Here is a 142,819-nt window from a genome sequence, read left to right as displayed (position 1 = left end):
TCATCTTTGTGAGAATCCCGAATATCTTTCAATCATATCCGTTCATCGTATGTCATGCGATCATAAATCATTGTAAATCTTTTTATTTAAAATTAAATATAAACAGTACCTGACGAAAACTGATCGCACAATATACGATGAACGGATGTGATTCAAGGATCCCGGGACCCTCACAAAGAGGATCCGGAGATCGTCATTCGTTGTTTCCCATTTCATTGAGAGAAATAGTGGTTTATTTTCTGAAGTCTCAAAGTGGGAGAGGCATGAGTCAACCCGAAAAACTTCAATAGAATTACATCGTGTCGCTTTTGGTCCGCACAAAATACAGTGACACACGAGGGAGACAAGCTCAACTAGGGATTTGGACACTCTTCTCCTCCTGCACACCCCTGTAATTCTCTTTTAATTGCTTTAATCCGAAAGCCAAAAATAAACAAGGGCGTGTGGAGAGAAAAGGTGGACTTGCCTTCTTATATCGCAGAAATTGGCCGGTAGAATAATGCTGTCATAAATTATGCAAGTTATCGAAGTATTTTACTCTCTTCAAGTCTGTAGAGCATCAGCAATGGAACCTGCAAGACTTAACACCTCGAAGGGAGCTTTATTAGCTACGGCTTTGACGGTGAGTGGGCAGGAATCCGTGATCCAAAAGTAGGCAAATGCCTTCTCCAAGCCATCTGAATATCAAATCAAAATCGGAATAAGGTTCATGGAAATTACAAGCACGACATAGACAACAGCATGGAGGTACTTACCATCCTTGTGAGTGAACTGCTCCCATGAGCGTTTAGGAAATACACCGTGGGTTACATAAGCGCTAACTTTGGCTGCACCATGAGCTGCCAAAACTTTCTGCCAGAATGCAAAGGACACAAAATGAATGATTTGAGGCAAATTTGAAGTTCCGAAAGCATCATGTTTGAAATGTTTCTGATGTACACATAACGATAACAGGTACAAAGCTACGAGATGTAATCACAAATAATTTAGAAAAAACAAAGCCATGCGCAAGGTCCACGATCTAGTCCAAGCTCGATAAAATAAAGCTAGCCATATTCTAGTAACTGAGGAATTGCAATGTTGAATGAACTTAAACTTGTCAAAATTCGGAAGCAACAGATTTGAAGGTACATAAACTGCAGGGAAGAAAAATGTTTATGAGCCATTACCTGGCACTCAATTAGGGTGCCGCCAGATTGCACTAAGTCATCAACGATGACTACATGACAACCAGCAGGATTTCCCTCCTTTATCCGAACTATCCTCTTGTCACCTTCACGAACCTTATTGCACACCACCTGCAATTAAACAATATCCCATTCACAAAGGTGATATTTGAAATAAATTATACAAAATAATTCTCACTTTTGAGAGAAACTCAGACTAACCATGGGAAAATGATCCAACTGCTTGTGGAATCGCTTCCATGCTCCATCATCAGGAAATGCAACAACTATCTGGAAGCAGACTATAGTTAGTATGGAAATAAAAAAAAGTACAGAAAATACAGCTAGTTAGCCACCATTCCTAGACAAGGCATGGAAACCAAATTTTTTTTACTGTAATGAAGCATTGTGAGACGCATGGAAGATAATGCGCGCGCTCACCTTATCGGAGTCAGAAAGCTGGTGGAGACGCTGCTTTAAGAGTGGAATTCCAGTCTCAAACAAAGGCAAAACATGGTCCCCAAAATAAAACCTTTCCTGCATAAAAATTAAACTGAAGTAATTAACACAAATATTCTGCCAAAAAAAAGTAATGACAAGCGATAATTTACAATCTCACACTACTATATTACACCTCAATGAAACACATATGTATAAACTATATGTGCAAACAACTTGATAGAATAATTTATGTCAAAAAATGTAAAAAAAAAATGACAAGTTTAATTATATTAAAAATTAAAAAGCTCATGCATGAGAACAAAGAGAAGACGAAAAAACCAGCATAACTGAACAAACCTGTAAAGCATGGATGTCATAGATGACTAAACTGGTTGGGCCACCTCTGGATATGGGAATATTTGACAGCATTCTTGCCATGGTAAACGCAGTTGCTACATCCCCTTCTTCTTCCATTCTTTCGAAGGAACCAGTTGGAAAGAAAGGCAATACTAATGTGAAGGACGCAACAAATAGCCGAGGCAGTGCATATATTACAGAAAGCTGCTCAAAGATAACTCCTTGGGAGCTGAAGGATCCCAGAAAGGCGACATGTTGGCCTCGAAGATCTTGTGCATTGTTTATAAATATGTTTGGAAACCCGTCATCAAAATTCCTGTATAAATTCGATCTCAATTAGATTCCTACTCATCTTACACAGTTTATTTGAGTATTACACAACACAAGCCATCTGTACAAGCATAACACAAGCGGCTAGTTTAACTTTCGATAATTACTAATTGACATCCCAGATACAAATCTTTTCTCTATCCCACTTATCTGGTCTAAAAAATTCTATAATTTTCAATTGCCCTTCACTTTCCAATTTACCCAGCATTCAAGTTATCCACTTTCCCAAACTCTTATAGGGAAGAAGCGTTACAAAAGAACAAAAGCTTGGTTCTTTTGGTTTTCTTCAATTAATATTAATTGCATCACCACCTTGAGAAAACTAAACAGGCAAAAGAAAATTACCCAACTTTTGTTTTCATCAAGTTAGCTGAAATAACAAGTACCCATCTCAAATTCATCACTAATAGACAAAACAAATCAGAACAATAAAGGGGAAAAAAGCATGAGAAAGCATGTAAGAGAGAGAGAGAGAGAGAGAGAGAGAGAGAGAGAGGACCTCCATTTGATGGTCTGGAGGATGATGTGGTCGGACTGAGAAGCGACCTGGCGAGCAAGGTCTTCGCACTCGGCGCAGTAGAAGAGGTAGAGTTGCTTCTGCTGTGACTTGTCCATGGCCGTCTATCTTTCAAAAGAAACAGAAGTTTACAGAACCCACAAACTCCACTGAGACAGAGACAAAGGGTTTCCGGGAGATGGTGAGTTGTAAAACTTGTATAAAGAGTTACGCACCTCCACATCATCTGAGCTGTTTTTTTTTTTTTTTTTCCAAATTAAAATTAATGAAAATGTTTGAAAATTTGAGATTTGACGATAGAGGTAAAATAAATAGCATCATGATTGATTTTTTAATACATTTCAAAATTTTGAAATTGTCTTAATTTATACTTTGTACGATTTATATAATCTTCATTAAATTGATGACATGGTGAACATAAAAATCGTAATTATGATGACATGTAAGTAATATTTAACTAAAAAACTCATCAACTTAATGAATATTTAGACGTTCAAATATCTAGAAGGTATAAATTGATACAATTTGGAAGGTAAAGTGAGAAAATTGAAACTTAAGGACTAATCTTAGTTTTGCTTCGATCGTGGTCTTCCCAACCCCCTTCGATCGTGGTTTTGCAGTGGCGACGGCGGCGGCCGCAACTGTCTGGGTGTAGGGTTTGATATTAGGGTTTCATGTATTATGGGCTTCTATTTTTGGGGCTTTATACTTGGTTTTGGGCTAATGTATCTATCTTTTTGGTATTTGTTTTTGGGCCTTTTTTTAATTGTTTAATTAAATGCATTCTCATTACCAAAAGAAGAAAAAAAATCACCTCAAGCCTTGCTGTTATAAATTGGAGTAATGATATTCATACCATGTTTTTATACCATATTTCTATACCATTTTAGGTGAAATCTGATGTGGACAACCACATTATTTGAAAAATTTACAAAACCCAAGGAAAAGAAGGAGAAAGTCTTCTCGTATACTATAATCATCATTTAATTAATTAATTTTTCTTAATTATTAGTGTATTAACTAAATAGTGAACTAAATTTAAAAATCTAATTAATTCAAATGATGTGGCTGTCCATATCAAATGTCACTTAAGGTGGTACAAAAATGTTGTATAAAAACATGGTATGAATAACATTACTCTATAAATTGTAGTTAGCCTTTTTTTCCAATGCGTAAAGAATTTGTTTGGTTACTATTTTTTTTTTGTCAATTTTATTTTATTTTTGGCAACTTTAAAAGCCAACTGTGGCAAAGTTTTTTTATAATACCCTATCCATCAATGATCCATCAAAACCTATGTCCCCACATCATTCTACAAAAGGATAAAGTTAATTACAATTTTATTCCTATATACAGATACTTAAATGACAATTTGATTCATAAAAAATGACAATTTAAATTTAAGAACATAGTTTTTTAAAAATAAATTTAGTTGTCTTTTATGTGTGATGTTATTGGCACTTAAACTTATTGTGCATCCTAAATTTTTTTTTTCGAAAAAAAAATATACTTATTAGAATTGCACGATGACTTTTTTAAAGTGCTAATAGCATCTTTTTATTTTTTTTATTTTTATTTTTATTTTGTTTTTGTTTTTTATGGAACAAAATTATGTACCCAACTTTAATACGCAAATAGTGAGTCCCATTTTACTTAGCCATTCCCACCCAAAGTCTTTTTCCCAACTAACATTATATTCCACCCACCTTTAAGCTAAAAAGTTGAAATGTGTTGTAAAGGTCACTGGATGGCTGGCCACTAAACCACTTCAATCTGTCTTTATTGGATGGAATGTTAGGTGGCTCCACTAATATGCCTTTCACTATGTTGCTCATGATTTGCTTCTCTAAAAGCAAGTCTTATGGAACACAACACACCTAAGGATGAAAGTAAGAAGTTCACGGAAGAGGAAGAGAGAAAAGAGAGGAAGAGGAGAGGAGATAATAGAAAGAGTTATTTTGTACTCCTATATTCTAAATTATAATGAAAGCGCCACTGCTGTCCCGAGGACATACTCCAGTCACATTGACTGTAGAGTAACCTCGTAAATTTTGTGTCTTGTTTCATTTATTCCACTGCACACACCGTCGATTTTACAACACGTTATCAGCACGAGAAGCTCTCATATCAGTGGAAAGCACAACGCCATAAATCCGGTGAAGCATTACCTACCTCTCACCTCTGCTAGCCAAAATCTCACAGAATAAAAGGTATGTCCATTTTCTGCATCTTCCACCGCACTAGAAGCACCCCACCGAATTCCGATCAGAATTGAAATTTACAACGACCTGAAGTCGTCATGAGGTGAGAAAACTCGTACTTGACAATTGGTTTCCAGAGATCCAGAAGAACCTCATCAAATTTGGAAACCCAGATCGTGTCGTTTTCGACGGATCTTGAAAACTCCCATGAATACTCGGTTGTCTAAGATGGTGATGGCATGACTGACTCTACACAGGCGTCCCTCTCTTGTGCCTTCGTCAACCCCACTGTCATCTATGTCTTTGTAGGGAGGTTCTTGCTTTGCGATGCCATGTTCTTTAGGCCATGCAAGAACAACGCCAGTCTCTGGTAGTCTTTTTTAGATTGAATTGGTTTTGTGTGACCTTCACAACAACCCAGTTAGTCCTGGGTTTCGAGACTGGTTGAGACAGACAAAGAAAGAAAAAAAGGGGAAGTTTAAGGAATATGCATGGCACCATTTGAAAAAGACAATAGTGCATTTGCACCATTTGAATGAAAAATAATAACCAAAAAGGGGGAAATGGGGCCAAAGCTCTTGGAAAGGTGCATTGCACCATATGAAAAAAGAAGAAGAACAAAGGCTTCTTGGAATGTTGCAGCATGTGAATGAATAAGAAGAATAATAATAATAAAGGTAAGGTTTGTGAATGGTGTTAGCTTAAAACACTTTCACAAGTTCTATTTACTTTAAAGTAATTTATTTACCATGGACGGTTTTACCACCTACTATTTTAAGTTTTGATTTATGTGAATGGTGCTGAATTAAAGCCCTTGTCACAAGTTTAGTTACTTAAATGCAATTTATTCACTATGGCTGAAATTACCGCCTATTGCTTTAATTTATTTATTGTACTTATCTTTTGTTACGATGAGTATATATAAGACTTGAAGTTCCTTGATCAGATCAGAACCTGTAGTTTCTTAATCCTCATCATATAAAATGATTGAACCCGAAGTTCCATCATATAGAAAGATCAGGCATGAAGTCCCTTGATCTTGAAGATCAGGACATGAAGTTACTTGATGAGCACCGTAAGTTTGAAGTGCCGCAATGCCTTAACTTAATTGTAATAAAGGCCAAAAGAGTCTCAGTCTACAGATTATTAAATAAGGACCAGAAGTTCCTTATGTCCATACTCAAAATGGTTTAACAGAAGCATTTATTAAGTGGATGAAATTGATTACCTGCGCTCTGCTCATGAAAACAAAATTGCCAGTTTTTATATCGGTACATCTTATTTTACATGATGCATTATTAATTCGGTTGAGACACGTTACCAACCATTAATAATTCTCAGTACAACTCGTGTTTGGGAACCAGCAAAAAATTATACATTTACGAGTTTTTGGTTGTGTTATCTATGTGCCTATTGCACTGCTACAACGTACTAAAATGAGGCATCATCGCTGATTGGGCATTGATGTTGAACACCATCTATCATTCAATATTTAGAACCCTTGACTGGGGATATGTTTACCGCGTGGTTTGCGAATTGTCATTTTGATAAGATAATTTTCCTGCTGTTAGGGGGAGAAAATAACATCGTTCTAGAAGAATGATGAGAAAATATCATTCCAGAAGAATGATGAGAAAATATCATTCCAGAAAAATGATAAGAAAATATCGTTCCAGAAGAACGAAGAGAATTTGTCTTATTTTGATTCACGAAGTAATCAACATGAAAATGAAGACAAAATAATTGAATGATGCAACGATGTATCAATCAAATGTTAGATGCATTTAATGATGCAAGAAAGTGATGAAATCACATATATTTGTTGCAAATGTGCCTACAAGAATTGATGTCCTTGTTGGACAAAAATAATGAGGCAGCAAATGATTTATCTGTTGCATGCCTGAAGCGTGGCAGACCCTCAGACTAAAAAAGATTCAGTCTTCTGAAAGAGGAAGAATATGGCACTACTAAACTATTGCATTCCCGAAGCATAACTGTTGCATGCCAGAAGCATGATAGTCGCCGCATGGATATACGTCCTAGAAAGGACAATCCGTAGACATGGGAATGTTCATGTCTCATGCATGAAGCATGATAGACATATATGTTCCAAATGACTCAACTCCCGGAAGTCGAGATTAGAATCCAAGCTCTATAACGCTCAAGAAGAGGTTATGATCCGCATTCTCTAAATTATGACTATCTTGGAAGAGATAGTGTAATGCCCTTGAAGAGGCAATGGATATCCAAAAGAAATGAAAAGTTTTTATGCATGCGCATGCACATAAAAATATGGGATCAAGATTGATGATAACCAATGGTAATTTTGGTTTTTATAAGTAGCTACTAAATTCATCAATGAGCTATGTTGATATTGAGTCTCGTTCTTTTCCGTCAACAAAAATTATTGGCCAAAATGGAAAAAGGCAATTCCATTACAATTTTGTAAGAATATGGAAAAATGGACCTATATATATTTGAATATAATACAAATAGCTAAAAGATGTTGAACCAAGGAGGTTACATTGGGCATTTGTAATACAGTGAAATACACTCACATGATATGACACAAGGTTGTAAACGAGTTCATATGAATGGAGAATTATATACGAAGGGTTGTGAGTCGCCCACATCATATCTCCATAAGTAAATCCCTCAATTATACATGGGAGCAAGTTGCTATGTATAAATTCTAAAGGAAAATGTGTTATGAAGTGTAGAAAATCCCTGAAGGATTCAAATTGCTTGAAGTAAGCCTCGGAAGGGTAAAGCATAAAATATGTACTCAATATCAATGGATGGTATAAATTGCCTTAGTGAGTACTATTATTATGATATTGTTGCAACATACTAAAATCTCTTGCAAGAGTTGATGATATTAAATTAGAACTCCTGAATAGTTGATGATATTAAATTGGGACTCCTGAAGATTCAAGAAAGTTTATAAAGTGTTGAGAGAAATATTGTCTCGAACTGCAGATCGAACAATATGCCAACACGAATCTTATCCAAGATGTTTATGAGATTAAAAGAATCATATGGATTGAGGATTATGAGTTAAATACTCAAATAATGTCGACAATAAGAATGATCATTTATCTTCATGAAGGTAAAGATAAATTGATATTTGGTCTAGAAGTACCACATCTTAGTGAAGTATATGTTTTATTGTATTTAGCACAATACATTGAATAAAATAAAGCTTATCTATTAATATCTCCGAGAAATTACAGATATGTGCATACATATGAGTTAAAACAAACAAACAGGATAAAGCCTTCACAAAGGTTACTCATGTGAAGCCTCAATACTCAGAAGTACCCTAGAAGGGAGAGGCACTGGAGATTGATCATGTGGCACCCCAGTACTTGGCAAAACACTAGAAGGGGAATGCATCAATTGCTTTCGAAATCTAGCAACGAACCTCTGGTGATCACTTTGAATCCGACTTTCGCATTCTTGCAGCTAGTCGAGCTTTCTTTTCATACTCGTTGTGTAATTATTTGCAAGCATGTGTAACACTCTATTCTCGTGCTTAAGCCCTCAGATCTCTTGTTTAAGACTTGCCACCTCAACCATCAATGATTCAACTTGGCGAGTTTGAGCAAGTAGGCGTTGACCCATATTGGATACAGAGCCTGCACATTGAACATTGAGAGCCAATGAGTCTTGAATAGCTGACTCATCATATCGTTTTGAAAGGATTCTGTTATCATTTGGAGTGAGAAGATTCCTAGCTACCACAGTAGTGGTTATGTTATTCTTCATCAAGAGTCCCTAATTGTAAGAGGAGCATTATAAGATAAGAAGGAAGGGCGCCATATATAATCTTGACGATGCTCGACTGTATCACTCTTAAAACTCAAATCTAAGCAAACGTTAGATGGGCAAGCCATTTTCAGAAATGATGAAGAAAAAATGAGGTCAAATAAAATTTCAGAAGTGCAAGAAGGGGAAAATTTCTACAGGCATAAACTTTCTGAGCATACTCTTGAACACAATTGATGTCTCTATAAAAGAAGAGGCAACAGAGCCACCTGTTCAGAGATCGAAGAGGCACCGCTCTCCGAATTTCAAAAGCCAGCTTTTCCTGAATAAAGTTCTTTGGCATTTTCAAACACAATCTTAGCTTTTTCGGATATCGAGTGCAACTTTGTCAAAAGATCTCTGATAAAGTTGAAAACGCGTAAATCTTACTGTTCTAATTACACCACAGTTGTTGACAAGAGTAAATGCACAACACCACTACTTGCTATTGAAAATCTCTATATATGTCGACCTCCGTTCTCTATAACAAGGCAGACTTGCAAGAATATCTAACTCCTCCTCATCTTCGAGAATGCATCTTCAACAAAGCATTTCAAAATACTCAGTTTTCTTTCTCTCCGAGAATACCTTTTCAAACAAGTCACACCATAGCAAGAGTATCTCGTATCATTAAGGTCGAAAGCAAGAGTATCTCATATTATGCTTTCTTCCTGTCATTTCCTTTGTCTTTGTTCTTACCTGCAAAGACAAAGATAAAAAAAACAATATGTCGGAACCTCCAATCAAACTTCTGGTAATGAATCGACTGCTTAGAACCTTTCTTGATTGCTTACTTAGCATTGTTCTCGAGTAGCCATCTTCAACTGTTGTTGGAGCTGGGTCTCAAGTCACCAAGAAGTGATGGACCATTGAAATGCAAGGTTTGCATTCCACTCCTGCATCAGTAAACAAATACTATAAGAGAAGATGCCACATGCATGGGGGAAAACCAGGGAAAATACTACTTATGCAAGGGGAGCAGATAAAACAAGCGAAAATGATACATTGAAGTATGTGGAGACAAGCGCAACAAACACGTGTTGATTCATCCCGACAAACCCAAAGATCACTTGCCATGTGAAGCTCTTCATGCTCCAATTTCATTCAAGATTAAGCCTCGAATGCCCTTGAAGAAATCACAAGTCCGATTCAAGATCAAGTGTCCACCACCCTTGAATCAAATTCAGCTCTAGATAAAAGAAGTAAATTCAGACCTTTGGAGGAAGTCTAGCAAAAGACCCTCCAGCCCAGTTCAAGAACAAGTATGTGGAAAGTCAACAAGCATAACATATGTGATACTACTCATCAGGGGGGGCATCCAAAAAACAGATCAAGATTTTAACGAGTCAATCGAAAACTTGTGGCCATCCAAGGGGGAGTGTTGTAAAGGTGACTGGATGACTGGTTACTAATCCACTACAATATGTCTTTATTGGATGGAATGTTATGTGACTCCACTAATATGCCTTTCACTATGTTGCTCGTGATTTGCTTCGATAAAAGCAAGTCTTATGGAACACAACACACCTAAGGATGAAAGTAAGAAGTTCACGGAAGAGGAAGAGAAAAAAGAGAGGAAGAGGAAATGAGATAATAGAGAGAGTTATTTTGTACTCCTATTATTCTAAATTATAATGAAAGCACCACTGCTGCCTCAAGGACGTACTCCAGTCACACTGATTGTAGAGGAACCTCGTAAATTTTGTGTCTTGTTTCATTTATTCCACTGCACACACCGTCAATTTTACAACAAAATGCTTTTTTTTTTCACCCAATATTATTAATTTCTAAAACAACCTCTAATACATATCTAAATTCATTTTTAATTTTTCAGAAGAACAAATATTAGAGTGCTGATATGGCTAGTCGAGGCTCCACTTACTGTCAAAGTCTTCCTTCCCGCTTTTTAATCTTATCAGAATTTTAGAATCCAATCACTTCCCAGATCCCCTGCCGATTGCTCTCCAGACCCCCAAAGCAACCCCCTTTCCTCTCATTCCAAATCCCATCAAGCCTCAAGCCTCATGCCGCATTCCTAAAATTTCATCATCATGCCTTATTTAAAATTCGTGACAACCCAATCCCACCCCTCCAAGCCCAATTCCTTTTTCTAGTCTTCCATTTCATTTTTCAAAATTTAAATAATATTACATTGGTAAAATGTTTTAAACAACTATTGTATATGATTAAACTAGAGGAATATAAAATGAAGAATGTTGATGCACAAAACCGGAGGTCTTGGAACAACGTAAATCCGACCGTGAATCTGCATGAAATGTAAATAACACACGATGTATCGTGGTTCACCCCAAGGTTTGGGCTACGTCCACACTGATTGTATTATATTTCTCTGAGAAGTGAAGGAGAGAGAGCTCTGAGAGTGAGAGCTTGGAGAGGGAGTGAGGAGCCTTAGGAATTGGCCTCTCAAAATGGCCTCCCCTAATTGTGAGGGTGATGGGTCATTTTATAGAATAAGGACCCATCACTTATTACATATTTGCCCCTTCCTTTATTACATAATTACATTTAAGTTATCCGAGTATTTATACGAGGTTTAAATACGAGGCCCTAAATATGGTATAAACAGTAGTCCCCTAAGTCTTCAGTCAAGAGAGTCTTTTGGCTGAAGACTTGAAATTCAGTCAATGTGTGGGCCGAAGTAACTAGATGTTGTCTTGAATTGATGCTCGATATGAGGCGGTGCTCAATCTGAAATGATGCTCAACTAGAAGTAGCATACGCTGCGGGGCTGCGAGGCTCATGGCTTATGTTGCCTTGGTTGGCTCGGCTTGTGGCGTTTTGACGGTGAGGGAGTCCCTTTTATAGAATAAAGGCTCGCTCCTCAATACATGAATGATGGGCTATAGTTGATGCTCTCTAATGATGGTGAGGGAGTCCTTTTTATAGAATAAGGGCTCGCTCCTCAATACATAAGTGATGGGTTAGAAGTGATGCTCGTGGTGAAGCGGTTGCTCAGCTGGCGGTGTTGCTCTCTAATGAAGGTGAGGGAGTCCCTTTTATAGAATAAGGGCTCTCTCCTCAATACATAAGTGATGGGTTAGGAGTGATGCTGGCGGCGAAGTGGTTGCTCAGCTGGCGGCGTTGCTCTCTAATGAAGGTGAGGGAGTCATTTTTATAAAATAAGGGCTCGCTCCTCAGTACATGACTAATGGGTGCTCTCTAATGAAAGTGAGGGAGTCCCTTTTATAGAATAAGGGCTCGCTCCTCAATACATAAATAATGGGCTAAGTCCCCCAAGTATTTTTCATGAGGCCCAGTTGAGCCCAATATATGGTACATAATGTAGTCCCCCAAGTCTTCGGTCAATAGAGTCTATTGGCTAGAGACTTCAAATTGAATCCATGTATGGGCCGAAGTGGCGGTTGTTCGGAGGCGGTATTTGTATACCCTGCATTGAAGCTTTGTGGGTGAAGCTTTTACAAGTGAAGCTTTGAAGCTAGAGCTCTGTAAATGAAGCTTTCGAAGCTGGAGCTTTTATAAATGAAGCTTTTGAATCGAGAGCTCTGTAAATGAAGCTTTTAAAGCTAGAGTTTTTTGTAAACGAAGCTTTTGAAGTTAGAGCTCTGTAAATGAAGCTTTTGAAGCTAGAGCTTTTGTACATGAAGCTTTTGAAGCTAGAGCTCTGTAAATGAAGCTTTTGAAGTTGTTTGACATGAGTGATGCTCATGGATGTTGTCATAAGTGATGCTCATGAATGTTAACATGAGTGATGCTCATGAATGTTGACATGAATGATGGTCATAAATGTTTATGTATGATTGTCATGAGTGATCCTCATGAATGTTTATGTATGAATGACATGAGTAATGCTCATGTATAATTTGGAGTACTGGGCGTACTTTTGATCACCTGGTTGGTGGCATGAATGAGAGTACGGGTTGTACATTTCATCACTTGGTTGGTGGCATGAATGGCTAGTTGCCAAATGATATTAGAGTACAGGTTGTACATTTGATCACCTGGTTGGCGATAATAGCGGCGGGTTACCGAATAATTGTGGAGTACTGGGCGTACTTTTGATCACCTGATTGGTGATAATAGCGGCGGGTTGCCGAATAATTGTGGAGTACTGGGCGTACTTTTGATCACCTGATTGGTGATAATAGCGGCGGGTTGCCGAATAATTGTGGAGTACTGGGTGTACTTTTGATCACCTGGTTGGTGATAATAGAGGCGGGGTGCCGAATAATTTTTTGTAGTCCTGGGCGTACTTTTGGTCGCCTGGTTGGTGCTATTTTGGGCTTATGGGCCTTCGCCCTCCACACAACATTCTAGCCCATTTATTTTGGGTTTTGCCATTTTTTTATTTTTTATTTTACCCTCTGATGGGGTTTTTACAGATGTCTCCGAAAGATAAGAAAAGTAAATTACATCATTTAAAAATAAAATCCGACCCTTTGCTCAATGGGTCACACCCATAATTCCCTTTTCTGCATGCCCTCACCCCCGCAATTATATATGCTTCTTTTTATCTTCTTTTGCTTTTACATGATTAAAGCTAAAATGAACAGTCTACCCATGTGAAGGAATCTGAATAATTTCTTCACTTTTGGTGTCGGCATCGCTAGGTGTCTGGGCTATGTCGTATAGCATACGAAAAGTGCTGGGTGTGAGCTGGTGCCACGTCTCCTTGTATTCTGAGTGCGTGACTTCTTTTTCTAAAGTGGCATTGGATTCGCTAACTTTAGCATCCTCGTGACTCTCGGGGTCTTCAAAAGCAAAGCCTTCATTTATTCCTTATTCCTTGCTTTTGACGCTGTTGCCACCTCCCTGCATCTGACTTCACAAAAAGGTTATGGGGCTTCATATCGCGTTGAGCGACGCCGTTTTGGTGGTAGGAGTGTAACGCCGGGATGAGCCGCTGGAAGTAGCGGCAGGCAAGGGACTCCGGTGATTTACCGTGGCGCGACAGCAACCCAGAAACTGTGAACATGAGTTGGATCCTTGGGAGCATGAACAATGTGAGCGAAGATGGAATTGACGTGGGCGGAAGCTGGCGAGTCAAAGATTTCGAACGAAAGTTTGGCGGTGGGTTCTTGATCTGGAGACAGAGGGTTGAGATATAACAAATGGAGGATCGACCAGGGGCGGTATTAAGATATCCTGGATTATACAGCTTCAGTCCCTTGTCATTTTTCCCTGTTGTGATATTCTTGAGATCAGTGGCTTCAACGGTTCCTTCATCAGAGACCTGGACCTAATACCTCTTATCGGTTATCTCGTCGATGATGGTCAAAAGTCCCCAGAGGTTCCCGGGCAGTGGTACCATGTTCTGAGCGGAAAACAACGGGCTTGGAGTGAGGGTCCTCGGTAACCTTGACAAACCAGTAGAAGAAAGCTCTACCGGAATCTTCATTAACAGGGACGTACCCAGAAGGTCGAAGCTCTGCCCCGGGAGCTCGGCAACTCTGTCCAGGTTCTGTGCAAGTAGTTTCCGATGCTGAGAATATCGGCCTCCAGTCTGAGCTATTGGTAAAAGATTCAAAGGGTCAGCGAGTTGAACTGGGACGTCCCTGCCGAACTACTTACCCTGTCCACAATTTGCCCATCGACTACACATCATTTGCGTTGGTCACTTCTGTGGCAACAGATTTGGGATTGGGAACGTTATATGCAGCAACCAGCCAAGGGCCATTAAGTCCTCAATTACAAGATATTAAAGGGAGTTCCCGCCGCCTCCATGGTTCCATTTCTGCTGAATTTGATGCATTGAGTGAAAATAGTTCACGCCAAATAGCTCAGTCCTCTTCTTGCTCTCTTCAAGGTAGTGGATTGTAAGATCTCACCCTCGTTCCGAGGAGTCAGGGGCATGGAAGTCGACGAGGCCCTGCTACTTGAACCATTCCCATTTTTCAAATTGAATCCTTAAAAATCCAAACCAAAAGAACTCCAACAGCAAAATAAGCAAAGATCTTCTTTTCCCTGCCGACTAAAATTTTTGTTTCTGGGTTTAATCTGCCAGTAAGAAATATCTCAATTTTTTTACTTTTCAGAGATCATAGCTAGCAGTAGCTGATAGCATAGACCACTGATGCTTTTGAGTTGGTTCTCTTTTACTTTTTTGGGTTTTGTGTTTTTTTTTGGATGAGAGTCTTAACAAAAAACGAGGAGGAAAAAAAATGGATAAGTTGCTCTGAGGCTGTCTACAGAGAGAGAGAGAGAAAAAGAATGAACCAATGGGTTTTCTGGAAAAAATCCAAAAGTGAGGTTATGGGCTCTTGGGTTTTGCAAATTCATGGTGGAGGTGAAAAATTGAGAGAGAACCAACATAGCTTTTCGTGTCGATTTTGCACAGACGGCGCCAAATGTTGATGCACAAAACCGGAGGTCTTGGAACAACGTAAATCCGACCGTGAATCTGTATGAAATGTAAATAACACAAGATGTACTGTGGTTCACCCCAAGGTTTGGGCTACGTCCACACTGATTGTATTATATTTCTCTGAGAAGTGAGGGAGAGAGAGCTCTGAGAGTGAGAGCTTGGAGAGGGAGTGAGGAGCCTTAGGAATTGGCCTCTCAAAATGGCCTTTCCTAATTGTGAGGGTGATGGGTCCTTTTATAGAATAAGGACTCCTCACTTATTACATATTTGCCCCTTCCTTTATTACATAAATACATTTAAGTCATCCGAGTATTTATATGAGGTCTAAATACGAGGCCCTAAATATGGTATAAACAAAGAAAATACTTATTTGAAAGAATTGATTGAGATAGTTAACAGAGAGATGGTGAATAGAGAAGAGAATAATTTTTTTTTCCTTCGGTCATTAGATGTCATTTTACAAGAGGGTAAAATTTGTGTCAAAATTTTATTAAAAGGTGGATGGAGAGATAAGACAGTAGATTGGTTCTATCAACATTCTTTACTTATATTCCACATTTTTTTTAAAATTTTAATTTTATTAAAACCAATATATATAATGTGTACTACAAAAAGTTTACCTTGCCTCAAGAGAAAAACCCTAGAGAAAAAAAAAAAAATTCAAAGCCTCCATCTCCCTCCTTCATCTTCATCCCTCTCATCGTTTCTAGTTTCGTAGTAGCAAATGCTAAGGCTCGTTTGGTATGGATGTTTTTTTAATTTTTTTTTTTACCAAATATGCTTCACTTTAAAATTAAACAATAAAAATGTTTCGTAAGGCTGGAGGGAGCTATTATTAGTACTCTTAGATTCTCAATATACACTCTTCCTACATTTTTTATTTATCTATGCTCATTTTTTAGTGTAATTTCCAATTTTACATTTCTATTACTTTTAATGTCCGTAGAATCTTTAAGGGAATAATTATTAGCATTCCAAAAATATCATTATACACTCAAAATTTTTTATATTAGAAAAGAAAAATACACTTGTGAGGAGTATAAAATAAGATTTTTGGAATGCCAATAACACTTCCCATCTTTAAAACCTCATTAAATATAATTCTGTTGACATAAATATAGTTGTTGGTCGAATTGTTTAGTTTAGAATCAAGATTGATTTTGCTGAACATAAATATACAAAAAGTGTTACTAGACCCACCCCATTGTCCTATTTTCCCACTTACCTTATAATTTCACCCACCGTAGAAAGTTAAAAATACTTAATACTCTTTCTCCACCCACTTTTATTCCAGAAATATCCTAGATACAATTAACATCATCCAACTCAAATCGATAACAACCTCCTTCCCACCATAAACAATTTTTTTCTCTCTGGAAATTTGGAGGGGAAGGCCTTGACGTGGCCCATTTTGACTAGGAGGAGGATGAGCGACGTCCATGGTTGAAGTTGAGTTTTATTATTTGTGAGTTCGATTGAGATGGAGGAAGGAAAAGATTAGGTTGAAGTGTCAAGCCGGTGGAGGATGGCTGCCGTCAAATTGGATGGGGTGGGTAGCTCATGGATGTGGGGAGTTGGTTGTTGGGCTCTCCGTTTTTCTTCTAAATTTCAATTTTGCACTTTTTCTTCTTCTTTCAATTATACCAAAGCAGCAGCTAACAACAAAATGAATTCAAAGAAATTGGGTCTTTTTGGGTTTTGCAAAAACAAAGAGAAGAAATTGGTTAGAATTATCAATTATGGATAAGAAGAGTCGTGGGATGTGAGTTTTAAGGAGTGGAGCTGGACTGCGAGGAGAAATTTTTAGTTGTGACAGAAACACAAGTAGTACACCACATGTTTTAATATGAATGGTGAGAAATTTTATTTTTAAGTTATTAACTTTTTAGCACACATATCCCACTATTTGTTTAGTAACACATGGTGTATCATCCTATGTACCGGTCATACTGAAAAATCTCTCGACTGCGAGAGGTCGGAAAAAGGAAGAGAGAGAGAAGGGTTCTAGATTATTTAGGTATTTACGTCATTTGACATAGAGGGTAAACATGTCATTAAAATTAAATTAATAAAGGGGTGGGGAAATAGGATTGGGAGGTGGGATTACCAGCTTTCATATAAAAATTGTCAGGATGTTAAATATTTTTCCCGATTGGCTAAGAGACAGTAGCAAAACAAAGGTCATCAACGAGTATTTTTCTTCCTTCTTTTTAACAAAACAAAATTGTTGCTAGGCAAAGGCAACAAATAATATTTTGAAATACAACCTACAAATTATGAATTTTGGGAAATCATAATTCATTAAAGATTTTCATTTTCTTCAACATAACAAGGAATTTCAATCATATGTGGAATAGCCTGACATTTCTTCCATGTTAGCATTGTAAATTTCTTCCAAATTCTACAGCAACATCAAGTCCATATATGGTTTTTCATTCATGACTTACCCAGAAAAAGAAGAACGAAGTTTCTAGTAAGGACTCAAAGCAAATATGTAAAAAGGAAGTCTCTACAACAAACAATGCACACCAATCAATTCATTAATAACCCTGTGAAAAATCATTGGTAACCAAAATATTTGTGTCATCAAAACTATATTTAATTAGGTTTTCAAGATTCTAGGACATTAAAAGCAATGTAGGCGTGAAATCGGAAGCCACACTAAGAAAATGAGAATAGCTAAATGAAAGATTAGGAGGAGTTAATACTGAGATTTTAGGAGTGCTAATAACAGTTTTCAAATTAAATATTTTATTTATTATAAAAGCAATAGTCTCTAGACAGTAGCTTTTAAAAGCAACTTAGTTAGAACTCTGAAAAGAATGTATTTTTAGAAGTTTGTGGGTAACAAATGACTTAGCATTTTAGTGGGATAATAAGTGGGGTATTTATATGAGGGTGGCCGACCCTTTGGGTGAAGAGTGACCGGCCATATATGGTGTAAATAGGTGAAATAATTCAAGATATTGTGTGAAATAATATATTAGAATTATTATGACAATTATTCCAAATTAAATAGGAAATTTGGGGAGTTACCTTATTGAAGGAAATCCATGAGCGATTGATGGGTGAAATTTGAATAAATTTCATAATGATCACTTTTGACTCTTCCATGGATGGAGGGAATCTTGAGCCATTATTGTCCGTTGCATGCGCGTGGAAACTTGGGTGTGCCTGGTCTGTTTAACGAGGGTAATCTCATCTTTCTTGTCCAAAAATCCATGGGTCGCCTCCATGATTTTTGGGATTATTTTTTGCTCCACAGAGTCTTCAATGAATATTTTCAATTCGTATAATACTCTCATTAGTTTGGCTACCATATGAGCTTGACTTTGGTAAAAAGAAAATTTCAACAAAGGCTCGACCCATCCAGATGAATAGCAGGTTGGTGAAGATCTGCAAAAAAGGAGATTAACGAACTTTTTGAAAAGAAGTTTGTTGATGCATAAAATCAGTGAGGACTTTGGTACAACAGAAAGTGTTAAGTTTGTGACATTCGCTAGATTGCTTTGGTCACTAGTGTGGATAAGTATGTAAATGGATAAAGACAAGGAAGCAAACACAAGATGTACGTGGTTCACCCAGATTGGCTACGTCCACGGAGTAGAGTGATTTAGTACAAATGAGTTAGTACAAATGACATTAGGAAATATTATGAGAGAATGATCTTTATTTATAGAAGAGAGTTTATAGTTTCATTGTGACATTGACACGTGTGGTGCTGTGATTGGCCTCTGATGTCGACACGTGTCGCATTATGATTGGCCTATGATGTTGACATGTGTTGCGTTGTGATTGGCCACCTGGTTGGAGGGATACTTTTGTGGGTCCTTGGCGGTATAATGTTGACCGATGCTTAGTAATTTCGGGGTTGGTCAAGTATGGTACAAACAGTGCTTCCCTAAGTTCCCGAGTGAAGGAAGCTCATCGGTTGGGGACTTGCAAGATCCAATCCATTGAGTAATCATGAAACTTCTAAGTACCGAAGTGTGGTATCATTTTCACTTGCCTTATCTGTCTCATATGTAGATGTGGTATCTTCTCTGGAAGTACTTTTCCTCCATCCAGGGGTGGTATCTTTAACTGATGAAGATGCATAAGGTAATGTATCAATTTCACTTAAAGCTTACTTGTAGTTTTGGGCTTGGTCAAGTGCAATACAAACCCTATAGTAGGAGTCCCCCAAGTCACCGAGCTAGGAGATTTGCTAAATGAGGTAACAAACAAGGTAAGCAATCAGACTTCTAAGCAAGCAACCTGGATCAGAGGTTCGACTTCGGCTTCCGGTTGATTGTTCTCATTCTCCTTTTGTTGTAAACAGTAACAAGGATAAGGAGAAACAAATAGAGAAGAGATGATATGAGATACTTTTACTTTTGAAGAAGTAACTTTCCACAGGCTTATTCTTGAACTGGGCTGAGGGTTTTCTGGTTTCCTCAAGAGTATAAGGCCGACTAAAAAATTTAAGGGTCAAAACAAGTCCATCAAATCTAGAGTACGTTCGACCCTAATGATATGTGATACTTTTGCTGTTGACAAAGTAGTGGATGCATCGGCACGTGTTCTGTTACACTTGTCTCCACATGCTTCCTTGTATCATTCTCACTTGCCCTATCTGTTCCTCAGGCAGATGTGGTATCTTCTCTGGAAGCATAAGATGTTGAAGATGAGTACTTGAGAGCAATGCCAGGTAAGTAATCAGGCAAGGGGTTGCAGGCAGTCAGTTCCTGACTGGAAGCTTGATTCCAAGTGTTGACTGATTGCTTTTTTTCTCTTTGTCTTGCAGGTAAGAACAAGGCCAAAGGAAAAGACAGGGAAAAAACATGATATGGGATACTTTTGCTTTTAACCCTGATGATATGAGATACTCTTGCTCTGGTGTGGCTTGTTTGCAGAGGTATTATCGGAGGGGGGGAAATAAGCTGAGTATTTCGAGAGACTTTGCTGAGAGTGCTTTATCGTATGTGAAGAAAAGTTGAGCATTTTTTTATTTGCAGGTCAACCTGGCTGTGGAGGATGAAGGTCGACATATATAGGAATTATCCCAACAACGAGTGGTAACGTTGTTCCTTTACCCTTTTCGGTCATAACAATGTAGTGGGAGCTGCAAGATTCATGTGTTTTAACTTTGTCAGAGCACTTTGAAAAAGTGGTCTGTGGTATCTGGAAAGCTGATGTTATGCAGACAAGATTTATCCAAGGAAATCTAGCTCTCGAAGTTCGGAGAGCGGTGCCTCTTCGGTTTTTGAACAAGCAATCCTGTAGGCAACCTAGCTCTCGAGATTCGGAGAACGGTGCCTCTTCGATTTTTGAGAAAGCAATCCTGTTGGGAGTCTGGCTCTCAAGATTCAGAGGGCGGTGCCTCTTCGATTTTTGAGCAAGTAATCATGTTGGGAGTCTGGCTCTTGAGATTCAGAGAGCGGTGCTTTTTCGATTTTTGAGCAAGCAATCTTATTGGGAGTGTTTTCTCGAATGTGAGTAAAGGTTGGGCATTTTTGCCAGTCTGCCTTGCCACGGAGCACGAAGGTTGACACATATAGGGACTTTCTAGTTATCAAGTAGTGGTGTTGTTCCTTTACCCTTGTGGGTAATAGTAGGTAGTTGGACTTTCAAAATTTATGTGTCTAAACTTTGTCAGAGATCTTTGGCAAAGTTATTTGTGGTACCCGATGAGCTGATGTTGCGAGTGGAAAGTGGTGCCTTTTCGGAATCCGATGAGTGGTGACACTTCGATTTTTGAACCAACGACCCTGTTGCCATTTCTTTTATAAGGGCACCAATTGTGTGCAAGAAGTACATTCAGATAGTTATTGCTTGTAGGAACTTTCCCCTTACTTCAGAGATTTATTGCACCTCATTTCTCCTTCATCATTTCTGAGAATGTCTGGCCCATCCTACCGTCATTTTGACTTGAACTTTGGTGAAGAGGCAGTCATGCCTTCTCAAGACAACATATGACGCCCATCATTCTTATCCCCTACTGGTCCTCTTACCGTTGGGGACTTTGTGATGAAGAATGATATGACCGCTGTGGTGGTGGCCAGGAACCTTTTCATTCCCAAAGATAACAGACTACTTTCCAAACGGTCTGATGAGTTAGCTGTTAAGGATTCTCTGGCTCTCAGTGTTCAATGTGCAAGTTCTGTGTTTAATATGGCCCAACGCCTATTTACTCGAACCCGCCAAGTTGAATCATTGGCAGCTAAAGTAATAAGTCTCAAACAAGAGATTAGAGGGCTCAAGCAAGAGAATAAACAATTGCATAAGCTCGCACATGACTATGCTACAAACATGAAGAGGAAGCTCAACTAGCTGCAGGAATCTGATGGTCAGATTTTACTTGATCATCAGAGGTTTGTGGATTTGTTCCAAAGGCATTTATTGCCTTCGTCTTTTGGGGCTATACTGCGTAATGAAGCTCCAAATGATCAACCTTCGGTGCCTCCTCCTTCTGGGGTTCTGCTTAGTACTGAGGCTCTGAAGAATCACCTTCTGGTGCCTCATCTTTCTGAAGCTCTGCCGACTGCTGAGACTTCTCCTGAGCAACCTTTGTGAAGGCTCCCTCTTGTTTGTTTATTTTGATTCATGTATATGTACATATTTGTAACTTATCGGAGATATCAATAAACAAGCTTTGCTTCATTTCAATGTATTGTGTTAAATACACCAAGGCCTTATTCACTAAGTTCTTTGAATTTTTCCTTTTGTTGAAGCTTGCATGTTGAAGCTTTGTGAGTGAAGCATGTAGGTTGAGGTAGTGCTCCCTTAATTTCTTAAGTGAGGAAAACTTTTTGGTTGGAGACTTGAAAAAATTCAAGTCACTGAGTGGTCGTGAGACTTCCGAGTATCAAGGTGCAGTAACATATGGTAGGAGTGCCCCAAGTCTCCGGTCGATGGAGTTGATGAATGAGGTGTCTTGCTAGTAGCCAAGTTTCCAAAGTAACAAAACTTCACCATTTTCCTTTCTAAGTGGTAGCCCAAAACTTTTCCTTCATATATATTTGTTATGAAAGTTGTTAGGCCTAAAGAAGAGGAGGCCTAGGTAATTTTTTTTTAATTTTCAAATTTTCGAATTTTCGAATTTTTGAATTTTTGAATTTCCGAATATATATATATTTTAAGCTTTGTAGGTGAAGCTTTGAGGGTGAAGCTTTGTTGGGTACCATGAATTGATTTGCTGTCTATCTTGATCAAGATGGTGTGAAGCTTTTGTAGGTGAAGCTTTTGTGTTGAAGCTTTGTAGGTGAAGCTTTTGTAGGTGAAGCTTTTGTGGTGGGTGAAGCTTTTGTGGGGAAATTTTTGTGGTGGGGGAAGCTTTTGTGGGTGAAGTTTTTGTGGTGGAGAAAGCTTTTGTGGGTGAAGCTTTTGTGGTTGAAGCTTTTATGGGTGAAGCTTTTATGGGTGAAGCTTTTGTAGGTGAAGCTTTTATGGGTGAAGCTTTTGTGGTGGGTGAAGCTTTTGTGGGTGAAGCTTTTGTGGGTGAAGCTTTTGTGGTGGAGGAAGCTTTTGTGGGTGAAGCTTTTGTAGGTGAAGCTTTTGTGGTGGGTGAAGCTTTTGTGGGTGAAGCTTTGGTGAAGATTTTGTGGGTGAAGCTTTTGTAGGTTATGCTTTTGTAGGTGAAGCTTTGGAGTTGAAACTTTTGTGGGTGAAGCTTTTGTTGGTGAAGCTTTTATGGGTGAAACTTTTGTAGGTGAAGCTATTGTGGGTAAAGCTTTTGTACGTGAAACTTTGGAGTTGAAGCTTTGTAGGTGAAGCTTTGGAGTTGAAGCTTTTGTTAGATACCATGAATTGATTTTGCTTCACACTATCTTGATCAAGATAATGTGAAGCTTTTGAGAATTTGTAGTTGTCCTCCATTGATGAAGCTTTTGTTGGTGAAACTTTTATGGTGAAGCTTTGTTGGGTACCACGAATTGATTTTGCTTCACACTATCTTGATCAAGATAGTTTGAAGCTTTTGAGAATTTGTAGTTGTCCTCCATTGATGAAGCTTTGTTGAATTTTCCTTTTTTTTTTTGGGAAACTAGAAATTTGAAAATGTGGGAGATACAACATATACAAATTTTGCTTCCACACTGTTGAGCAAGAGATTGTGATGCAAGCCACACCTTGTAGTAATCGAATGTTTGGATGAACCATATAAATTGAATTTGCTTCGAATAGTCTTGAATTTGCTTTGAAGGTTTGAGAATTATAGTTGCCCTCTATTGATGAAGCTTTTGTTGGCACCATAAATTGGTTTTGCTTCACACTGTCTTGATCAAAAGTGTGTGAAGCTTTTGAGAATTGTGGTTGCCCTCCATTAATGAAGCTCTTGTTGGCACCATAAATTGGTTTTGCTTCACTCTATCTTGATCAAGAGTGTGTGAAGCTTTTGAGAATTGTGGTTGCCTTCCATTAATGAAGCTCTTGTTGGCATTATAAATTGGTTTTGCTTTACATTGTCTTGATCAAGAGTGTGTGAAGCTTTTGAGAATTGTGGTTGAACTCTTTTGATGAAGCTTTTGTTGGCACCATAAATTGGTTTTGCTTCACAATGTCTTGATCAAGAATGTGTGAAGCTTTTGAGAATTGTGGTTGCCCTCCATTGATGAAGCTCTTGTTGGCACCATAAATTGATTTTGCTTTACACTGTCTTGATCAAGAGTGTGTGAAGCTTTTGAGAATTGTGGTTGAACTCCTTTGATGAAGCTCTTGTTGGCACCATAAATTGGTTTTGCTTCACACTATCTTGATCAATAGTGTGTGAAGCTTTTGAGAATTGTGATTGACCTCTATTGATGAAGCTCTTGTTAGCACCATAAATTGGTTTTGCTTCACATTGTCTTGATCAAGAGTGTGTGAAGCTTTTGAGAATTGTGGTTGAATTCCTTTGATGAAGCTTTTGTTGGCACCATAAATTGGTTTTGCTTCACACTGTCTTGATTAAGAGTGTGAAGCTTTTGAGAATTGTGGTTGCACTCCATTGATGAAGCTCTTGTTGGCACCATAAATTGGTTTTGCTTCACACTATCTTGATCAAAAGTGTGTGAAGCTTTTGAGAATTATGGTTGAACTCCTTTGATGAAGCTCTTGTTGGCACCATAGATTAGTTTTACTTCACACTATCTTGATCAAGAGTGTGAAGCTTTTGAGAATTGTGGTTGAACTCATTTGATGAAGCTCTTGTTGGGCATAAGTGCTCCCCTAGTTGAGTTGTCAAGCTTGAGGGTTTTTGATTATTTGTGAATGCTAGGAGTTCACATGTACAAGTTGTACCACTCGTCTTCTGGTAGGTGGAATGAATGGTGAGTTGCTTTCATCACTTGGTTGGTAGTACGAATGTGAGTTCCTTCATCACCCTTTGTCACATTTCATCACCTGGTTGGTGGCATGAGGATGAGTTCCTTCTTCACCTGGTTGGTGGCATGAATGGCAAGTCGCTAAATGATATTAGAGTACGGGTTGTACATTTCATCACCTGGTTGGTGGCATGAAGATGAGTTCATTCTTTGCCTTGTTGGTGGCATGAGTAGCAAATTGCCAAATGATATTAGAGTACGGGTTGTACATTTCATCACCTGGTTGGTGGCATGAATGGCAAGTTGCCAAATGATATTAGAGTACAGGTTGTACATTTCATCACCTGGTTGGAGGCATGAAGGAGAGTACGGATTGTACATTTCATCACCTGGTTGGTGGCATGAAGATGAGTTCCTTCTTCACCTGGTTGATGTCATGAGTGGCAAGTTGCCAAATGATATTAGAGTACGGGTTGTACATTTCATCACCTGGTTGATGGCATGAAGGAAAGTATGGGTTGTACATTTCATCATCTGGTTGGTGGCATGAAGATGAGTTCCTTCTTCACATTTCGTCACCTGGTTGGTGAGAATAAGGGCAAGGTGTCTAGGCACATTGTAGCAAGTGTCGAATGACACAAAGTATGTTGAACCCTTTCAAAGCATAGTTGGCTTATGTATGAATGTGTTGGAATGTATGATTGAACGAATATACTGTGAAGCTGTTCGTTTATTTGTATAGTCTTGTTGACATATACTTAGACTTTATTTCATGTTGGAAGCATTCATGTTGAAGCTTTGAACCCGAGTGTTTCATTGCTAGGAATGTAAGAGGATTAGGACCGAGTTGTCTAAATCACCTCTTTATTGAATTCATGCCAAATAGTCTTCGTTACATAGGATGCCGAACGGCTGAAGCTTAACATTTGTTCAATGTGAGTTTACTTGTAATAGTACTTCAAATGATCAGCGTTCCATGGATGGCCAATGGTCTTGCCATCGGAGCTTCTAAGCTTGTAGGAGCCAGGGCGACTGATGCCAACAACTTCACACGGTCCATCCCAGTTTGGACTAAGTGTTCGCTCAATCGGGACTCTGTCGCAAAGTAATATTTTCTTCAATACCCAGTCCCCTACTTTGAAAGAATGAGGTTTGACCCTTGAGTCATAGTAGTTGGAGATACGTTGCTTGTAGGCGACATTCCTCAAGTGAGCCTGGTTTCTGTGTTCTTCGACTAGATCTAAGTTGAGGGTAAGTTGTTTGTCATTTTCGCTTTGCACGTAGTTCTGGACTCGGAACGTTGATTGCTTAAGCTCAATTGGGACAATTGCCTTTGTACCAAAGGCAAGTGAGAATGGGGTTTCTCCAGTTGATGTTTAATACAAAGTGCGGTATGACAAAAAAACTTGAGGTATAAATTTTGGCCAACAACCTTTAGCGTTTTCCAAGCTGGTTTTCAAAGTTCGCTTGATTATTTTGTTGATGGCTTCAACTTGTCCATTAGACTGAGGATGAGCTGGGGAGGCAAAACATAAGTTGATGTTGAACTTAGAGCAGAACATCCTGAACTTATTGTTGTCGAACTGTCGCCCGTTGTCAGTGACTATCGCATTGGGAATGCCGAATCTGCAAAGGATGTTCTTTCATACGAAGTCTTCTATTTTTACCTCAGTAATGGTTGCCAATGGTTTTACTTCGGCCCATTTTGTGAAGTAGTCAACTGCAATGATTGCATAGCGGACCTTGCCCTTCCCTGCAGGCTTTGGGCCGATCAAAACAAGTCCCCATTGGGCGAAGGGCTAAGGTTGATCATAGGAGTGAGCGGCTCGGGAGGGGAGTGAGGAATAGTTGCGTAGCGTTGACACTTATCACATGAGCGGGATATTCTGATGGCATCTTGATGGAGTGTTGGCCAGTAATATCCTTGGCGAAAAGCCTTGTGTGCTAGGGATCGAGATCCAGCATGATCTCCACATACTCCTTCATGTATTTCCTGAAGAACAGTTTCCGCCTCTAAGAGCGTAAGGCATCTTAGGTATGGTAGATTAAAACCCCGTTTGTAGAGTTGGTCATTAATGATCAAGTAACGGGTAGCCTTGTATCGAATTTGCTTAGCTTGGACTTTGTCATTTGGAAGGGTGCCATGAGCAAGGAATCTATAAATCGGGGTAATCCAACTATCCCCATGTTGTAAGTTGCACACTTTCGCAGCCATGATGCTTGGTGTTGCCAACAATTTGACCTGAATTTTTCTCCCAATCTTGTCTTCCACCGCTAAGGCGAGGCGAGCCAAAGCATCTGCATGATTGTTTACCGTTCGAGGAATTTGGGTGATCTGGTAGTGGAATTGCTGGAGCAACAATTGTGTTTGTGCCAGATATGCTGCCATAGAGCTATCCTTAGCGTCAAAGTTGTTGGTGACCTGGTTAACCACCAATTAGGAGTCACTGAAGATATCAATTCGTTTAACCCCAAGGTGTTTGGCTAAACATAAGCTTGCTAGGAGGGCTTCATATTAGGCCTCATTGTTCGACGCCTTGAATTTGAAACGAAGAGCATACTCCATCGCCACTTTGTCAGGGGTCATATAGACTAGTCCTGCTCCACAACCCTGTTGGTTGGACGAGCCATCAACATATAGACTCCATGTTAGGGCTGTTGGTTCTATTTTCTGAGCTTCCGAGGGTAATGAAACCACTTTTTTAGGCGTAGAAACAATGTCAACATGATACGTGAAGTCGGCGATGAAGTCTGCCACTGCTTGACCCTTTTCAGCTGGTTTTGGTTGGTAGGAGATATCAAACTCACCCAATGTTATTGCCCATTTGATCATTCGCCCGGAAGTGTCAGGACTTTGGAGTATCTGTCGAAGAGGATGATTGGTAAGCATGATGATGGAGTGTGCTTGGAAGTAAGGGCGAAGTTTTCGAGCAGACATGACCAATGCTAAAGCCAATTTCTCAATGTTAGAGTATCGTGCTCGAATAAAAACGAAACTTACTGCTGAAGCCGATACCGACATATAGATAATGAAAGTGTCACCAACCTCAGGTTTTGAGAGCAGATGGGTTTTACTCATATAGTCTTTGAGGTTCTTGAATGTCTCAGCACATTCATCAGTCCATGTAATGTACTTCTTACTTCCCTTAAGTGCTTTGAAGAAAGAAGCACATATGTCTGTGGCTTTAGAGATGAACCTAGTTTAGGCTGCCACCTTGCCAGTAAGACTTTGAATGTCTTTTGAAGTTACCGGTTCCTTTATGTCGAGATTGCTTTGATCTTCTTGGGATTAGCCTCAATGCCTCGTTGGCTTATCATGAAGCCTAAGAATTTGCTAGAGCCTACGCCGAAGGCACATTTGTTGAGGTTCAACCTCATCCGATACCTCTTCAGAATGGTGAAAGTTTCAAATAGGTTGGTGATGTGTTGGTCAGCATGTTTGCTTTTGACTAACATATCATCAACGTAAACTTCCATGCTCTTCCCAATTTTTTCGGCGAACATTGAATTGACCAATCTTTGATAAGTTGCTCCTGCATTCTTTAGGCCGAAGGGCATGACTTTATTGCAATATAGTCCCCTGTCAGTAATGAAGGCTGTGTGTTCTTGGTCCGAGGGGTTCATGAGGATTTGGTTGTATCCTGAGTAAGCATCCATGAAGCACAGAAGTTCACACCCTGCCGTAGAGTCTATAAGTCTGTCTATGAGAGGAAAAGGAAAGCTATCATTCGGGCATCTTTTGTTTAGGTCGGTGTAATCGACACACATTCTCCACAAGACCTTTTGGAGCAGGAGACTTTCCTTGGTCGGATTCTTCTTAACAAGGACAATATTTGCTACCCACGTTGGATAATTGACTTCGCAGACGAAGCTTATACCTTTGAGTTTTTCAACTTCTGCCTTTATTGCCTCGTACCGTTTAACGTCATAAGATATTCGCTTCTGTCTCACTGGATTGGTCTTGGGGTCAATACTTAAGCAATGATAGATGATATCGGGAGAGATGCTTGGCATGTCCTCGTATGACCAGGTGGAGACCTCAGTGTTCTCTTGCAAAAAAGAGATCAATGTCAACCGAATGGGTGGTGACAAGGTGGTACCAATCTTCACCATGCGATCCGGATAATCTTTTGAGATAGAGTCATTCTCCAATTCTTCAGCGGGTTGTGCTTGATGGGTGAAAGAGTCATCTCGAGGATCGTTGGGTTGATTATTGCCACCATGAAGATCCAAGTTGGCTTCGTTTGGGCTGGTCTTTATGACTTGGTCATGTATAGAAAGGGTTTCCTTGGGCACAAGCAAGTGCTGTTGCTTGACCGAAGTGTTGTAACATGATCGTGCACTAAGTTGATCTCCTCTGATGTAACCATTGCCATATGAGGTTGGAAATTTCATCAACAACATATGTGTGGATACCATGGCCTTGAGATCATTGATACATGTGCGTCCGAAGATGACATTGTATGCTGTTGGGCAATCAACCACCAGGAAGTTAGTGGTAATGGTAGCCGTGTAAGGGTCTGTACCCATGGTGAAAGGTAAGTGTATGCTTCCCAAAGGTTGCACGATATCACCGGAGAAGCTTATCAGAGGGGAAATTGAGCGATCGAGCAAGTGTTCAGCTACATTGAGTGCCCTAAAAGCTTCAGTCAACTTGATATTGACCGAAACACCCATGTCTACCAAGATTCGTTGTACTTCGAAGTTGGCTATATGAGCTTCCACGATCAGTGGGTCGTTGTGAGGGTAGATGATACCTCTTTCTTCCTCAGGGTAGAAACATATTGGATCCTAGTTAGGCTTTTGATACTTACCTCCCCTGATGTCTTCCACGTGAAACACTTGGTGGCCAGACCTTAAAGCTTGTTCACTATTTTTCATGGCCCTGTTGGAAGATTTAGATATGGGTGTGCCACCACTTATGGAATATATCACATTCACCTAGCGTTGGTTACGGTTACCCCTTGGAGGGTGAAGGAGGAATCGATCAATTTTTCCTTCACGTGCCAAAGCTTCAATATGATTACGAAGGGTGATAAACTTCTCGCCGTCATGGCTGTTATGCTCGTGGTAGTAGCAAAACGTGCCCGTGTTCTTCGTGTGCTTGTAATCTGGGTGCCTCAGCTTTGGCTTCGGTATCAAGTGTGCTATGCTGGGGTAAATGGCCACACATGTGGTGTTCAAAGGTGTGTATGCCTCATACCTCGGGGTAGGGGGTTGTCCTGACACGTGTTTGATCCACTGTGTTGACTGCCTGGGGTCGAGGATTATCATGGCGATACCATTGGTTATCGCGGTAGTGTCCCTTACTCCTTTTACTAAAATGAGACTGGTGAGGATGGAAATGTTTCCTTTTGCCCTGAGATTGATATGTCTGTTGACTTGGCAAAGTATTAAGTAAGGTAGGGGAGGCACCGCTGCCGTTTGGAAGGTCGAGGTCATCTCATTTGGTTAGATTTGGCTTCCATTCCCTACTTGCTGATAAAGGGTGGCTGTGGGGGTTTCCCTTGATATGTCTTTACCTCGGTAGAAGCATGGTTGTAAGCTTATGCCATCACCTCAGAGTAAGTCTTCCAAGTGTTGGCATTGATCATGTACTTAAAGAAACAGTCACGTAGGCCTGCCGTGAAGACTTTGAGGGCAGTCATGTCGTCTGTCTCGGCACAACGGGAATACTCATGGCTAAAGCGGCCAGCATACATACGTAATAACTTGTCTGGTTTCTGGCGAATAGTGTACAAGTCATCCGCAGAGTGCAAGCGATTGGTCTGGAAAATGTGTTGAGAAACAAACAGTTTCCTTAATTCCTCAAATGAGTCTACCATCTCAGGTGGAAGACGATAATACCAGTTTAGAGCTCCACCAGAGAGGGTAGAGGGGAAGAGAAGACATCGCTCTTCGTCGGTGTGCATCCAGTATGCCATGGTAGACTAAAAAAAGTTAATGTGTTCAATTGGGTCCTCTTTTCCAGTATGGAGTTGCAAGCCAAGCTTCTGCTTTGTCTTTGCTTGGAGGGGGTGTCGAGAATCCTCCTTGTAAGAGGGCCAGGCCTAGGTTGGTTCCAATCAGGTATCTCAGCTTGTCGTTCGGCCTTCAACTTGTTTATTTCCTTAAGAAGTTGTAGGACAAGAGGGTCCTGAGTAGAGTCATGTACCACTGGAGCTTTCTTTCGTAAATCCCCATCTCCTTTTGGAAGTATGAAGGTTTTATCAAGAGCATGTGATTTTTCCCTGGACTCGCCGTACTGACTTCCAAGGTATGTCTGTCGGAACATATCTGAGTCCCCTATACCTTTGTGTTTCTCTAGGACCTGTTGCCCCTTCCCCAAATTGGTAGCCGGCCTGGGACATGAGAGGGGACCGAGTCTTTCAGAGATCCATGGGTCATTGATCTTCAAGCTTACATGGATGTGATTGTCTCGACGTTGCTTTAGGAAATCTCGACAGTCGCGAAAGACGACTTTCGATCCTTCCACTCCTTCGGTAAGGAGGTGTCTTCCTCCACTTCTCATACTTCGGGTTGAAACAGCTGGGTTGAGAGAAGTCTCATGTTGATCAATGTTTTGATGATTAGCTCACTCTTCATCAGGGATACCCATGTCGAAGGAAGGTGACCCTCCATGTTGGGGGGCACCGAGATGATGGTTGATGTCAACAAGGGTAACGAGCTTGCATGTTTGAGTACGCCTAGTTTTATGGAGCGTCTCAAAGAGCTTCTCATACTGCTCTTAGAGGACCTCATTCTTCATTACTATCTTGTTGTTTTGAGCTTCTAGCTTATCGACTTTAGCTTGAAGAGCAACCCTCTTTCCTTCATTCTTTCATTGCTTCACACTATGTGTGAGGGGGGTGTCATTCTGTGTGCTGTGGCTTCCTTCGCTCCCCATGTTGGAGAGGGATGTCCGGTTAAAAGAGAGTGTACGAATGGTGGAAACCAGCTTGACAAAGCTGAAGATAGTGGAAATAAGTGTCGTTCCCACAGACGGCGCCAAATGTTGATGCACAAAATCAGTGAGGACTTTGGTACAACAGAAAGTGTTAAGTTTGTGACCTTCGTTAGATTGCTCTGGTCACTAGTGTGGATAAATATGTAAATGAATAGAGACAGGGAAGCAAACATAAGATGTACGTGGTTCACCCAGATTGGCTACGTCCACGGAGTAGATGAGTTCTTATTAATTGTGAAGGGTTTACACAAGTACATAGGTTCAAGCTCTCCTTTAGTGAGTACAAGTGAATGATTTAGTATAAATGACATTAGGAAATATTGTGAGAGAATGATCTTTATTTATAGAAGAGAGTTTCTAGTTTCATTTTGACATTGACACTTGTGGTGCTGTGATTGGCCTTTGATGTCGACACGTTTCACGTTATGATTGGCCTATGATGTTGACATGTGTCGCGTTGTGATTGGCCTCTTGGTTGGAAGGAGACTCTTGTGGGTCCTTGGCGATATAATATTGACCAGTGCTTAGTAGTTTTGGGGTTAGTCAAGTATGGTACAAACAAAGTTAATTAAAAAGAGCTACTCTCCTTGGAGTTGTTCATCTTTTTATGTGGAGAATGTAGCTGAACTCGAAGAAGGAGCTCCCAGGTTAGTTATTAATTTCAAACCATTAAATAAATCTCTTAGATCGATTAGGTATCCTATTCCAAATAAGAAAAAGCTATTAGGCAGGCTGAATCAAGCTGTGATATTTTTCAAATTCGGTATGAAATTTGGATAGAAGATTTAAATCAAAGAGAATGACAGATACAAGACTGCTTTCAATGTGCCATTCGGACATTATGAATGAAATGTCATGCCTTTTGGATTAAAGAATGCTCCATCCGAATTTCTAAATATTATGAATGACATTCTTAATCCTTACTTTACTTTCACTATTGTATATATTGATGATGTGTCACTATAAGCCAAAAGAGTTCTACCTGATAGACTGCTCGTAGCTGAGTTACCTCCTCCTACCCCTTTTCTTTGATCATGTTTAAAGATGGACAAAATTAAGTCTTTAATTGAATCAAGTTCTTCCTGCTCTAAAGAAGATCTGAAAATGAAGGTTTTGAAGATTCTTGATCTAGATTGCCTAGATGAAGATATGGTGTCAGCATTTGTGTCATCTCAACATCAGATGGACAAAGACTTGGAACAAGATTGTTTTGGAATCCTTCCTCCTATCCGCCAAGACAAATAAAGCATGAAATGCTTATAAAAGAAAAAGAATAAAGTTAAGATGTTGACTAATATCTAGACGACAACAATTATTCATTCCTTCAATAATTGTCCTTGCTTACTGTACCTGGTGTTTCGGGGTGCTTCTTTTGTTGCGTAATCTTTCTTTTCCTGTTCAACCATGTGAAGCTGAGTTAGATCTACTTTATAAAGTGAAGATGCCGCCCAATGTGCATGTCTGCTTTATGGGCCTCTCTGTTTTTGCGACCCCTGGTCTTGTCGTTTGCCCTTTAGTTTGCTATTTATAGAGCACCTTTGCTCAGTTGTTTGTGCGCTTAATTTTCTCACTGTGTAAAAAACTCTCAAGGTTGAGTGCTTCCTCTCTCTTTATATCAAAACTTTGAGATAAATGTGAGTTTGTTTCTTCATACGTTTGATATCTCTTTTAATTTCTATTTACAATTTTTCATTACTCTATTTATATATGTATATGTATATATAAATAAGGTAAGATTCGAGACACATATTTTTTACTCACATTTTTGTTACTCTCATTCCGCAACTTCTTAAAAAATCGGTGCCGCTATCCATACATATTCCAACATTTGGGTGAACCAAGCATATGTGCAAAAGGTTAGGGTTAACACTGCATCCCAGTTTCGTGCGGCAATGACAGCGCCCAATCAAGCTTACCCGCACGCATTTGTGAGTGGTGACCTCACTTCTTTGGAGTATGAAAGAAGTACTTATTTCTTAATTAATTAATTGAGAATGTTACCTAAATCACATAAAGTGAGATGGTAATGCGCTCCTGTGCAGATCTCAGCCCCACTTTATGTGAGCGTGTTGTAATTTGATTACTTTATGTCAATAATTATTCAAACGTAATGTTGCAATCTAACAAATCCAACAGGGTTAGAGTTTGAGGTTATTTTTCAAATTGGGAGTGTTAACATGTAATACGATTTCATTTTATGGTGTTATGGTAAGGTGAGTAAGAGAATATTAAGAGCTCTGTTGACCTCTTTATATAATCATATTTGATGATGGTCGAGAAATAAAAAGAGTCACAAAACTAAGTTTAGGCTGCATGCATGTTTCTTAATTACCTCTAACGTTAAGAATTAATTCAAAATTTGCATGCATATAACCATTACCAAATATATAAATGTGAGTTCTACTCCAATGTGAAAGTTGTATATTTGAGATTTCATTTAATTTTCTGTTTTTGATTGGCGGAAAATATGTATAAAAAAAAGTTATTTAGCTAAAAGTCAATAAAATCTTTATTAATTAGTCATATATCTATCAATAGTCAATTTTTTTTTTGAACATAATCAATGAAATATTTTAATTAATTAGAAATATGTCAATAAGGAATGCTACATGAATTTTCGTCCTATATAAAAGGTGATCCTTATTCCCTCTTTTTGCCCACCCTCTTTCTGATTGATCGGCAGCTATATTAGGAGTACGATTCTCTTTTCCTTTTTCCTTCTCTCATCTTTTTTTTTTCTTTATCAAGAAGTCAACATAAAATGCTAATTTGACTTAATCGTAACGGTTCAAATAGGAAGTAATTGAAGGGAGAGGGGCTCACCCCACCGAGTCCATCAATCTCTCTCCTCTCTGGTCCCATTTTTTTCTCTCTTTCTTCAGTCACCATTTCATCTTCATCTTTTAATCTTCTTCTTCTTTGTCTCATCTTCTCTCTCTTCTAATACATTAGCCACCCAAGAAAACAATACAGATTCCTGCTCCAACTAAGCCTATCAGAATAAGAAATTAGGGGGTTTAAAAAAATCTTTTTGTTTCTTTATGGTTATTGGGTTTACAATTGACTTTTGTGGCTCTATGCAAAACTCTAGCTGGATTACCATAACTAACAGTTGCGAATGGTTTCTTGAAAATGAATTCAATCCATCATTCTAAGAGGAGAAAACAAGAGATCGAGGAGAGAAAAGATTGATGGAGACGTTGGCGTGAGCAACCATGATTGCAAACGAGAGATCAAATTTGATTTTTTTCAATTCGGTGCTGATCTTGGAACATGGAAGCTGATTTTGTTTTGGCTTAAGAAAGAGTTTACTAGTTCAGGGGTTTGGGATGTTTTGGGGGGGGGGGGGTGGGGGAGGGAAGAGAGATCAGATTTTGGAATGTCTTAATTGAATTATATGTCGACACGGCATTGAATTATCGTTCTGTTGTCTCCTGAATTCAGGCACCGCATGCAGTTTTTGTTTTATTATAATCAAATTAATCACGTTTAATAATGGTTTTAGTATTATAAAAGAGTCTGAAATCATTAACAAAAAAGTCGAATATTTGACATAACTAATTGACAACAATAAATTAGAAACATACAGAGTCTGAATCACAGAACAACAGAACAAAAACTGTAATGCATAAATTAGATTGACTTATTCTCAAATATAAAAAAATTTGATAAAGGGGAGGCCATCTATTATGTAATGGTATAATTAGTAATTTTGTTTGATATAGGTGCAATAGTGTACTTTAAAGTTCCACTAACCTATTTATAATTAACATAAATATTATTGACAGATTGTTGATATTGTAACACATTTATTATTTAATAAAAACTTATTCAAATATATATTTACATTTTTTATTTACATTTTTCAGCCAAAATGTATATTTTACTCTTCATAGTAGAGTTTTCCACCAACAAAAAATTGAAAATACATTTTGCATCTTCATTAAAGATGCCCTAATCCATCTTCAAATTTTGGTTTGCCTCATTTTTAAGGAGAGAGATGTAAGTGAGAAATCTTATATTTGATTCTCGTCAATGACGAATTTGAACCACATTATTGTTAGTCCATTATGGGGCTAAACCCACCACTCTTATTTAATGCAGATAATATCGTTTGTTAAAAAAAAAGGAAAAAAAATTATGTATCATCTTATTAATTCACGGGCCGATTGAAGATAGGATGTTATCCACTAACTCATGCATGCGGCATTATATTTTTGACCCACGTTATTTGGTAAATACATTTGGTGAAACAATTGGGTAGAAATTATTAAATAATAAGCGTATGGTTCAATTGTGTTCTTTTCAATGGGTACAATTCATTGTTTAAACTTAATTCATCCGGAGAAAATTACTTAAAGTTTGTGAAAACAAAATATAGATACACTATCAGAAATTGCCACTGTCGGATGAAATTTATTTACTTAAGGATTGTGAAAACAAAAGATGGATGCACTATTAGAAATTATCATTTGTCCGACGAAAGTTTGCTTGGCGAAACAAATTTTATTAGGCAAAGTAACCTTATTTACTTAAGGATTGTGAAAACAAAAGATGGATGCACTGTCACATCCCGGCCCGGGTCCATCACATCCCGGACCCGTTCTACCACCGTAACACGATATTATCCGCTTTGGGCTTACCATTCCCTCACGGTTTTGTTTTTTGGAACTCATGAGCAACTTCCTAGTGGGTCACCCATCCTGGGAGTGCTCTGACCTCCTTCTCACTTAACTTCGGAGTTCCTACGGAACCCAAAGCCAGTGAGCTCCCAAAAAGCCTCGTGCTAGGTAGGGATGAGAATATACATTTAAGGATCACTCCCCTGGGCGATGTGGGATGTTACAATCCACCCCCTTAGGGGCCCGACGTCCTCGTTGGCACACTTCTGACCAAGGATTGGCTCTGATACCATTTGTCATATCCCGGCCCGAGTCCACCACATCCCGGGCCCGTTCCACCACCGTAGCACGATATTGTCCCTTTGGGCTTACCATTCCCTCATGGTTTTGTTTTTGGGAACTCACGAGCAACTTCCCAATGGGTCACCCATCCTAGGAGTGCTCTGGCCTCCTTCTCGCTTAACTTCGAAGTTCCTACGGAACCCGAAGTCAGTGAGCTCCCAAAAGGCCTCGTGCTAGGTAAGGATGAGAATATATATTTAAGGATCACTCCCTTGGACGATGTAGGATGTTACATGCACTATTAGAAATTATCATTTGTCCAACGAAAGTTTGCTTGGCGAAACAAATTTTATTAGGCAAAGTAACTTTACCTGACAGAATAAAACATTTGGTCGGACAAAAGTGGTCAACATTTTGGTTTTTTCAAAGACCTTTGCCCAACAAAAAACGTTCGATGGGCAAAGAAACATTTATCGGGCAAAATATTCATGTCAAGGGAAAAACTTGGTGTGTAATATGCAACCCTTTGAGGAACCCTACAAGTTTCGTCTGGCCAAAGGTATAATTTGTAATTTAGGGTTCGGGGTTTACAATTCTTTGAGCAAAATGAAAATTTTCGTCGGACAAAAGTGAGGGACATTTTGGCATATTCAATTTCTTCGATGGTTCTGCAAAATTAGTTTCAACAATCCAACCGTCAATGTAGTTAGTGTATACTCCAAGATGACATATGCAAAATCACCCAAATGCAAGTTTCTGAGATTAGGAATGAAGAATTTTGAATAGAAATTTCTACTCATCATTGAATAGCCAAATAATGTTTTGTGTGTGTGTGTACACACACATACTCTACACACACATACTCCATTGAAAATTCACGAATTACGGTTTTACTCCAAATACGGTTATGTATATAAAACTCACATCGGTCAAAGAAACAAATGAAAAACCAATATATAGAGAGAACTGTTTTTACACTTCGAAACAGTCAACATGCAATCGAGCAAGGGTCTTCTTTAAATCACGTAATAATTTGCGATTAAATTTGGTCATAATATCATCGATATCAATCCTTGACAAAATTTGCCTCCGTCCTGAAAAACTGATACAATATTTATTAACTCCTTTGACGGTTAAACGTATCATCATGATTTAACAATTATTTTAGCTCTGATTTTGATTTTTTTTTTGCAACTACATTCCTCAACCTATAAGAATACAATAAACGAACCAGATCATCCATTTAAAATATTTACACTAGTGGTTACAATAAAAACTTATCGTTCTACTTAATAGAAGTATATAATAAACTTTAAGTGTTTGTTAAATCTATGGTGCTAAAGAAATACGCAGTCTACAAAACTAATTTTAGCGATCCAACCGTCTCACATTTTTAAAATAGTACAAGATTACATACGCCACAAATAACCTAAAACAAACTTTCAGTGATTAGGTAACAGGACGAAATCATTCAACAATTAGAAATGTAGTATCACGATTTAACGATTATTTTAACTCTAGTTTTGATAATTTTTTCAAATACACTCCTCGAAGCTATAAGAATACAATGAATGGACCCGGTTATCAATTTAAAATATACACTAGTGGTTAAAACAAAATCTTACGTTTTACATAATAGAAGTAAAGAATAAACTCCAATTGTTTGTTGAATATATTGCGTTGACAGGATATGCAATTTACGAAACTAATTTCAAAATGATCCAATTGTCACACTTTTTTTTTAATATAGTACGAGATCCATACGCCAAAAATCACCTAAAACAAACTTTTAGACATTAGGTAATGGGACAAAATCCTTCGCGGGTTAGAAACGTATCATCACAATTTAACAGTTATTTTAGCATCAATTTTGATGATTTTTTTGCAAATACACTACTTGACTCTAGAAGAATATAATGATAGAACCCAATTATTAATTTAAAATATCTACATTAGTTGTGGGATCTTGTGGCCTATGAGTGGTCAAGTTCGGGACCTCGTGTGATCTTCTTCATCTAGCTTTCCGCCTGCAAGTGGGACGTCTTCCAGACTGTAGCAAGTGGAGATGGAGTTAGAGGCTATGCGCCAATGAGAAGAAGAAACGCGCCAGTGGAATCAGGAGATTCAGTGGTACATTATTATGATGACGCATGCAATGGTAGCCTCTGGTATTGGCCTCCCTATTCCTCCGAACGATCTTATGCCACCACCACAAGAGTAGATAGTTGAAGATATTTGACATGTAAATTTGAACGCAAATTTTCATTCCTTTTGAAATTAATATAATGAAAACTAATTAATTTATTTAAATTAAATATAATTTAAATTACGTTTTAAAAAAATTAAAACATTTACGGGCAAATACGTTCATCAAGTATGCATTTTGTATTCTTATATATTTTCTTTAAATTCATTAAGCATTTTGCTTGACGAATATCTTTGTTGTGCAAACATTACTTGCCCATTTGAAAAGTCGTCGGGCAAGTTTTGATCAATACATTTTGCCCGACGAAAATTTTTATTGGGTAAACTTTCGTACCATGACCTTTGCTTGACGAATTTCTGTTTGGCGAAGGTTTAGGCGATTAAAGCCTTATTTTGCCCTACTAAATCCTTTCGTCTGAAAGGGGTTTTTTTTTTTTTTTTTTTTTTTTTTTTTTTGTAGTTATATATGAAGAGTCTAAGCATTTTATTGTATTTTATTACAAACCATATTACTGGTCTAGACTAGAAAAGAAAGTCGGTTTAAACGTGAAACATTGTAGGTTGAAAAAGAAAATATCAATAAATCAGTTGCGTACATGTGACCCTCTACATCATGTTCCATACAAGCTAATTGTTGTAGGCTAATATTATTATATTCACCGTTTTAAGGTGGGTTAACTGTCATTGTATACCTGTTAAAGCTTGTCGTCATTGTCATGTGCTAGCTAGCTTCAAAAACACACGTTTAGATTTGTAAATCTTCTAGTTTTCCATCTTCCACGCAAACAATATGCATGATAATCAAACAACCATCTCAAATTGCATGATCTTAACTGCCATACCCACAAATACCAAAAGTAATTAAACAAAAAAGAAAACCAATGAATTTTCATAGATTTTGTGCCAGAATCATTCATATTGAATCTCTGAATCATATATATGTCTTTTTTCTTTCTTTTTTTTTTTGTTTTATTTTCATCACTCTTTGAAAATATTATTTCACATGTAGATTTATTTAAGTGCAAATTATTTGTACATTGACGATGCATGTCGATTTTTTATCTACTGTTATGGCAAACAAGAATCTGTAAATGATTATGTCCCGACTCGTTAATAAAGAATTTTTTTTAGTATTTTTAAATAATCATTTTCTCATTAAAAAAAAGGATTTAATCGTAGAAAGAGTAGATGATTTCAAAATGTTAGTAACAACTAATATAAATTCCCACGTGAGGTTCACATTCAGGTTATAGATGAAGAATGAACAGATTTTTAGTTTTGAACTTAATTTTTAACAAATTTTATCACAAGAGCTATATTCCAACTACTCTATTATGAAGTTACTATACGATGCTACATGGAATCCCTTTGCATGGTACTGTTGGTATTTTGGGAAATCGAAAACAGAAAAACTGTTATTACAAAAGAAAGTCAAAGGACAAAGTAGTTGCAAATTACTGATGGTATTACTTGACGGAAAGGGATCATCTCCGGATCCCTTCCATTTAATCCTCCTCATCAAACAATCCGAACTCTTAAAATTTAATCAAACGGCTAATAACACGGGCTTACTCTAAAAGTTATAGTAACTTTAGCTGTTAGATCAAATTTCAAGGATCCAAATTGTTTAATGAGGAGGATTATGTGGAAGGGATCTGACAGAGGATCCCTTTCCTTGACTATCTTCAAAGACCTAAATGGTTAAAAAAGTCAATAAATCAGATGTATATATGGGTTATCTAACTCATGGATTGGTCCACCTAGGACTAATAGGTTTGAATGTAAATTCAAAGCTGAAGCCATCTCCCTAGTTTTCTCTCCATGCCGTGGAATGTGGATAATCAAAGAGTCCATCAATTTGGATACTTAAAACTGTACTCATTCCAATGCCATTGCAATAGTATAGCAGAGAGAGCGCAAATTAAGGCGGTCACTAGCAATTTGTGAGGACGTGAAGATTAAAGAATCAGGTGAAATAATAAATCTTCCAAGGGTTTATAAGTAAGTTGGGATACTTTTTATATTACTAATTAGTTTTATAGTGAATTTCAATTTTTTTCATGGTATTAGAGCAAGTTGACGCACGTGTGAAGCCCAACAATCATGTGCATCACGTCACTCAGTTTGTGTTGTCCACTTGTTTGACTTGAAAATTCGTCACATATGAAGGGATTTGTGAGGATGTGAATGTTAAAAAGTCTCACGTTGAAAAATAGAAAAACCTTGCAACTTTTTATATTACCAATTAATTTTATGGTGGAACATCTTCTTCACAATCCAACCTACAGTTTGTTGTTATAAAAAAAGTGAAAAGGGTTGGCCTGGCGGAATGTTGATGAGCGTATTTTCATAATCGTTTAAGGAAGTTTTGATAGAAATATTACTAGATTATAGTGAATATTATTAGACTATAGTATTAATTGTTAAGTAATTACGTGAAATTAAATTAAAAATACGAGTCTCACATTTTATTGTTATAAAGTATCTTCAAATGACGTGTTCAAACACATCTATCTTTTTTAAATTTTATTATTAAAATATTATAATAATTTAGCAGATGGAAAAGTTTCGTATGTGGTTTTTTAATGCACTTGTAAAGGTAACTAATAAGAAAAAAATGAAAATAATAGGAGAAATAGAAAATGTTGAGGTTTGAATTAATGCCAACGGTGTGGCTAACCAAATGCTTTTGGTCAACCTTCCTTCTCTCTCTTTAATTGTGTTCCTACAAATACACACTGCAAACCCTTCCTCTTCTCGACAACCTCCTCTGTTTATGTATCTCTCGTTTCTCGCTTTCTTCAACCTTTCTCTGTCGTATCTTTCAAAATTTCTCTTTCCATCTCTGAAACAGGTTTAGGGTTATCAAAAAACCACGGTCCTCCCAATGGTTCTTCTCAAACTCACAGATGGGGTTTTGTACCAGCTGCTGGCAAGCACATGCCAAAGAGCTGCAAGAAAAGTGAGAAACTATGGCTCCATCGTAGGCAATTCTCCTCCTCTCACCTCACCGCAAAAACAACCCTTTTCATTTCCCAGTTTCACAATGTGTAATTTGGAGGGCAGAGACTGTGAGACAATTGCATGTGACATTTTTGGATCCCTTTTGAAATCCCAGTCTGTCTTTCCTTACTTCATGCTTGTTGCCTTTGAAGGTGGCAGCATTTTCAGAGCCCTTCTCTTGCTTCTATCGTACCCGGTTTTGCTGGTTTTCGACTACGAGCACAGATTAAGGGTTATGATTTTCATAACTTTTTGTGGTCTCAGAAAAAAAGATATGGAGAGTGTTGGAAGGGCTGTTTTGCCCAAGTTTTATCAGGAAAATCTCAACCTTCAGGCCTATGAGGTTTTTGCCTCAGCGGGATTTAGGGTTGTCCTCACAAGTGTCCCTAGAGTCATGGTTGAACATTTTCTCAAGGATTATATGGAAGTTGGTGATGTTTTGGGGACTGAATTGCACACTGTTGGGCACTACTTCACTGGTTTGTTATCCAGCTCTGGTTTTCTTGTGAAGCACAATGCTCTCAAAAAATATTTTGGAGACAAAAGACTAGATATTGGAATTGGTTCTTCAAGCGTCGAAGATAGTCTTTTTATCTCCCTTTGCAAGGTATGTAATACCACTTTCAAATAAGTACCAAGTTTTATTTGTCCTTACACCTGAAGTCCTAGTTTGACCACTAATGCTGTATACCTCAATATGTATTAGGGTTAGTCTTACACCCAACCCATAACTAGCTAGTTATAGGTATTATGATCTTATCAACTTTCTGGTTTAGGGTACTTTATCTCCAAAGAAAATGTCAAATTATAAGAGTCAAATTACAATTGATGGTTGATGTGGCAATTTGAAATCTTATATCAAATTTGTACTTCTCCAAAAGAATTGTCAAATGTTATTTTATAATTTAAGTAGAACTTTAAATGGTTAAAATTATTAAAAAATGTTGAAACAAATTTTTTATTGGTTGAAATGTTAGTGGAATAAGGGATCCACCATTAAAAATAATTAAAAATAAATTTGACTCCAAATCACAAAGCCTTCAAATCCAATCAGCAAATAACAATTTGATTGGAGAAATTTTGATGTCAAATATGTCCAATGATATTCCACCTAAGATTTGGATGGTGTTGGAAGGTTTTGGGATACTATTACTAATAAGTCACATCAATGGCATTAGAAAATCATTTTCACAAATTACATCCTTTTCGCATTTCCAGTTTCCATCATGTATTTTTTTATCTAAAATAACCCAAGAGGAATTCCCTTTCATTCCTTTCATTAATGGGAGGTGTTGCACATATTTAATTTCCTTTTTTTCTCTCTTGCAAGTATAATATTTTTGGCCTAGAAATATGGTACATATATGTATTACCATGCATTGGTGGATGAGTCTACTATGTATATTTATGTAAAGCTAGAACATTACGAGAGATGTTTAAACGTGATTGCCTGATTACACTGTCATTTAGTGTTACTAACCCACTTAATTGCAACAGGAAGCCTATGTAGCGAACAAGGAAGACAACAAGAGCGGTACAAATTCAGCAATGCCTAGGCACAAGCAGCCAAAGCCAGTAATATTTCATGATGGAAGGTTAGCATTCTTGCCTACTCCATCTGCAACCCTAGCCATGTTTTTGTGGCTCCCTCTTGGACTAATCCTAGCCATATTAAGAATCTCAGTTGGCATTATCCTCCCCTGCAAAATTGCCCTATTTTTGACCTCCTTGACAGGTGTCAATCTCTCAGTTAAAGGCTGCTTAAACCCCACTTCCTCAAACCCACAAAAAAAAGGAGTCCTCTATGTTTGCACACACAGAACCCTACTGGACCCAGTTTTCCTTAGTTTGGCTTTGGGCAAGCCTTTAACAGCAGTCACATACAGCTTGAGCAAAATGTCCGAAATCATAGCGCCGATCAAGACAGTCCGATTAACCAGAGACCGAAAACAAGACGGTGAAACCATGGGGAGGCTACTTAGTGAAGGAGATTTGGTGGTTTGCCCCGAAGGAACAACTTGTCGAGAGCCGTATTTGCTGAGATTCAGCTCACTGTTTGCAGAACTGGCTGATGAGATTGTGCCAGTAGCCATCAACACAAATGTGAGCATGTTTTATGGGACTACAGCCAGTGGACTAAAATGCTTGGACCCAATTTTCTTCCTGATGAACCCTGGGCCTGCATATTATATTGAAGTTCTTGGGAGGCTCCCAAGAGAGCTGACTTGCGCTGGGGGAAAGTCTAGCAATGAAGTGGCTAATTACATTCAGAGGAAATTGGCTGATGCTTTGGGATTTGAGTGCACCTCTCTTACAAGGAGGGATAAATATTTGATGCTGGCTGGGAATGAAGGAATTGTCCCTGATAATAAGAGAAAGAAGCCTTAATTTTCATATAATTAAAAAAAAAAATATCCTCAAAGTTTAGGACTATTCAATTTTAATTATAAGGACATTTTGGTATGAAATGTCTATAATGGGTCAACCTATTTTCTCTATTTACTCTTATACCATTATTCCATTCATCATGGCAGGTGCCACATTAATTAATGTTTACATTTTGTCTCATGTTTGAATTATTGTACGTTACTTTGTATGGTGCTATTGTAAAATATTCTCTACTTGCATTACTGTGCTACTTTTTCATCTTTTGTTTATCTACTTCTAACTTTTTATGCTTTCATCATGTTGTCGATGTTGTCTAATTCCTCTTTTGTCATATTGTTCTAGTATTGATCATCTCCTTCTTCTAGTTCTGCTTCTCTTTTACTATCTTTTTTTATCTTGTAATTGATTTTTACAATTTCTTCTTTGACATTTTTGAGACTTTCAATATGGCTGATGACAGATATCTGTCTTACTATATATGTACATTTCCTCGTCTTCTGCTACTAATAACATATCATACTTAACATCCTCGAACTCATCTAAGGCTAATGTTTTAGCTCCTTGATATTTCATAATATTTTGTTGTGGAGGAGTCCATCTGTAGGGTGATATAGATGACAGTCTAAAAGATTCTTTATTTATCATGGCTATATGCCTAGCTTATTCTTTGTGCATATGCATTACCAATCTAGAGGATTATTGATAAAACTTATACAAATCTCCTTCCAAACTTCTAAGTAATCTTTTGCTACTTTCTTAAGCTTAACATGAAATAATTCTAATTGGGAACTATGGTTAATAAATATTTTATCAAGATAACCAAACTCTCATAGTAAGGTTGGGGTAAATTCTACTACATTATTCTTTTCTTTATGCTCATAACTAAAGTGCCATGGTCTAAAGTCTCTCATATTAATTTTGTCCAAAGCAATGCTAACCTCCGGTTTATAATTGCAACTCTCTATACTATCACAAAGACATGGTGGATATATCTTTATAATAATATTCATTCCTCATTTTGAATCAAAGATGGATTCATACAAAGTACATTGTAACTGTAATTGCCACTCTTGCATGGACTGTGAGTCTTTGCTGCTCTGTTTAGAATTTCATATCAAATGTCTATTGGCAATATTCTTAATTTTCAGTAGTATAGCAACAATCATAATAAAACATGGAATTGATTGTTTTCTACATGTTTACCAAGTGACTATTGACAATTGTAAGTTACATATTGCTTAACTGTTTTGACCAAATAATTATTTTATAATTGTTAGGGTTTAGGGTTTACCTTACTATGTTTCTGATTTCTTTCTCTAATGTTTCTTGGCTTCTTCAAATGGTTGGAGTCATAACAATAAAGTCTTTTACGATAATATTTTTTGCACTAACCTTGACTTATTCAGGAAAAATATCTTAGCAAGATTTTGTAGTGCAGACTTTTGTACATTTTTTTTTTCTTTCACCAAAAGTGAAGACTTCAAGAAATGGATTATGTAAATTATGGTTTAAAACTTATAACATGCCAATATTCTTTTCCAAAGAGAGAAATGTATAAATGGTTTGAGATGTTTTCAGGGTATATCATTTTTAAGAGAATTAAGTTAACTGTTATCTTATCTAAAGATTTGAAAATTTTTGTTGTTTCCCTAATCTTTAATGTTATACAATAAGTTTACATGATCTGTTACCAAATGATGGTTGTTTTTGTTTCTTGCCCAAAGGTGTAACATAAACAATCATAAATGATAGACATGAAATATTTGTCTGTGAAGGAAGAGGTGAAAAAATAGTTGATATTGATTGAACACATTGACACAAAGTCAATGGCTGCTGATTCACTCATGAAACCATTGCTTCCTATAGTGTTTAAGGAACATGTCACTGGAATGGGGGTAGTAACTCTTTGGATTCTACATTTATGTGGGCGTAAGGAAATAGTGAGTTCATGTTTTTGTTTTTCTTAGCAATTTATTGTTTGACTTTTGCAGACTTACAAATTTTTTATTTATCAGACATGTATTTTGTACTGAAGTTTATTCCGCAATGGTGCAAAATTTTGTTAGAAGTTTGATATACAGGATATTTGATTATTCAAATAAGGATGAACTCAGAGGTTATGTATTACAGATATAGCACAATTGGTATTCAACTCATTCAGGATGATCTTTTCTGGCATTTTCCTCTTTTCCGCAATATTCATGCAACAACCAAAGGTGTGAAGCTGTTATTTCTTTCTTTTCCAACAAATTCATTTGGGGTCAAATTGGTAGCCAAATTCTTGTTCAAATAGATGTGCATATATTATGATTTAGGATTTTTTTGGTTGTAAAGTTTTCAATATATCAATGATATTAATCGATTCACTACAAAAATTTTCCAGAACTCATTGCAGATTTTGAACTTTTGAATTTTTTTTGGGAAATTTTTCTCTAGTTCGATTAAATCTGAATGAGTTGATATACCCACCACCATATTGCAAATTTTCATAATTTTTGCTGAAGGCAACTAATATCAACATCGATATCGATATATCCATTATTATTTTTGTAAATGTACATATCGATATTTGCACCTATAACGATATTTTAAACATGGATTATCATAATACATTGCATTCATTATATAAGAACAAAGGCGGAGTTGACATCATTAAGGGTTTGATGAGAAAGAAAATTTGGCTCGCGATGGTCGTAAATCTCAAAATTGCAAAGACAAAAGGATTTGGGGTTGCTGCGGAAGAGAATTTGTAAAGAAAAAGGTTTACTGGGAGAGAGATTCTGAAGAACTTCGAGAATAGAGGCAAGGGTGAGAATTGGTTGGTGGCATCTAGTTTGAGTTTTGTTATGTAGATTGGGGAGTTTCGGTTAATTGGAGATCAAATTGAGGAAAGTAGAAGTAGAAGGCTCTGTCGCGCCTAATACAAAGGAGTTGAGTGAAACAAATTAGGGGGAGAAGAAAGCTCATCAATATTGTGAGAACTAAATATTTTTCTCAGTGAAGGTATTCTATAATGAGGAAATATATTCTCACGGAAATTTTATTTTTCTCATTGTTTCTTGGACAGAGTGCCTAAATATTTTTCGAGAACTCAACACTTTCTCATGAAGGTGGTCTACAATGAAAAAAAAGTATTGCTCTTGCTAAAACTTTCCTCGTTAAAGGACCAATTTGTTGTAGTGTTAATTTCCAAATGCCTTTAGTAGGACTTCTTGTAGCTATCTGTGGAGACTAGTTTGCATCACATTAATAGAACATCGTGATCTACCTAGTATGGTCTGCGACTTCCCTTTTCAGCTGACTACAAAATCGGTAATCACGCGCTTATTACTTATAGTTCTCTCTATTAGTTTCTCTCAAAATATTCTCTGACTTAAGCATCGAAAGCCTTTTGGCGGACACGTTCCCCTTTTTTATGGTGTTCGTCAATTAGGCTAATGGTATCTCTTATTTTATTGGTAGAGTTTTTGGTCAATTCAACTTTGGATGAAATTTGGATTCACAGTACGTACATGCACTTACTACCCCACCTCATGATGACATCACCCACATATGGGACCTTCGGCGACTCGTATCAAGTGGCAGACTTGTAGAGGTGCACTTCTCGATAACTCACTAAGCATTTATGGGTAATGCTAAGGTGACAAAATTTGTAAACTAAATGTGCCACTAATAGGAATAAGTACGTTTATCAACACTTAAATAATAATCCAATTATCAACTTCCATGTCGTTTAGTTTATAAAATTCCATCTACAAATTTAGTCTCCTAATATTTCGCAGCATTTTATATTATTGGGAAATATTTCCACACAATTTTTTTATGCACACCAATATTTTTCTTAAACTTATATCGAATATATAAGTTAAAATTAAAAAAATGTATAAATAAACAAGTGTGTGAACAAGAAAAAGAAAAGTATGAGAGATCAGTTCGATAAAAAATAAGAAGAAGGTATTCTTAGATATAACAAAGCCACTACAAAACATTAGTCCTTCTCTACAAAAGAGAGAAAATTTGTTTAGCTAATTAGGTCCCAGTGGCCCAACGAATGAGGGACAAGCAATTGATCACACAATGGGAGAGGTGGAAACAAATTATAGGTGTCCATGTGATGTGATTCAATCCACTAATGTTTTGTCTCTATGCATACATCAATAATGTGACAGCTCAACATAAATCATGTTATACAACAACAACAGCAATAACAAAACAAAACAAAAAAACCCCACTGAAAATAACCCACCAACACTCAATCTCAAAAGCTACACTTAGAAAAATTATATGATCCACACAAATCATGCAATGGCATACCTAATGCATCATCCACTAATCGATCGTGCAACTTCTCCCTCATAGTCTCGTTCAGCCGTCGGATGAACCCCTTGCTACGCCCCCTTATAATATTTCAACAATTATGCCACCACTTTAGGGTCCTTGCCCTTCCACCAATATTTGTCACGCTCCGGCAGTTTGGTGCCAAATGAGCCTTTAGCCACCATCCTTGTGTACTCCACCATGCCATCGACAAGCTACGGCGGAGCACGGGCCTCGCCATCCCATATCAAGACACGAGTCATGCCACGTAAGATGGCCAAGTCCAATTTACGTTTGACATATTCCACGACTGAAGGGCTTATTTGAAGGACAAAATGGCCATTTTATTTGTTGGGTGAGGAGTGGACAATAACTTTCATATTAGTGTACTGTGCCAAATAAGTTGTTCACCATTGTTAAAGGAACTTGAGTTCTTCATGCTAGAAAGCCTCAAAACAACGTGGTTTACGAGCTTCTTAGGAGGATGATGATGATAATCGTCAGGGTAAACAAGGTGTTCAATGAAATTGCTAGCATCGAGGGTCATGCAGGTGGCTTTGTCATTGGACACGTAAAAGAGTTCGAAGCATCAACCGGCATCGGAGTCTTTGGCATCATTCATGATGGTTATGTCCAACCCTTTGGATGCTTCGTGGTTTGCATAGAATGCAAGTAGTCCGACAAAGATGATGAAGAGAAAATGGAAGAGGATGCCGCTGTGCGATGCATGAATAATATGGTCGTTTTCTGAAATAGGGTTTGTTGGTTTTCCAAGGATAAGGGGCTAGAAGAGGGATTGTTGGTCCTCTATTTTATAGAGAGAGAATGTATATATGAAAAATGAAGGGAAACAAGTGATTGGTGATAAGAAACATAAAGAATCAAGGGAGAATAATGAGATGAAGCAAAAATGAGTGATTATTGGTTTGTACGTGTTTAGGGGTTCACCACCCACCCACCCCCAAAAGTGCTCCACAGTCCACATTCTTTGATAATTAATTAAAAGTAGGGAAAAGAATAATATATGTACCTAGGGGTATCTTTGGTGTACTAAACATAGTCTTTTATTATATTATAGCTCTTAAAAAATTAATATTTTAAGGCTTTATAGCCAAAATGGTCCATGAGATTTAACACATCATTTTGGTCTCTGAGATTGAAAATCAATAGAAATGGTTTCTGAGATTGTCCACCATCCATTATTTTGGTCCTTCCGTTAAAAACTCCGTTAAGCGTCCCGGAGCTCTTGGCTGGAAGTTTGGACAATTTTCAAAGCTTCGTAACTCAATCATTTCTTAACCAAATTTGACCCTAATATATCAAAATGAAGATAGGAAAGTGTAGAACAATATTATATTTATTTGGAAGCCCAATGTTTACCGGATATAGCTGGAAAATAGCCTGAAAGGTGATTTATTTGGGGGAAAACTGGAAAACTCGCCGAAAATTAGGTAAATTTTAAACGTTCATAATTTATCCAATACTTTACTAAATTGAGTGATTCAAAAACAAAATTCATATTTCTCGACGAGAAAAAGAGAATGGTACATTTCTCGATGGCTAACTCATCGTGGTTTGGCCAAAAAATGGTTTGAAGGTGGCTATCTTGGTCTTGAGTTAGCCACTTTCGAGCGATTTTGCAGAAATCACACTATGAATTAGCCGTTAAAAAATGTATCATTCTCTTCGTCTCATTAAGAAGTATGATTTTTGTTTTTGAATCACTTAATTTCGTTGAGTATTGAAGAAGTTATGAACGTTTAAAGTTTACCCAGTTTCTGGCGAGTTTTTCAATTTTCCCGCGGACCAGTCACCTTTTAGACTATTTTATGGCCATCTCCGGCAACCATTGGGCTTACAAATAAGTATAATCTTATTCTACACTTTCCTATCTTCATTTTGATATATTATGGGTCGAATTTGGTTGAGAAACGATTGAGTTACGAAGCTTTGAAAATTGCCCAAACTTCTAGCCAAGAGCTCCGGGACACTTAACGGAGTTTTTAATGGAATGAACAAAATAATGGATGGTGGACAATTTCATGGACCATTTCTATTGATTTTCAATCTTTGGGACCAAAGTGATGTGTTATGCAAATCTCATGGACCATTTTGGCTATAAAGCCATATTTTAAAGACTATTTTAGGACTGAATTTTTTCTTCTCCAACCATGCATGGTGCTAGGATTAAAAGCACACCACAAAGTAGCACACAAATGTCCTATTGATTTTCCTTATTAACACTAAGATTTGTCAATTGTAGCATATGAAAACAAGGGTATTTCCCGCAGAAGATTATTTTATCTAGCTACTTAAAATGTCACAAAAACTGGTTGTTGTCCTTACTAACCAGCCACCGAAAAATAATTATTAGACTGACTTATACTAATCTAAAGTCTACGAAATTTTATATAAAGACACTACACACACAGAGCTAGACTCATACAAATTTTTGGGATTGTAGTAGATTTGATATGTAAATTAAATCGAACATAAACAGGACAAAACAAATTTTAAATAGTTCACAAATTAAGAAAAACAAATTAGGGGAATTGCTATCCACCACCAAATAATCATGCAAACATGTTATGTTTCATTCAAATTCCTTTTATTTTCGGATGAAGATGCTCAAGTTGGCTCAATGCTAGAACTCAACCTATTACTCTTTCTTATGTAGTATGTTAAGAGAATGTCGTTTTCAACTTAACTTAGCCCCTAGCATGCAATCTAGAATGGCGTGTTCATATATTTAACAAGTAGAAATCATTAAGAACGAAAAGAGTTTGTGTCACGCCTCGATCTCGACATACATCCAAGATCGACATGTGATGTCCCTAAATGCCCGTAACTCAACATACCCCACCTTTTGGATATGCACAAAATATAATTCAAGATCCAGATGCATAATAATTTTGCGTATACTTTATGCCTGCATCTAATCTCTTCGTTAGACTGCCTACGTACCCTCAATAGGGATCAAGCCATTTGTAGTTCAACTTTTCACTACACTCGAATATTCATCACATAAACTACCATATTTCAACATAATGCACAATTCAGAGCATGCAACATCTCAAGGGACAATCGATGAGGTGCAATAATAATCTATAGCCATATTGGTCAAAGGTATATCATAATCATAACAATTACATTCAATAATTACACCAACTAATAACCCATACAACATACTGACATGCAGGGCTAGAGCGACACAGTTCGGCTGAAGCCTACATCTCTGAAGCTGAAATCATATCCAAGGAATCAAGTCACCAGAGGGATTCTGAACCACTCAACGAAATCAAACTCAGGATACGATTCCGGACCATCACTCAACGGAATCGCGGAGTACTATGCATATAGAACCACCCAATGGAATACAAGCGGGATACGATTCCAGACCATCACTCAACGGAATTTCAAAATAGAAGGGATTTCGGACCATCACTCAATGGAATCCGAGCCAGGATACGATTCCGGACCATTACTCAACGAAATTGCAGAATCGAAGGGATCCCGGACCATCACTCAACGGAATCCGAACCAGGATACAATTCTGGACCATCTCTCAATAGAATCGAGTGGAAGACCAAGGGATACAACAATGGCTTGAAAAAACAATACAAGAACCAAGTACTTAATTTAGAAGGGCTGAATGACACAAAAAGTGAAATAAGGAAACAAGATGTGAAACAAGTGTCTAAGTAACAAACCCATGACAATAGATTAACGGTCCACTACTAGCCCTCACATTTCATCTTCACATCAATCCAATCATACAATACAAACCATATTTCCGAAGCACAAGTCAAATCATACTTAATGAAAATAGATCGATGGCCAGAAATAAAAATAACACTTCAATAGAATTCACATTCAATAAACATGGGTCTATGGCATATATATATATATATACATATAATTCACATTTCATTAGAAATTTCATTTATAACCCAAATCATATTCACAAATGATCTTAATATAAGAAATCAAGGTAATAACTATATCCCATATTTTCAAGTCACTCTCTAACCAATGTGGTCACACTAGACTTCACTTAGTATCCCATGGTATTAAATTTAGTATTGAAGACGTTTCGAGACTTATTGACCAAAAGTCAATTCTTGGTCAACAGTAGGGTCCACAACCCTACGTAATTCGATCCGGAAGATTCGTACATCAGATTTTCGATCCATAACTTCCCAAAGTCCAAATTATACTTCTATAATAACATACTAAAGTCTCACTACGATCCGACGGTCATATCTCCGCCAATCACAAATTTAAGTGGCGGTCAACATTTTATTTTACGAACTTACAGGTTCAATTCGGGAAGATCTGTACGTTGGATTCGCAATACGTAAGCTCTTATTGTCCTCAAATATTACTTACTATAATATATCAAATTTTGGTGATGATCCAACGGTCGGATCATTGATTCAAATTTTGTTCTAGTGATGTATCGTAATGAAACTAAGTTCAAACTATCAAACCGTGTCCTATGAATATCAATTATGAAATCAGAGCATCTAATTGAACTTAGAAGACATCGTCGGCCCACTGTCCACGCACCGTCGCATGCGCCGCCATGGTTGGCGGTCGGCCGCCCCGACTTGCCTGAATATTCAACTAATTCTAAAAATTACCAAATTTTAAAGAAAACTAGATCTCAGTGAGGGGAGTAATTTTCATACCTGGGCCAAAGTCCAATTCGGCCGGGAAACACTTGAAATCACCCACGAACCGTCGGAACCCTAGGATTGGGTGTGCTCTGATTCGACCTCCATACTCACTCTGACACCTCCACCACTCCTTGGGCTTTGTTCCTGAGGTTGAGGGGAGTATTTTGGTTGTGTTGGTTGACGGAGTTACCTTTGAATTTGATAGATTGCCGCCCCGAAGCCCGTTGCACCCACCGGTGCAGATCTCCATAATTTCGAACCTAATCTCCCCAAATTTTGTGTGGGAATGGTAGAGGAAGGGTTAAGATAATGATTTGGAGCGATGGATCGGCCCAATTCGCCAGAAAAAGGGGTGAAAATCATTGGAATTGGCTAACCAAATTGAGTTGGCCAACGGGTCAGAATCGGATCCTTCGGGATCCTGTGTTCCTCCCTTCTCTCCCTTTCCTCCTTGCTTTCACTCTCTATTGGTTACCATCCTTCCTCTCCCCTTTCCCCATTCGGCCACCTTTCTCCTTTCTTCCCTCCTGAAACTCTCATCCTTCATTCTCCTTCGCTGCCATCAGGCAGCTTCAATTTTATTTATTTATTTTTTCTAAATAATGTATCCACTCCCATATAAAGAAAGGGAAAAAAAAAGATTTATGCATGGTTGCCAACTATATATAAAATTCTTTAAAAATAAATCTTGAAATTAATAATATGAAAATACGTAAGTTAAATAGTGAAATCCGGGGACGGGATTTCACAGTTTGAGTCATCACAAAGCATTGTAAGTACTGGCGTTGTCTTATTTATTCTAGAAATTAGTTCACATGTTAATTACAATTAACAAGTACTACTCTAGAACATATGTAGGTCCTCATTTGACAAGGGTAGGCACACACATATTCATAGCATTAGAATCCTAGATATGCTTACTAAGTATGCATTCGTAGAAAACACATAGAGAATTCATCAATGAGACAAGTAGTGAACCAATTTTCATCCATTCATAAAGTAATTCAAACGAAATGTCATAACGAACTTGCAATCATATTCGGGGCTTCAAAACAGCCCATAACTACTAAAAATTTAGTTACACACAATTCTTAAATAAAAACAAAAGATAGACATGAGTTTGAGAAGATAGAACCGAAAGAAATCGACTGAGGCCTTCTCTTCTTTCCTTCCTTCCCAACATTGCTTTTAAACTAATTCTTGCTGCATCATTTTCTTCTCTTTGACTCACCCACTAATAACCATTTAGCGATGACATTAAGTGAGAGGAAATGGTATAACAATTGTAACTCTTTGGGTAGCCTTTATGCCAATTACTCCCTCTTAATCCTCATCTTTAATTCCATTCCCTTTTATATTTGAATAAGTGTCAGCTGACTTGTTCTTGGCTGCATCAGTTTTGGCTACTAGATTTATTGTGTTTATTGCTTTCATTGCAGTTACAAACTGCTCAGTCTCTTGGTAACCTTTTAGTGTTAAAATGACCATATCTTCTTCTAGACAAATGATATTAACAATCTGTGAAATGTTTCAGAAAATAGACATCCATAGCTTTCCATGGATATAAGGCTCATTCTCTAATTCATTATGAGCTGTTCGCAACTTGCTTCCAAAATCAGCTGATCTCCACAGGTAGTTTTGACGAATTTGTTACTTAAAATCCCACTTGTGCTATTTTTCTTTTCTTTGCTTGACAAATCCTACAAAACACAAAAACAAAATAAATATCTCAAAAATGTAAGGAACTAACTAAGAAAAGACAAGTGAATTTGATGTAAAATATATATAAATATGAGCTTATCACATGGCTATATTTTATTTCGTCATATGTTATTACTTTTCAAGGCCAAACTTAGTCTGACCTAGGGCAACATGTTACATACCCTGGGGCCAAAATTAGCCTAATTCTTTGAGCCCGATTCCTTTTAACCCTTGGTTGGAGATTGATTTTGTCATTTTCAAATCTAGATGTGCCCTATAGCCCTTGGCTAGATGTCCTAACTTATTTTTTGTTTGTGATGCCAAAGAAATGAATGATATGAAGATTACTTGGTATTATGGATTTGTTTTTACTCAAGCAATATTGTGCAAGGAACATGAAAATACAAGATTTCAGGTGGATGAATGAATAGTTTTAACTACTTCAATTACAAAACTGAGCATCTCTAACACAATTTTGTTAAATTTTTGCTAGTGTAACATGTGTACAATGTTGAAAAACTGCTTTAGTTTGTCTGTTTAACTTTTCATCCCCAACAACACTCATTTTCTAGAACCACATTCTCTCTCTTTCTTTTCTCTTTGGCTCATGGGTCCACCTCGAGTTTTATTAATTTTCTAATATTTAGTATTTGAATCGTAACTATAAATTTAAGGCGCATCTGTTTATTTTGTTATTTTATAGAGTTCTTTAATGTCTTTTGGAGATGATTTTTATAAATATCTCTTTAAATTAGCTTTATAAGTCTGTTGGAGATGCTCTTAGGTATCAAAAGTTAGTTTAAAATAAACAATTTGTAAAAATCGATACATTTGTTCATGTTTTGTTAATATTTGTGTTTTTAATTGTCAATATTGGTAGCATACTACGAAGTACATACAAGATTTATGAGTCTATGACCAATCACCAATTTTAGATCAAAGCCCAAACCAGCAAAGGCCGTTAATTACAGATGGTCCAAGATGTATGTTGCTGCTCTTAAACTGCCAAAAATTAAAACTCTTACGGTTGCAGCTCTAGCCTCTAGCTATATGAATCCATCACATTTACGCTCGCTCGCTCTCTCTCTCTCTCTCTCTCTCTCTCTCTCTCTCTCTCTCACCCCCACACCCCCCGTCCCCCCTTTTTCAATAAGAACTCACTGGTACAAGATTCATCTCAATTCAAAACTAAGATGTGAATCAATGTTTCCATCCATGTATTGAAATTTTATGTTGTTAACACCAGAAAACATGCCACGATGAACAAATTGTGCACGCCATGTGAGGAGTTTGCAGCTACTATTGCTGCTGAGGTAGTAGGGCCAGAAGGGACAGCACCAAACACAGTGGAGCCACTCGTATTTGTTGTGTTCAAGACTGATGAACTTGTGCTGCAAACCGAATGCACATATACAAAATATTAATTTGATCTTTCTAACTAAAAAAGGCAGCAGGAAAACCTGGGAAAGCAGAGTTAGATGAGAGCGAGCTAATTACCTAGTGGATGGATATTGACACGTCCCAGTACCTGAAAACAGTGTTGTCAAATCACAATTAAATAAAGGAAAGTGTGACGTTAAGTTTTTTTATACAAGCAAAATCTAGGAGAGGGGGATTTGAAAACAGGATCTCAGTTGAAAAGATAAACATTTTTAATCACTTGAGCTGCAAGTCCTTACAATGTGACATAAAGTTATAAAAAAACGGAAGTAAAAAATGGTGACTTACTTGGGTCAGTGCTAGTGATCACAGCAGTTCCACCAAAGTTGCAGCTATTTGGAACTGGGTTCTTCTGATAATAGTTATTGAATGCGAAAGAAGCGTGATCCCGGACATTGTTTGGATTATAACAGCTTCGTCCTGGCTGAATCTCTGAGCAATCAGTGCCACCATAGCCACAAGCATAGTCCAAAGCAACTTGTAATGCCATTTGTGATGCACTTTGGCTAGAAACACACCAACTTGAACCAGTGGATGCAGGTGGTGATGGTGTTGTTGCAGTATATGGGGTCATGCTAGGCGTTGTTGTGACAGGAAATGTTGAATCAGCTGGATTGGAATTAGGGTTCACAATTGGTGTTGATGAAGTGGGATTTGTGGGATTTATTGTAGGGACTGTTGTTATTGGAGTAGTGATGTCTCTTTGGGTGGTGGAAATTAGGGTTTTAGGGAATTTCATCCCTTTATTTTCTTGGTCTTGTTCTTTGCTGTGTCCAATGTTCTTTTCTTTTTTTGTCACCTTCAAACCTGTACTAGAAAATTCAAAACTAAAGTAAGCTTTACTTTTTTGTATTCTGCAATTTTTGAGCATTGAAAGAATGGTGCCAAATCCGATGGTGTGGTTCCTGGTTTCAAAAAATATAATCAAAACCTATAAATTAATAGTTTCACAAGCCAAGCCACCACAACTAGTTGAACAATTGATCCTTAAATTTGGAAATAGGGTTAATAGTAAAGTTTTCTGTTTGCACTAGTAAAAACTGAAAAGTTCAGTGACTTTAGTACAATGTAGGGTGTTTACCCAATTGGGGTCTTACCAAGATGAAAGATGGAAAACTGATATTTTCAAAACGTAATCATGTAAATGCTTGAAGGAATTGGAACAATAAAAAGGTAGTAAAATGTTGAACTGAGTTAGGTGACATCCCTTTCCACTTGAGCTGGTATGAAGGAGAAAATAATAATTTTGTCCAAGTTAAAGTTAGAAGTTTTACTCATGAAAAAAAAAGTTCCCTTGCATTTCTCAACAAAAAAAAAAACAAATAGTAGGATCAATTCGGATAAATTTTCCATGTCTAATCCCTTATAATTCTCCCAAAAAATAAAAAATAAAAATCACAACGACCTTCATACATACCTTAAATTATATGCGTTATTCTATCCAAGTCTAGGCACCACAAGAAATTAAAAATAAATACTAAAGGAAAAACTATACGAGGGAAAATTTAAATTGAGCATTAGCCATTGTGAAAATTTGAAAACAGATAGTACTCTAAGCCCTACTTTGACCGAGGGAAAAAGACAAAAGAAAAAGGAGAGAGCATCATCAAGAAAACTATATCTAGAAGGGTGGAAAATGAAAAATTAACTTTTTTGTCCACAAAAAGAAAATGTATAACTTAAAGAAAGAAAAATGAGAAACAGAACTAGCTAGGTCTACTAGGATTACAATTGATAAGCAGCATTATAAAGCAATAAATTATGAACAAAAAACAAAGATCAAGAGCCACATTTGAAGTGACACAATCTGAGCTAGGACATCACATATATTCATAAAAATCTCATATCTCAAACCAAAAAAAGAGTCCAATGCTTACATGGATCACTAGTGAGCCGAAAGTAAATGGGGAAGAGGAAAGAATAAATTAAAATTCACTTGTCAAAGGCAGAAAGAAACAAAGAAAAAAAAGAAAAAGAAGCAAATGGGATTATTACAAATATATTAACAAAAGAAAATGATAGATGCTGCCATGACAAATTATAAATAAGAAAAACCAAATATAAAATTGTAAAGGATGCAACTCAAACTTTAAAACAAGACAAAGGAAGTCACCTGAACAGAAGAAATTACCCAACAGGAGGAACAAGCAGGAGCCTAGAATTACAGGATAAATAAACCTTCCACCCATTTGGTGCCTTCGCCCACTTCCTCCTCTTCTACTGCTTCTGCTTCTTCTTCTTGGTGACTTCTGCTTCTTGTTCTTCTGATCCAATCTAGTCCTACTTTTTGTTTGATTTGAAAGAAAGAAAGAGGAGCAAATATAACCCAGAATAGAGAAGCATCAATGATGTTGTTGTTGAAAAGAAGGGATATTTGTAAGCTTTGTCAATTGTCAAGCACTTAAAAATATTTTTACATATATAAAGTACATGTGCACCTCTGAGAGAGAGAGAGAGAGAGAGAGAGAGAGAGAGAGAGAGAGAGAGAGAGAGAGAGAGAGAGAGAGAGAGAGATGTAGGGAGGTGGCAGCAAGTGAAGGAGGGATGGGTGGAAAAAGGAGGGAAATGGTAGGGAAGAGAAGAAGGTTGAGGAAAGAGGGGGAAGGAATCCCTCGGACTTTAGGTTTGGGTCTGTGGGCTGGTAAGTGATGATTGTAATGATGGTGGTGATGTGTGCATTTTGCCTTTCTCTTTTTCTATGCCTCTCTTTTTTAAGTTTGACACCATTTTGTCTGGGTAACCCCATTAACCAACCAACCACCATTGCAAGCAGCCTGTAGGTGTGTTGTTGTAGAGCATGTTTTCTAAGAGCAATTCCACCCTTAAAAGACTTTACACCAGCACTCAGCGTATTTATCCATTCAAGTGAACAGTAATAGATTCAATTGAACAGTAATAGGCTAAAGCATCTTCACCCCTAACAAAAAATAGCCTAGTCAATTTTATTAAAATATTATTATTTTTATTATAAAATAATAATAATTTATTAAAATCTTCCATCCTTATCCCATCCAAAAAACCAAACTGCAATGTCGATGGCATGTGGTATGGAGTGCGTGGTTGTGTTGAAAGGATCCTCCCATGGTCGAACAATTGATAAGCCTGAGGGGGAGATTGATGAAATCATAACTCTCAAGGACTTGGATCTTAACTTTGTGTTTCGCCCAAGGTCTTAAATGTCGATAATATAGGCGATATTTCGTCGATATTATCGGTTTTTTGAGTTACCAATATTTTAATGGTTATCCAATTAGTTTTCGTCAAAATATCGCGATATTATCGATAATATCGCGTTACTAATAATATCGCAAAATTTTGGATCTGTGCAAATCGGAGAAGAACGCTGGAGCTTCTACAGCTCCGGCCGACTGTAAAAGAGCACCCTAGACTCCGATCTAGGTATCAAAATGAAATAGAAAACGAGAGGAATGTTTTTATAACTTTTGTTTGCCATGAAACGGTCGGAGGTGTTCGGAAAGTTCGTCGACACCCACAGTCTTGCCGGAGATGGGTGTGCCTATTCCCGAGCCGATTTCATCCCAAAAACCATGCAAAAACACGAGATAGAACTTCAATTTCACATTTAAGCTTCGATCTAGAACAGAAAGAGGTAAACCCGAAGCTTACCTAACCAGAGAAATTCAAGAAACTCGCGCGGAGGGTTCCTGCGTTTGCCGAGTTGCAGAGACGAGAAGGAGAGGGAGAAAGACGAGGTGGGTGTCTTCCTGAAGCAGGTGTGATGGTGTGCGTGTGTGTATGTGGGTCTCGGTGCAGAGAGAAAAGAGAGAGATGAGAGTTTCAAGAGAGAGACGGTGCCGACAAGGCGGAAGACGCGAACGAGGAGGAAGGAGAGGGAAGAGCAGAAGGCCATGTGGGAGAAGGATCGGGAGACTGAGGTCTCTGTGCGTGTGTGTGGGAGAAGGAAAAGAGAGATCGAAAGATCTATGTGTGTGTGTGTGGGAGAATGGAGAAGGGAGAGAAGAGAGAAGGATCGAGAGAGAGAGACTGAGGTCTCTGTGTCTCTGCGTGTGTGATGTTTGTGTGCGTGTGTTGTGTGCGTGTGTGGTGGCGTGTGCGTGTGTGTGTGTGTGTGTGGTTCCTGTCAGGACTCAGGAACTTGCTGACAACTTTTACAATTACTTTTGACAATTTCAGACCATGGACAAAAAGTTGCATATGGACAACGTCAACCAATCTTGGATCCATATGGGTGGCATGTTGACAATTACATGCAAAACTATTTTGGGGATTTATCATTTGATTATTACTCTTCACAATACACTCACTCTACACATAGAGATGATGAAGATAGTGAAAAATTTGAACCTCATAGGAACTCTATGTGGTACTAAGTCACTCATGTATCTTACCATGCAATGCATAAAGTGTAAAATATTGTACTAATTCATTATATATAAATGATTATGGTGTGTTTAAACTTCTTTCATTAATTACTACATATTTTCTACACTCACAATGTTTGTCAGCTCACTATATAATCAACTTAAATCAATTAAATCCATCATGCAATGCATTTCCTTCCAATTTTTTGTGATAAACTAATAGATAATTGACTAAATAAATATCCTGCAAATTTTCAATAAAAATTTCCAAGTTTTTCTTACAATTTCCGTGATTTCCATATTATTTTTATCGATATCGATAATATCCCGATATTTCCATCGATATTTCCGTGTTTTTAGACTACCGATATTTCCGATATCATCGATATTTTATACCTTGGTTTCGCCTCCAAGGAAAATGGTATCACGAGCTTATAAAGTAAGTCTGAGTAATTCCCCCTCCCTTCCCCTTTTTGGAATTGTTTTCTCTTAGCCTTGTACTAATTAGGATAGACATTGGTAGGCAAATTGATCTGGATTGCGAGTTTTTGGAAGCCGAGAGAATCATGGATTACAGTCTTTTGGGATGTATGCGCTGGGTGTGGCGGCGCTCCACCTACATCGGCGCCAACGACAACGCAACCTAGACATCCACCACTCCCGACGAGTTCAACCTAGTTCCCCGTGTCTGCCGCTTAGTCCTCGCCGTCTACGAGCCCAATCTCCACAACCCCCACTTCATCCCCACCTGCAGATTCCGCCCCAACCCTAACTGGGTAGTCAAGCACGCCACCTACGATGTCAGATAGGCCGTCCCATGGGTCTGTCGATTTTGGGCTGGGTGCCAGCAAGGACGAAGCTAGAAATTTCTTTTAATAAGGGCATTCCGAAAAATATCTAAGAATACCTTATTATAGGATGTCTTAATACCCAATATGATAATAGGGATGATTTCAAATGATGGTGTATCACAATTCCAATGGTACAAAAATTTCAGTCTAGTAGTGGAAAGTGGCAAAATGATGAGAAAAAGATTCCTACATGATAGGCGGGAGAGGGTTTTTTGGTTTGAATGACAGGACAATAGCACTTTTGCTCATATTATGGAGTGAAGTAATATGAAGGTATGTTGAACATTAGATACATATATTTACTACAAAGATAACGTGTGTATATTATATAACTGATGTCTGCAATTTAACAAACGAATTACTTGATTGGGAGCATCAGCCCCCAATGAGCCTTGATTGGCTCCATCCATGGCTGCCAGCCTATCTGCTGGGCTGGAGTGGAAAGCCTGGGTTCCAGGCCATTATTTTGGCTGGGTGTCAGCCTATCAGTTCCCCGATGGAACTGCTCTAAGCTAACATAACTTGTTCATGGTAGGAGGGAGGTGCTAGTATTGCAAATTTCAGTTATGAAAATAAAATCTTTGAAACAAAACGACGAAAGATTAAAGAGAAACTTGTTACTTAAGTAGTTGAGCATTAATCTGTTGGGCTAATGTGTTCATACTTTTGGGTTCGGGCTCAAACTTTTGGAACAATTTCTCGATTTATGCGTGACATCTTTGTATAAGAACCATGCTAATTTTTTATTTATCGTTTCAATGTTATTTGGTTAGGCTAGTGTGTTCCTTTGGCACTCAAGCTCAACTTTTGAAACAATTTCTCAATTTATGCCAAACATCTTTTGTATAAGAACCATGTTAATCTTCTCTATATTGTTCCAATTTTATTGAATGTCCCCCCCCCCCCCAAAGGGACAAACCTTACTGTTGGTCGCATTTATATAAGGGAAGTGTTATTAGCACTCCAAAAATCTCATTTTACACTCCTCACAAGTGTATTTTTCTTTCCAAATATAGAAGAGTGTAGAATGAAATTTTTGGAATGCAAAAACAATTCCCTTATATGAATTATAAACTCTTCTAGACTATTAGAGTTGGTCGATGTCGGAGTAGCGTGTCTTCCCCTTCAGTGCTTTCACTATATGCAGGCCTTTCTCTTCGATTCAATTCTAAGCCCAAAGAATGCTCAAGCATAAAGGTGCACAATTTCGAATCCAAGTCTTTCTTGTTTAATTATGATGATCATAGCACTAATTAATTAATGTGAACTGAATAAAAATAAATAACACGAGATTAATTGTTCAAGTCGTTAGGTACATTCACTTTTTATGTAGGATCTTATGGTCGATTTATCTATTCGCAGTATCAATATTTATGTTGAAAATTAAAAGTGACAATAAAATGTTATAATTCACCGCGTCAACCATATAACACCACCATGCAATAAGTTCACATGAATGCTATTGAAATTGATATAGTATATGATCATGTAACCAATGAACTATTCACTTTACATAAAAAAATAATTAAAAACAAAAATAAAACCCCATTAAAATTGTATTAACAAAGTGAGTTGAATTGGCGAAATAAGTCCTCAAAGTGGAGGGTCTAAAATCCTATCCAATAGCTTGCACTTTCGACCAATTGAACTCGAAATCTACCTATGTGGATTATTAATTAATCCAAAGTTTTGCTTTGTGCTTTGGTTCCAAATAAAGGCAGTTCTTGATTGTTACTCCCATAATCCCCCATTAGTATTCGCTGGTGGGAATGTCTTGATTGAGAATATGGAGTATAAAACTATTGGAGGCTAAGATCTTATTAGTCTTTAATTATAGCTATAAGCAGCCTATGATAAGTATGTCTATCGATAAAACTTGTATTTTTGTGCCTAAATCTTTGAGAATTCCTAATACCTTGCACAAAGGTGAAGCTTTACCATACTGCTAGGTCATGCTATCGATTTAAAGCCACACTTGCAAGGAATAATAGTGTGGTGATGTGTGTGTACCACATTTATTCGGCTCACTTCTCTCATGAAGATAAATTCATGATTTTTTTTAACAAAGTAGAAACTAAACGTCGTTAGATTAAATTCACTTTCCAAGAGATATAAGAAATAAATGTTTTTTCATCAAACAAGTTGTCAGACAAATGTTTATGTTGCCGCACTGTCTAAACAAGACAATTTGTTGATAAATCAATTTTCCAAATTCACAATTATGACAATATAAGCATATTATGTTGCCTTATCGTACAAGTAGTTTTATTGTGTAGTCCCTTGCGTGGATTTTAACAGTACTCATGTGAGGAGCCGGTCGACCAGCAAAGCACAAAATACGGAAGATTGGCCCATAAGTCAAAAGGAAAACTAATGAAAATGATTTGAAAACTTTGAGTTTTAATGATAAGGACAAAATAAAGGGTAAAGTGAATAGTACCATGATTGACTTTTTAGTGCAAAAATGTGGTTTTTCGTTAAAGTGAACAGTACCGATAGCTTTTCGTTAAAGTTCCCTAAGTCAAATCCATGGTAGAAATTTGGGGTATGATCACAAGTACCAAGCCCTCAACTTTCAACTAGCATTTTTAACAGCCTAAAATTATTATAGTTTTTTAGGGGTCAAAACAGGTGAGTCGTTGGATGAAATTTCATAGGTTTGAATCATTTGATCTGGTGGCTTGGTAGAAGAGATCCGGAGAGGATCTCTTCTCATATTCCACACAAGAGGATTAGATATCATACAACTTAGAAACAAAAAACAAGAGCCACAAGAAATATGACACCATGTTGTTGCTCTTTCACTTCTCCAACCTCCATATCCAAATTCATCTCAGAAAGTCCACACCTCTCCATGCTAGAAAACCAGTGCACCTCCATGAAAGACCTTCAAAAGATCCACGCCCACCTCCTCAAAACCGGCCTAGCCAATGACACCGTCGCCGCCAGCCGCATATTGGCCTTTTCTGCCTCCCCAGCTGGAGACATCAACTACGCCTGTATGGTTTTCAGACACATCAAAGAACCAAACCCCTTCATTTGGAACACCATCATTAGAGGCTTCTCCGAAAGCCAAAACCCAAAAACTGCAATCTCTCTTTTCACCGAATTAGATCCAATTGACAGCTGCGGTTATGTGCTTGTGTCGAATATCTATGCTGCTTCCAGCCAATTTCAGGAAGCAATAAAGGAAAGGCTTTCGATGAAGGAGCAGAAGATAGAGAAAGAACCAGGATGTAGTTTGATCAAAGTGGACGGAGAGGTTCATGAGTTTATAGCCGGTGGAAGACTGCATCAAAAAGCGCCAGAGATCTATTCTTTGCTGGATGAGTTGGGGTTTATGATGCCGGAAATGGAGTAGGTTACGATAATTTAGCTTCAAATTACCATTCGGGAAATCAGCGTGTGCGCTAAACTGAATTTGTGTACGAACTGAAGGCATAGAACAGAAGTGAAGTAGATTAACTGTATTTTATATAGCTGCTCTTGCAGTGGTTACATGATTTATATACTTAATGTAGGTTACATGAAAATAAAAAACAAGGAGTAATAAAGGAATTCGAAACTCTTTCGATAAAGCTTAATGCTACTGGAGAGATGACACATCTGGAGAATATTAATCACCACTTACTAATACAGACATTGATTTCTTGCAACTCAAGTTTTTGACATGGTTCGGCTGGATGCCCAGGATTACACCTCCGGAGGGACATTACCAATTAGTGATCAGGTTCTGAGGAAGTCCATATAAATCCGAGATGTCCAGGTGGTGGTGGCGGCCGTTTTGGTACTGCTGATTTTGCAAAGCCACAGCAACTTCATCTTCATCCAGTGGCAGGCGATCAAAAGTGGCGTTCATGAAGGAGGCAGCCATGATCACGACAGGCCCTGAAGCAATGAGTGCACCAACCACACCCCCACCCACAACCTGCCCCTGAGGCCCTGCAAGATAGATGGTCAGGCCTGTGATGCCAGGAGGGGCTGGAGGGGGCAGGATTGACCCGAGCAATGAGAGTATTTCAAACCGGCCATGGAGCGTCACAATAGCGCCGGAGGAAGCTGGTTGTCGCAGCGTGACATTGGTCACACAGCCACTTCCACTCAGTATGCAAATACCCCTCTGCTTCCTCCTTGCAAAGTGGGTTAAAGTCTCACTCACATCACAGCCAGAACTTACCTCCATAGCATGAGCTCGAAGCGCATTAGCGCTGTCACGAGTGACTATGATGGGCGGCTTTGGCTTGTTCTTCGAACCCGCTGGCCTCCCACGTGGCCGGCGAAGAGTCTCACCCGCGGAAACCAGTGTCACTGCCTTAGGCAACTTGGGTGCTGTAAGCATTGCATCGTTCCCAGGCTTGTGGTGACTGTTGCTTTTATCGGCGTCTTGGCTCCGATCAATTACAGTTTTGGACACAACGGAAGGAACCGCCAGATCTGAACCGCCCGCCATTAGCAAACCCGTTTGAGCACGCACTCTTTGCAGTCACAAGAGATTCACCATAAGATGTGTTCAGAAAGCATGATTAAATAGTAACATTTCTACCAATAGTTTTATGCAGCAAACCAGAAAGAATGATCCAGAGTTAGGAGATGATTAAGTGATACCAACCACAAAATTAATCACTAATATATTAATAATATCAAAACTGCAATACCACTCTCACTGCCTACCTCCCAACTGACTTTTCCCTTCATGTCAATTGCCTTCTCCAACAGTTACATGTATTATACTTAAATCACTCACAAACCATACACAAATCAGTTATTTGAGCACACAAGCTACCAACTCAGACATTTCATATGCTTCAAGGTAGAGCGAGAATTCCGTTGAACCTTAAAACTATCGAATCAGAAGGCTTTCTTCACTACTAGAAACAAAACTTGCAGGCTACCCCATTGAAGATCATGCCCCAACGTAGTTTCCTACGATACAACGTTGAGACATAAGGCAGAAAACAATAACTTCCCCGTTTAGAGTATGTACAATTGGACAACCAGACAGAACCGCCGTAGATTCTGAACTATAGTGACCCTAATTTGGCAACTCCAAACTCACTACAACCCATGGCAAAAAGCAAAAAAATGAAAAAAGAGAATGAGAAAGGGGAAACTTTCTATTAGTAGGTCCGCTGCCAAATCTGGTGCAGCTGCTGAGGTGACAGGTCTTGGAATCCTCCTAAGCCTAAATCATTGAGGCGTTGTCGCTGATGTTCTTGTGTTACGTCCTTTTGGGAAAAATAGAAATCGGGATGTCCCAGATAATTCTGCAACTGGGTGGGCAGCTGTCCAGCCTGCCCTTGTCGATATCCTGCATGCTGTTGATTATGCCCATGTAAGTTATTAAATGCTCTGTCTGGAACGGAAGGCAATGTTCTTGAACTCTGGAATCCACAGAAATGACAGCCAATCATCAGATCAGTAACCGAAACAGTGAATATCAAATCAGAAGTCATGCTGAACTACTGCTCTGAAGCAAACTACAAGCAACAATATGCACAAACAAAAATTGCGCCGAAATACTTCTATGCTTCAATCTCTACCTGATAAAGAGCAGCTAAATGGTTTCCATCTTTATACTGGGGGCGGAATACATCATCATAGTCGGGTATGCTGCCGGGAGTAGCAGATGCATTATGCAATAAACTCCCGTGAGTGTTATTAGAGGCCCCAAACCTTCCATGACCAGTGACAGCAGCAGCAGCAGATGTAGGCAATCTGCTTACTGAGGCTCCACTATACTGTGGGAAGTTGTATTCCATGCTAGCCCCTGACATATGGAATGCACTACCACCTACATACTCTTGCTGCAAATTTGGTGGCACGGGCGAGTAGTTCTGAGCCTGAGGAATGGAAGGTTTATAGACCATACCGTTTGCTAACTGTTCGTAAGAAAGGGTAGGCTGAGCGTATGAACGGGCTGTATGACACTGAGGAAGTACAGAACATGCCTCAGATAAGGGTACGGTGCCTGGTCTCAGAGCCTGTATGATTTAATGCCACAATATTAGCAATACCTTGTTTCATTTATTCCGAAAAAATTAATAACAATATTTTGCATGTGGACCTCAAATTCAAGAACAGGGGTTTAATGCACTGAACATTGTGCGGTCACCCATCACTTACTTCAGACATGGAAATTGTTGGGTTGTTCACAGAAGAAACTGCACTGCTATATCTTGAAGGCACAGGTGGCTTCACCAAAAACTGTTGGAATGACTCCAATAGGTCACTTCGTGCAGAATCTGAATATGCCTGGAAAAAAAAAAAAATTCAAGAGGGAGAGAGAGCGAGAGAGAACAGCAAGAACACAAGGTTATCAGCTCACATGCATAATCACAATGTTCAAAACCCTGAAAGAAAATACAAATTTGACAAGAAGATTGGCGACACCCAAGGAAGAAGGCAAAAGAGAGATTGGATAATAGATGATCATGAAGGATAGAGAACAGATCTATTAGGAATTAGCTATACACCGGAAATGCTCTTTCTTAAGGACACACTCAGATAACTTGCAATTCCATCAAAGGAGTGGGCATATCAGCACAGCAGTTACAAGTAGGGATTGCTACACAAACAGAATGTTGACATACATATTCTCCAACATGATTTTTCTTTACGTGTACGCACATGAAAATGCTTAGAAAAACCATGGTACCATGAAAAGTGGAATAAATTCATTAAGCCAACTCCATGAGCACAAAATCATTGAAGTTAAGGTATACAGATCATCATTCCATAGCATAGAAACAAGTCTTGGTCCAATACTAAATCAATTAGAATCATCACCATTTAGCAAACATTTAAAAGTAAAAATGTGGCACTCATGTTAGCCATCCCAATGCATACAAATAACTACTCAAGAAATTCAAACAATACTACTTATAAGTTGAGCATAAAAGAATGCAGAAAGTTAAGAAAATATAACTCTTACCATATCATTTTTAGGTACATTTCTGAATTCGGGATCTGCCTTTGCAAAAGGCAATCCAGAAGTTGCTTTTTCAATCTTCTCAGAATTAAAATTATGTAGAGATGAGGTAGTAATGTCCCTATATCCACGGGCTGCTTCAAGGATATCCTGTTTTATCGGTTCTCGCTGTGAAGGTACAGGCAAATCATAACCTATGGCTGCTCTTCTAGTATCATATAAGGATCCAAGAAGTTCATCGTGAGTATACCCTGAATTTCTGAACAGGGAAAAAAATCCAAAAGATTAAATGACATTAGAACTAATATGATAGATTTGAACTAAGTGAAAGGCTCGTGCCTTGTATCCAAGCGACTGGCTGAGATAACATCTATTCCTGCAGAAGATCCTCCCAAGTCATTTTTCAAGGAATTAGATGGCTTGCTCGATAATGCAGAACTTTGAGCCGGTCTAAAGGTGCCAAAACTCAAATGCGAACAATCGGCAGCCAATTCTTGCAAATTATATGGAAGGACTACTGCACAATTATCTTGATCTTCATCCTTTCTCAGATTCAGTTGTTGCATTCTCACAGTAGCTGATGCCACAGCAACATCATTAGAGACAGAATGATTTGGATATGACGCATTTGAACCAATATCAGTTCCTGGAATTACACAAAAGCAATGACAAGAAAGATAAGGTAGCATAAACTTCTTCCTCGACGTTGACAATAATAAGATTTCAGAGTCAAAACAAAACTGTTTCCTATCAAACATTTAACCATATGACATGAAGGTAAGTTTGCAACCTTTCACCACCAGAACAACCACAAACCCTTCATCAAAGACATTGCAGTTTCATAAACAAAAATCCAAACTTCAGCACCACTGCTTATGGTTTCAAATAGTACTTTGAGGTTGAGGACAAGGGTGGAAAATAACATCAACAACTCCACAAATCTAGACCCAAACAGGGTTAGATAGAGAAAGTATCAGGACTCTAATGAAACAAATTATTTCGCGAAAAGAGTCAATTGGCTACTCAAGCACATTGACTCTTCTCAAGCAACTTCATCTATTATTACTAATTTTAGTGAAGGTTCAAGGACAAAGTGCTAGGAGCATTACCATGCAAAAATAAATAAAAAATTATTAGTGTGTAACAAATAAAAATGCAGAAAACTTATGCTTATACAAGTCACAAAAACTTTCAAAACATAGAAAAGAACAAAATGTGAAATTATAAATGCAACCAAAGAAGGTTAAAATGACAAAAATGAGACACAGAAATGTAGAGACATGTTTTATTCAGCCGAAGATGATAGATCTAGCAATTCATTCAACCATGGATGTAAACCATGCCACCAACCTAAAAACAACCATGATGTTTTATATGTTATCCATTACAACACAATGATCTGGATTGATATAGATTCTAGCATCATGAATGTCATTAGCAATGATCTATCATATCGTATCTGGAATAGAGAAAACAATCATCCCAAATTCATATATAACACAAAAATAATTACCTTCTCCATTCTCATATGCAGACCTATGAGATTCGTAGGAACTAGAATTGGAAGACAAATCATCAACACAATATAATTTTCCACCGGAAGCATCCGCCATCTTCTGTCTACTGGAAGCAAAAGCATAAGCATTGCAATCTGAGCTAACACTTTCACTACTAATATTACCCTCTGATTCTTGGACCTTATGTGACTGGTAATCCCTTGGCACGTTGGATTCATTGATATAAAACTTAGATTGATTTGCATTTAAAGCTGATGACCTATTTGCAGCTGTTGGCTGCTCAATCACACGCCATTCATCATGGAAATAATTCTGTCCAGCACTATCGCCAGTTTTATGTAACATCTCTGACACACGAGGATTATGAGAGTGCATCTCTGTTTGGGAAGATTCCACGTGGCTATTACATGAATTTGTTGAAAATGCATCCTGATGCAAAGATGTATCAGATGAAATATGTGAGCCCATGCTAGGTTGTCTACCCATCTTAACAATGTCGGCCATTGAAAGATTCCCCAAGCCGGTTCCATAAGTAGATTGATTTCCCGAAGAAGGTTGTAGAGATGCAGAGATTGCATCACCTGGCCTTATGGAAGTACTAAAAGATTCACTGCAGCAGATATTGAACAATGACTTGCATGAGTAATAAAAGATATATAAGAACATCTGACTACTCTTACTAACTGTTTCTGCTTCTAGTTCTTTAATCAGTTACTTTAATAATAGAAGGGTATGATGATATTAATAAAGCAATAAAAGAAAACAACGAAACCTGCCCTGTTCAAACCACTGAACTAAACAACTTGACGGAAAGAAAGAAAACGCCCCACTCTCTCCCTTCCCCTTCCCCTCCCCCTCTCCTATCCTTTCGCATTTCTCCATCTTTGCTTTATTCAGTAATATTCTAATACCCACCCCTTGTACATGCATAGTTATGGAAGTAAACCATCCTGAATCAACCAATGAAAAATTGCTTAACTAAACATACGGCTCATGCATCATGTCACCCCTCCACAGCTAATCTTATATAAGAAAACAGATGACACTAGAACTTCAGTTTGGAACTTCAGTTTAAAACTTACCGCTGAGATGAAGGTTGCTGGCTTGTGGTTCCTCCTGTAAAGTGAGAAGCTGAAGTATGCGGTGAAGGAGCAACAAACCCATTCTGTCCCTTATATGCTGCTTGACCGAGCTCTAACAAAAGGAACACAAGTGGTTCACAAATTAAAAACATGCGATACTGAAATGCACAACAATGCTACTCATACAATTACAAGACAGTGACTTTACACAATGAGATCAATATACCATTGGAACTAGTTTGAGTTGATCCACACCATCCACCAGTACACTCATTAATACCTCTAGCACCACGATTTGAACCTGCATTGTGAACTCGCGACTTGGTGTCTTGTGTCTCCTTTATCTGGGATTATTAAAATAACATGACATAACAAAATAAAATATAAAGATACAGGAAAAGGAACAAATGATGTAACAACCGAAAAGGAGTGAGTCCTTATTCATCATTCTAATCACAATTTGAAATACATACTAGAGAGTCAGATGGAAAGGAAGCATAAACTGAAATTTTCAATCATGTAAAAAAGGAACAGTAAAGATTCTCCTGAAACACAGTTACCCAAAAACTATTTTTTATGATATTTAACAACATTGGAATTAACCTTAAAAAATTTCCAGTGTTCCTAACACCAACACAGTTTGCTTCACGCACAAGAAAAGTGGATGAAAAATTATTATTGGAGAACGAATTAAAAGCTACACATTTGCAAGGGTGGGTGCATTTTTGCAAGGGTACCTCTTTCCTTCTTTCACGTTTGCTCTTGACTTCATGAAAAGTATCTACACATTTGCAGAATACTAAATCAACGATGACTTTAAAGATCATTAGACAGCGGAACTTAAGCTCAATCGAAAGTGCAATGCATAGTTAAATTTCTGTCTTTTAAACAAAAATTGATATTTTATATCATCTCTAACCTAAAAAAATCGAATACAAGCATTAGGACTTAAATATTTCATAAAAAAATCCTTTGTATTTCTACATATCAGCACTCTTAGAAATCGGCAAGTAAGTAGTAACAAAATTAGAATTTCCTAATGCATTTCTTGGATGAAGAAAAATATACACCGAAACGTCTACAACTGAACAAGAAAACAATACCATTACATATATTAGCTTGAAAATTTGATTAAAAATCAAAATAAGGAAGGTCAGTATATTCCAGGCAAACCCAAATTTTGCTCCTGAAAAATCAAATCTTCTAAATTTTCCTGGCAACAAAAAATCAAGCTTCTAATTATTCCGGCAATAAACCCAAATTATCACAACATTGTAAACTCTTTTACTTTCTTATCTTCTCCTATGGTTTCTCAGCATCCAAACAAAAATTACTAAATAAAGATTAAATCTTTCATTCTTTCCCAAAATCAAAGCATCCAAATATAATATTTAATTTAAATACGACTGAAAATAAAAAGGTGGTGGCGCTGTAGAAAACCTAAAGAGAGCAGGCGCTGAACGGCGTCGCTCGGGTCCATACTGCACTCTTTAAGAACCGAGTAGATCTCAGGCTCCGGACAGTTAACAATCTCCTTCAGGCTCTGTATAATCTTCCTCGTCGTCGGCGGAAACTGCGCCGCCGCTACCCCCACTCCATTCTTCTTCTCGCTCCCCATCCCTCTCTCCCCCTTCTCTCTCCTAAAAAATATAATCCGAGAAAAAAAAACTCCCAGAAAAAATTCTTTGCGGCTAGAGATTTTCCGATCAGCCAAACAGAAATCCAAACCCTCAGTGTCTCTCACTCCTATCTCTCTCTCTCTCTCAAAACGACATTACAAAATCCTCTCTCTCCAACGTTTGGTTTTTATATACGACACCCCGGTTTTTTCCTTTCTCGGTGGACTTATTAAGAAGTGGTAAGTTGGTAATAAGGGGAGATACTAAACTTACGTGCTGTTAGGGTTTTGTTGTGACGGTCCCTTCGTTTTTAATCCAGGCAGTAAATTTAGTTTACAAGAGGTAAAATAAATAAAATGAATATCTTTGCTCATTATACTCAGTGATGTTCACTATTATATTTTTCACATTTAAAGAAAAATTTTAAAATTTGGATAATTAATAGATAGGGTGGTGAGTGTTAATCCGTTAAATAATTGAATTTTAAAATTTGTATAGTTGATAGATAGGGTGCTGAACGTTATGACCACTCAGCAAAAATGCAAAATAAAAGAAGGAAACACCAATTGCAATTGGCAGAGTTTGCAAGGTGGTGGTTGTTGTAATTGCATGGTGTGTGGCAAGCCAAGAGGACGCAGAGTTGAATACTATCATGCAACTTCACTGCAGATGCGTCCATGTGCCCATGTCAACCGGTTCCCATGCCAAGCCAATATGCCGTGCCTCCCTCCCTCCCTCCCTCCTCAATATTTCTGCCGCTTCTCTTGAACTCTTTCAAGTTTCAACACCCCGTTCTCACTCGCTGCTGCGAAATTTCATCACATTTGTCTCTCACCTGGTACGAATAAGATTGTTATCCATGCAGTAAGATTTTCCTCCGTAACGAACTTAGGAGCATGAATTTCAATGTTTTTGTTCATATTTTTTGACACAAAAGTAATGACAGCTCCGGTGCGCAACGAAACGAAGAAGCAAGAGAATCAGAAAGCCTACTGTAATGGTATAGATGACAATCCGGTTAATGATCTTTGGACTAATGGAATCATTTATGCGTTTGAATTTGTTCGAGGGCATAAGAAGGCCCTGTCATCGCCAGTAGTCAAGGATGTGGCGAAGAAGCAAGTTTCGAAGAAGCCAGTTTCTTCACATGAACTGAGTAATACAACCCAGGATGAACAAAAACAACTCACGTGAATCACCTCCCCTCGCAAATTCCCGAGTTGGTCAGAATAATGTAGAATGCAATAACCACAGCCAGGACTCTCATTCAGGCCGTTTGGGATAGGATATCGGAACTGGTCCAGACAATGCAAGTTGATGCTTGCTGGGAGGATGACGATGATGTTACTGTAGCAGATGTCGCAGCTCCTTACTGGGAACGGCCAGTAGGTCCTACATGGTGGTGTCATGTAGATGCCGGCCATCCATACATCAATTCGTGGCTGAGTACTGCTCAATGGTTACACCCGGCTGTCAGTATTGCTTTGCGAGATGATGGTAAGCTGATAAGCGAGCGAATGAAGCACCTCCTGTATGAGGTAAAATACTCTTTTATCTTTGAGACTATCCTTCCGTTGATTGCATTACTAAGTTACCATGCAGAATGACTGATCTAACTTACTAGTGTTAAATTTAATGCATGTAGTTTTCTATGATATTGCCAGGTTCCTGTAAGGGTTGCTTGTGGCCTAATATTTGAGCTCCTAGGCCAGTCAGCAGGTGATCCACTTGTTAATGAAGATGACATTCCCGTTGTCTTACGATCATGGCAGTCACAGAATTTCCTCGTAACAGCATTGCATGTTAAAGGTTCTGCACAAAATGTTAATGTCCTAGGAATATCAGAAGTCCAGGTTTGTTCTTGTTCAATGAAAGACTTGCTTATGAATATCACATTGCTTTTACATCAACAAACTTGATTCCGTTTTCGTGCGTAATCAACTGAAATCTATTCTTCATGATGACTTAATCCCATGCTTGGTGAAGGAACTGCTTGCTACTGAGGGCATTAGCATGCCATGGAATATTCACGAAGTCATAGCACATTTAGCTTGTCGCCTTGCATGTTGGGATGATAGGTGACAGATTTTTTCATCAGGCAGTATTAAGCATAAAATTGCACTCACTAAACCATGCGAGATTTGGTCGTGTAATGAATTGTTTCTTTTTTACTTATTCGTACTTTTCATGATTTTTCAGATTATATCGCAAATTCATATTTGGGGCTGCAGATGAAGTTGAGCTGAAGTTTATGAACAGGTGCTTCAACCCACCCGTTTCATCATATTATATACAAAAGATTAAGACTGGGAATAGGTTTACTGATTAAAATGTATGATAAATATAACATGAAATGTTCGATTATGATAGGAGAACTCATGAAGATGTGTATCTATTCAGTATAATATTGAACCAAGAAATCCGATGGTTATCAACCCAGGTACGATACTTTCTGTTATACTTGCAGAAAATTTTATCCTGTATACTACGAGAAGAAATTTCAATTCAGAAGTTTGTCTTTAGTATGTAGAATAATCTAAATCAATTGGTTAAATGGCATTAGTTTGCTATAGATTTGTATTCGCATGGAGTTCTAAGAACAATAAACAGAAGAAATGATGTTTAACTACAAATTCAGAACTAGTGAGAAAAAAAAATAAGCTGTGAAATATGTATGAGCGTTGAGATTTGGAGTACAATGTGTGAACGACAGGGATGAAGTCGGGATTAAACTTCAAAATCACTGTTATATTCTGTTTCATACATCTGGTTTTCTTTCTTTGAATTAAGTGTTGGTACTTTAAATTCTCTAGTCAGGTCATTTCATTTTCGGTCTTTCATTTTCGGATGAACAACTAAAGACTTTCTTATAAGTTTGAATCGTGCAAAAAATACACTAATGCTTCACTTGAACTTGGTTTCTTGATGTTCACCCTGAAGGTTATTAGGGTGAAGTGGTCACTCCATGCAAGAAAGGAGATCATGTTCGAGCTTCTTTACCACTTGAGAGGGGACACCACAAAGGGATTGCTGGAAGGAGTTAGAAAGAGTACAAGGGAAATGATTCAAGAGCAAGAAGTTGTTCGCGGTCGCTTATTTACTATTCAAGATGTGATGCAGAGCACTGTTCGCGCATGGTTGCAGGCAAGGAAGAAAATATCGGTAATATCGGAAATATCGGTAGTCCGAAAACACGGAAATATCGATGGAAATATCGGGATAATATCGATATCGATAAAAATTACATGGAAACCACGGAAATTGTAAGAAAAACTTGGAAATTTTTATTGAAACTTTGCAGGATGTTTATTTAGTCAATTATCTATTAGTTTATCACAAAAAATTGGAAGGAAATGCATTGCATGATGGATTTAACATTATCAAGTTGATTATATAGCGAGCTGACAAACATTGTGAGTGTAGAAAATATGTAGAAATTAATGAAAGAAGTCTAAACACACCATAATCATTTATATATAATGAATTAGTACAATATTTTACACTTTATACATTGCATGGTAAGATACATGAGTGACTTAGTACCACATAGAGTTCCTATGAGGTTCAAAATTTTCACTATCTTCATCATCTCTATGTGTAGAGTGAGTGTATTTTGAAGAGTAGTTAGCAACCATGGCAATGGTTTTCAAGAACCAAAACCCAAAAGTCAATAAGAAACCGAATACTTCGGTATTTTTTGGGATTACCAAACAAATGGGATTTGGAAACCAATCCCATATCGAAAATTTTGGTATTTTTCGGGATGGGATTCTCGAACTTCAGGATGGTTTTGGTTTGGGATTTTTCGGTTTGGGTTTGGGACTTTTTCGGTTTGGTTTGGGATTTTTCGGAATTTTTTCCAGCCCTACCATGTAAGTGACCAAATAAAAAATAGAAAAATTAAAAACCACATGCCATTGACTAAGTAATTAATTGACACAATTTAAAATATAATACCACAAAAAATTTGGAAAATGTGCAAATTTGTTTCTTGTAAAAAGAATTCAAAACAAAAGCATATATATAAATATTGTAGCATATTATCACAACAACATAAGTGGTATGGTGGTTAAGGCGCTAAGGAGTTAACGCGGGAGGGGTTCGAACCCCTCTGGTGTTCAAAATTGTGACTTTTCAAAATTTTCAGGAATTTTTGAACAAAATATCGCGATATTATAGCTAATATCGCGATATTAGGCGATATTATAGTTAATATCGCGATATTTTGACGAAAACTCATTGGATACTCATTAAAATATCGTTAACCCAAAAAAACGAAAATATCGACGATATTTCGCCGATATTTTGGATATTTTCTTCCATGGTTGCAGGTTTACATACATACTCAGATGCTTAAAATTGTCATTATATTTGCCATTGATCCCTTACAACGTCACAAGTAACTCCTTATCTCAAATATTTTATCCCAACGAAAAATGAATTTCAATATGCATAAGAGTGGAAATATAATTTGAGCTAGGAGAAATTGTAGCATACATTTGTGAACGACCAATGAATATTGCAACATTGATGTTTTGCTTTGTATAAGAAATGTACCTTGCCATACGTCATGTTGTTGGTAAGAATTTTTTGATAGTTACGGGTAAGTTTTGACACATTATGCTCGGATAAGGTTTATGAGTCGTATCAAGTTATCATTGTCTATTATGAGTTGCCCTAAAGCGCATGCCACATGAGATGAACAGTTTCTTCTATTCTGTCATCTCTTTGGTATGAGAGGTGTGTTTAATTTCATTTACAGGAACTGTATTACAATTCAGCTTTAAATATTTGTTGCCACTACAATAAATTTTAGGACAGAAGTCTCACTATGACACATAACTTGGGGGTTTTCGGTGGTTGTGGTCTTCTGCTTTCTATCATCACTGGCCTTTTTGGGATCAATGTGGATGGAATACCGGGAAAGGAAGGATCACCATATGCATTTGCTCTGTTTCAGCCATTCTGGTCTTGTTAGGGGTTGTGCTGATTGGAATTGGATTGGTTTGCCTTGGCTTGAAGAAACCTATTGTTGAAAAAGATGTCGAAGTTAGAAAACTCGAGCTCCAAGAGCTCGTTAAGATGTTTCAGCAAAAAGCAGAGTCACATGTGCAGGTTCGAAGAACTGTTCCTAGAACCAACCCAACTGTTGCAGGTAGATTCCCGGAAAGTGCTGCAAGTTATGTTCTCATCAGCTGAACAAACAATACGCAAGTTATACACGCTACGCGTTATTCATCGAGTAAGTGCATTTACTAATACAAGAGGGTTCTTCGTGACATGTTTTTGTTGGATTTGGATCATCTCCTGAGCCCAAGGAGAGGATCCTCCTGAACAAAAAGTGTGGCCCATTGGATAAAATCTCCTGATCAAGAAGTGTGGGCCATTGGATTTTTATCCAACGGCTACAAACAGAGGAATCCCTTTAAAGTTATAATAATTATATCCGTTGGATTTTCATCTAACGGCTCACACTTCTTGATTAGGAGGATCCTCTCCTTGGGCTCAGGAGGGGATCCAAATCCGTTTTTGTTAGTCTATGGGTGAAAGACTGAGGTTGATGAAACACTTTCTTTCGTTTAGGCCTATTGGCAGATGATGCAGGCAATGTTATGTTCCCGGCAGCTGAACTGGTTTCCTTTTTTCGTTATTTTGGTTCGACAGTTGAACAAATAATATGAATTAATTTGTTTCTTGGTGACATGTTAGACCATCTTTAAAGGAAATGTCAAATATGTCAAATAGGATTAAAAGATATTTAAGTGTTCTTCAATGGATATGCCATATATGATGTGGCATGTGAGTTATTTGACTTCTTGCTTTCTAGCTGTCTTTTTTTACAGCAAACAAAGAAGTAGTCAAATATATTTAATTTAATTTTTAATGCATGAGTTTCATTAACAACCAATAGAATAAAAACTAAAACTAATTTGGATTATTTTTTAATTGTAAAATAAATATTTGACACATCCATTGGAAAATAAGAGAATTTAGCATTTGTATTCAATTTGCCACATCAACCATTAAATAAAATTTTGACATATATTATATTTGACATCTCTTTTGAAGATGCTCTTATAGTTCATGTGTTTGTGGAAAGCACATGGATTTTTAGCTGTTGCTTTATTGGCATTTCCTTGGTCACATATAATAAAATTTTCAGTACTAATTCTAGCTTGGGGGTTTATTCTCCATCTCCAACACATGGGGCACATTGGGATTGAATAACTAACTGGTTGACTCAGTTACTTAAGTATGTGTAGATGACTGGTTCTAACATTTCTCTTCAATTATACCAAAAAAATATTTAAAAAGTATATCATAATCCAACATAGAAAAAATGGCAAAAAAGAAAGTTGAAGACCAGTTGACCAAGTTATTTCCGCATGTATGGATGATTAGTTAATTTAGTTTTAGCATTTCTCTTGAATTACACTGTGAAACTATTTGAAAAGTATACTATAGTGCAACACAGAAAAAAGAGATTGACAGAAAAGAAAGTTGGAGATGTTGTAAAATCGACGGCGTGTGCAGTGGAATAAATAAACAAGACACAAAATTTACGAGGTTCCTCTACAGTCAGTGTGACTAGAGTACGTCATCGGGGTAGTAGTGGTGCTTTCATTATAATCTGAAATAATAAAAGTACAAAGATAACTCTCTCTATTATCTCCTCTCATCTTCCTGTCTTTTCTCTCTTTCTTTTCCTTCCTCTCTCTCCCGTGAGTCCCTCACATTCACCTCCAATTCTTCCTTTTTTTATCACACATTTTGAACACTTGTAATGCTCTATTTATAGAGTAAACAATACACTATTAAACTTGTGAAATGTTTACTATGTGCATGTGGGTTTACTATGTGCATGTGGGCATACATACCCACTATTTACAACACTCCCCCTTGGATACCCACATAAGTCTTCAATTAACTCGTTAAGATCTTGATCTGTTTTGGATGCTCCCCCTGATGAGTATCTCCCCCTGATTTCAAATTATTTAGGATGATCGTTGATCATTCTGCTTCAGTTTCTTAGTAAGAAGAGTTGCTGAAAGAGGTGCTTTACATGTTGTTAACTTTCCACAGGCTTGTTCTTGAACTAGGCTGGAGGGCTTTCTGCTAGACTTGCTTCAAAAATATGAATTTACTCCTTTTATCTGGAGCGGAATTTGATTCAAGGGTGGTGGACACTTGATCTTGAATCAGACTTGTGATTTCTTCAAGGACCTTCGAGGCTTGATCTTGAATGAAGTTGTATCGTGAAGAGCTTCGTGTGGCAAGTGATCTTCGGCTTTGTCGGGGATGAATCAGCACGTGTTTGTTGCGCTTGTCTGCACATGCTTCAATGTATCATTTTCACTTGCCTTACTTGCTCCCCTTGCTTAAGTAGTATTTTCCCTGCTTTTCCCCCATGCATGTGTGGCATCTTCTCCTGCAGTATTTGCCTTCTGACGCAGGAGTGGAATGCAACCCTTGCATTTGGATGGTTCATCACTTCTTGGTGACTGGAGACCCAGCTCCAACAACAGTTGAAGATGACTACTCGAGAGCTAGGTAAGCAATCAGGAAAGGTTCCAAGCAGTTAGTTCCATACTGGGAGTTTGAGTGGAGGTTCCAACATATTGTTTTCTTTATCCTTATTTTTGCAGGTAAGAACAGGACAAAGGAAAGGACAGGGAGATTACTCTTGCTCTCGTCCCTAAACATATGAGATAATCTTCCTCTGGTGTGACTTGTTTGAAGAGGTATTCTCGGAAAGGAAGAAAACTGAGTATTTCGAGATGATGTGTTGAAGATGCATTCTCAGAGATGAGGAAAAGTTAGGTATTCTTGCAGAGTTACAGGTCTACTTGTTATGGAGAACAGAGGTCGACATATATAGAGATTTCCCAATAGCAAGTGGTGGTACTGTACCTTTACTCTTGTCAGCAACTGTGGTGTAATTAGAACAGTAAGATTTACACGCTTTCAACTTTGTCAGAGATCTTTGACAAAGTTGCACGCGATATCATAAAAAGCTGAGATTGCGTCTGAAAAATGCCAATGAACTTTATTCAGGAAAATCTGGCTTTTGAAATTCGGGGAGCCGTGTCGCTTCGATCTTTGAACAAGTGGCTCTGTTGCCTCTTCTTTTATAGAGACATCAATTGTGTTCAAGAGTATGCTCAGAAAGTTGCTGCCTGAGAAATTTCCCCCTTCTTGCACTTCTGAAATTTTACTTGACCTCATTTTCCCTTCATCATTTCTGAAAATGACTTGCCCATCTAATATTTGCTTAGATTTGAGTCTTAGGAGTGATACAGACGAGCAGCGTTAGGATAATATATGGCGGCCGTCATTCTTATCTTCTAATGGTCATCTTACTGTTAGGGACTCTGTGATGAAGAATAACATAACTGCTACTGTGGTAGCTAGGAATCTTCTCACTCAAAAGGATAACATGATCATCTCAAAACGGTCTAATGAGTTAGCCGTTCAAGACTCATTGGCTCTTAGTGTTCAATGTGCGAGCTCTGTATCCTATGGGCCAACGCCTACTTGCTCAAACTCGTCAAGTTGAATCATTAATGACTGAGGTGGCAAGTCTTAAACAAGAGATCAGATAGCTCAAGCACGAGAATAGAGTGTTACACGTGTTTGCGAATAATTACTCTACGAGCATGAAAAGAAAGCTCGACCAGCTGCAGGAATCTGAAAGTTGGATTCAAAGTGATCACCAGAGGTTCGTTGCTAGATTCCGAAAGCAACTGATGCCTTCCTCTTTTGGTGTTTTGCTAAGTATTGGGGTGCCACATGATCAATCTCTAGTGCCTCCCTTTTCTGAGGTACTTCCGAGTACTGAGGCTTCACATGAGCAACCTTTGTGAAGGCTTCATCCTGTTTGATTGTTTTAACTCATGTGTATGTACATATATGTAATCTTGGAGATATTAATAGATAAGCTTTATTTCATTCAATGTATTATGCCAAATATAATAAAGCATATACTTCACTAAGATGTGGTACTTCTGGACCAAATATTAATTTATCTTTACCCTCACGAAGATAAATGATTATTCTTAGTGTCTACATCATTTGAGTATTCAACTCATAATCTTCAATCTATATGGTTCTTTAATATCATAGACATTATGGATAAGATTCGTGTTGGTAGATTGTTCGATCTGCAGCTCGAGACAATAATTCTCTCAACACTTTATAATCTTTCTTAACTCTTCAGGAGTCTCAATTTAATATCATCAACTCTTCAGGAGTTCTAATTTAATGTCATTGACTCTTGCAAGAGATTTTAGTGTGTTGTAACAATATCATAATGATAGTACTCACTAAGGCAATTTATATCATCCATTGGTATTGAGTACATATTTTATGCTTTACCCTTCGAGGGCTTACTTCAAGCAATTTGAATCCTTCAAGGATTTTCTACACTTCATGACACATTTTCCTTTGGAGTTTATACAGAGTAATTTGCTCCCATGTATACTTAAGGGATTTACTTATGGAGATATGATGTGGGCGACTCACAACCCTTCGTATATAATTCTCCATTTATATGAACTCGTTTACAAGAGTATAATTTCAAGTTTCAATTAGTAACCTTGTGTCATATCATGTGAGTGTATTACACTGTATTACAAGTGCCCATATGTAACCACCTTGGTTCAACATCTTTTGGCTATTTGTATTGTATTCAAATATATAGGTCCATTTTTCCACGTTCTTACAAAATTGTAATAAAATTGCCTTTCTCCATTTTTTGCCAATAAATTTTGTTGACGAAAAAGAACGGGACTCAATATCAACACAGCTCATTGATGAATTTAGTAGCTACTTGTAAAAACCAAAATTACCATTGATTATCATCAATCCGTGATCCCATATTCTCATGTACATGTGCATGTGCATGTGCATGCATAAAAGTTTTTCATTTCTTTGGATATCCATTGCCTCTTCAAGGGCATGACACTATCTCTTCTAGGATAGTCATAATTTAGAGAATGTGGATCATAACCTCATCTTGAGCGTTATAGAGCTTGAATTTTAATCTCCACTTCCGGGGAGTTAAGTCATTGTAACCTATACGTCTATCATGCTACATGCATGAGACATCAATATTCCCATATTCGTGGATTGTCCTATCTGGGACGTGTATTCATGCGGGGACTGTCATGCTTCTAGCATGCAATAGTTATGCTTCAGAAATGCAATAGTTCAGTAATGTAATATTCTTCTTATTTCGAAGAACTGAACCTTTTGAGTCTGAAGGTCTGCCACACTTCAGGCGTGCAACAAATAAATCATTTGCTGCCATATTATTTTGTCCAATAGGGACATCAATTCTTGTAGGCACATTTGCAGCAAGTATATATGATTTCATCACTTTCGTTGCATCATTCATCTATTTCATTTTCTCATTGATTGCTTCGTGAATCAAAATAAGACAAATTCTCTTCGTTTTTCTGGAACGGTATTTTCTCATCATTCTTCTGAAACGATATTTTCTCCCCTTAACAGCAGGAAGATTGTCTTATCAAAATAACAGTCCGCAAACCATGCGGTAAACATATCCCTAATCAAGGGTTCTAAATATTGAATGATAAATGGTGAATCAAATCCAACATAAATTCCAAGTTTGTGTTGATGCCTCATTTTAATATATTTTGGTTGTGCAATAGGCACATAGATAACACAACAAAAAACTCGTAAAAGTATAATGCTTGGCTGGTTCCCAAACACGAGTTGTACTGAGAAGTATTGATGGTAGGTAACATGTCTCAACCGAATTAATAATGCATCATGTAAAGTTTACATGTCCCCATGTAGAAAACTGGCAATTTCGTTTTCATAAGCAGAGCGTGGGAAATCAATTTCATTTGCTTAATAAAAGCTTCTGCTAAACCATTTTGAGTATGGACATAAAGAACTTCTGGTCCTTATTTAATAGTCTGTAAACTGAGATTCTTATGGCTTTTATTACAATTAAGTTAAGGCACTGCGACACTTCAAACTTACGGTACTCATCAAGGAATTTCATGTCTTGATCTTCAGGATCAAGGGACTTTATGCCCCAATCTTTTTGCATGATGGAACTTTAGGTCCAATCATTTTTATATGTTGAGGATCAAGAAACTGCATGTTCTAATCTAATCAATGAACTTCAGGTCTAGTATGTACTTATCGTAACAAAAATAAGTATAATAAATAAATTAAATCAATAGGCGGTAATTCCAGCCATAGTAAATAAATTGCATTTAAGTAAATAAAGTTTGTGACAAGAGCTTTAATTCAGCACCATTCACATAAATCAAAACTTAAAGCAATAGGTGGTAAAACCGTCCATGGTAAATAAATTGCTTTAAAGTAAATAGAACTTGTGAAAGGATTTTAAACCAACACCATTCACATAAATCAAAACTTAAAGCAGTAGGCGGTAAAACCGTCCATGATAAATAAATTGCTTTAAAGTAAATAAAGCTTGTGACAAGGGCTTTGATTCAACACCATTCACATAAATATCAAAGCTTTAAAGCAAAGGGTAATAATTCTACCCACTGTAAATAAATTGCTTTAAATAAATAGAATTTGTGACATGGGCTTTAAACCAACATCATGCACATAAATATCAAAGCTTTAAAGCAAAGGGTAATAATTCTACCCACTGTAAATAAATTGCTTTAAATAGATAGAACTTGAGACATGGGCTTTAAACCAACACCATGTACATAAATATGCCAAAACAGAAAATGCAATAATTAAGTCCTCATCTTTTGCTTTTTCTTTTTCTTGGTCTGCCACTTCTTTTGTTTGATTCCTTTTATTTTTATTTTTATTTCACAGTTCTGAAGTCATTTTGGTTACTCAGGAAATAATAGTAACAATAGGTTCCAATTGATGTTCCTCCTCCGGTGAGTTTCGAAAAAGTCGAAACGGTTCCCATAAGTTTTGGGGTCAAGAGTGTATGCAACTTATGAGAAGATCAAACCGTTAGATTTAGCTCACATTTTAGTATAATATGGATAAGAGGATACTGAACAACTTTCGTGAAGAAACAATTTCGATCTGAGCTACCGAAATGGAGTTTTGGTACTCATAAGGTGGATGTCCAGTTTTCTGCAGAATTTGGAAACTGGTTTGGTATTTCAGATGTTAAAGTTTCTGAAATTTTGATATGTTGTAGATATTGAGCAAACGAACAACTTTTAAGAAGAAAGTGTTTCAATTCGAGGTCCGCAAGTTGGAGTTCCGAGGCTGTTTACATGACTGTCATTACCTACGAATTTTGAGTCTGTACTCTTTTGCTTCTGCAAAGAATGATATACAGTCATACAAAAATATATATAGTTGCTTCAAGAAAATCAATTGTACTAAGATTTGAAGATGAAATGAAAAGAATTTCTTATATGTGAGATTCCAGCTGAATGAGGTGAACAGGATTTGTGGCGCTGTGCTTTCCACTGACATAAGAGCTTCTAGTGCTAATAACGTGTTGTAAAATCGATGGCGTGTGCAGTGGAATAAATAAACAAGACACAAAATTTACGAGGTTCCTCTACAGTCAGTGTGACTGAAGTACGTCTTCGGGGTAGCAGTAGTGCTTTCATTATAATCTGAAATAATAAGAGTACAAAGATAACTCTCTCTATTATCTCCTCTCCTCTTCCTCTCTTTTCTCTCTTTCTTTTCCTTCCTCTCTCTCCCCATGAGTCCCTCACATTCATCTCCAATTCTTCCTTTTTTTATCACACATTTTAAACACTTGTAATGCTCTATTTATAGAGCAAACAAAACACTATTAAACTTGTGAAATGTTTACTATGTGCATGTGGGTTACTATGTGCATGTGGGCATACATACCCACTATTTACAACAGGAGAGTAGAGCAGTGACTAAAATGATATAAAAGGTTGCTTGTCCTCTAATTTATTTTTTTAAGATAAACTCGGTCAGATCATGTAAATATTTAACATAAATCTGTACGTGGACCTGTTTGTAATTTGCAAAGTAACAAAAGAGTATATTTGTCCCTTACTGTTCGTAGGATAGCATTTGGATCCCATCCGGATTCAAATTGTGGAGATCCTAGGTACCGTTTGGTACGTGGGACGGGACGGAACGGAGTGGAACAAGGTGTTCCGTCCCACGTTTGGTGCACCTAAAACGGGTAGAACGCGTTGTTCCACGAGACGAATTTTGGGTGAATTTTCGTTCCGCCTTACCCCCTGAAACGACTTGTTCCACCTCACCCCCTGGAACAACTCGTTCCACATCCGTGGAACACAAAATTATAACCTCTCCGTCTCCTTCTTCTTCCTCTTTGTTTCCATCCGAGGGCATCTTTGCTCATTCTCCGTTCTATCCCGTCATGTCCCGTCCCGTCCCATTCCGTTTCGTCTCATCCCGTCTGCATATCAAACGATACCCTAAGGATCCTACTATTCATCGTGCATCGTGCAGTAATAAATTATTTGATTTTTCTTATTTAAAATTAAACACAAATAGTACCTGACTAAAACTGACCGTATAATGTACGATAAACGGCTAGGATGTGGGAATCCTAGTGGATTTAGAGAAGATCCTTTCCTTGTAGGATATTCAATATGGCTTGTATAAAGAAATAATATGCAAATAAATTTCAAGAAACATAAAATTAACATAAATCAAATGGTAACACTCCATGCTAACTAGATCATGAGTTTGACACTCCAACAATCAATTTCCATGAAGTTCTGGGGGATTGGATCCCATCTGGATTCAAATTGTGAGGATCTTAGAGATCCTCACATCTTAGTCATTTATCGTATATTATGCGGTAAAAAATTATCTGACTTTTTTTTTATTTACAATTAAACATAAATAGTACCTGATGAAAATTGACCGCACTATATTAGATGAACGACTAGAATGTGGGGATCCTTAGGATTCCCACAAAGTTGATCCAGAGAGAATCTGCTTCCAAAGAAGGATAATTGAAAAGGATCTGAAATTCTAAATCAAGGTATTGAGTTGTAAATGTGGTGAAGATATATTAATCAAATGCATAAATAATATAGATGTACCGATACTTAGGTTGGCCAACTCAATTTCCATTTTTTAAACTATTTCTATAAGAAGCACATTGGCTAGAAGTGGTTTTACAATAAGTATGTTGAAAATTTTGTCCCTTATCGTGTTTCTTGCTATGTACTTTTCATCAATGAGGTTTGACTTTATGTCCTCCTCATTTGTGTTTTTATTTTTATCTTAATAGGATTATGGGGATGATTAGTGAACACTATCATCCCGTTTAATAAAAAAAAATGTTGAAAATTTTGTTAAACATCCAAGTGTTTTATGAAAAAATAAATAAAAAAACGCTTTTATAGCCAAAAACACACTTATTTTTGTTGCAAAAAGAAAAACGCTTATAATCCTTCCATATATACTTGGACAAAGAGAAGTAAGCCAAAATCTAAGTTTTGCGGTAGGGTGCGGCAAAAGAGAAGAGAGAGAAAAACACGCTTGAGAAATTTTGTGATGATATTTCGTAAGTTGTGTGCTTTTATTTATATTCGTAAAAAAGTGAGAAATTTACTTTCTAAGTAATACAAATATTAATAAGAATTAACTGTTAAAATTTACATAATCACATATCTAATTAAATATTAACCGCAACAAGTTTGGCTTTTTTAATTACTTTTACCCACAATTTTTAAATTAGTTACCATCTATGTTGGCAAGAACATTTGGTTGACGTTTATTTATTAACTATAGAAAGAGAATAATATGCTCTTTTATATCTAATTATAATATCTCTATTAATTAATAAAACTCTCTTTGTCAATTAAAAGATGATGAAAAGATAAACTTAGTATTCTATCGCACAAAAAAAAATGATGGGCAATAATGTAATTTTACAGGTCTAAATTTTACTGTTTTTTATTGAAGCCTCACCTACAAGTGATGTCACATCCCGACTAGGGCTCCACTATAGCCCGGCACTGCCTCCGCCGTAGTACGATATTGTCCGCTTTGGGCCCCGACCACGCTCTCAGGGTTTTATTTCTGGGAACTCACACGAGAACTTCTCAGTGGGTCACCCATCATGGGATTGCTCTCGCGTGAACTTGCTTAACTTCGGAGTTCCGATGGAACCCGAAGCCAGTAAGCTCCCAAAAAGCCTCGTGTTAAGTATATATGAGAATATACATATAAGGCTTACATGATCCACTCTCCTGGACGATGTGGGATGTCACAAGTAATGTTAAAATATCTCTAATATTTAAAATTAAAAATAAAATATCTCTAATAATTATTATAATAAGTTAACACTCAGTGCTAACGACTGCTTAATTTAATATGAAGTTTACAATTTTATACCTCCCATTAATATATTTAAGGTAAATTACATAGTAGCCCCTTAGGTTTGAGGTCTTTTACAACCCCATACAACATCTTTAAAACATTTCACTTTCATACCTCAAATACTATTTTATTTTAATATAATACATCTGTTAGATTTTTCATCCATTAATCCGTTAAATGCTAACGTGGCTGCCACATTTATGCCACGTGGCTGCCAAATGTGTGCCACGTGGCCAAAAAAATAATTTTTTAAATAAAAAAAAAAACTAAATCTTCAACCAAAAAAAAAAAACCCAAACCCAGATCCCATCACCCCTCCCCCCCCCAAAACGATTATCCCTTCCTCAGATCCCCCATCCCACCCCCAACGATTATCCCTCCCCCCCAACCCCCCCCTTTGTGACCAACCTCACCGTAGCGCCCCCCCAACCCCGCGACCCACCTCACTCAAGCCCCCCTCCACACTACCTGCAACCTAGAAAAAAAAAATCCATCTCCCTTTCCTTGCAACCCAAATTTCATCTTCCCCAATAGGTATGGATTTAAAGAGTGGGGTGTGTAGAGGAAAGAAGAGGGTGGGTGCGAGGGTGGGTATGGAGGAGGACGTGGAGGATGGGTGCGATGGGTTTGGGAAATACGGGAGGGGGGAAGAAAGGGGTGGGTTGTAAGGAAGGGGGGTCGGGGAAGATGAAGATGAGTTTTTTTTTTTTCTTTCTCTTCTTCTTCTTATGGGTTGCAGGTTGGGGTTTTTTGTTGGGGGAGAGGAGGGAAGGAGGGAGGGAAGACGAAGTGGGGTTTGGTTTTTGGTTTTTTTATTTTTTATTTTATTTATTTATATAGAAGATTTAGGTTTTTTTTTTAAAAAAAAAATTTAATTATTTTTTTTGGCCACGTGACACAAATGTGGCAGCCATGTCAGCATTTAACGGATGTATTATATTGAAATAAAATAGTACTTGATGTATGAAAATGAAATGTTTTAAAGATGTTGTATTGGGTTGTAATAGACCTCAAACTTGAGGGGTTACTATGTAATTTACCCTATATTTAAAGTTCTAAATCTGGACAGCAATTTGACAACCTTGGTCAACTTTTACTGCGGAGGGTAATGATGAATAGAAACGTGGACGTTTCTCTTTAATCTAATTTTTTATTCAAAGGGTAAAGTTGGAATTAAAAACTTTATTACCAAAAATATATATCCATGCGAACGACTAGCTTTGCTGATGTGTCCGATACCTACAAATTAATTTTTTGCGACTTTGACAACCTTAGTTAGCTAACTAACTTTCTAGGTTGACAAGAGATTATACCCTTAACGTTGAAAACATATCTTAATGTGTGTGTCGCACTCAAATGATAAGTGTGATTAAAAAATGAGTGATAGTAAATGTGTATAAATATATCTTCGGTAACATCCAGGATTTTTTCCTGAGTCGGTAGACTGTCACCTCACATAAAGCCTCCCCAAGTTTGTGGGAAGTAGGAAAAAGGATTCAACTTAGGTGACGCAACCACTCAAACTTATGCCAAACCTTCACTTCCATGGATTGACTTGTGACTTGTAGTTGGAGTTCATATGTTTTTATTTATTATTCATGTTGCTTTCTTAAAACAAACAAAACATAACGATAATACGAACACTTGGGACCTCTAATTTTGGTCAATAGATGCAGACACCCCAATCATCACCATGGACGAACCTTTTATTTCCAGGACTGAGACAGCACTTGGTGTCGGAGGTGATGACCAACAAGTAGAGTCTTCGATCACCTCAACGGCCAGAACACCACGAAGAAGAAGCCACCCCTCAGGTTACCTTGATGTAGTCAGCTCTGATGTTATCCTCCCCATCATTGCAACACCAAACTCTACCTCCTACGCCAATCTCATCGCGAACCTGAACAAGAACAAGCGAAGGAAGCTCAAGCACCGCTCCCGCTCAGCTCCCTCGGTGTTCACTGCCACCAAGGAGCTCATTCAAGACTCCCTGGATGATCCAAGATCTGCCCCTAAATCAACACCCTTCATTGTTCGCCAGGCCTTCATCGGTGTCATTGTCTATGTCATCATCGGCATTGTCATAATCTTGACAGCCGGGGGTTTCAGGGGGGAAGCCACTTACAAGCCGGTTGATGCCTTGTACTTCATTGTGGTCACGCTCTGTACGATTGGATATGGTGATATTGTTCCTGACACGACGGCTACCAAGCTCTTCACCTGTTTCTTCATCTTGGTGGGTTTTGGATTCATCGACATTCTGCTGAACGGGTTGGTGGCGTACATCTGCGACAGGCAAGAATCGGTGTTGCTGAGCACTATCGATGAGACGAAGTTCAACCACATGATTCAGACGTACATGATCGATAAAGAGAAAGGAAGAATGAGAATAAGGATCAAGGTAGGGTTGGCATTGGGAGTGGTTATTGGTTGTATAGCTATAGGGACAATTGCAGTACATTTTCTGGAGCAGATGAGCTGGGTTGATAGTTTTTACCTCTCTGTTACTTCTGTGACAACGGTAGGTTACGGCGATTTCGCTTTCCAGACAGTTGCGGGTAGGTGTTTTGCAATAATCTGGTTACTGGTTAGCACATTAGCCGTTGCTAGAGCTTTTCTGTACTTGACTGAGCTTAGAATCGACAAGCGGAATCGCCGAATAGCGAAATGGGTTCTTCAGAAGGAGATCACCCTCAGGGACCTATTGGCAGCAGACCTGGATAATGATGGATGCATCAGGTACCCCTAACTTTTCTCTATCTGAATTTAAACCAATTTTGTTTTCTCCTAATTTTTCTCTAATTTGGAATTTTTCTAAAAACTCAAAACTTTTCCCAATATGCATTTATGTTAGCAGAAATGGGTTACGCCAGATGGCTACGCTAGTGTACCAATCCCCTTCCCCTTAGTTTAGAATATCGTTCTATAAAGAATATGTATCTATGTTAAGTTTATACTTTCTACCTTTAATGCTGCAGCAAATCGGAGTTCGTCATATACAAGCTGAAGGAGATGGGGAGAGTAGCAGAGAGTGACATCCTGCAGATATGCAAGCAATTTGATTCTTTGGAACACAACAACAGTGGCAAAATTACTCTTGTTGATATAATGGGAAGCAACATGTGAGTGACTCCAATTAGGTTTCCCTCAACGGAAAGTCTGAGGCATCATAAAAATCTTGCTACAGGAATTAAAAGAAGCAAACTGTGAGAACTCCGAATTTTTACGATAAATGTATAGAGAACTAGGCACATGAATTTGATGATTTCACTACAGAGCAGAAAACTCAATTCAATTCTTTTGTAAATACTTTGGTTTCAAATAAAAATGGAACTTTGACGATCTCGTTTCATCGTTTCTTCGTCTTTTGGAGTCAATGTTTCTTTGTTTTCTGGAGTCATTTGACAAATTATATCAGTCCCTATAGTTTTAGTGAAAGGTCTCTTGCAAAGAAAGCCTATGAGTTCATCAGAGAGCATGCATTGCCCAACACACTTTCAGGTACGGAAAAATACAGCCTGCTCATCTACAAGGGAGGGACCGCAACAGTGTTGCGGGACCCAGCATTTACATTTTTCGGGATGCTGGATGAAGCAATGAAGTAGCTGTTAATTGTTCTTTACAACCCAATGGCAAAAAGTACAGCAGTATGCAAACCTAAGTTCATAACAGAAGGTGGAGCCAACAGATTTATGTAACACTTGGCCTACCTGGCAGTATGGACAAAGATAGTATTATGAGCCGGTATCAGTCAAATGTTGATTAGTTTCTCCATTACACTGTAAAATATTGTTTTACATTCTCTTTTTATCCCGCGGTATAACTGTTTGATCCAAAAATGGGTGAAAAATAGGTACATGAAAAGAAAAAGCATGAAAAAAATGAGTGATAATATGACATCTATTGATGGCAACATGATAGTCAAATTAAACAAAACTAGTTACCATGAATAAGTAGTGTATCTTTTAACACCAAAGCGAAGATGCATTCCTAGATTGAAGAGGTGCATAGGTGTATCGATACTGGAGCTACAGCCGAAACTTTAAATTTTGCCCATCTCTTTGCATCGTATGGGGATGTTTGCTATTAACTGTTTAGAGAAACAAATGAAGGACAATATGTTATCACGAAAGAGCAAAACCATTATCATAAAACTGTTCCCTGATTATTCCATTAGTTATCAAGTTCAGGGTTCAGAACTTCCAAAGACCTAAAACACCAAGAAAACTTGACAAAATTCAGGCATTTAGGGGGCGAGTTGCACTTCCACAACCTCAGTTTCTCAATTTGAAATTCATGCATATAGCATGCTTCACACAGTAACTATACTTGCAACAAAGAGACTGATAATATACACTTGCAACAAAGAGACTGATAATATACAGTCATTGCTTAAATAATCTCCACCTCCTATCTTAAACAAGTTTCATGCTAAAAGCAGTGCCGGAGGTGCTAATTTCTCAGACATAAAATGCAATGTTTACCGGATTCTAGAGATTGAATAAAACAACTAAGCCTTATCTGGCCTCCACATTTGCCATCTTGATGCTTGAAATCCTGTGACCACAGAGATCATGAACAGAAATGAAGTTTATCAATGAGCATGCATCATCAGAAAAGAAAAAAAAAAAAAAAGGTCGTACCCAGTGCACAAGGCTCCCGCTTTACGCAGGGTCTGGGAGAGGTGAAAAAAAAAAAAAGTTGAAAGAACATACAAGTAGAGGAGTAATATTTGTGATTGTTAACTCTTGTAAAGGAGACAACTGCAAATGTAAACCAACTTTTGAGTTCACTAATGTGCATACCTCTCTCTAACGCCTGAGACACTATCAAGAAGTTCCATCGTTTTTTGCACTTTAAAATTTCTTGATTTCTCCTGGCTGTCCACTACCAAGGTTGAGATCCTCAATATGGTGATAAGTTCTGCTTCAATTTTTTTGAGTTGATGATCCAGATGTTCTAAGAAACTATCGAAAGATGTTATTCCCTTCAAGCTACTAATTGTCTCATCTTCATTCCAAGCTCCCCTGTTTAAAGGTTCTCGAAGGTCCTCCCCTTCTGGCTCAACAGGTAAGCTTGCTTGATTGTCTTTAAGAAGCGGTGTTTCTTCTTTCAGATCATTTGAGACAAATTCTTTGCCCACCTCCAAATTTTCTGCAACTTCAGCTGCGGGTGATACAATTCGAACTGGACTAAAAGCATCTTCTCTGACAACTTCAAGATCCAAAGAAACATTCCCGATTAGCTGCCCTTCTTTCAGAGAAATTGCCTGAAATCAAATTAGTCTTCTTCTGATCATATTACCGCTGAAAGGTAAAGATCTTCAATAAGTTACAGTAAGGGAACAAAGATTGGAATAAGAACATTAAGAAAAAGTATATCTTACTAGTGGTTACTATTTTTTTTATCAGTTGTGACATTTCGAGGAAGGAGGTTAAGAATTTGGGACCTCCATTTTAAAGATGTGCAGCTACTGTACCAACTGAGCCTTAACCTGACCTCCTTTCTAAAGGCTCGACTGAGATAAGATAGCATATAATATCTTCTTTATGCAGTCATGATTAAGTTTTGATTACAATTTGCAGACAAATCTGGAAAAGTTGAAAACATGGCATCTTCAAACATCATAAACCAAGTACAAATCTATAAATGTCCTTTTCAAAACAACGATTAATTTTGGTGATGGTCGATTTTTGACAATGGATACATATTGGATTAGTGGACTTCCAACTTCGACTGAATTACTAAAAACAACGATCTTATCCAGTATTCCTCCGATTACACTGGAAAATCTCTTCCATAATTCTTAACAGTTTATTCTACCTCATTAAGCTTTGTGGAAAGTTCATCGAGAAATTCTATGCGGTGCTTTGACTTCTCCAATGCTTCCATGACCTTTTTCTTCTGAAAGAGCAGCTCCCTCGCATCGTCTTCCTTCCCAGTTTGGACATTAATAGCTGCTTGCCGTTTCAGCTTCTCGGCTGCCTCTGAGAGTCGCAAAAGCCTCAATCTTGCATTGTTTGCTATGCCAACAACCATGAAATGTTGTTAAATTATGTTCTAAGTTCAAACTCAAATCACCAAAATATTGGATTGAAAGCTCCTTAATTAGTTATAACATAAACTAAAAGCAAGTAGTGATTAACATATCAAAATTTCTGCGCTAATAAGTGCAGATAATCTAATCATCATATTAAAAATTGTGTAATTTTGTAAAAGAGAGAAGCTTTCATACAAATTATTCAGCAAAAAAAGTTGCAACAACAAAAGAAACTAACAAGGCGGGAACTTGCAATGAAATGAGCATAAAAATGTAGTTTTTCATTGAAAAAGGCAAATGGGTATTTCCCCAATTTATATAAAATATTATGAAGGAGAGGAAATCAATATATATATGTTTATGTATATGTATATACCTTTGGCTCTGGCGGTCCCAGCCTCAGAGTGGAGCTGACCGAGCTGGGCACGTAGCTCCTCTGTGTTGACGTTGGAAGCCAAGCACATGGGCGTCCTCCATGAAGGTCTCCGAGGAACAACCATGGCTGTTCCACCACCACTCCAGAGTATCATCCCTCTCTCTCTCTCGTCTGTCTGGATGAATGGGGGTTCCCCATGATGAGGTCCATAGCTTAAGCCTTATGGTCTAGAAGCGTAAAGCCCATTTTCGCATGACCCGAAGAAGACCTCTCTTTGAAATGGGCTTCGAGGTTGTCATTGTGTGGTTACTTTTAGGCCTCGTTTGCTTTGGATTGAGAGTCATGGTATACATACAGCATTACTTCCTTTTGGGAGAAAATTCTAATTTTGTTTTTTCTTCTCTTTGTCGTCGAGCCTGATCAATCGACAGATTGTCATTGTTGAATGGGGAAACAGATCCTAACTTTACAGCTTGTAAAAGCTGAAGATAGAAAATACATTAGCCACGATGAAACTTATTCTTCATAATCCGTCATTTTATGGGGGTTGAAAACGGTAAATTTCATTCACGATTAGTTTATCTTTTACCTTTAATTTAAACAAATATATGGTTAGCGTTATATTATATCCTAAACAGTTGTTTAGACACAAAACGTGGCTAAGGAGATATTCTAAACTTAATTCCATTTACTTGTGTCCCACTTTTCTTTCTTTTGCCAAACACACGTTTCACATTATCATATTGATTTGTATCCTACCTTGCATGCTATAATGGGTTAGGGGAAACTTGTGTTTCCTTATTAAGTCGCATCCATTTTCCTTTCACTTTTTGTTTTTTTTTAACAAGCATCCATTTTCCTTTCAAGACGATTCTCTTGGATTTGGTAGGCTAAGTCCATCAAAGTTTGGGTCCACGTGAAAACGTCGTCCAAGACTGCTCGAGTGCTGATAGCCCTTTTTTGACCTAAAAAACCCTAATAATATGAATGTCATCTCATCAAGTATTGCTCGATAACAACCAATCATGAATGACGAATGAATGTCATGAGTGATTCATGACAACCTCCCATCAACAACGCTCACTCACGCTCAACACTCAGCCTCAAAAAAGTGACATTGACAACCTCCTAATTCATCTCACTGTGAAAGAGAGAAAGAGTTCGGATAAATGTCATGTCCTATTCAGTGGTCTAAACTATGCAAGATTTAACAGTTGTAAGAATCGATTAGATCTTTACTTTACATGAATTTTTTAACCATTAATTTTCAAACCGTTCAACGTTCATGAAAGAAATATCTAAGAAAGAGAGAATGAATTTGTAGTTTTCTGAAGTTGTTATATATTAAAAGAAAATTTAGGTCACGCATGTGGTAGGGTTTCTACTTTCTAGCACACAATGGGCCTAAGAACGTAAGACTACAGTACATATCAGATCATCATCAGATGCCACATTTTCCCATTTCATTGTATCCATTTTTCTCTTTTGTTTCTTTAACTGAATAATATGCTATATCGTGGATGTGCTTGCACAAAATGTTAAGTGCATGGCACGGAATTATCCTCCTTTTAACAATTTGTAATTTGAGGTTGAACACTTAATCCGAAGAGGAGCCATGTAATTACAAAAGAAAGTTGCATGGCCTGCAAACTTCTGGAGACTACCGTGGACATAGGGACTTAAGTGCTATATTACATATTACAGGATGTTCTCACGTTAGATCGTCTAACTACATAATATGGTTATATTTTATGAGAGCAAATTTTTCATTAATATTATACTTGAACGGTGGTTTAAATTTAATAAGCATTAGCTCGACAACATAATTTTGGAAACTAAGAAAATAACCCATGCATCAAATATCACATCACTCATAAAAATGAATGGTGCCATACAAAAAGGATATATATGGCCTTGAAGGAGGAGAGTCCAAGCTAGACACTTCAAAAATGCAAATGAGTTAACTTTTGGCAGACTACAAGTTTTATAAATGCGCTTTAATTAGATGATGACGATGATGACAACGTTAATCAAATTGTCAAACGAGGAGCTATAAATTCATAATGTGTATTTAGATAAGATGCATATACGTATGAGTGCTGACATGTACAAATGTAGTCTGTGAATTCTGCCGGATTTTTGGGGTTAAAAGTTTGACTAATAGATACAGCTTAATTAATTTCATTACATGACATTTGATCTGTTATATTATAACAAAACATGACAAGCAAGATATCCATTCAAAGGCCAACCATGCACGCCAACGAGGGCTAGTTGAGTTGGCAATGATCATTCTCTTTACTAGACCAAGGCATAGGTTCGAGTCTTGTTGCTAACAATCTCTCTTGAAGGACGATCTGTTAAAAAAAAAAGGCTAAGACCTCCTCTGTAAGTTCTCAAAAAAACTTGTGGTATGTCGTCTCCCTAAGATGAGGTAGCCTTCCCTCCCTCTAAACTTTTTGTTACCAAAAATCAAAGCCAACCATGCATATGTTTACTTTATTAGGTATATTTTACGTACGGAAGAAACTAAATTATTTATTCACCAAAAGATCAAATCTTCTAGAGAGTTCATATATTAAAATGAAAGCCTCCAAATCTTTATTCTTGTACATGTGGAATTCATGATATGTATGTCTTCAATTGAGTATATAGAGTAGCTGTTAAATAAGAGTTAATATCACGGAATTAACTTCTTTACTTTCGTTTATATTATAATAATGTAAATTCTAATTATCTTCGTAACTTAATAGGGATTTGATATAACCCTATATTAAAATACTTTGCACAAATCAATGCAAGGAGTCATATTTTTACACTAATTACAATTAAAAATTACATTCCTATAATACAAATGAATAATTACGGAAATAATTTTGTATTAGTTAACTCTTATTTAACAGTAGCAGCGAGTAATTTTTTCAAGAGGATGCTTTATTCATCACTTTGTTATATCATATTTTATTTTTGCGTATGTTATACTGGTATGCCCTTATATTAAGAATTGAAGGCCCTCACCACATCCGTTGCAAATTTTTCCCAGTAGCTATCAGTCATAGACGGGAAAGGAAGAGATTAGAGGTCCTGGGCTATCTCTTTTTTTTCTTTTTCGTTTTATTCTCACGGCTTTTTATCATGGCTTAGAAGTCATTTTACAAATAGGTTAAATCTGTCATTAAAAATGAGTGAAGAAATAGGACATGTGAGTGGCTTTAGCAGCACTGTATAACATAAATAGGAGGGTCACAAAGATGGTAAAGGCCTGTTGGGGCTTAAAAAGACTTCACTACTTTGGAGTTGTTTATCTCACAAAGGAGTATGTAATGCAGCGGAATTGATAGGCAAGAAAAAGAAAGAACACTCAATGTATTACACAAGATTTTTATTCACTCACAAACTTAGTACAAGAGGAAACACTCAAACACTCTTAGAAGCTTTGTTGCTTCTTCTCACTTCTCACTACTTGCTCTCTTGGTTGATTCAAATGGTGTGGATGCCTTCTCCTTTTATAGGCATGGATGGAACCTTGGAGAAGCATGGAAGCATCATGCTAGAGATATCTAGATAATTTCACTACCTTCCTAAGCTAGAATTGTCTACATTAATCTTGTTTGTTGGTGGAATCCTCACCATTCTTCTAGACTCTTCTACCAACTTGAACTTTGCTAGAATTCTCTAACATGTGCATGGATCTTTCTTTGTGTATGGGCCGAATCAATTGTCTTGGGCCAAGACAAGATTACATTTCAACATCCCCCCTTAATCTTGTCTTGTGACACCGATTGATTTCCTCAATCTAACAAAGTCTTCTTGTTTGAGTGGCTTGGTGAATATGTCGGCGACTTGGTCTTGAGACTTCATGTATTCCACTTGCACATCCTTTCTTGCAATACACTCTCTTATGTAACGATAGCGGGTATCTATGTGTTTGCTCCTGTCATGGAATACTGGACTCTTTGCTAGAGCTATTGCAGACTTGTTGTCGACATAGATCTCTGTTGGCTTTTCTTGTGGCATGCTTAATTCTTTTAGCAAGTTTCTCAGCCAGATTGCATGACAGACACATGAGGTAGCAGCTACGTATTCAGCTTCGTAGGTAGAGAGAGTGACAATCGGTTGCTTCTTCGACATCCATGTGAATGCAGTGTCTCCCATGAAGAACACAAATCCAGTAGTGCTTTTTCTATCATCGAAATCTCCTGCCCAATCACTGTCGCTATATCCAACAAGTTTGTAGTTATTAGAGCTTGAATAGAACAAGCCAAAGTTAACAGTACCTTTAAGGTATTGAAGAATTCTTTTGGCAATCTTCAAATATGTAGTTGTGGGATTCTCCATGTAGTGACTGACTAATCCGACGACATAGAAAATATCTGGTCTTATGCAAGTCAAGTAGCGCAAGCTTCCAACTAAACTCTTGAAAAATATTGGATCTACACTTTCTCCTTCGTCATGCTTGGTTAGTTTGACTCCGCACTCCACTGGCGTGCTTATGGGCTTGCAGTCGTCCATTTTGAACTTTTTCAGTATCTCCTTTGTGTAGCTTTCTTGGGAGATGAAAATGCCTTCTTCGTTCTGCTTGACTTCAGTGCCTAGGTATTATGCCATCAGCCCGATGTCGGTCATCTCGAATTCTTTGGTCATCACTCTCTTGAACTCTTCATACATGCTTGGATTACTTTCGGTGAAGATTATATCATCCACATATAAGCACACAATTAGAATATCTTCATCTTTGACTTTGACATAGAGAGCATGTTCATGAGAGCACTTTGTGAAGTTGTTTTCTTGGAAGTACTTGTCAATGTGACTATTCCATGCTCATGGCGCTTGTTTTAACCCATAAAGGGCTTTCTTCAGCTTCAAAACTTTGTCTTCATGCCCTTTGATTTCATAGCATGACGGTTGCTGAATGTAGACTTCTTCTTCAAGGACTCCATTTAGGAAAGCGGACTTCACATCCATTTGTTGAATCTTCCATTTGTTTTGAGCTGCCAAAGAAATTAGTAATCGTATAGTTTCCAACCGAGCAACGGGTGCAAATACCTCATCATAGTCGATTCCGGCTCTTTGACTATAACCCTTCGCCACTAATCTCGCCTTGTATCCTTCGACCTCTCTGTTGGCATTCTTCTTTGTCTTATACACCCACTTGACTTTGATAGCTTTGTGTCATTTCGGAAGAATAGCGAGTTCCCATGTATTGTTCTTCTGGATTGCTTCAATTTCTTCATCCATTGCTTTCCTCCACTTAGTATCTTACATTGCTTCTTGGAAGTCAACTGGTTCACAATCAGCAAAGAGACAGAAAAGTGTAGGATTATCAAGTCTTTCAGCTACCTCATAGAGATCTTGTAGACTTCTTGTGGTACTTCTCTTTCATTTAAACTCCCACTTGATGATGTTGATGCTGGTGAATTACCATGATTGGTTGATGTTGGTGAAGCAGGTGGAGTAGTGGATTCTTGTTGAACCTCTCTTGCTTGCTCCATCATCCCTTGTTCATTATTTTCTTCAAACTGAGGAAAGAAATGAAGATCACCTATATGAGAGCCAAAATCTCATTCTCCTTCTTCATCGAACGTCATGTCTCGACTGATCACCGTCTTCCCATTGTTTGGATTATACAGTTTATAACCTTTTGAATTTGAGTCATAGCCGATAAAGATGAACTTTTCAATTTTATCGTCGAGTGTGGTTCTCCTCTCATCTGGTACATGTACATAGGCTATGCTTCCAAAAACTCTTAGATGAGAGATACCTAGCTTTCTTCCACTCCATGCTTCTTGCGGAGTCTTTCCCCACACATTTTTGGTTTGAGACCGATTTGATAGGTAGACAGCACATGCTACAGCTTTTGCCCACAGCTCTTTAGGCAATCTCTTACTTTTGAGCATGCTTCGAGCCATGTCAAGGATGGTTCAATTTTTTCTTTCCGCCACACCATTTTGTTGAGGGGATCTTGGAACTGTCAAAGGTCGACGAATTCCATTGGCTTCACAAAATTCTTGAAATTCCTTCGAAGTGAATTTTCTTCCTCGATCAGATCTCATGGCTTTGATCTTGCAACCACTTTCTTTTTCTACGGCGGCTTTGAACTTCTTGAATGCTCCAAATACCTCTAATTTCTGCTTCAAGAAATACACCCAGGGTTTCCTTGAAAAATCATCAATGAAGAGAAGGAAATAATTATTTTTACCCAAAGAGCTTGGTTTTATTGAACCGCACACATCGGTGTGAATGAGCTCGAGTGGCTTCTAGGCTCTTGTGGTTGACTCCTTTGGAAAGCTTTTCCTGAACTGTTTCCAAAGTAAACATCCTTCGCAAACTTGATCAAGGTGGCTAATACACGGTAGGCCTCTCACCATATCCTTCTTGGACAATAACTCCAGTCCCTTAAAGTTAAGATGCCCAAAACGAAGATGCCAAAGCCAGGATGTGTCTTTGTAACATGTTTTGAGGCACTTTGCAACATCATTTTGAATATTCATAGGAAACATCCTATTCTTTGACATTTTCACCTTGGCAATTAATCTTCCTTTGTCATCTCTAAGAAATAGGCTATAATTTTTCATGTGAATATCATAACCTTTTTCTAAGAGTTGACCCAAACTTAAAATGTTGATTTTCATATTGGGCACGTAGTAGACATTTGAAATTACTTGGTGACTGCCAGTTTTTAGGGGAATAAGGATGTTACCTTTTCCTTTTACGGGTATTTTGGATTTATCTCCAAAAGAAACGTTGCCACTCACCGATTCATTGAGCTTTGCGAACATGCTTCTTCTTCCGCACATGTGGTTGCTGGCGCCGGTGTCAAGGTACCATGTATATTCTTGGTCTCCATCATTGTTCTTGCATGCTAGTAGCACAACGCCATTATCTTCTCTCTTTTCTTTCACATAATTGACCTTCTCATCAAGCCTGTTGCTTGGAGCTCTACATTCCCAAGCATAATGCCCAAACTTTTGACAGTTGTAGCATTGAACTTGAGATTTTTCATACCTCAAGTTTGAGCGCCCTCTTCCAAGACCTTTTGTTGAGCTTCTTTCTCTTTCGTAGTTGCTATGGTTGTTGAAGTTTCAACCACATCCACGTCCATGTCCACGTCCGCGTCCTCGACCACCACTTCTTTCGTACTGGCTTCTTTCGTTATTGAAGCTTTCTTCTTTCTTCTTTGGTTGAACATGCGTCTTGAGGAGCTGCTCATCATTCCCTTGCCTTTTTTATGTTTCTCTTCATATCCTTGTAGCGAACCCATTAATTGCTCCATACTAATTTCTTCCAAGTTTTTAGTTTCTTCAATCGTCACAACAATGTGCTTGAACTTGGGGTCCAACGAGCGTAGTATCTTCTCCATAATTCTAACATCTTCTAACTTTTCTCCGTTTCTTTTTAATTGATTGGAAACGGCTAAGACTCTTGAGAAATAATCAGAGATTGATTCAGACCATTTCATTTATAGAGATTCGAACTCACCTCTTAATACTTAAAGACGAACCTTTTTCACTTGTTCGACTCCTTTGTAAGAGGTTTGAAGCTTCTCCCATGCTTGCTTGGCAGAGGTTGCACTCGAGACCTTCTCAAAGCCATTGTCATCTAATGCTTGGTAGATAAGGTAGATAGCCTTCTTGTCTCTCTTTCTTGAATCTTTCAAACTCTCATTCTGGGGTTAGGACATAGTAGCTTCATCTTCTGGCTCAGTGTAGCCTTTCTCCATGACTTCTTATACATCATGTGCTCCCAAAAGGGCCTTCATTTCGATATTCCAATTATCGAAGTTGTTGTCGAGCACTGGAACTTGGAAGGCTGCCATATCGTTGCTAGCCATAGCTCTGATACCACTTTGTTGGGGCTTAAAAAGACTTCACTACTTTTGACACACCCCGATCCTAGAATCAAGGCGTGCTGGCCGTCACGCGAGCGTACGAAGGAATAAAATCCATCTACAAGCAATAATAACCAACTAGCATACTAGAGTGAGTTTAAGTAAGAAACACATATGTTCAGAGCATAAGTACTAGATGCAGTCAAGTAAGACTATAACTAAATTACAACACCCGAAGGTGAGTCCTACATTTATGTAGTCTGTCAGTACGCCGTGGGAATCCTCGTGGGCCACCAACGCTGTTAACTAGAACCTGGAGGGGCGCAAAACAAGATTGAGTGGGTCAGTAAAACAAAACTTTTCGAAAACATTTCATTTAATAACATTTCTGACCCCTTACTGTAAAACCTGTATACTTTCCCAGAAAATAACAAAATATGCATATAATTCTTCAAATATCTCAAATCACCAATCTTTATCGAAAACCAGAAAGTATGCCATGCTATAAACGTCAACAACAGAATAAGAATGCATCAATATAACAGATGAAATAATGAATCAACCGAAGACCCTGCAACTGCCCTGTACGGTTAATTCTATAGCTCAATATCCAATCCAACCGAAGTCACCACTGTGACCTGTACGGCGCTACTCTGCACATAAACTGGAACTACCTAAAGTAGTCTGTACGATAAGAATGGTGTAAAAATACGCTCTAGTGCTTCTCTCATCAACAGCTGTATAATAATCTAAGATCATCTATAAGTCGGAACCATCTTTAATGGTCTGTACGACATGTCGGAACCCTTTAATTGTCTGTACGACATGCACCTACTTGGATCCAAGGTAAGTGTGTTGTGCAGGGTGAATAATATAAGCACTAACACCAGGGATGCAGGTTATGAGCTCTCAACATAATTCACATCATCAATAAATCATATGAACAATATAACTCACTTGATACTTACCTGTGCGTCCACAACACCATTTAACATATATATGCAACAATTACTAATTCATATATTTCATATATATGTATGCATGACATTTTAAAACATACTTTCATTTAAATTCAATTTCTGGAAAAAATCAATAATGTATAGGTAAATACAGAAAATACTGCCCACTCATTGGTAAGTCGAAGGGTCATAACCCCCATGACGCCCTTGAACGCGCTCGTCCTCGGGATAGGTCTCACCTATATGCAAAACAACTATAAAAACATTATTTAAAGCATACAACCAACAATACGTAATAACTTCTCATACGATGCTTAATTTGGGTATATGAATATACCACAGTGACCTACTCGACGTCACGAACGTTGAGGTATTTTTAGAAAAAAATTCCAACACGGCACGCACCCCCACGCGTGTCATCTTCTTCCTCCAGTCACCGGACTGGTTTCGCCGGCACCGAAAAACTGGAGATTTTTCAATCTCCTTGTTCTCCGTCAATTCTCAACCATTTTTTACAAACTTTACATCAAAATGAAGCCCTAAGCATGTAGAATCATGTTATGCTACTTTAAGGCTAAAAAACATACGAAATCTCACCGAAGAAAATCCAAGAAAATCGGCCAACTTCGAACCCTACGATCCCGACGTCCAAAACCTTCAAACTAAGTACTTCGAGCTTCCTTGGGACCTCACTAAGCTCCCTGTAAGCTTAGAATTCCCTAAAAATCAACATTTCACATGTGCATGAACAGTGACATCAAACTGGGGTTTGGATTTCACGTGATTTTGAGGGTTTCTAGTTCTAAAACTAGTACCAATCGACTCAGGAGGTTGCAAGGATGAAGGAACTCACCTTTTTGACGTCAATCCATGAAGATTTGAGGGTTTTGGTCCTCGTCCGTACAAGTTCGAGAGGGAGAGAGGAAAAGAATTGCGAGGGAGGAGAGAGAGAGAGCACGGGGTAGGAGATATGGTACGTGTCCCGTGTGTGGTCCAACCAAACCAAACCAACATACAAAATCCTTTAAGTCCCTAACCACACAAATTGCAAACCAATTTTTAATCCATTCAAATTTTCCAAAAACTTAGGAATGTATGAATTATTCAAATTAAACAAGTCACACATACCTTAGTAACCTTTAAGGGCAATTCCGTAAAATCACATCCACGATAACTGAATTTTCGGGACGGGCTGTGACAATTTCCCCTCCTTATAGAATTTCGTCCTCGAAATTCATACAACACTCAATCCACTAATATTCATAAAACAACCTCAGATACATCTCTCTCATTCGATCTTCTATCTCCCAAGTAGCTTCTTCTACCGAGTGGTTCCTCCACAATACTTTTACCAAGCTTACTGTCTTATTCCTTAGAACTTTGCCTTTTCAATCCAAGATAGTCACTAGTTCCTCATCATACATCAAATCCGGATTAATCTCTAAGGTTGAGGAGGAATCACATGTGAAGGATCTGAAACATAATGTCGAAACATCGAGACATGAAACACATTATGTACCTTAGATAACTCCGGAGGCAACTCCAATTTGTAAGCAACTTCACCAATCCTTTCAGTGATCTCATAAAGTCCTATGTACCTAGGACTTAGCTTGCCTTTCTTTCCAAACCGTACTACACCTCTCCAAGGTGACAATTTCAAGAATACAAAATTACCCACATGATCAGTAGCATGTCTATCTGTTAAACTCTGTTATCGATCCTGGACCGCTTTCAGGTTAGACTTAATCACCTGAACATTTTGAGTAGTTTCATCCACAATCTCTAGGCTCTCTAGCACTCTTTCACCAACTTCTGACCAACACAAAGGCGTACGACAAACTCAATGCCTCAAATGGTGACATACCAATGCTTGAATGAAAACTATTATTGTAGGCAAATTCCATCAAGTCTAGGCGATCATGCCAAAAATCACCAAACTGTAACACTGAAGATCTTAGCATATCCTATAACATCTGAATAGTCCTCTATGATTGTCCATCTGTTTGAGGATGATAAGCAGTGCTGTAAAGCAGTTTCGTACCAAGAGCTTCCTGAAAAGCTATCCAAAACTTAGAAGTAAATCTTGGATTTCGATCAGAAATAATATTCACTAGAACTCCATGATACTTGACAATCTTCGTGATGAACAACTTAGCCAACTTATTCAGGGGGCACTTTTCCCTCACTGGAATGAAGTGTGCAGACTTGGTAAGTCGATCTACAACCACCCAAACACCATCAAATCCATTCTGTGTACGTGGAAACTTATACACAAAATCCATAGTTATATTTTCCCATTTCCACTGAGGAATAGGAAGTGGTTGCATCCGTCCAAAAGGCTTCTTTCTTTCTGCTTTGACTTGCTGGCAAACAATACACCTACTTATATATTCTGCAATTTCCCTTTTCATACCCGGCCAATAATAAAATGGTCAAATGGTATGATACATCTTAGTTCCTCCTGGATGCATTGCATAAGCCGAACAATGTGCTTCATCAAAAATTTCTTTATTTAATTCCTCATTATTCGGCATATACATTATGTTCTCTTGCATAAGCATGCCATCTGATTCATGAATCCTGAGGTCTTTCTTTTTCCCTTCATTTCTCAATTGGATCATTTCCTGGATATTTTCATCAACCATCTGAGCTTCAAGTACACGATCGACTAAAACTGACCTGACTTGGAAACTAGCAAGAAATGCTTCTCTTCGTTCTTTGATCTCCAACTTTACTCCAATAGCTCTCAAATCTGTAAGAAGAGGAACACGGCAAGCATACAAAGCATTAAGTCGACCTTGAGGTTTCCTACTCAGTGCATCAGCTACCACATTTGCATGACCCAGATGATACTCAATAGTGCAGTCATAATCACTTAGTAACTCCATCCACCTTCGCTGACGAAGATTAAGATCATGCTGAGTAAAAAGATACTGAAGACTTTTATGATATGTGAAAATCTTACATTTCTCACCATAGAGATAATGCCTCCAAATCTTCAAAGCAAAAACAATGGCTGCCAACTCAAGATTGTGAGTAGGATAATTCCTTTCATGAATCTTCAATTGTCAAGAAGCATAGGCGATCACTTTATTATGCTACATCAAAACACATCCCAAACCATTCAAGGAAGCATCACTGTAAATCTCAAAGTTACCATTATCGTCAGGAAGCACCAATACTGGAGCATGAGTAAGGCAATATTTCATCTGCTGGAAACTTTGCTCACAATTCTCGTCCCACTCGAATTTAACATCCTTCCTGGTTAACTTCGTTAGTGGTAAAGCAATCATAGAACAATCTTGAACAAACCGTCGATAATAACCTGCTAGACCAAGAAAACTCCGCACCTCAGTGACGGTTCGTGGCTGTTCCCAATTCTCCACTGCTACAATCTTTTGAGGATCTACTTGAATTCCTTGTGCCGATACTACATGTCCCAAAAATGCCACTTGATTCAACCAAAACTGGCATTTGCTAAACTTGGCATACAACCGATGTTCCCTCAATTTCTTTAATACCAAGTTGAGATGTCGAATATGATCTGCTTTCAACTTAGAGTATACCAGAATATCATCAATAAAAACAATGACAAATCTATCAAGATATTGCTAGAATACTTCATTCATTAGCCTCATGAAAGCTGCAGGTGTATTAGTCAATCCAAATGGCATCACCAAAAACTCATAATGTCCATAACGGGTCCTGAAAGCCGTTTTAGGTACATCATCATCTTTAATCTTCAACTGATAATAGCCAGATCTCAAATCAATCTTAGAGAACACACATGCACCCTTGAGCTGATCAAACAAATCATCGATACGAGGCAATGGATAACAGTTTGTAATCGTTACCCGATTCAATTGCCTGTGTAATCAATTCATAATCTCAAAGTTCCATCTTTCTTCCTTACAAACAACACTGGAGCTCCCCACGGTGAAGTACTAGGTTGAATGAAACCTTTATCAGTTAATTCCTGTAACTGAATTTTCAATTCTCTCAATTCAGTTGGAGCCATTTGATAAGCTCATATTTATATATATTTTACATAAAATTCACTTGTCTTTTCTTAGTTAGTTCCTTATATTTTTGAGCTATTTACTATGTTTTTGTGTTTGGTGTGATTTATCAAGCAAAGAAAAGAACAGTAGCACAAGTGAGTTATTAAGTAACAAATTCGTCAAAACTGCCTGTGCAGATTAGCTGACTTTGGAAGCATGTTACGAACAACTCAGAATGAATGAGAGAATTAGCCTTATATGCTTGGAAAGCTACGGATGTCTATTTTCTGAATCATTTTACGGATTGTTAATATCATATTTCTAGAAGAAGTTATGGGCATTGTAACACTGAAAGGTTCAGAAAATGGCTAAGCAGATTTGGCTAATAAAGTGAGAAAGTAAAGGCACTTGTTTTGTGTTTTGCTTTGTCATCAACATTCAGCAGCAAATGGGGTTATGATTGCACTCATTTGGCTTTGGAGCAAGTGGAAATGCACAACTAGAAGATGAACAAGGCACATGGAAGAAACATGGACATCACACACACAAAGAGAAAGGCATGGCATGGACAGTTTGACATGGGCAGAAAATGGGTGGAGTGTTGGCTGAAATAATGAAGAATATATGTGTGCAAATGCAAAGGAAAAGCACACACACATGGGCAAAGGAAACACACACATATGGGCAGAAAATGGGTTGATTTGTGGCTGAAATGATGGAGGTCATGTGTGTACAAATGTAAAGGGAAACATGGACATCACACACCCATACAAACTGCACATGCAAGGAATTAAAGTGGTCCTCTCCTTAGCCTATAAATACATCCATCATTCCCCTTCCTAAGGACAATCTTGATCCATCAAAAGAGCTTCATTCACAAACACAAGTCCCTTGCCTTGAGCTCTATTCCATTTCATCCATACATTCAAACACATCTCCATACATTTCCATTTTCCATGCCGTGCAAATCCATTCCATCCATATATCCATACACATCCTAGACACTTGTGCTACAACAAGGTGGTGAAAACAAAGGTCCTTGGCGTTTCAAGCTTGGAACTTTGGAGCGTTTTAGGTGTACTTCGTTCTTGCTTTCAATGTCTACTTTGTTATTTTCTAATTTTGTTGCAATTATGAGTGGCTAAACCCCTATTTAGTTAGGGGGAAGTTTGAAGTCATGAACATGCTTGAGATTTGAATTGATTTCTTCCAATTATGATTTGATAAGTTGTGATTGCAATTCAATTATCTATTTTATTCATAACTGATTCAAGTATGTTTATTAAGGATGCATACTTAGTTTTCATGCATGAATTAGATGCTAGAATATAAATGAGTTTCACCTAATCGTTACAAGTTTATATTCATGAGTAGTGAAGGTTGTTTATCACAATCGCGTTAATTGAATTCTTGGCAATTGTATCATGCATTCATAGTTATAATTGCCTCATCAACACTTGTGATTTTCATTGAATGTAATGATCTCTGATTGTATCTCTATTATGCATTCATATAGGGGACTTTTAGAGAATGATTTGGGTTGTCGCATGCATTCATCCAATTCAATGAGTAAAGGAAAATCTGAGGGTTAATTTGTGCATCACGGTTAATCTGGGGTGTTGAGCATCATAGTTTATTGAAAAGCAATTGGAAATCAATTCATATACAAATGTGTCATGTGTGAAGAACGGACCTCTAACTAATCCATCCATCATCTTATTTCTTAAATTCGTTTTACAATCTGCCTAGTTTTATAACTTGCTTGTTTATTTCAAATTCATCCAAATCAAAACCCCCATTTTACTTTCTTGTTCCAAAGTGTTTAAAATCTATTTTGTTTGTGTTTTAGAGTGTTTTGATTTAAGTCAAAACACTAAATTCGTCCAAAGTTGTGTTAGAGTCAAATCTGCCCAGTTTGTGTTTTTAGGCAATTTTGAGTGTTTATAAATTGTTTTGAGTCTTTAGAATTTGTTTTGAGTCCCTTGAGTCTATTCAAATGTTTTTAACTTTGTTTTTATGTTTTTGAGTAAGTTTAGAGGTTTTAGCAAGCCCTTCTAATCCCCGGTTTAGAACGATCCCTACTTGCATTTATACTACAATTTGACAACAAGAGGGTTTAATTTGAGTGCTTAACTTTCATCGCATCACCATTCTATATGGAGTCAAAGATATAGGATCCGTACCTGGAAGCAAATCAATAGAAAATTCCACATCTCTGTCTGGCGGCAATCCAGGCAAATCATCAGGGAATACATCAGGATAGTGCCTGACTACTCCAACTTCCTCCACACTGCTAGGAACAACATCATTTAACACCACATGTGCCAAGTATCCTTGACAACCTTTTGATAACAACTTCTTTGCTTTCATGGCAGAAATAACACCATTTCTCACTCCACTTCTTTCACCCACAAAAGTAACTTCTGGTAGTCCAGGACGAAGAAAAGTAACTGATTTCCCGTAACAATCTATATGGGCACGATTATAATGCAACCAATCTGCCCCTAAAATCACATCAAAATCCACAATATCTAACGGGATAAGATTAGCTGGCATAATTACACCATCTACCATCACTGGACACCCTAGATAAACACTATCAACATAACATTTGTCCCCTCTAGGCATAGCAAACTCTAAATCAAATCCTAGAGGTGTAGGGTGAGGTTGTGTCATTTGAGCAAATGTAAGAGAAATCACAGAATGTGTAGCACCACAATCAATCAAAACTCTAGCAAAGTGACCAAGGATATTTAACGTACCCATAATCAAATCTGGATGGTTTTGAGCATCTTGCAGTGAGATGTGATTAACACGTCCCTGAGCTTGCTGTCGTCCTCCACGACCTCTATTACCTTGATTACCTCATCCCTGAGAAGTACGTCCCTGGCCTGTCTGGCTAGACTGCCTAGACGGTCATGCACTGCTAGCAGCAACCTCTCCTTGCCGGGGCTGACTTCCCGATACCACTAAGATCCACTAGCTGGCATGGAAGGATATAAAGTATAACCTCCAAGATCTTAGGAATACCTAATATGAAAATAAGGATCCTGTGAATACTGATTCTGTCTGGAAGCATAGGGAGCAGCATCACCCTGATAGTGGTAAGCACCACCACGACCCGTCTGACCATAACTGCCTGATCCAAAGTTCTGCTGAATCGGCGCTAGAAATGGCATAACAGACTGCTGAAGCCTCTACTGACTCTAGGGACAATGAGCAGCCCTATGTCCCATCTGTCCACAAGTGTAGCAACCACCACCACCACTTCTCCTACACTCTCCATGATGTCTGAAATTACAACAGCGGCACAACGGAGCACCTGAACCACTAACACCACCAAAGTCTATCTGCCTCTGAAACTTGGGTCCACCAATAAATCTTCCACCTCTCCTCGGGCCTGTGACACTAAATCCTCAGCTGGAAGAACTCCAGCTCGCTCAATTTCTCTTGAAATTATGTGTCTTGCGGGGTCCCTAAGTGGAGATACCTTTACCCTTGTCATCTTTCCTCTGATTATCATTCTTATCTTCATTTTCCTCACTATTACTAGGAAGGTTTTCGGAATCCTCCATCCGAACCAAAATCTCAGAAAACTCATGATAAGTGGTGCAAGGAATCGCACTAGCAAACGTCCGCCATTTCCTCTTAGTTCCCTGCTTAAAACGGCAAAGCATCTCTACCTGATTACCAGCTGTATCAGGATCATAGCGGGATAAATCTGTAAACTTCCTGTAATACTCATGCGCCGACATATTCTTTTGCTTCAATTGAGTGAAATCCTACTTTTTACGATCAATGTACTCCGGGGGAACAAATCTTTCTTAAAATTCTCTTTGAATACTTCCCAATCAGTTGCCGCTTCAGGTGACATAAACTGAGTTTGATTTACCCACCAAGCTGCTGGCTCTCGTTCTAAAAATCAAGTGGTGGTCTCAACCCATCTACTAGCAGGAAGATTCCCTTGACTCTGCATCACCTGAAAAGTCTTCTCAATATGGTCTAACCACTTTTCTGCCCTTTCATGACCCTCATTACCCATAAAGCGGTCTAATTTCAGATTATACATAGTCTACAGGGGTGTTCTCTGAGGAGGAGGAGGACGAATTGCATTCTGAAAGGCATAGGCCATCACTTCTCCTAATTGAGTTATGTCAGGGAAATTAGGCTCAAGAGCACGACGTGATTCCCTACGAGGCGGCATAGTTCTGATAGAAGACACCAAAAGATAATTAGAGCATTAACAATTTATACAGGACTGCAACCTAGGCTCTGATACCAAACTGACACACCCCGATCCTAGAATCAAGGCGTGCTGGCCATCACGTGAGCGTGACGTAACCAAAAGTGTGATGCTGAAGCAAAAGATAAAAGAATTATGAAGGAATAAAATTCATCTACTAGCAATAATAACCAACTAGCATACTAGAGTGAGTTTAAGTGTGAAACACATATGTTCAGAGCATAAGTACTAGGTGCAGTCAAGTAGGACTATAACTAAATTACAACACCCGAAAGTGAGTCCTACATTTATGTAGTCTGTCAGTACGCCGTGGGAATCCTCGTGGGCCACTAACGCTGCTAACTAGAACCTAGAGGGGCGCAAAACAAGATTGAGTGGGTTAGTAAAACAAAACTTTTCGAAAACATTTCATTTAATAACATTTCTAACCCTTCGCTGTAAAACCTGTATACTTTCCCAGAAAATAACATAATATGCATATAATTCTTCAAATATCTCAAATCACCAATCTTTATCGAAAACCAGAAAGTATGCCATGCTATAAACGTCAACAACAGAATAAGAATGCATCAATATAACAGATGAAATAATGAATCAACTGGAGACCCTGCAGCTGTCCTGTACAGTTAATTCTATAGCTCAATATCCAATCCAACCGGAGTCACCACTGTGACATGTACGGCGCTACTCTGCACATAAACTGGAACTACCTAAAGTAGTCTGTACGATAAGAATGGTGTAAAAATACGTTCTAGTGCTTCTCTCATCAACAGCTGTATAATAATCTAAGATCACCTATAAGTCGGAACCACCTCTAATGGTCTGTACGACATGTAGGAACCCTCTAATGGTCTGTACGACATGCACCTACTTGGATCCAAGGTGAGCGTGTGGTGCGGGGTGAATAATATAAGCACTAACACCAGGGGTGCAGGTTATGAGCTCTCAACACAATTCACATCATCAATAAATCATATGAACAATATAACTCACCTGATACTCACTTGTGCGTCCATAACACCATTTTACATATATATGCAACAATTACTAATTCATATATTTCATATATATGTATGCATGGCATTTAAATTCAATTTCTGGGAAAAATCAATAATGTATAGGTAAATACAGAAAATACTACCCACTCACTGGTAAGTCGAAAGGTCGTAACCCCCGTGACGCCCTTGAACGCGCTCGTCCTCGGGATAGGTCTCACCTATATGCGAAACAACTATAAAAACGTTATTTAAAGCATACAACCAACAATACGTAATAACTTCTCATACGATGCTCAATTTGGATATATGAATATACCATAGTGACCTACTCGACGTCACGGACGTCAAGGTATTTTTAGAAAAAATTTCCAACACGGCACGTGCCCCCACGAGCCGGGAGGGGCACGGACCCATGTACCCCCACACGCGTCATCTTCTTCCTCCAGTCGCCGGACTGGTTTCGCCGGTGCCGGAAAACTGGAGATTTTTCAATCTCCTTGGTTTTCCGTCAATTCTCAACCATTTTTTACAAACTTTACATCAAAATGAAGCCCTAAGCATGTAGAATCACGTTATACTACTGTAAGGCTAAAAAACATACGAAATCTCACCGAAGAAAATCCAAGAAAACCGGCCAACTTCGAACCCTACGATCCCGACGTCCAAAACCTTCAAACTAAATACTCCGAGCTTTCTTGGGAGCTCACTAAGCTCCCTGTAAGCTTAGAATTCCCTGAAAATCAACATTTTACGTGTGCATGAACAGTGACATCAAACTGGGGTTCGGATTTCACGTGATTTCGAGGGTTTCCAGTTCTAAAACTAGTACCAATCGACTTAGGAGGTTGCAAGGATGAAGGAACTCACCTTTTTGACGTCGATCCATGAAGATTTGAGGGTTTTGGTCCTCGTCCGTACAAGTTCGAGAGGGAGAGAGGAAGAGAACTGCGAGGGAGGAGAGAGAGAGAGCACGGGGTAGGAGAGATGGTACGTGTCCCGTGTGTGGTCCAACCAAACCAAACCAACATACCAAATCCTTTAAGTCCCTAACCACACAAATTGCAAACCAATTTTTAATCCACTCAAATTTTCCAAAAACTTAGGAATGTATGAATTATTCAAATTAAACAAGTCACACATACCTTAGTAACCTTTAAGGGCAACTCCGTAAAATCACATCCACGATAACTGAATTTTCGGGACAGGCTGTGACAACTTTGGAGTTGTTTATCTCACAAAGGAGTATTTGGAGTTGTTTATCTCACAAAGGAGTATATAACGCAGCGGAATTGATAGGCAAGAGAAAGAAAGAACACTCAATGTATTACACAAGATTTTTATTCACTCACAAACTTAGTACAAGAGAAAACACTCAAACGCTCTTAGAAGCTTTGTTGCTTCTTCTCACTTCTCACTACTTGCTCTCTTGGTTGATTCAAATGGTGTGGATGCCTTCTCCTTTTATAGGCATGGATGGAACCTTGGAGAAGCATGGAAGCATCATGCTAGAGATATCTAGATAATTCCACTACCTTCCTAAGCTAGAATTATCTACATTAATCTTGTATGTTGGTGGAATCCTCACCATTCTTCTAAACTCTTACACCAACTTGAACTTTGCTAGAATTCTCTAGCATGTGCATGGATCTTTCTTTATGTATGGGCCGGATCAATTGTCTTGGGCCAAGACAAGATTACATTTCAACAAGGCCAACTCAAGACCAAAGACATGATTTTGTGAAAGATTTTTTTTTCCCTTCTGATCTTCAATAAAATCCTACCACTTCGCCTTAAATATGCTAGCCACTGGTGGTAGTCTGGAAGGGGAGGAGGGTATACGAAGCATCTATGCTTCGTGCTCCTCTCCCCCTCCCCCTCCTTTCCTTTCTTTTTATCTCAATGTCTTTCTTCATGGTATATTTCCTCATATCAAGTCCACTCCTAATAGCATTTTCTCTACTTGTTGATCCATCATTAATTTTGAAGAATTTTGTTAGGATATGCCCATACTTTTTTTTTTTGCCTTCTAATTTAAATCAGGATTGTGTTCGATTTTATGCGCAATTGGATCTTTGATGATGAAGTTCTGAGTCTACAGATCTGTCAATTGTTGCATAGGTTCTTCATGGCTAGTTGAAATGATTTTTGTGGCAGCACTGGTTCGATTTTGTGGTGGTTGTCAAGGTTTAGCATTATGGCTTAAATCAGGATTGTGGTGATTGTGGGTTATAAGAGCTTGATTTTGGATTATGCTCGAACTTGGTTTAGCATTATGGCTTAAATCAGGATTGTGGTGATTGTGGGTTATAAGAGCTTGATTTTGGATTATGCTCGAACTTGGTGATATTATCTTTAATCTCTTGTCTTCACATTTTTGATATACAATTAAAGTTGATCTAATAAATAATATTTTATATATATAAAAAATGCCCTTGCGGGTAAATTATCCATATTGTACTAAGATTGCACTCAACACTCGCCAAGATATCGGTAGATCCGATATAAGTTGTATCCGGATGCGTGCATTAGTTTTTTCCCAGTTGTTGTTAAACACATAGAATACTTTTTGTATGCATTATGTTGAGGAATTGAGACCAAGCTAGTAAGGAATGGATCACAAAAAGTTGATATAAGGGATTAAGAAAAGCACTCTATGATCATTACAAAGATATGTAGGAGAGTTCTGCAAATGACACATTCCAAGGAGGGATTTGCAAATCCCTCTCACTTGTTCTTGTAGTAGTCATAGAGGGCCTTCGTAATCCCTCCTATATATCTAACATTTTGTGATTAGTTCATTGATAATTTGACCTTAATTAATTCCTTGGGACTTGAAAATTCCTCAACCAAGAATAACCTTAATAAAATATCAAACCCTAATAAGGAATTGCTTGCCAAGTTTCCCCTCTTTCTATATAGGGAGGAAAAGCTAATCTAGAATGCTGTCACTAAATAATTATCATATTACATCATATGTATAACGCTAAGTCAAAATGTTCTTCTATGTCCAAACTGATTAGTATAATAAAATGTTTAGTTGTGGAAGAAAAAACAGCTACTCTCTGTTTTAATACCGCAAAAGCAGTGGATTGTAGTAAATTTTGACCTTTTGAGCATATATACCTAAATAAAGATAGATTAGTCATGAATTTGTCCAATAAATTATCGAACTGGACTTGGCTGCTGCTTACACCAAATCCTGGTTGGACACGTGTCCAAGTTTTGATTTTTTTAATCAAAACTTGGACACGTGTCTAACCGAGATTGGGTGTAAGTAGCAACGAAGTTAAATCCTAAATTATCCTTGATGATTCATGTCAATACTTGTTTAATATAAAAATGTCATTGTCCTTCCCTTTCATTTCCTCTGTAAAAAATAATATCTAAGCCATTGGTGGAGCAGTTGTCCTGTTAGCTTGAACATTACAGGAAAATGAGTTTTTTATGAAGTTCCGGTGGAAAAGCTTAAGGTTGAATAGATTCTCTTTCAATCTAAACGCTTTAGTGGTTGGATGCAGTCAAGAATGATTCTGACTTAATTTAAGGAAAAATCCTCCTTTCACATTTTAACTTTGACAAAACCCTAGCTAGTTGTCTCATACTGCATGAATTTGAAGGGTGACACACACCCACGCACAGATTAATTAACTGAAAACCCTACAAACGAAAAGTAATTTAATAAAATTGTTTGTTTTGAACATCAATTGTCTAATATTGGATGGATTTGCTTTTTTTTTTAATGGTTGAAAAAAGTTTATGGGGAGGGAATGTTACCCTCTTTCAGGGTCAAGGTATACCACAAGTCTCTTTGAGGAATTACAGAGGTGGTGTTATCCTCTTTTACGCAAACTTTGATCTTAATCAAGCGAAGAGAATGATCCTTACTAACTTAACCAAACCAATCTTTGTCGGCATGAATTTGCATTTCTCGCTAGCTAGGGTTAGTGATCTTGAATTTAGTATGACAACAAAGGATAGTACTATAGAAATTTATTTGCCTAACCAAAAACGGTGAACTTACCACTCATATGATCCACAGTCAAACACGCTAGCTAATTACGTAGACCATATGTTCTTTTGTATATCTTCCATTTTATTTTCAAGTACATTGGTGATAAGGACTCGTATCATTTTCCTAGTTCCACAAAGTGGTCAGTTTCGTTAATTTGCTTTTGGTTACAAATTGTGAAGCTGATCACATTAAGAAAATAAAATACGATAAATTCCATCTAGTTTATATGTACCATGAACAAGTACTCTAAAAGAAAAAATATATTCTTTTGCGTCGCCAAAAAATATATCTCCTTATGCTTGCAACGCTCTATCACGTGACCAAGTTTAACTTACATGGGAGATCCTTCCCAAGTCTAGATTAGTTGTTCATAGTTTACACCAAGACAAAGGTCTGAAAACTTTGTTTGGCACGTTTCAATGTTCAATAATCCCAGAAGAAATCTAGTACAAAAGACCTCCCATATATACTAATTAATTTGTAGAATTTAATTGCTCATATTCTTTGGACCTATATGTCATGCATGATTACTTTTTTCTTCACTCCAACACTAAAATGCTTGGATTATATATAATTAATCAGATTAATGCAAGTTCTGGTGCTGAATATTTTACCCCAGAGATGAGCCAAATCTAAGCATTTTTTTATTCTAAAAGAAAATACATTTCAATATTCTATATATTCTTTATGTCTATTTATGTCTATTTATTCCGTGTAGGATTACTGTCTAGACCTAACAAATAAACCTGCTCTTCATTGACCAACACTCCATGCCAATGGCAATGTCACTTGTCAGATACAGATAGTATACTCCTTTTATCATTTGCAAAAAAGAACACTAAATTGTCAACAATCTCAAGCTACTTCTTCAATATGGTTGCGTTTACAATTATTTCTTTTAGATTGATGCTCTCCTCCCCTATCAAAGGCCTCACCACTAAAAATATTCCAACCATGTCATAGCATATGATACATTCCAACTTAATTATTACTCCCACTTTAATTCCTATTGGAAATCGATTCGAGCAAATTTCTATGTATTTTAAGATGCTGTTCTTCTTCTACCTAAACTCAAATTAGTCAGCCTTAAATATGATTACGTAGAATATGACATAGCTTCGTAAATTCTTCTAGTCAACTCTAAATTCTATAGAATAGTGCAAGAGTTATATATGTGCACAGTATATACATATATGATTTCTGATTGAACACAAAACTGATGGATCGATCTAAATCATGATTTCTTTGACGCCAAAGATTAATTTCTACATCAGTCATATCAATTTGGTCACAACATTTTGTTCCACAGATAACTTAATCGTAGCAAAACATTATGTACCAAACTATTATTCGTCTTTGGATAATATATATCATTTGATCTCATTAAACAAATATGGTAGCCATGTTTTGGTCAATATAGCCATTTTTTATTAGTGGAAGGTCGTTTTGGAAGTGTTTATGCATGAGACGCGCAAATATTTATTAGTTTGTTTTATATATACACACACACAAAACCGTGTAAAAGGCATGCAGAATATATGAAGGCAAATTGAATGAAGAAACAATATATACTACTCTACTTTGTATAATTTAATTCTAAAATGTTATATAAATTATTATTTGTGAATACGATTGTTGACTATGTAAACATCTCAAGATTCAAAAAATAATACTAACGCGGGCTTTATATTTATTTATGGCCTTCAAGAAGCCATGTGAGATAAAATTCTCATGTATAGTTTTGTGATAGCGATAGTAACAATAATGGTATCACAATTATTTTAAGTTAAATTAATTCTAATTATCATGACAGTAATTAATGGGGAATCTGTGCGAGAAATAGAAGCACCGATGCCGATTGGCCAGGACTAAGGTCTGCAGGGTATAATATATAATGCAAGACATCAAATAACTGAACATGCACACAAAAGGAATTCAAGTACAAATTGTAGGATCAGGATCCTCTCCTGAGCAAATGAAGAGGATCCTCCTGACTAGGCTCATCGGACCGTTCAAATTTTATCCAACTGCTACAATTATTATAATTTTTAGAGGAACCTCCTGTTTGTAGTCGTTGGATAAAATTTGAATGGTCCGATCAGAGGATCCTTTCCATTTGCTCAGGAGAGAATCCTTATAGCAAATTGCAGGGTATATCGACGAAAATGAAATTGTACGTGTTGAATGGATTCGAGAAGGTAGAGTAGTAGCTAAACCTGATGCAAATATACTAAAAAGGAAAATATCTTAGGTCAATTCTACATAGAGTGGATTCGCCCCTTAAGTTATGGCTCGTCTTTTTTTCTTTTCTTTTTGTGTTTCTTTATTTTTTCAGGGCTCCAGAACCCGAACCTCTAAAAGTGATAATTGTTCGTAGCTCACTAACTTATAAAGTATGTTAGTACATGTCATGCATGCATACAAAATAGTGCACCCATCTAAACCATCAAATCCGACACAAGCGGGAAACTTCTGTTAATACTGAAGAACTAGAAAGTTTTCCAATTTAAAATCATTGGCCTAATAAATGAAATCATATACAACTTCATGAATGATAAGAGTTGCAGCATACCGCACGATCAATTGTGCTCCAATGCCCCTATATATGCGTGATATTTCAATCTATCTAACAGCTAGTATGTAGGCTCGTTGATTGCCTCCATTTAATTGTCGTCTTCATTATTATTATTATTATTATTGTTGTTGTTGCATTGGAGAGTTTAGAACTTTGAACACAACACAGTCTTACATATCACTTTACCCGCTCTCATCACTAGACTAATCCTGTTTTCATTCTTTTTACTGAATGCATGATCTCAAGAATATCCTTTCAAGGATGATATATACTTTTATGTACGAGGTTCGTTTTACAGTTTTCTTTTTTGCTTAAATGATTACTTTATATTGATGAAAGTTGAGATTCTATCATAAAATTAATTGGCAATATGTGGAACAGTCCAACATCTTATAAGCTCTTGCATGATTTGGTGCTAATGTAGGACTTTGTCTTCACATTCTCACACGCCCTCTACAATTGAACAAGTATATTGTTTATACAAAGATATATTTATACTAAGGATGAAGTTATCATTCACAAGATAAAGTTATCATTCACAAGATTCAAACTTAGACTTCTCATTTGTAAATGAAGATAAATATCACTTAAAATGCCTCTGTAAAATTTTCAAACATCTAAAAAAAAAGATTGTCGTGGAAAAACCATCATTTGATCATTTAAAAAAAATGGAGAAGCCATCATTTGATCATTTAAAAAAAATATAGTACAAGTGGTTGAACATGTATAATCAACCTTTACTTGTTCATACAAACGAGCTTTAAGGCCTGCAAATCGGGATAAAGTACTTTTGGAGTCTGAACACTTAACTTTGGTTATATTTTGAGGAGAAAAAAACAAACAAATTAGTTTGTCAATATATATAATTATCATATGAAATTGGCATTCGACCAACCTTTTTAATCTTGAGGGGATGCCCTTGACCGACTTTCAGGAAACGGGAAAAAAGCGAGCCACAAAATTCGGGGGTTACCGTAACGGAGATGACGTGAAGGGCCAATCAACTAGACATAGGCGTGTGATGGGAACAGAATGTCGCTCCCACGTGCCACCTACGGTCAAAAGACGGTGCCCAATCCGTAACACGTGTAAGCCCTTTCAGCAAACCGTTATCTTGGACATCTTGACCGCCACACCACACCTCCTAAGTGGTCCCTATCCCTAACCACAGATAAAACACTAACAAGCAGAAGTTACCATTCGAATCGAAAGACCATAAAAGTATCACGTAGTAAAGATAGTTGTATTTCAGTTTTTGATTGGGCCTCACGTGATATTTTCACATGGCTGACATTAGTCTGTCAGTCTTGGGGCTAGAATTGTCATAGCACTAGCCCTGGCTGCCAATTACCAAGACTCAGAATAATAGGTGAAGAGTGTTTTGGAGTGATTTTGGCGCTTGCCATGTCTAAAGCTAATGGATGGAAGTGCTCTAAGTGGTTTCAATGTCTAATCGATGATCGATTGCAAACTCTGAATTAAAAAGATTTCAACAACGGCAATTCTCATATCGCAGTAAAGAAATGTTAGCAACCTTTTCACTTCTTCATTTCAATATTCTCATTTCTCTTCAGATGCATACTCTCCTAGCACTCAAAATTAAAATTTTAATTATACAAAAATTCCCATTATTTTTCTCCTTTGTTATTATTATTTATATTTTAGTTTGTCGACCAAAAAATAATTAAATTTTTAGTTTTGTGTACTAGTGGCATACATGTAGCGTGAATAGAAGTGAGAAAGTTAAAATGAAAAGATAAGTGAGAAGGTTACTATAGCACTCCCAATCTCAAAAAACTTCTTCAATTTTATGAAAATGTCATCTTTCTTAAGGATATTTGGGTTCATGTTATTAATCATTTCACTTTTTAAGTTTTTGTGTTATTTAGAAGAGAAATATAAATGGAGATCGAGGAACGAAGAAGAGTAGATGAAGGATGGGCTAAGAGATGTAAAATAATGTACATTTTATTTTTTTTCCTCTTTACCACTACTCTTCTTCATTTCTCTTTTATCTTAAATACTTTTGTCATATCTCAAACATAAAAAGTGAATTTTAGTAGTTATTTAGTTGGAAGGAAATTTATAAGAAAATGAAGAAAATAAACTATTGCTGTGAAACTGCCAAGTGCGCAAAGTAGCCAAAAGTAGCTAGCTAGCATCCCATCCGATCTACTCCTCTCTCTCTCTCTCCTATTAAAAAATGGCAATGATAAAAATCAAACCTAAAGCTGAATTTCTCTAAAAATAACAAAGCAAGAATCTCATCCCCATCTCTCTCACATCTCTCAAAAGCTTCTTCTTCTTCTGGTTCTTCTTCTACCATGTCAAATGAGAGGAAAAATCCTTACCAGTACGATCCTTTCGACTATAACCACCATGAGATCAACAAGTCAAGCTTTCCATTCTTCAACTATGGCAATTCCTCCACATACCAAAACCAACCAGATGACCCACAAACCCTAAATGGGTTTGAATCTGATCATCCTAATCCGTTCATGAGCTTCACCGACTGCCTACACGGATCATTGGACTACAACACCCTCTCGAAAGCCTTCGACATGTCGTGTTCTTCATCCGAAGTCATTTCTCCACCGTTGGATCATGATAACAACTCAAACAAGCAGCAGGCGGCAGCAGGTGTACGAGATCACTCAGTGGGGACTACTAGTACCACTGAAAACCCTTCCACACCAAATTATTCCTCAATATCTTCTTCATCTAATGAAGCTGCTGGTGCTGCTGGTGATGATCAAGTTTTAGATGAAGATTCAGATCATAAGAGAAAGAAAGATAAACAGCCAAAATTAGGGTCTGATGGAGTTCATGAAGACAAGTCAAAGAAAGGGTAGGTTTTTTTGGTTCCTTGTGGCTAGATTCATGGTAAAAGTTAATTAGAAGTTTTAGTTGTTATTTATTACTTTCATTCATAATTTTAATTCCTCTCTTGGTGTATATGGATAAATAGGGCTCCCTAGCTTGACTGTATTTTGTCTGAAGGTGTTTCAAAGTCTTTTGTTTTTTTTTTTTTTTTTTTTTGAGAAATTCAAAGTCATATTAACCAAATTAACTAACGAAAACTTTTTAGTGCATTTTTCTCCCTTGTGTCATTAATTGAAGAGATATTTCTTTATTTATTCGCTTTCTCATTATCTTCCTTATATTAACCCTAAACCCTAAAAGCAAAAACTGGGATCTATATCTAGAACCCTAATCACACACACACACACACACACATACATGTATACAGTAGGTCATTTTTTGGGTACAAACAAATTTCAAGAAAAACTATATCTAATTTGTTCAGATCATTTTTGGAAACTGGGTGTCTTGTCTCTCTTTTTCTTTTATTTCTTTTATTAGGTAGTGCTAATTGTTGACTGAAGCTTCTGAAATTGTGAGATTCAGGAGCAAAGCAAAAAAGAAAGAGAAACCGCAGAGGGAACCACGTTTTGCCTTTCTGACTAAGAGTGAAGTGGATCACCTTGAAGATGGATACAGATGGAGGAAGTACGGACAGAAGGCAGTCAAGAATAGCCCTTATCCTAGGTTAATATAAATATAAATATATATATATATATATATATATAGATTTAATTTAATTCTAGTAGAAAGTACATTCCGAAAGGAAAAAAAAATCCAATTTATAATGATTTGTGGGTGTGAACTAATCTCCAATCTTTCAACAGCCGTTTATTTCATTTGGCCGGTCAATAGCCATTATTTGATGATGAAATGTTTGTTACATGCAATTCATATATCTGTTAGTGGCCATTCATATGTAGTTATAATTAATTTGCACTTTATAAAGTTTCTTTGATGCTATTAGGAGAAGGATTTTGTTTAAGCGACTCAATGAATAAGCTATAATTAATTATTGAACACATTATTTATGGGAGTCGAATCCGGTACCTCTAGTTAAGCCGTATACAAGTGGCTGCATTTGAAGTTAAAAACACTTTCTACAATGCATAAATTGCTCTAGTACACTGTCATATAAAAAACATGGTAGCCTTCAAATTAAGCCCTAATTAATCACGTATTAGTATAATGTTTTATGTACTTACTTTGGTTTGATATATAACTAGCTCTTGATCTAGTGGTTAATTTCACTCGACCTAAATATGATATTTACAAACTTTTTACATTTCTTAGTTAGAAAAGCTTATAACATGAGACATATATAATTGATATATGTGGTGAACTCACACAAGTTTTCAATTACTATTTGCTTAAATTTTTCAGGAGTTATTACAGATGCACTACACAAAAATGCAACGTAAAGAAGCGTGTTGAGAGATCATTCCAAGATCCATCAATCGTGATCACAACATATGAAGGTCAGCACAACCACCAGTGTCCAGCAGCAACACTTCGTGGTAATCTCAATCTCAACGCTGTCGGAATGCTGTCACCTAATTCGCTTTTGGCAGCGGCATCTTTGAACGGATCAGCAAGATATTCACATGAATTCTTAGCTCAATTTTTCCCAGTGAACAACCAGGTGCAATTGCCAAATCATTTCCATGATCATCCACCAAGTTCAATGTTATACTCAAATCTCATGAATCCTCATAGTCATCACCATCATCAGCAGCAGCAGCAACAGCTACATGCTCCTGACTATGGTTTGTTGCAGGATTTAGTTCACTCGTTTAGTCACAAGCAAGAACCATGAATATTTGTGAGTACTTTTCCAGTCGATCGGCGGGCAATTATATGCACCAAAAGTATGATATTTGCAGTACTCTATATATACCACTGCAAGTAGTCCTACATTTATCTTTTGATCTAGCTGTATCATTATTGCAGTACTGTCTTGTGTGCACGCTTTCTCTGACCCTGATCTGTCTTCTTCTCTCTTAATCTTTTGTACCCAGATTTTCTTTGATGGACTAAGAAACAGTATGGCTCTCAAGAAATAGCATTCAGTGCGTAGGGCGTGCTAGTATATATAATTCTGAGGACTGCAGTGCATATTGTTCTTGTGCTCATAAAATTAAGGGCTAACTACATTTCACACTCTTTGAGTTTGGGATGATTTTTCAAAATGGGTTGTGAAGTTTTAATTGTACCGTTTGCATCATAATGTATTGAAGTTGGTTAATTTATGTCACTGGTTGAATTGATTGTTGTCCTTCATTATATTGATGACATAGTGAGCTTGAGACTTTTATGTGGGCTACTATATATATACACATGTACACTGCGTTTGCACCACATTGACAGAAAAACTCATCAATTTAATGGAGGATTAGATGTTTAAAGAGACAAAAGGTGTCAATTGATACAATTTCAAAACTTCTGAAGACAATGTGAGAAAGATAGAACCTCAAAACCCATTTGGAAAATCACGCAAACTTAAAGGGTGTAAAATGTAGTTAATCTACTAAAGCTTCTCAAATTGTTAGTGAATGAAGGTACTTCTTTTGAAGGAATGGCAAACTGTCTAGCCACTCGAGAGGGCTAATTACTGTACTTGAAGATATGGAGCTTTACTACAGTGCATATATGTATGTATGCAAATATGTATTTATAGCTAGCATTGCAAAATGAGGGCTTAACTGTACGTGAAGAAATGGTTGATTGGAGAGCTAAGGTTAGAGCTATATTTCTAGGAGGATTAAGGTTTTCTTTGCGTGTGAGCGTTCAAATAGTATATATGCATGGCTATTAATCCTACTAGAAATTATGCCCCGTACGTTTAAGTTCTTCTAAAGGACATCCTCGAATAAGTAGACAAATGTAGTTGCATTGTTAAGTGTATTTTGTAAAATGAGAGATTTTAGGTTTCAATGTGTGGATGATGAATTCAGTACCATTTTATTCTTCATTTCCCAGTGTAAATATATCATCTTATATATGTGTGTGTGTGTGTAAGAGTAATGCTAGGTAGATCGAGTTTTTAAACTAAGTAATAATCCAATCATTAATAACTACGTCATATAGTTTACAAAATGTGGTTTAAAAAATTTGGCATCTCTAGCATTACCCTATATATAAAGAAGGTGTAGTTGTATTGTCTTATTGCTAGTGAAGATAGTTTATGGTGTAAAAGAATAAAATTTAAACTTAAGACAATTGCAAATCAATTGATATTGGATTAATTTCACAATTTATGTGTATGCGTGAAGATAAAATTATGTGTAAAAATTGATGTGGTGTTAGAAATTTACTCAAATTTAACACATATCGCGTATAAAGTTTATAGCGGCTTAGTAGTGTTAATGCTTATACAAAACATTATATGTATAATTTGAGTGTATGTGTAACACCAAACTAGCATGCCACTTGAGAATGCCAATACACATTGAGAACCTAATAAAAACAACATACTTCGACTGTGAAACAAAACCCTAATTATTTGTTCCAAATTTTAACACATATCGCGTATAAAGTTTATAGCGGCTTAGTAGTGTTAATGCTTATACAAAACATTATATGTATAATTTGAGTGTATGTGTAACACCAAAGTAGCATGCCACTTGAGATACCGATACACATTGAGAACCTAATAAAAACAACATACTTCGACTGTGAAACAAAACCCTAATTATTTGTTCCAATCCGTGGTATGCTATTGGTGGTTATAATTTGCCTCCGGGAGTGTCCTGCATTGGCCTTTGTTATAGAGGTTCTTTTGCCATCATCCCCATATATTTTCCAAACTTACCTCATATTTAGCGTGCTCAAACCTTTCTTTTTCTGAAAATATGACTTTAACCCCTCAAATTCAATTTTTTCCATATAAAACTCAACATAATTTTTTACTAAAAAAAAACCCAATGACTAGGATCCACCTAAGTGAATTCATTAATTATATATTACTTTACACATTTTACATTTTAGATGCCTAAAATACCCTTATTGCATATTTGATGTGCACAATTAATTCTATGCAGATTGTAAGGAGAGAGTTTATGATTTCGCAAAAAGAAAAATAAGACCTTAATGTTAAAAATTCATTGCATATTAATATCAAATATGAGAATTTTTGGCTTAATTCTATGTATCTGGCATTATGAGTTCATATATGTATATTTAAAAAAAAAACCCTAATATATGTAATAATACATATAAAAAAAGTAATTTACCTACCATGTACAAAAATATTATTTGATTCAAAATGTGTGTGTGTGTATATATATCTGTGTGTGTGTGTATTTATATCATTAGACCATATTAATTTACCTACCTACTATTTGAAATGTTCATTTCCAATGATGCAAAATAGTGTATACCAACTACAAAAAATTGCATAAACTTAGGAATTGGATCATGCTTTTGATTTTATTGTTTTACCTACAAACAATCATATACATATTACTTTATATATTTTTACCAAAAAGTACGTCCCTAATAGGCTAATATATGTAATAATACATGAAAAATAATGTACCTACCATGTGTAAAAAAATGTTATTTGATTCAATTATATAATCTAGGTTTTCTCAAAAAAAAAAAAAAAATATATATATATATATATATATATATATATATAATATCTAGGTGTAGTATATATATTTTTTTATATAATTGGAACAAATTAATTTACCTACCTACCTACAAATTAATTTTCAATAATTTACCTACAAAAAATTATACCCCGTGTGTAGTATAATATTTTTTTTTCACTAATACATGGAGAATAATTTACCCATAACAAGAAGAAATGTAATTTGATGTATTATATTGAAAAATATTATGTCATACCTATATTTATACAACAATAAAATGTGCCTAATATATGTAACAATACATGAAAAATAATTTACCTACAAGTTAGAGAAGTGTTATTTGATTCAAAATATATAATATGAATTTAGTATAATTTTTTTAATAATTGGAACAAATTAATTTACTTCCCAATTAATGAAAAACATATACTTCCCAATTAATGAAAAACATATATATCACAAAAAGGTAAATTTTTGGTATGATATGGATACAATTGAGGCAATACAACAATTTATATATTTTATTTCACTTTTTCTACAACTTTAAATTTGGAATAAATTTAGGGATTTGGGAAAGTGGCATGGGTGTAAATAAATTGTATTAGTAGGTCAATAGTGTTCCGATGTGGCTGCATATTTTAAATTTGGGCTTTTATTGAACGTTTATATGTAGATGAGTTTTTATTTAGGAATCATGAGTTATAAGGGCCAAAATCTAAAACACCATTTCTTTTTCAAGAAAATGAGAGTTGATCAGGTTGCTGAGGAATAATTAATAGGATAAATTACAGAGACTTCTATTTGTAATCATGAAAAAAACTCCATTAACTGTATTCAAGTATCATATCATCATATTGTACAAATGATTTACATTAATTAAGCTTCTACTGTTGTACCTAATTAACTGGAATTTATTTTGTAAATTGCATGTTTTTCCTACTCTTCTATGACTACATACATCTTGTGTTGTGTGCATCTTTCATGTGTTATCTTCTATTCAAAGCTTCTTAATACGAACTTAGGGCACATATATATTAATAAGTAGATAAACATTATAACAAAAGTATGTTGGTAACACCGTGTAACGTTGTGACATCACACTAATGAGGGTTTATTTTAGAACTACTTTTAAAATGACTGAAAGAACTTTTAGATAAAATATTTTTGGATTTCAAAAGCACTTAAAGTGCTTCCTGCAACTTCTTGCAAGAAGCGCACCTGTTATGTGCTTCTTGCATGAAGCAATAAAGTGTTTTTTAGAATTCACTTGCTATTTTTCTAAAGATAAGTTTTAAAAGAATTTTCACCAAAACACGGTTTCAGCCATTTTAAAAATATTTCCAAATGAGCCATAATTCTCTCATTAACCCCTATGCACTTGTTCTCAATAACACTTTGGGTTCCTAATTAGAATTTAGGGTGCGTAATTAATGGTTCGTTTGTTATAAACATTTTGTTTTTTAAATTTTAGTTGTCAATTTTTGTGCTTAAGATGTGGAGAAATTATATAAAAGAAATTATGGATGAAGTGTGGTGGGAGGAAGATGAAGGAAATATAAAAACTCTAAAAGAATAATGAATGAAAACAAACTCTTAAAATTGAAAACAACTTGAAATAGTTTCTGATGTTTACTGTTTTGATTTTATTTTGTACCCTTCGTTACATTTCTTCTACATTTATCATACAATCCTTCATTCTTCATCATTATTCTTTCCTTCTATATACTTTTTTCACGTTTCAAGCATATAAAATGAAAACAAAAAATAAAATAATTATCAAACGGCTCCGAACGAGCTCAATTCCCTTAATCTTTGTAATGTTATCCAATATCCGAGCAAAACAAAATAGGATTTGCTGCCGTCCACGCTTATCCAACCACAAAAATAGGGATTTTGCTGAAAAATATCCATAAGATGAACGTTGGACAAAAAAGTCAAAACCTAGACACCACACTCAGAATTCAAATGTAGCAGGCTATCTCAGCTTACCCATTCCATGATTCATAAGCCTCTGTCTGGGAGTTCTTCGGAAACATTGGAAAAAATAAAAAAAAACAACCGACTCAATTTACAGGTCCACAGCAAAAGCATTTGTTTGTCAGGCTGAAGAGTCTGACAATAATGCACTGCATTTTGCATACCACCCCATCAATGTATTGATGTCTCATTTGACTGAAATGCCAACCCAAACATCGAGAAATCAATGCAACTTCCTTGTGTTCCTTCTTATTTGCCATAAAATTTGAACTAGCTTTTGGTTGAGTAAGAATTGTGTCATGCAAGTAACTTGGATTGGACCACCTTATTGATTTTTTTGGACCATTCTTGTGTGTGAGGGTACATTGTGATTTTTAGAAGCTAGAGTAGCTATTTTGAAGAGGTAGTAGATACGTGGCTCGTTATGAGCAAACGACTCATTCGTCGTTACAAAGTAGTTTGACAAGTGTGCACAAACTTTATCTTTTGTGTATTTAATAAGTTACTTGAGAGATGGTTTTCACACAACCCTTTTAACTTCTACTCATCGCTCTTTGTTTTTGGCTATCAAATTGATTGAATATATCAAACAGAAACAATTGACATCATTAAACAGATGTGTGTAAAAAGTAAGAGTGTGTTTATCATTTTCCAAGTTACTTATGCATACGTTGTCAACTTGTTATTTACACGTAAAGAGAAATGACTCATTAACTGTAAGGAGCTAGTAAGTGTTATTTGTTAGTTTTCCCTTTCTTTCTACAACTGAAAAGAAAGATTTCTGTTGAAGTGCTGCTCTTGGTTGCTTAACATACTACTTTATGAGACAATGCATTATAGTTTATAAACTGACACCGTAATTCAAGTGTTACAAAGAGGAAGACAACATAACTGAATAAAGGGAAAAGGAGAATCATCATCATTAATCCAATGCCTTGTTTTTCTGAGAGAATGATAATTTAAAAATAAAATTAATGAAAAAAATAAATAAAGATAATAGGTATCATTTCACCATCCGAAGAACAGTAATCAATTATGAAACAGAACCCCCACTGGTCCCCAAGAAATATATGTACAACAAGAACCTCTCTCTCTCTCTCTCTCTCTCTCTCTCTGAAAATTCCCTGCTTATGGAGTTGGGAGCATCACTCTTCGTTCTTGAAGGATCGGGATTGAATGCTTCGGGATCAAAATGCACTATCTCCAATCCGAATCCTCTCATAATTTTAGAAATTTTGTTGAAAAGAAACTTTGAGATTGTATACTATTGACGGGTTACTGAAAGCTACTTTGGAAGGTGACGAGCTAATATCATTCACCAAGCTCACTCGTTTGTCAGTCCTATCCATGGCTTGTCTCGGATATTTGGCTCTCCAGATCCCCTGGCTTCTTTTCTATGTCGACAGAGGCAGAACTTTCCTTCATAGATTCCATATCCATGCTGGCTGTACGACTCTTTCTGTTCCTTCGATCCTGAAAGCAAAGTAAGATTGATAACACTCCCTTTACGATCGTGGTAACAAATATGAACTTATAACTTCTGCACCAAATGCTAATCAGTTCTCCGGAACATAATCTGGACAAACTATATGGCAGGAACGAAGTATGCGAAGAAGAACGTGTCATTAGTAGACTCTAAACACAAATCATAAAAATAAAAAAAATTGCACAAACTCCACATTTAGATAACTAGTCTCATGAAAAACATAGCACAAAATAAAGCAAAGAAAAGACTATCGCCAGGGTAAGAGGATGGATGATTTGTACCTCACGAAATGGGTATTCATCAGCTTCGAGCATACGCACAACCTGGCTCATTTTGGGCCTGTTCTCTGAATCATGATCAACACACCGAAGTGCAACCAAAAGGGCACGTTTTAAGGCACGTGTACTGGGTTTAACTTCAAGGTTTGGATCCACAACTTCCTCGGCTCTTCTTGCACCTACCATCAACTTTAGCCACTCAACCAGATTGACCTGCCATTAGTATTTGGAAATGCTTCAAATTCTGTAATTAATTAATAGTAAGCAACGATAACCAGTAAGAACCCTGCCTCATGAGGATGGGAAGTAGAGAATAGAGGGACGAGTATTGAAGGAAGACACTCTTGGAAACAGTACACAATATTTTTGAAAATCTTGTACCTCATTAGCAGGTCGGCCATAGTCCACAGGATCCCTTCCCGTAACTGCTTCAAGTAGGAGGACACCAAAGCTGTAGATGTCGCTCTTCTCATTTAACAAGCCAGTATTAGCATATTCTGGTGCCACATAACTGCAAATGGACCGGTTTTATGCTCCGATTGGAAAATATTGTGGATACATAAATTAACATAAGTTAAAAACTATAACAGTTGACATACCCAAAAGTCCCCATGACTCTAGTCGTGATGTGACTTTCTCCTGAACCCAAGAGTTTGGCCAGTCCAAAATCAGAAACCTTGGCATTGAACTCGTTATCAATCAAAATGTTGCTTGATTTTATATCTCTGTGGACAACTTTTGGTTCTATAGCTTCATGTAGATAAGAAAGCCTGCAATCCAATATGTGAATCAGTTGTCTCAAATTGGTTTGAAATTGAGTCTCACCGTTAATCAAGTCTCAAGTGGAATTATAAGATGGACCTTATAACCAGCAGTTGGAGGAAACTATCAAAATAATGAATTCAGACTAACAATACAAAAGAAACACATTTCAGTTAAAAGATGAAAACTTACGCCTTAGCAGTACCAAGAATCACCTTCATGCGAGCTTCCCAAGTAAGGGTGCCGTGTTGGCACATGGCCCCATGTAGCCATTGCTCTAGATTTCCATTGTTCACATATTCATACACCAGCATCCTAAGCAATAGATAGCAACTTAGCAAGACAAATAGAGACTGAACCGAGAACACAAATGCCAAGCTATATCATAGGGCAAATGATAGGGAAAACATTAAACAGAACCCCTACTAATGTGGAATATTATGTTACTAGACAAGGTTAAGTCATCAGTAATAGTATAAACAATTTCAATCAAAATAATACCTGTGAACACCTTCTATGCAGTAACCCAAGAGCCGCACAAGATTCTTATGCCGAACATGACCAATGGCCTCCACTTCAACCCTAAATTCTTTCTCTGCCTGCCCCCTATGTACAAGATTAAAAGGTATCTATTAGAAAGGTGTTTCCCAAAGGCATCGTGATAAGAAGATGATGCATTTGGGTTTATATCCTTACAAGTTATTTAAGAGTTTTTTCACTGCCACCTCAGTTCCATTGATCAGCCTGCCCTTGTAAACAACTCCATATCCACCCTCACCAAGCACATTTTCTGCAGAAAAACGATTTGTAGCAAATTGCAGATCCCTAAGAGTGAACCAGTGACCCCACCCAAGATGAGAAACTTCTGGCAAGCCAACTAAAGGAGAGGCTGCAACAAGTCCTCCACAAGACAATGACGACTGCTTTCGCACAGTCCCAGAGCTTCCTTCTTCCCCCGACTGTGAACTAAGTGCCCTCTCATGATGATAAATTGAGCTGCACTGACTCATGTTATTAGGATCAATCGATTTGCTCGTGCCTAATTGAACTAACATCTTCTCTGAATTCTTATCACTTGCTTTATCATGTACTGAATGAAATAAATTATCAGGGTGATCATGGGTACCCTGAGCCGCCATCTTATCAATGTTGATATCTTTAGAGACATTCGGTATTTGGGTGACTGGGAACTTGTCCACTGATCTTCGAGACTTCCTCCGAAATGAAACCCATATAGATAAGAAACATAGGATCAAAACAATAAATGCACCAACACATATACCAATTACAACCCATAGTTTCAAACCCAAAAATCCTATCTTCTTTGATAATTCCACATTCAAAGAAGTTGAACTCCCGGATGACATTCTTATCCTCCAGATGCTATATATCAAATCTGGCTTGGTGTTCTGACTTTCAGTGCCCCGAAAAAAAATTAAGACATTCCAACCTGGACATGACAAACAAATCATGTAACTCAAATCACACGAAAATGGTCACGCATATTATGTAAAACTCAAATTACACAATAAAAAGTACTAAAATATCCTATCAATTCAATTTTATGATAATAGAATCTGGGCTTAGTCTTCAACTTTTAATCAAGTTAAAGAACAACCAAAGTAACCCAAAAAAGGGAGAATCTGATACAATAACTGCTTGATTATTTTCCCAAAAAAAAATACTCAGCACCTTGACTACAATGGAATTAATTTTTCCCCAAGAAAACAGTGAATACAAGATAAAAACCAAAGTAATATTTAGGAATACTTTCTTGACAAATGAAGCAAAATAACATTTAACATACAAACTAAATCTATCACAAAAGAGAAAAGTAAAATCTCATACAGAATCACTTATAATCCAAGCAAGAGACCAATAAAGTGAAATGTGAGTGATTCTATCCAATAAAAGTGATTCCAAGAGAGAAGCACTTACCTTTGCACTTTGCAGCGATCTAAGCTAACCCCCTTGATCTTCTTCCTTGAGCAGCCAGAGGAGCAGAGAAGGAACTTCCTTTTTAATCAAGAGAGACTCAATGGGCATAAGAGGCCAATGCCAACCTGAAATATAACACAAAAAACCCACCAAAACCCAGATGTCCAAAAAGGAAAAAAATTTCCAGAGGAGTAGTTTGCAAGTTGGGAGAGAAGGGGTTGTGGCCTTCAAGTGGGCCAAAAGAATTCAAAAAACAATAAAAATTTGAGAAAAAAAATGGAATAAAAAGAGAGGAGGAGAGGGAAGGACAGACAAAAATCTAGTCTTTGAAGGGAAAATGTGGTGGGCGGGGAGAGGAGAGAGAGAGAGAGAGAGAGGGAATGAGGGAATTTATGTGTGTAAAATATAGGGTGGGGTTCTAGAGGGGAAAGGAAGAAAAGGTGGGTAAAATGGTTGGTGGGTATTTTTGTCTGTGTGAAGGAGAGGGGCCTCAGCAAGCTGGAAAGGAAGCTTGGTTTGCAATGGAGGAAACCAGAGAGAGAGAGAGAGAGAGAGAGAGAGAGAAACAGTAAAGGGAAAGCAAAAATAAGGTGAACAGAGATGGGGCATTTATAGCTGGTTAACAAAAAATATTTGATCAAGCTACAAAAGTAAAGTGGCAAGCATGTAGAGAGAGTCAACCCAAACACTATTAACAGGAGGGAACTGCAAACCTAGCATGCCATCATGTTTACTTACCAGACTGTCCTTGTGTCTTAAAAAAATCCTGTTTGAAAAGCGATACGATATTTACAAAGACATTTTTATAAAGTGATGTTAATTTGGTCGCGTTACACCACCTTAGTATTGGCATTGCTACAAAAATGTATATTTATTTACATCAATGTGCGCCGAACTTGTGATTTAAACTTCATCCAACTATATGAGAGTGTAGTAGTCTGTCATTGCATAATTAGCAACTGACAGAGACAAATTAGAGGTGGAGGTCCATAAACTCTAGGTCCGGACTATAATATAAATTTGGTTTTATTAATTTGTCATTTACAGCTTTGATTACTTTGTCAATACACTAAAATCTATATTCCTTTTCCATATAAAAAATAAATAAAAAGTCTTGCATTTTCTTTTGATGGAAGCAAAAAATACACCAAATGCTTTACTAGATGAAAACCTTTGGTATTCTTATCTAAAACTGGAGGACCAATTAGTATGATCTAGTTCTCTGTGCAATGTAGCTGTGACACCTCCACATTTTCTGGAGTTCTAATCTTTATTAATTAATTAATTTGGTTTATAATTAGAAACTCTTCAACCATTTGTCTTATTTTTGGTAAATAATCTCCAACCATTTGTCTAGGTTCACAGTTAAAAACATTATGAATTATCCTTACATATCTTTGCTTTTATGGATTGATGTTCCAGAATGTTCATCCCTCATGCTCAGGTAAATGATTGGAAAAAAAATTGGTGGCATAAGATAGGTGGTGACGATTACTTTGTTCATCAAGAGATAAAATGAGTGATAAAGGTTAAATAATATCATTTTTAAAAATTAATGAGAGTATTACAAAAATTGAAAATATTTAATTAAGGGGATAACTCTGTTTTTTATTAAAACAATTTTTAAAAGCATAATATTTTATTTTATCCAACAAGCACACTTTTTGGTGGGAAAAGCAAAGGCCTAATTGGATAAATGGTCCCCGTAGTCATAAGGTATTCGAATGATAACCCCTGTGGTAAAAACATTCGGATTTAAACCCCTGTGGTCTAAGTCTGTTAGGATTTAAACCCCTGTGGTATAAGTCTGTTAGGATTTATGCCCTTCTGTTAAATAATGCTGATGTGGCTGCCACATATATGCCACGTGGCTGCCAAATGTCTGCCACGTGGCAAAAATAATAATTCTTAATTTTTTTTTTAAAACCTGAATTTTTACAAAAAAAAAAAAAAAAAACCCAGATCTGCAAGAAGAAGAAGAAGGAAGAGGGAGAGGGAGAGGGAGGAGGGTGCGGGGAGAGGGCTCCGGCGAGGGGGAAGCTGGTCTCCGGCGGGAAGAAGAAGAAGGAAGAGGGAGAGGAAGGAGTCGCGCAGGTAGACCGGCGGGAAGAAGAAGAAGAAGGAAGAAGGAGAGGGAGGAGGGTCGCGCGGTGGGGGGGGGGGGAGCTGGCCTCCGGCGGGAAAAAGAAGGAGAAGAAGTCCGGCGGGGGGGGGGGGGACGGGCAGAGGGCGGGGGGAGTTTCTGGGGTTTTTTTTTTTTTTTTTTTGTAAAAATTCAGGTTTTAAAAAAAAATTAAAAATTATTATTTTTGCCACGTGGCAGACATTTGGCAGCCACGTGGCAGCCACGTCAGCATTATTTAACAGAAGGGCATAAATCCTAACAGACTTAGACCACAGGGGTTTAAATCCGAATTTTTTTACCACAGGGGCTATCATCTGAATACCTTATCACCACGGGAACCATTTATCCGATTATGCCAAAAGCAAAATACCAAACAAGACTTAAGTGGGCCATATTTTCATGCCTATCCAATTCAAAGAAAATTTTGACATTCCATGGGTGAAAATTTTTAACCTTTCAAGAGAGTAACAAGGAATTGATTTCATTTATGAAGCAAATGCACGCACTAGGGGAAATACATTATTAATTTTTTTTTAATGAAGAGCAAACGTGAAGACGACTACTCTTTTAATATTCAATTTTGCTTGTACGGATCACATTTACATGACATTTATCATTTTAACAAAGTTAGATTTTTGTGAAAAGTTGTGTTTCGTTTTTAATTTTCGAGCTCGAACTTAACCTACTAAACTAGGATTTTACACGATCCTTGAAATAAATGTATTTTCAAATTTATAGAAAACCAAATTGAAGTAAATTAACATCCGTATGTCATGAATTTGATTTAGAGATGTCAAATTATAATGTTATTACGCTTGTCTATCAAGGATGTGATGACACGTCCCAAATTATTATATATTTTTCTCCCCGAGTGTGTAAGGTGACGAATAAGCCCTCGTTGGCTTGGTGACGTGGATTTACATATGTAGTTCTAAATTATTATTTCTGATATCGTAATTAAGTTGTGCCTGACGTCACGAGCGCTTTGACACGAATTAAGGCCAAATCGGAGTCGTAACGAAAAAGTTACAAGCAAATGAATTTGTACATGGGTGGAATTATATTTTTGGGTTGACTATTTCTTAGTCACCAATCACCTTGGTTCCTACGACTTTGAGCCCAATCAGATTTTGAGTTGTTTCCTTTTTTGGACCAATTAGGTTTATATCCCATGGCCCAATTAGGAAACAATTTCTTTTTCTTTTGGTCAATCCGTGACCACACACACACACAAACACGCATTTGCATACCTTTCTCCTTCTCCCATCTTCTCGATTTTTCCTTGCCATCCATACACCCGAGAACCCCACACCCACACAACTTTGTCAAATGTCCACATATCGAGTCTAGAAACTCTGCTATCGTGTTCTCCTTGGCTCCACGAGCCTAACTACACCTTTAGGACAAAGAACGGATCACGGGAACTCGAGAAACCATAACCTTTGGCAAGGTGAAGTTTGCTCCGTCACGATCCTGATGTGATTTCGAGGTTTTAAGGCTTAGTAAGGTACCCACACGACTCCCCTAGCATAATAGATTAGGGTTGGAGAAGTTTGGGTGTTGGAATAAGTACAATCATGGGATTGCAGAGTTGGCCGGTTTTTCCAAGAATTTTTCCTACCGTTTTCCATTGGTTTTTAGATTTCTAAGAGGTATGGTTGTGTTCTACTCTTCAAGTCCTTCAAATCCATATAAAATTCAAGAATTTTGGTTGAGAAATGAAGTAGTTATAAGCTTTAGAAATTTTCCAGAAAATTGGCGAGTAAAGACAGTGGTCGGCGACGGATTCCATCGAGTCACCAGAGAAGAAGAGGAATATTCCGTCAACTTTGACGGAATATACTGACAGCGTCAAGTAACTTCATTAGGATTTAACGAAATATTCTACTATTTTAACGGAATATTCCCTAACGCCGTTAGGGATTCCGTCAGTGTGCCAGGCACATGCCTGCGCATGGCCGGTGGGTGTGGCCGTGCCTTGACTGAAGCGTGAGGGCGTGTATGACGTCCAAAAATTATTCTAAAAATATGGGGGTGTTCATGTGGTCAAGTAGATCATTTTGGTATATTCAAACACCCCATTTGAGCAACGTATAAAAAGTTATTCCTCTGGTTTATGTATGTACTTTAAAATTAATGTAAAACTAGTTATTTCATATATAGGTGAAATGTACCCCGAGGACGAGCGTGGACAAGCGAGATTGGGGGGCTACGATCCTACTACTTATTAGTGAGTGGGCATTTTCTTTCTATATATATCATGGTTCCATAACATTTTTTAAAAATGATCTATGCTTTAAATGCCATGTCGGAAATGAGTTACATTTTAAGTATTTCATTATTGTAAATCGTGAATTATATTGTTTGATGATGTGAAGGCTCAGGTAAGCTTCAGGTGAGTATATTGTGGTGGTATTGGTTGCATTGCACATCATTATGCATAGATGCATTTAAAGCTCATCATTGTTCCACCCTGGTGTTAGTGCTCCTGCCTAAGGTTGGGGCACAATCATTCATGTGATGTTCACCTCCTGCACCGCATGCTCACCTTGGATCCAAATTTGGTGCCAACCTTGTCGTACATACCATAATAAGTGGTTTCGACTCGTAGGTGACCCGCGATTATTCGCACAGTCTTAAAGTGATCGTAGCACTTGAGCGTACATATTTACACCTAGCCATGTCGTACAGACCACAATAGGTGGTTCTGACTTGTGTGTTAGCATATACTGATGAGTTATGGGTCCAGTCGTACATGTCACATTAGGTGACTCCGACTGACATACTACTTTATATTGATTTCACCTGGCTTACATCTTTTAGTGTGAAAACGTTATGACATGGCATATTTTAGTTTTTACTGGCCTTGTGCATTGGTATTCGTATGTGTATACGTAGTATTATTTTCTAGAAACTATACGGGTTTTACAGTGATGGGTTATTATGTTCAGAAAAGATAAATGTGTTTTCAAACGTTTTTTTTTTTGCCCACTCATCATTTTGTTTTGCGCCCCTCCATGTCCTAAGCAGATGTACATCTTGGTGGCTCACGAGGACTTCTCGGCGGTTCTGACGATCTACTAAATAAGTGTAGGGATCTTCTCCCTATTTTGTATAATTAGCACATAGTTGGTTTGACTGCATTGTTGGATTGCCTATGCTCTGAATACTTGTATTTGGTACTTGATCACTTTCATGCACTTATTTATTATCACTAGTTAGATTAGCTTAGGTTGGTTTTCATTTATTCGCATATTACTATCATCACTTCTGTTGCGCACTTGGCTACGTCACCCTCACGTGACGACCAACACGTCTCGACTTCGGTTGGGTTGTGTCAAAGAAACTATTGTTGGCACTTTAAAAAAAGTATCATGTCCTCAATTTTTATCTTTCTGAAGTCGTAAGGGAGAAATTGCATTATAATTTTGACTGATGATGACAATTTTATTTTTCTATTAAGATAATCTTGAATAGTCGCTACTTATTATTATGGTTTAAGGGTATTCTTTTTCACTTGTAAGCGAGAGGTCTTAAGTTCGATTCTCGTCAAAGATGAATTTGAACCACATTATTATGGTTGGTCTATTGTAATATTTGACTCACTCCCCCACTCCCTTAGTGTCGTTTGTTAAAAAAAAAAAACACCTAAATAGTCAAGTTGAATAGTGACTATTTATATACACTATAAAAAATTATACGGATCAGAGCTTCACTTAACTCTTCGTGAAACTCATGAATTTCCTGCAAGTGGATATATATTAGTTATTATTATCACAAGGAGAGAGAAGAATCGAAACTATTCAATAATTTAGAAAATGAGAATTTCAAACTCGAAACGCATAGATAACAGATATTGTTCTCAACTGTCTTTCTTGTCAACGACTTACTTATTGTTGCTTAATCACTTATTGGTAGATATTTTGACAATGCTTATCTATCTTTCCTTTTTATTCAGGCATACTATTACTAGCATGAGCTTTGACTGAGCCAATAAAATTTAGAAAAACTAATTGCAACGGTTCTGAAGGGTAAATTTGTCAATACAGGTTGAACCCTGTAAACATTTACCAGAAGAAATTATAGATTATAATAAACAAAGGTGCCTTTCTTGATTATCATAACTTGAGTGTGTGTGTGTGGGGGAGGGGGGGATATAAAAAGCCCCCAATTGGGACAAGGAACACAGTCTTTGATTTGAAGTATCACTTTTGATTAAAGTGTGCCCCCTCCAAGCCAAATTCTTTTTCCCTTCCTTTGAGATTTTACAAAAAAATATTTATTTATTTATAGATGAATTATGCAGATAAAATTTTAATACAACGAATATTTGAGTTGTTAAATTTGATTTTCACGACTATTTAGATCTTTTATCTTAGCCTTTCATTTTTAATATCATTCAATATTATGTAGCATTGAAGAAAAACTAGTATTAGGGTATCTTCAAAAGAAATATCAAAAATCTTACATGAACTTTTTAACAGAAAAAATAGAGGAAAACTAATGAAAATGGCTTGAAAACTTTGAGTTTTAATGATAAGGTCAAAATAAAGGGTAAAATGAATAGTACCAGAATTGACTTTTTAGTGTAAAAATGTGGTTTTTTGTTAAAGTAAACAGTATCGGGTGCTTTTCGTTAAAATTCCAAAAAAAGAGAAGGGTTTTTGGTTCCAAAAGAGACGCCCTGACAAATTTAAAGGCAACGTCAAAAAAATTTTGTTTTATTTTAATGATGGGCCCACATAGTTCTTTATTTATTTTTCTTCACTTATTCATTATTTTATTATTAAGCTTTGTTATTATATAAATAATCAGAGAATATTTTAATTTAACATCATCATTGAGATAGGAAATTTTATAAAACATTACTTTATCACATCAGCCATAAAAATAAAATTTAACATTTAATTTTATATCTTTATTAAAGATGGTCTTCCGCTACCCAAAACTTCAAAGCATCCCATTTGGGCTTGCTCTAAAAGAAAAATAAAAAACAAAAGAAGTGACCGATTAGGGTTCATCTCCTGGGGCCCCATCAGGAGATCTGTTGGCCGAAATATTGACATGAATAGCCAATCTTATGCTTCCAATTGTTCTAAATCATGTGGTTTTTTTGTTTTTTTACCAAAATGGTATAATTTATCACTGCACCCACCATTAAGGAGCTAAGCCTTGCACGTGCATGGCACTTGATTGTAGAACTTTCATTTAATTTTGTTTTTATTTTTAGGATTTTTACATGATGGCATATTTATCGATTTGTCCTCTAAACTTGTATAGAGCTGTCAATTTCCTTCTGAAACTTTAATTTTAGTCGATTAGTCCCTGAACTTTTATAATAAGTCAATTTCCCTCTTAAACTTTAATTTTAGTCGATTACCCCATTGAAATTTTATAAATAGTCAATTTCCCTCCCTTGATGCTAGATTTTAAAAAATTTCATCCAATTTTTCATCCGTTACGCAGACAACACATGATAATTGTATAAGGGCAAAAAGAATGGAAAATTGGATGGATGAAAATTTTAAAATCTAACACTAAGAAGGAAATTGGCTATTTATAAAAAAAATGTAAGGGTAATCGACTAAAGTTAAAGTTCAGGAGAAAAATGGCTAATTATAAAAGTTAAGGGGCGTAATTGGCTAAAATTAGAGTTCAAAGAGAAAAATTGGCACATCTATACAAGTTCAAGGGTAAATTGAAAAATACCTCTTACATGATATATGTGTTCCGGTGATTGTAAGTTACTCTAATTATGAGAATGACAATTCATACTTGGGTGCAAGAGATCTAACACATTGCTTTATCTAATTAACTTAACTCAAACAACTAAAATTCAACTAAAATTCAGTTGCATGGACCAATTCAAGTATTCCCAATGTGTTAAGAACTATGATGAGGAGTTAAAAGCTTCTTGTGAGTTTTGATTTGTAGAAGAACTATTTCCCTGAGTTATGATGAGCAATGGAAACCGTCAAATAAGGGCGTTTTGAAGTTTAATGTGGGCGAGGCAATGATGGAGCTAGGGAATGGTGTTGAAATTATTGTTAGAAATTCATCTGATGACCTTGTTGGCGTTGGTGTAGGTGTTCGCTACAAAACTAACGCTTGACCTAACTTTTTTTTTTGGTTAACTAACTCATATTGAACGTAAATATATTGTTGTATCTAAAAATAAAAGAAAACTCATATTGCTAAAAATAAATTTTATTCCATTCGTTGTTGCCAAAAATATGTGACGTTGATATAACATAAATGAGCTCGTCTTTTTCTAGTCAGTCGTCTCGAATCTAAGAGCTCGTCCTTTCTCTCTCAGAGACTAAGAGCCCCTCCATTCCCACTCCTTTTCAGCCATTGCTGCTGCTGTGGTATTTTTATTTTTATTTTTTGAACAAACCAGGCAACAAAGCCAACAGAAACAAGAAAGCCTACCAGGAAGCTAACACCACAAAAGCACAACGAAGAACAAGCGATGAAAGGGGATACAAAGCCATTGCTGCTGCTGTGGTATTTTATATTTATACAATTTATGTTCAGAAAGACATTTGTGAAATGAGTGTCTGCAGGAATATTTTCCATGCTTCGTGACATAGGGAAGTACGTACGGTTGCAAAAAAAATTTGCATCATTTGTACAAGACAAATTTCTGCATATTCCATCTTGGAGTTATAAATTTGGATAGCCATACGCATATTTGAACACTACAAAAATATTGTATTTGAACCCTAAACTCTGCATTCTAATTTAACAGATGAAAATACTCACGACATATATATATATATAAAAGTAAGGTGTCCATGCACAAATGGTCTCTGAAATTTATCCTTAATTACCATCAAGATGGTCCCTGAAATTGAAAATCAATCAATGTAGTCCTTGAAAATAGGTGTCTCAAATCAATGTGGTCATTCCGTTACAATTCTGTTAAAAATTCGGTTAAGTGCTGATGTAGCACATAAATGGGCCCCACAAGATTTACGGATTTTTATCGCAAATAGTCCTTGAAATTGACTCACACCATCAAGATGATCCCTGAAATTGACCTACACCATCAAGATGGTTCCTAAAATTGAAAATCGATGAATGTAGTTCTTGAAAATAGGTGTCGCAAATCAATATGATTATTCTGCTACAATTCTATTAAAAAATTTGTTAAGTGCTGATGTGGGTTTAATAATTAATTTAAAAAGTTGTCTAAATACATTTTTGCATAATAGAATTTTTTTCTTATAGTATGACCTACTCCGAAGAAAGATCCCTTCCATAAATTCTCAAAGACACAAAGCTTAACCAAGACCTAAGAAAGGGTTTGGAAATAGTTTTCAACCAACAATAGACGCACATCGGTTATAACCTCATTATCTCAAGGCAGATCTCACCATTCTTTGAGTCACTAGACCACCAGGGAAGCATCGAACAAGCTATCCAAGATTAAAGTTGTGAGGATGTTGATCGCATAAATGTCAACAGTGATGTCCTAGAAGTCGTTGCCAATCAGCCAAGTCGTCACCAAAGGTAATCTCGATCCAAGTTCAATTCGATGAAGGGTGTCGAAGTGTGTAAAGATGAGTGTATTGAGATTTTTTTTAGAGAATAGATAGTGAATGAGGTAGATGAATGTGAATTGGTATCGGAGGTGATTGTAGGACTGGGATTTTGGGTTCCCAACTTTTTATTAACTATTAAATTATTAAACTTATTTGTAACTTTTTAAATTAATTAGACTTATATGATTCATTTATGTGTTACATCAGCACATAACAAATTTTTGACAAAATTATAACGGAAAAGCTACATTGATTTGTGACACTTGCGGAACTACATTGATCGATTTTCAATTTTAAGGACCATTTCAACGTTGCAGGTCAATTTTAGGGGCCATTTTGATGTCGCATGTCAATTTTAAGGACCATTTATGATAAAAAAAGGACTTATGAGACCCATTTATGTGTCACATCAGCACTTAACAGAATTTTTAACAGAATTGTGACGGAAAGACCATGTTGATTTGCAACATTTATTTTCTGGGACTACATTTATTGATTTTCAACTTTATGGA

General features: G+C 37.2%; 11 protein-coding genes, 1 long non-coding RNA gene and 2 pseudogenes across 17 annotated transcripts; 5 read left to right on the top strand and 9 right to left on the bottom strand.

The window, feature by feature from the left end:
- Window positions 1–268: 268 nt before the first annotated feature.
- LOC126611190 (ribose-phosphate pyrophosphokinase 4-like) lies at window positions 269–3,007 on the bottom strand. Of its 3 annotated transcripts, none has more exons than XR_007618738.1 (8): window positions 2,794–3,007; window positions 1,965–2,280; window positions 1,608–1,703; window positions 1,389–1,457; window positions 1,170–1,298; window positions 756–852; window positions 467–677; window positions 269–389 (listed from the first exon to the last, which is right to left on the bottom strand). XR_007618738.1 is itself a non-coding variant. In XM_050279383.1 (7 exons), the coding sequence occupies exons 1-7, from the start codon at window positions 2,907–2,909 to the stop codon at window positions 544–546; spliced, it is 957 nt and encodes a 318-aa protein (XP_050135340.1). In that variant the 5' UTR covers window positions 2,910–3,007; the 3' UTR covers window positions 269–543. The 3 variants fall into 3 exon arrangements, 1 of the variants encoding a protein (XP_050135340.1); XR_007618739.1 differs by having other exon boundaries at window positions 269–379; XM_050279383.1 differs by having other exon boundaries at window positions 269–677.
- Window positions 3,008–41,278: 38,271 nt separating this feature from the next.
- Window positions 41,279–44,149, top strand: LOC126611188 (glycerol-3-phosphate acyltransferase 1-like). Its single transcript, XM_050279378.1, has 2 exons — window positions 41,279–42,108; window positions 42,999–44,149. Exons 1-2 carry the CDS (start codon window positions 41,386–41,388, stop codon window positions 43,887–43,889), a joined length of 1,614 nt encoding a protein of 537 aa, XP_050135335.1. The 5' UTR covers window positions 41,279–41,385; the 3' UTR covers window positions 43,890–44,149.
- An 11,340-nt stretch (window positions 44,150–55,489) lies between these two features.
- On the bottom strand, window positions 55,490–58,694 carry LOC126611187 (major pollen allergen Ole e 10-like). Of its 2 annotated transcripts, none has more exons than XM_050279377.1 (4): window positions 58,140–58,694; window positions 56,315–56,838; window positions 56,084–56,114; window positions 55,490–55,977 (listed from the first exon to the last, which is right to left on the bottom strand). In XM_050279377.1, the coding sequence occupies exons 2-4, from the start codon at window positions 56,763–56,765 to the stop codon at window positions 55,815–55,817; spliced, it is 645 nt and encodes a 214-aa protein (XP_050135334.1). In that variant the 5' UTR covers window positions 56,766–56,838; window positions 58,140–58,694; the 3' UTR covers window positions 55,490–55,814. The 2 variants fall into 2 exon arrangements, with proteins under 2 accessions (XP_050135334.1, XP_050135333.1); XM_050279376.1 differs by having other exon boundaries at window positions 56,315–56,833; window positions 58,140–58,692.
- A 3,328-nt stretch (window positions 58,695–62,022) lies between these two features.
- LOC126612699 (U6 spliceosomal RNA) lies at window positions 62,023–62,135 on the bottom strand (annotated as a pseudogene).
- A 1,963-nt stretch (window positions 62,136–64,098) lies between these two features.
- LOC126611801 (pentatricopeptide repeat-containing protein At2g42920, chloroplastic-like) lies at window positions 64,099–64,581 on the top strand. Its single transcript, XM_050280154.1, has one exon. The coding sequence runs from the start codon at window positions 64,099–64,101 to the stop codon at window positions 64,579–64,581; it is 483 nt and encodes a 160-aa protein (XP_050136111.1).
- Window positions 64,582–64,668: 87 nt separating this feature from the next.
- Window positions 64,669–65,680, bottom strand: LOC126611186 (AT-hook motif nuclear-localized protein 16-like). Its single transcript, XM_050279374.1, has one exon. The coding sequence runs from the start codon at window positions 65,668–65,670 to the stop codon at window positions 64,933–64,935; it is 738 nt and encodes a 245-aa protein (XP_050135331.1). The 5' UTR covers window positions 65,671–65,680; the 3' UTR covers window positions 64,669–64,932.
- A 139-nt stretch (window positions 65,681–65,819) lies between these two features.
- LOC126611185 (uncharacterized) lies at window positions 65,820–72,540 on the bottom strand. The gene is made up of 10 exons (XM_050279373.1): window positions 72,188–72,540; window positions 71,485–71,528; window positions 70,974–71,091; window positions 70,748–70,859; window positions 69,662–70,275; window positions 68,488–68,794; window positions 68,152–68,407; window positions 67,344–67,472; window positions 66,761–67,201; window positions 65,820–66,601 (listed from the first exon to the last, which is right to left on the bottom strand). Exons 1-10 carry the CDS (start codon window positions 72,363–72,365, stop codon window positions 66,338–66,340), a joined length of 2,463 nt encoding a protein of 820 aa, XP_050135330.1. The 5' UTR covers window positions 72,366–72,540; the 3' UTR covers window positions 65,820–66,337.
- A 765-nt stretch (window positions 72,541–73,305) lies between these two features.
- On the top strand, window positions 73,306–77,565 carry LOC126611800 (uncharacterized; annotated as a pseudogene).
- Window positions 77,566–89,335: 11,770 nt separating this feature from the next.
- On the top strand, window positions 89,336–91,047 carry LOC126611182 (two-pore potassium channel 3-like). Its single transcript, XM_050279371.1, has 2 exons — window positions 89,336–90,444; window positions 90,684–91,047. Exons 1-2 carry the CDS (start codon window positions 89,399–89,401, stop codon window positions 90,829–90,831), a joined length of 1,194 nt encoding a protein of 397 aa, XP_050135328.1. The 5' UTR covers window positions 89,336–89,398; the 3' UTR covers window positions 90,832–91,047.
- An 886-nt stretch (window positions 91,048–91,933) lies between these two features.
- On the bottom strand, window positions 91,934–94,321 carry LOC126611184 (uncharacterized). The gene is made up of 4 exons (XM_050279372.1): window positions 94,122–94,321; window positions 93,529–93,728; window positions 92,511–92,974; window positions 91,934–92,262 (listed from the first exon to the last, which is right to left on the bottom strand). The coding sequence occupies exons 1-4, from the start codon at window positions 94,273–94,275 to the stop codon at window positions 92,223–92,225; spliced, it is 858 nt and encodes a 285-aa protein (XP_050135329.1). The 5' UTR covers window positions 94,276–94,321; the 3' UTR covers window positions 91,934–92,222.
- Window positions 94,322–97,476: 3,155 nt separating this feature from the next.
- On the bottom strand, window positions 97,477–113,855 carry LOC126611181 (uncharacterized). The gene is made up of 2 exons (XR_007618737.1): window positions 113,683–113,855; window positions 97,477–97,698 (listed from the first exon to the last, which is right to left on the bottom strand). It is a non-coding gene; the product is annotated as an uncharacterized LOC126611181 (long non-coding RNA).
- LOC126611180 (uncharacterized) lies at window positions 102,198–109,866 on the bottom strand. The gene is made up of 3 exons (XM_050279370.1): window positions 109,672–109,866; window positions 109,093–109,413; window positions 102,198–102,262 (listed from the first exon to the last, which is right to left on the bottom strand). The coding sequence occupies exons 1-3, from the start codon at window positions 109,673–109,675 to the stop codon at window positions 102,252–102,254; spliced, it is 336 nt and encodes a 111-aa protein (XP_050135327.1). The 5' UTR covers window positions 109,676–109,866; the 3' UTR covers window positions 102,198–102,251.
- Window positions 113,856–120,890: 7,035 nt separating the features above from the next.
- Window positions 120,891–123,891, top strand: LOC126611176 (WRKY transcription factor 71-like). Of its 3 annotated transcripts, none has more exons than XR_007618734.1 (4): window positions 120,891–121,585; window positions 122,146–122,286; window positions 122,983–123,467; window positions 123,618–123,891. XR_007618734.1 is itself a non-coding variant. In XM_050279367.1 (4 exons), the coding sequence occupies exons 1-3, from the start codon at window positions 121,062–121,064 to the stop codon at window positions 123,413–123,415; spliced, it is 1,098 nt and encodes a 365-aa protein (XP_050135324.1). In that variant the 5' UTR covers window positions 120,891–121,061; the 3' UTR covers window positions 123,416–123,421; window positions 123,618–123,891. The 3 variants fall into 3 exon arrangements, 2 of the variants coding, with proteins under 2 accessions (XP_050135324.1, XP_050135323.1); XM_050279367.1 differs by having other exon boundaries at window positions 122,983–123,421; XM_050279366.1 differs by having other exon boundaries at window positions 122,983–123,891.
- A 5,176-nt stretch (window positions 123,892–129,067) lies between these two features.
- LOC126611174 (probable receptor-like protein kinase At2g42960) lies at window positions 129,068–133,232 on the bottom strand. The gene is made up of 8 exons (XM_050279364.1): window positions 132,636–133,232; window positions 131,394–132,147; window positions 131,199–131,303; window positions 130,890–131,012; window positions 130,535–130,705; window positions 130,317–130,446; window positions 129,939–130,148; window positions 129,068–129,644 (listed from the first exon to the last, which is right to left on the bottom strand). The coding sequence occupies exons 2-8, from the start codon at window positions 132,062–132,064 to the stop codon at window positions 129,513–129,515; spliced, it is 1,542 nt and encodes a 513-aa protein (XP_050135321.1). The 5' UTR covers window positions 132,065–132,147; window positions 132,636–133,232; the 3' UTR covers window positions 129,068–129,512.
- Window positions 133,233–142,819: the final 9,587 nt, after the last annotated feature.

Source organism: Malus sylvestris, chromosome 17, assembly GCF_916048215.2.
Source record: "Malus sylvestris chromosome 17, drMalSylv7.2, whole genome shotgun sequence".
Lineage (NCBI taxonomy): Eukaryota > Viridiplantae > Streptophyta > Magnoliopsida > Rosales > Rosaceae > Malus > Malus sylvestris.
The sequence above is the reverse complement of the archived record's forward strand: the minus strand, read 5'-3'. Positions and strand labels throughout refer to the sequence as shown.

What these genes read in the sequence shown, in the direction of transcription:
- LOC126611801 (XM_050280154.1), top strand. Translation starts at nt 64,099, where the DNA reads ATGAAAGACCTTCAAAAGATCCACGCCCACCTCCTCAAAACCGGCCTA.
- LOC126611184 (XM_050279372.1), bottom strand. Translation starts at nt 94,275, where the DNA reads ATGATACTCTGGAGTGGTGGTGGAACAGCCATGGTTGTTCCTCGGAGA. An exon ending in TGGGACCGCCAGAGCCAAAG is followed by an intron (nt 93,729 to 94,121) that starts GTATATACATAT and finishes TTGTTGGCATAG; the next exon opens with CAAACAATGCAAGATTGAGG. An exon ending in TTTCCACAAAGCTTAATGAG is followed by an intron (nt 92,975 to 93,528) that starts GTAGAATAAACT and finishes ATTTGATTTCAG; the next exon opens with GCAATTTCTCTGAAAGAAGG.
- LOC126611186 (XM_050279374.1), bottom strand. Translation starts at nt 65,670, where the DNA reads ATGGCGGGCGGTTCAGATCTGGCGGTTCCTTCCGTTGTGTCCAAAACT.
- LOC126611190 (XM_050279383.1), bottom strand. Translation starts at nt 2,909, where the DNA reads ATGGACAAGTCACAGCAGAAGCAACTCTACCTCTTCTACTGCGCCGAG. An exon ending in ATGACATCCATGCTTTACAG is followed by an intron (nt 1,704 to 1,964) that starts GTTTGTTCAGTT and finishes ATTTTTATGCAG; the next exon opens with GAAAGGTTTTATTTTGGGGA. An exon ending in AGTTGGATCATTTTCCCATG is followed by an intron (nt 1,299 to 1,388) that starts GTTAGTCTGAGT and finishes GTTTAATTGCAG; the next exon opens with GTGGTGTGCAATAAGGTTCG.
- LOC126611174 (XM_050279364.1), bottom strand. Translation starts at nt 132,064, where the DNA reads ATGTCATCCGGGAGTTCAACTTCTTTGAATGTGGAATTATCAAAGAAG. An exon ending in AAAAAACTCTTAAATAACTT is followed by an intron (nt 131,304 to 131,393) that starts GTAAGGATATAA and finishes TCTTGTACATAG; the next exon opens with GGGGCAGGCAGAGAAAGAAT. An exon ending in ATTCTTGGTACTGCTAAGGC is followed by an intron (nt 130,706 to 130,889) that starts GTAAGTTTTCAT and finishes ATTGGATTGCAG; the next exon opens with GCTTTCTTATCTACATGAAG.
- LOC126611188 (XM_050279378.1), top strand. Translation starts at nt 41,386, where the DNA reads ATGGTTCTTCTCAAACTCACAGATGGGGTTTTGTACCAGCTGCTGGCA. An exon ending in TTTTTATCTCCCTTTGCAAG is followed by an intron (nt 42,109 to 42,998) that starts GTATGTAATACC and finishes TAATTGCAACAG; the next exon opens with GAAGCCTATGTAGCGAACAA.
- LOC126611187 (XM_050279376.1), bottom strand. Translation starts at nt 58,215, where the DNA reads ATGGGTGGAAGGTTTATTTATCCTGTAATTCTAGGCTCCTGCTTGTTC. An exon ending in GATCACTAGCACTGACCCAA is followed by an intron (nt 56,115 to 56,314) that starts GTAAGTCACCAT and finishes CACTGTTTTCAG; the next exon opens with GTACTGGGACGTGTCAATAT. An exon ending in TGTCAATATCCATCCACTAG is followed by an intron (nt 55,978 to 56,083) that starts GTAATTAGCTCG and finishes TTCGGTTTGCAG; the next exon opens with CACAAGTTCATCAGTCTTGA.
- LOC126611185 (XM_050279373.1), bottom strand. Translation starts at nt 72,365, where the DNA reads ATGGGGAGCGAGAAGAAGAATGGAGTGGGGGTAGCGGCGGCGCAGTTT. An exon ending in AACTCAAACTAGTTCCAATG is followed by an intron (nt 70,860 to 70,973) that starts GTATATTGATCT and finishes TCCTTTTGTTAG; the next exon opens with AGCTCGGTCAAGCAGCATAT. An exon ending in CAACAATTTCCATGTCTGAA is followed by an intron (nt 67,202 to 67,343) that starts GTAAGTGATGGG and finishes TAAATCATACAG; the next exon opens with GCTCTGAGACCAGGCACCGT.
- LOC126611182 (XM_050279371.1), top strand. Translation starts at nt 89,399, where the DNA reads ATGGACGAACCTTTTATTTCCAGGACTGAGACAGCACTTGGTGTCGGA. An exon ending in GATAATGATGGATGCATCAG is followed by an intron (nt 90,445 to 90,683) that starts GTACCCCTAACT and finishes TTAATGCTGCAG; the next exon opens with CAAATCGGAGTTCGTCATAT.
- LOC126611176 (XM_050279367.1), top strand. Translation starts at nt 121,062, where the DNA reads ATGTCAAATGAGAGGAAAAATCCTTACCAGTACGATCCTTTCGACTAT. An exon ending in GAAGACAAGTCAAAGAAAGG is followed by an intron (nt 121,586 to 122,145) that starts GTAGGTTTTTTT and finishes TGTGAGATTCAG; the next exon opens with GAGCAAAGCAAAAAAGAAAG. An exon ending in AAGAATAGCCCTTATCCTAG is followed by an intron (nt 122,287 to 122,982) that starts GTTAATATAAAT and finishes TAAATTTTTCAG; the next exon opens with GAGTTATTACAGATGCACTA.